This window comes from Megalops cyprinoides, chromosome 3 (assembly GCF_013368585.1).
Source record: "Megalops cyprinoides isolate fMegCyp1 chromosome 3, fMegCyp1.pri, whole genome shotgun sequence".
NCBI lineage: Eukaryota > Metazoa > Chordata > Actinopteri > Elopiformes > Megalopidae > Megalops > Megalops cyprinoides.
In genome coordinates, this window is record NC_050585.1 from 22,919,810 (window position 1) to 23,057,967 (window position 138,158).

Sequence of the window (138,158 nt, forward strand, 5' to 3'; positions counted from 1 at the left end):
AGAAGCCCCTTTTTGGACGAATGAATCTAAAGCAGAATCACTACTTCCCCCTTTACATTTGTAGGCCCTACCTGTAAAAGAATATTGAATGAAACTTACCCTTGGTTAAATTGTGCTATGACTGTTGGCAAAAAATGCATGTTTGACGATTTATTTACAGTGGAATACGGCAATCACCGTGATTGGGCACTTGTGGTCCATAAAGCGTCATTATAAGTCTCGTTCTGTGAATACATTCCATTGAGTAAAATTCACTTTTCATGATAATACTTTTAACAACTCATATAATTAGTTACCCGAAGAAAGAACACGTCATATGAAATGGTAATAAATGCTTAAACACTGAAAGTTATTTTGTGTTATCCATGGCTGAATGCCTTCTGCACGTATACAACATCGACAGTCTCTCAGTGTGTCTGAATGCCACAGAAAGCGACCGAAAACACACAACGAAAACCAAATTAAAAGGGCTTCTATCAAAGCTCCAAGAAAAATAACGAGAAAACAACAAGAAAAAACAAAGGAATAGACGAAAGGCCATTACGTTTCAGAGCTTTATATAAAAATATCGTTAATATTTCATAAATGGAGACAAGCGCGGCGTTGGGAGGGAACCGGTAAACTTTCATTAAGGAGGCTATTTCGCTGCGAGGGAATTTCTCTGACTTTCTCTTGTTTCATCGCTTTTATTGCAATAATACAGATATCTTTCCCGCTTCAACCCCTCCTAATGCCCCTCTCCCTCTCTCCGTCTTCCTCGTTCTGTTTTTTTTAATAAAGTAATAAAAACATACTAGATCCTTTTTAAATACACTATTACTTATCCTTGCCTTTTCATATTGTACCATCACATGCACTTTAGAGCCGTTATAAAAGCGAATCATTTATTATTCAAAAGAAACGTCTTTTGCATATTGTGTGAGCGCTTTGCGCTGCCTGCCAGACTCCCTTTCAAAAGGCGAGGCGAAATTGATAACAGCAGACACACGCAATAAAAACAGCGCCCGGGGCTAGGACACCGACCCCCAATATGCAGATCCAGCCATTTCTCTAACAATCCGTTTGCCCACACTCTTTTATTTCCTTTCAAGAGAGGGAAATTTCATGCTTTTAATTTATTTGTACATCTATCGGCTTGATCCCCGATTGGCCACGCGGCCCCGGGGTGCACAGGTTGTCTGGCGTGGAAGAAAGCCCAGCTTGCTGGCACCCGCAACGGGTTAAACTGTTTAACTCGCCGGAGAAATGGGATCACTGACCCCTTAGTCTACGTTTGCTCTCACCAATGAAAAGAATAAGTAATAAAATCATGTTTGTAGCAGCAGACCTAATATTGTTGATAATTACAATCTTTATGACTTTAACGGAATAAGTCAGGTCTGAAACAAGATGTGTTCATCTTATTTTCGGCCTAAATGTCTGGGTTGTCGTGAAGTCATTTTCCACCAATTTTATCTGGCCGAAGGAACAGAAAATTTGCGAGAGAGAGAGTTCTCAGTGCCGTGCCGTTGACCTTACACATCATTAGGGGTTTACACCCAGCGTTATCTCTTTAAAATGGAACTACGACTTTTTAAACAAATGACAAGAGAGGCTTGCATTTTTTAAATTTCGTTCATTTGTCCGTTTGTTAAGATCTGGGTCAAGTTATTGAGCGTATTATTTAGGGTATAACTATTATTGTGAACAGTGGCTGCTCTACTGGTGTTGGCACTATTCTGAATCAGTGCTTCCGGAATGAAAATCGTGTCTATTTGCAGTGGTCCACCGTGTTTAATGTAAACTATATTTAAAAAGAAGGAATTTCACCGTTGCTGATCCGCCTCCAAAATGTTGATTGAAAAAAAAAACTCAAGTTAAAGGGTTTCAGGTCGTTTGTAAATTTTTAAACAATACTATTTGTCGATTTTCCAGGGTGGCTTGACTGGCTGTGACAGCATAGTGTAGCACAAGTGCCAATAGCCCACAAAAAAGCGTGCGCGTACATTATTAAGGTGCATCGGATAATTCAGTATTCCTATATAACGTCAGGAGACAGAATGTCATTTTATTCAATAACTTTAGTTTTACAAAAACAAAAAAGAAAAAAAAAACTTGCAACGGTTCGGTTGCCAAGGGAACGGCGATCTACGGCCGTCACATCTCGCCCTGTGTTTTTGACGTTGAAACTTTTTCATTTCCGTGGACAGACGCTGCTAGTGGTGGACAGCTGACGTTGAAATAAATACAATCAGCATTTTGATTCATAAAGAATTAATGGCGGGTGTTGTTTGTAAATCTCCCTTACTGTGATAACCCCCCTCCCCCCCGAAGCACTGGCGTACTCCTATCCAGCGATCTGGCAGAGTAACCACTCGCTATACCTACGGGCTTCATGTCACAATTATGCAGTGAATTGTCTTCTTCGTGTTCACTTTATTGAAAGAACAACCATCTGAATCCAAAGCTGCTGTTCCCTTCAGAGAATTAGTAGCATTTACATATAATTAGTGGCAATCGACCCATACATCTTCGTCCTTGCATCTTTGCTCTCTCAAAGGATCAACAGACAGTGGAGCGAAACTGACCTCAGGCCAGTGGGCTGTGCTTTATTTCACGTCTTTCATCTTGAGGGACAGATTTCAAGACTAAAATTCACACCAGCAACCTGGACACATTTGTGACAAGTAGCTGAACACTTACATAAGCACGCTGGTGTCATTCACAGTGTCAGTCCATCCATCTGCTTTCGGAAAAACATAACAATCCGCTGAAAAGGGTTCTTGATGGAAAAAAACGAACTGTGCGCGTCATACTTATATAAATAAATAAATATTTATTAAATATATAAACAGTAAATATCCGGCTGTATAAATGGATAACATTGTAAAGAGCTGTCACTTATGTAAGTCGCTTTGGATAAAAGCGTCTGCCAAATAAATAAATGTAAATGTATAAACCTGCTTTGCTGAGTAGGTGCCTTGCACTTGTAACAGACTGCACATTTATACAGCTGGAACGAATTCGGCACGTCAGTAAGGACTTTTCTCGAAGTGGTTTTGGCAGTGCCTGTTTAGGCACTTAACCTGCAGTGTCATAGCAACCAGCTGCCGACCTGGGACTCGAACCGGCAGTCCTCTGATGACACATTCACCTTCTTAAGAACAACGTCACAACATTGCCAGAACAGGAGGTTATCACATCAAATGGGGTGAAGGAAATGTTTTTAAATGCACAAACCATGGTTTACAAAAGTATACTGTATTTCGAATTCTAGTGTTGTGTTTCGATCATATAGAGTTGGACACTAACCCCTCCAACGTAAATGGATTTTAAATGAACAAATAATGAGAGGGTTAAAGCGTGTGTGCTTGCGTGGGCATGCTTGTGTGTGTGTGTGTGTGTGTGTGTGTGTGTGTGTGTGTGTGTGTGTGTGTGTGTGTGTGTGTGTGTGTGTGTGTGTGTGTGCGTGTGTGTGTGTGTGTGTGTGTGTGTGTGTGTGTGTGTGTGTGTGTACGTGACCCATCTCTTTCACACCCACACCTGCCACCATTGAAATGTATCTTTAGTTATCTCTTGCTCAATCACGTTGCTGATTCATTTTTTCATTTTCATCTCGTTTCTCGTACTGTGTAAGTATTTTCATCCACATTCGCATGACATTCGAAAGAAGACATTTCAAGGCGAAGACATCTACCTGCAAGTGATTTAAAAATCACGAAATGTGTTGTGGATGGCATATTTTGTAACCATAAAATCATCAGATTCTGAATTAGAATTTGTTCATATAGCCGGACAAAGGCAAAGTCGCGGACAGTCGGCGTGGTGTTAGGTGACCACACACGAGGGCGAAAAGCCGGCTGACATCCGGTTCAGTGACAAGCTCTAAAGGGTGACGTAAGCGTCTCCAGCCACTGGGCACGTGTCTCCCCCCTAAGGAATGGGGCTTTTTAGCATCAACGCTAATGGTCTATTAAAATATCAACTACTTCAAAGTAAACGGATTTTCTCCCCGCCAACACCAATTCCCTGAAGTTTATCAAACGTGGCGGCCTAGCCATGGGATATAATCGCTTTTACGCGCGGATTACAAGGAACCACTTAGATCCGATGTCCATAGATCGGGTTTCCCGGAGCTCTGATTGAATTAGACCGTGGAGTGGAAAGTATGTTTTCGGCCCAAACAAACACGGTGTCCTTGTCACTCTAATCTGCTGTCAGAATGCAACAGACATACACTTCTACTGAGAGGAACAATTAAAATATAATATGGACTGAAATGAACGAAAATACACGTGAACACACAGAATGTCCATTTTGCACAGAACCTTTACGCAGCGTTCGATTAGTGTTTTGTCATCCTGCCTTTTATTTCGTCTGCAGAAATAAGTTTTCCTAAAAGCCTATAATTTCAAACACATAATCTATGTCTTAATGTTCCTCCCACGCCCGGAAATATCATCAGATCAACTCAATCACACACACACACACACACACACACACACACACACACACCGCCGTAAACCGCAGTGTCTTACATTGTTCCATAATTTCCATTAATGGTATTAAGATTTCCCGTTTGTAATAAATTGTCATTAATGTCTGCTCGCCCTCTCTCTCTCTCTCTCTCTCTCTCTCTCGCTCTCTCTCCCTCTCTCTCCGTCTCTGTGTTAAACCTGTTCCACTTGCTCACACACATGAATGAATATCACGTGCGCGGAGTAGTTTATTTCCATCAGTTCTATTATGGGACCTGAGCCCTATAACCGCAAAAGGTGAATTATGCCCAATCGAATTTCCATATTATTAAAATAGCTTGGCGTGATACTAATCACGGGAGTGAATTTTAAAAAGCGTTTCTTATACCTCGATCATTCCCGTTGTGTGAAACACTAAGTATTGTCCGAGATTGGACCGACTCACCCGCGAATGGAACGCGTACTGGGATCAACACTTAGGCTACAACATATTTCGCATCTATTAAAATCAGAACATTTGATCAAGAAACCTACAAAAGATAGTTGAACTGAAGATGTTGTTTTTTTAATAGAAATGAACAGAAATTATATTTTAAAAATGTTTGCATGCTCGCCTAAGCTATCATGAAAACCAGTTGATCATGAAGATGATTAAGCCTATAATAAATTTAAGAAAGGTAGTAAGATGGTAGTCGTATTAGCGGTAGCAACAGATTAACACTACAGTCCTACATTTAAAACAGAAAGTGCTTCACACACTATAATTTTTAGCTTTTTACGATTAAACATGTAAAGATGTCACTAATAATGCTAAGAATATATATATATATATATATATATATATATATATATATATATATATATATATATATATATATATATATATATATATATATTATATATATGAAAGCGCAGCACGAAATACGAAATGCGACATACTCTTCATTATCATCGGCTATGGGTCCCCGACAAAACATACATACAAATAAAATATTACTTAATTTGAAAACAGATGGGAATATAGATATCGTTTAAAAATATTTTAAATTGTTGTGATTTGGTTCGCTTTCAGCGAATCTGTTATCGCTATACCCTCGTTTTGGTTAAATGCCCACTTGGCTCGGCGGGCGTGTAAACTACCTCCCTTCTATTTCAAATCTGTTTGAATACACCGCAATATCACAGCACCGATGGCTTCGAGCTTCTTTCCTTTCGTTTGTTGTTTAGTTTGTTTGGCGATTCCTTTTATCTCTCCACGGATGCGGTTAAAACACATCTTACAACATAAATAATATATCATAGTTGCTAATTCGAACTTCATGGCGGAGGAGTTAATACAGTTGCACTTTCGTCTCATCAGATAAACCAGGCATTTAATGTTTATCAAATTAACCAGATAAAAGTGCATTTAGAACACCGACATGGCCCTTGGAAAAGAGGGCGGGTGGGGTCAGTGGTCTTGCAACATCCTCCCCAAACCACCAATACGCGCTCTGGACAAATCGATCCTTCACAATCTGTAGGGCTGCATTTAGCGATGACAAACGCGGGGCCTCGCTTTTAATACAGCGCGTCTCTCGTTTCTCACCAAGGATCAATAACTAAAATATAAGATACACCAGATTAATCTCCGAGGGTCCACTCTCCAAGGAAAAACGATCGCTTTAAAATGACAGGGTCGAATGCACACAAAATAAAAATGACAGTCATGACAAAATTGGAATGAGGAAGTCCTGAAATCAAACGTTGACATTAATGTTGCCTTTATTATGGAGAAGAAAGGGCGAGAGGACACTCGGCGCCATTGAAGTCTCACCATCCACCATTATTAAGTTCTCGTCGGGTATTGCATACATTAATATCTCTTTCAGTCTAAGCGTAAAAAGAGCTTTAAAGGAGATTACCCAAACTAGTATATATTGTAAAAAGACAGCTATTAACTAAAAATCACAGTCATAAAATCTGAATGCATTCAAATTGTACAGGAAGTGTAGCCTTGAAATAGTTACGAATAATTATTGTTACTGCTGTATTAGTAAAATTACTACAATGCCTAACGAGCAGGAAGTGTTTCATATTGGGTAATTGATGTTTTAATAATACGGAGATCCAAGATATTGCTGCTCGATTAGACGGGCTATCTCGAGTCTAATGAATTCGCCCTGGTGTGCGCTTTTTAAAAAATGATGTCACTTTGGAAGGTTCCCTCAACTCGCATTGGGTTTCGCCAGTTATTGTTGAAATGTCAGCCAATGGGGTAACAGGGGCAGTTGGTTGAACCAATCGGAATAGTACATGGGGAAAATGAGATTGCTGGGCAGGGGGTGTGAGAGGGAGCTGTCCCGTGCAGCGACTGTCCCGCACTTGCCAAACTTTCACCGGCGTCTTCAAACTGCAGACGAATGGATGCGTCGCTAAGGAGGGAGTGTGGAATCTGAGACGAGCGGGAATGGTACACGTCTGATCTCTCCTAACATTGCGCGAAAGTGACATACCCCGAGCAAGAGGAGAGTGAGTACGCATTTTAATACACATCTTGACGTTCTTCTCATTATCTCATTCCTTTCGGACCGTTCTTCACTTCATTTACAATTTTTTATTTGCAACCTCTGTCCTTGGGCTCAGTCGCGAAGTGGCGGAGCGGAAGGGGAGAAAGGATGGAGCGGGCATCCAGCAGTAGCCCCAGCGGGCCCAGCCAGCCTCCCCAAGCCGCCCAGCACGAACCTATCAGCTTCGGCATCGACCAGATCCTCAGCGGCTCCGAACAAGAAAGTTCCCCGCAGAACTGCATCCGGAGCGGCTCGGATGGTAGCAGTGGTACTAGTGGCGGTAGTTACCACCTCGGTAGCCCCACCGGAGCGAGTGCGGCACCTTACACTGCTCTTCCCGGTTCTTTCCATGGTATTGCAACCTCTTTTGAGGACTCTGGCTCCTACAGCGTGAACTTGACCCTGGCCCCCGGTGGGGTGATTCGGGTGCCGGCACATAGACCCCTGACTGCCGCGGTCCCTCCGCCCATGGCCAGCGCGGTACCCGGCTTTGGCAGCCTCAGTTTTCCGTGGATGGAGAGCAGTCATCGGTTCGCCAAGGAAAGATTTGCAGGTAAAGTTCAAACAAGTCGCGCCACATGAAAACTATACACTACCTACAAAACGTCTGATTATGGAAAGGGTGCAGAATAATCTCTGCATGTGTGGCTTTCAGGACATCTGTCTGAAGCTATTGGAATGTAGCCACCCGGGACCAGGAACTTGCGTCTACACTGCGATAATACAGTAGATGCGTTGCCTAAAGAAAGCACGTTATTATTTACTGTTATGTATTCAATTTACACACTGGTTCCCATTGGCTATTGTAAATGCCTGTGGTTTTAGGGACACGAGGAACATGCTGACAGTGAACTGTATTTTTACTGTGGTAGTGTTTATTATCCACAACCCCCGCTCCGCCTCCAAAAGAAGCCCATAAGCAGTTTCTAGAGCCAACAAGGCCTGTAGACACGTCACTATTGCTTCTGTTATAGCTGGGCCTCGAGCCTATTGTTTTCAAGCTATAGCAGAATTGATACACAAGTGGCAGAACAAATTCAACATTCCATTGCACGTAATTTCGGCAATTTAACTCTACACGCAGTGTGCATTTTTTTTTCGCTACGGTTAAATGTCGGTAGCTTCTCAATGTTTAGTCTCTCATGAGTCATGTTTACAAATGCTTAATTGTCTTGAAGGCCCGTTTTGGGTGACAGATGACATGTGCGTGTATCTGTAATGATTTACAAGTATGTCAACGCGAAAGACTAAGTCGTGTACTTGAAAGACCTCACCGATGTGGTCTCCAGCGCTGTGTGATCCGTAATTTCAGTAAATAGCCGTTATGTTTGTTATTTCAAGTAATGTAAAAAACCTGTCATGCAAACTAAAGAGTTAGTCGAAGCGACTTAGGCCTTAACGTAATGTGACATTTAAAATAGCTCCATTTGAAATGATCCGTTTTGTCATTTTCGTTTTACGCTTCGTTTAATTTAAAATGTACTTGACTGTAAAGATAACGAAACACCAAACACTAAGGTACATTCGTCATCGATCAGCTCGGTAAAACGCTTTAAAATATTCTTTAATTTTTAGTAAATCACCCTCTTGCTAGTTTTTCACTAGATACTTTAGTGACTGTTAAAGATGCGAAATGTAAAAGAAAACGAGACAAATCAGAACGGGGGACAAGAAAGAAATAAAAAAGAAAAATCAGAACGGGAGACTAAAACGGAAAGCATCCGATAGATTGACACCCAGGCCGCCTTGTGCATTGGGCAAACCAACTATGGTGAGGCATGTAGAGCTTCAGCGCATTGCTTGTCAAATTGTTCTACAGTCAGGCCAAGTACAACCAAAAATAATAATAAATAAAGTAGACAAAGTTGTATTAATGTCTGCCAGTTTAAAAGCGTGTCAGCTATAATAACAATGCAGGTCGGCTATGAAGCTTTTCAACTGAGACAGGTAATGTAAACCTAGATTATATAAAACCAATAGTATTAAACTAATTATGTATGAAAGACGCAGTGCCATTATAGAATACACATTTTTGCATCGAAAATGGCTTAAAATGTAAATTACAGTTATATTTAACAAACTTGAAAAAATGTCTATTGAAAGAAATATCTCCTGTAATTCTTTGGTTATATAAAAATATGCGTTAACTGATGGTGATATCTTTAGCATACCTGCATATTTCATTTTTTATGGAGGGTATGCGTTCATTGATATTTCCAAATATATCTATTGAAATTAGCACAGGGAAAACATTTTAAATAATACCATTTTACAGAGACGGAAAAACAAAATTTATTAATTTCCCTGTACTTGTACATCCCACCTGCAATGCCAGCATATCATATTGGAAGAGATTAATGCACATCAGTTGTGTCAGTTGCAATTCGTATGTAAAAAACATTTTTAATCTTTCTGCTATCGATGGAAATTGAGATATGTGCTATCACATCTACTTTCTTAAGCAAAATATGAAATATTTGGGTTCCTGAAAACGTAAATGTTGCTCCAGAAAGCAAACAGCAAAAATACTGTCAATAGTGTCAAATTATGAATTTGATTTTAAGATAAAATATGTTGCAAACAATGCTCAATTTCTATGTGCCACTCGAAAAACTTCACACTGCTATATTTTCCGGGTGAAGATAGAAAACACAATGTGTGGTAATGATACGTGACTATACATATAAAAGCCACATTAGCTGGCGGGACTCTGGTGCCTATCTTCCAAATGTACGGCGTTCACGTGCAAGCTTGATATACACATACAGTACGTCGTAAACCAAAACGAGTCCTTTTTTAGGTGTATAATCTTCGAACCGTCTTATTGAGAAGCTTTGGCTGCTTACGGAGAGGAGAGGAAAGCAGCAGACTGCGTGCATTATTAATCACGCATAACTAAATATCACTGCACAACCCTCAGAACCCCCATCCATTTTGTCTGACTGACAGTGTACATATTTCTAAAATTTAAGAAATAGAAAATATGAATACTTTTTCCGATTGAGTTCATTTTTAAAATGCAATGCCATATGGAAATGCTGGACCATTTCATACAATATAGTGAAAAGTCATTCATAAAGATATCTATAGTTTCAGTGAATATTTAAAATTTTGGAAGATTTCGTGAAGCTCGATTTTTAAAAATATTTTGTTTTACATAGACAGCTATCTCATTTCTGTTCTTACGCGGTTGTAAAACTGTCTTCTGGAGTCCAAATACATCTGCGGCATGGGGCTTCATTAGTTGGTTTCGAGTGACTGTTTTACTGTGCCAGAACAATTTACCTGCTCCGTGTAGGTCTCCACATCTAAAGGGAACGAGTTTATCGGACCTAATTAGATTGGATTTAATTTAACAATGTGTATTTAATTTAGCTCGTCCCTTCCCTGCCCAGCGCGCAGTAACTGCGCGCGCGATTCGCGACTGTAACCGGACACGCGGACACGCTTGTGTCGGAAGCGCAGTGATAAATGTGTCGGCTTTGGCCCACACAACACCGGCTGTCTCAGGTAACTCTATCCAGAGCGATTACTCTGAGGGCCTGACATGTGTGTGTGTGTGTGTGTGTGTGTGTGCGTGTGCGCGCGCTCTGTAAATGCTTGCGTTCGTACGTGTGCCATGATTATGAGCAAGGTGGGGATTTTGTGTATGGTAAGTATGCCTCGAAATCCCTTAACGGCAATGGGTTAATTCGCGTCACTTTATTTTTTGGAAAATTACAGCCCAGGGCCTAACCCATCGCTACATTAATGTTGGTGCATGAACACAAAGTTAGCATGAGCGCATCACCAGCGCTTCATAGCGGCAGTTCATAAAATATATGCAGTTTATCTCCGAAAACACAGAATAGGAGCAGGAGCGTGATTGATTTCATTAGCCATTTTCTGTCCTATGACACCATGAAGCCTTCTTGAACCATGGCTACGAAACATTACTGAACAGAAGCACACCCTGATCCCTCCTTTGTAACGTGCAGCTTAAGAAGTAGAAAAAATCAATTTAAAAATGTTAGACACACACTGGTATTGTTAGAGACCGAAACAAAACTAGTTCTGAGCTGTGTTTGGAGCTCTTTTACCACCCCATGGGTTTTGGGAGTTCACCGCAGACGGTCGCCCTCATGACAATGGGACCGCAAGTGAATCCGGCAGGTAGCAGCTAACGGCGCTTTGGCCAGCTTTCCACTGCACGCGCTGCACAGCCCTGCTCGCATTGCGTATATTACAAGGAAAGTGCTGGTGAGCCTCACAGGGTCGGTTAACTGATGGCCGGTTAGCAGAGGTTAGCAGAGACGAGCAGAAGAGAGTCCCTCGCCCGGCTGTGAGATCTCTGATGCTCGTATACGCACAGTAGCATTTATCACGACCTCCATTTTTCCTCCAGCAAGGACAAAACGCAATGAAGTTGTAAAGCGTCATAAATATTTCAGGATAGGAATTTATGAGTCCCTGCAGGCGGGTTAAATGGTTCCGGCGGAGTTTTGTAACATTAGGAGTCTGTTCTTCCATTCCATGAACGTAAATAAATAAATAAAGGGATAAGGGCAGTGAGAACCGTCCATCCTGCGTCGACAGCAGTCAGGGCAAGCACATCACATCCTGCATTTAGTAATAAACAGGGTATTTGGAAGAATTTTATTTAGCAATTTTACAGTGATTCCAGTGGTTGCCGAGCTCCGAGTGTTGCGTAAGTATAAAAATAACTTAAGTTAAGGACAAAATAGAATAGTTGTTAGCTGAGATCCGGGACACGGTTAATTAAAAGGGTAAAAAATCAACAAAATATTGAGAAATTTAGCCTTAGCCAAGCTGTACTGCAACTAAAGATGCAGCTTGAGCTGGGCCTGCAAAACCTAAATCCTCTACCAGGATGGGGTACACAACCACTGGCCAACATTATTCCTGGGTTCTGCAGTTCATCCTGGATTAGCTGTTGGAGCCTTTCTCAGTTGTTTTCTCATTGGAAAACAGATCTCAGAACACAGAACAGATCCTTACACAGGCACATTAGCCCCATACATACTCTTTCCATCCATTCTTTCGAGGAGGTCACACACACACAATCCTCAGATACACCTTTCACACACACTCACACTCCTCACACTCCTCACACACACACACACACACACACACACACACACACACACACACCTCATCCCACACAAAACACTAATGTCACACAAGCACTTTTTAATGATGTGTCACACGCTGGCACCCACAGCAGAGGGGGGCTGGCTGGCAGCTCCACAGCAGGGCCACAGCCAGCACTTCAACTGCTGCCTCCGCACCAGGTGTGCGGATGACATCTGTCTGTGCATTTCAGGCAAAGGGAAAATATCAGCATTTACAATTTAATGCACTTAATTTTTTAAGTGAAAGCCAACTCTTTAACTGAGAGCCAAATCTGGTCATCATGCATGACTTACAGATGCTTGATAAGATGCAGCTCACCACCAATGCAATGCTGGCTGCTTGCAACAGCTGGACAGCTGTGCAAGTCTTTATTCACAGACAGGGACACACAGGTGTATGGTGTCATTTGCTGTCTTGCTCCGGGTTTTTCACTGATTTGGTAACAGTGAGGCTTGGGCAGCACCCTTACTGCATTCCTTCTGAGCTCACACAGGCTTAATTGGATCAATTAGCATCTTAATTGGTCCAAACTGCCACAGTTTTCCAATGTGCATATGGATATGCTGTTGGAGAAATGCTAACAGCACACACAGAGTGGACACACATGTCTGGAGTAAAGCACACGAGTTCATCAAGGTTTTTTTTTTTATCAAAAAACAATTATGAATACTACATGTTCTCTTCTCACTAAAGTCCTACATGTAATACATGAAGCTTAAAGATCAGATCATTTTTATAACTCTAGAATCCGTCACCAAGGATTTGGCTGCTGAATTTGTGGGTTATGCTGAGCTGGGCTTTTCCAGCGCATAGCAAATGGATGATGCTTAACGAGCAAAGTGAGAAACACTTGGTGTGTCCAGTCAAACAAACACTTTGCCCAGGTATGCTCTGTCTCAGAGAGTAGGTGTCCTTGAGCCTTGACAGGAAAAAAATAGCACCAAAAAGGAGGTGGGCCCTTGAGAGTCTGTAAGGCGAAGGGCAACGCTTCTGAAAAGGAATCTGTAATCACATCAGAGCCACAGACAGCCTGGTGGGGGGGTCTGACATATAACCACTCCTTATTGAAGAAAACACACAGAACACTGGTCCTAACATCTTCATTTCTCCTGGTTTCTCCTTGTTCTCTGAAGAGACGATGAAATGGAGAAGATGTGCACTCCGTGGTGAAGGAGGAGGGGGGAGGGGCCATCTTAAGAGCACACCAATTCTTTTACTAACAGAAACGTGCCACAGCCTCACACCTGTGTGTAACAGCAGTGGGTCTGGGTAAGGGGGACAAATATGTTGCGCCAAGTGTGCTTACCTGCCTTTCTACCTCTGTCTGCCTTCTCTCTACCCCCCCCCCCCCCCACCCCACTCAACCCAAAAATTAACAGCAGCTCTGACTCCATTCACGGTGTCCCGAAGGATTGGTCACCCCTATCAGAACCGCACACCACCTAAACGGAAGAAACCGCGCACCTCATTCTCACGCGTGCAGATATGCGAGCTGGAGAAACGATTCCATCGGCAGAAGTACCTGGCCAGCGCAGAGAGGGCCGCCCTCGCCAAGACCCTGAAGATGACTGACGCCCAGGTGAAGACCTGGTTCCAGAACCGCAGAACTAAGTGGAGGTGAGAGAGAAAGACCTCTGAGTTTCAACACACTATTAAAGACCTTCTTCCATGACATCATCAACGAGGGGAAAAAAACACGCACACCAGAAGTTACTCTGCACTCAGGTTTACACATTAAAACATTTTGTGCCCCACATATTATCCTTAAACACAGTGTGGAAGTCTATTGAGATTGTTTCATGGATACACAGTGCTTTGTGAATGCATGCAGCTCTAGAGCTGAGAGAAGAACAAACACGGGCAGATATATTCTCAGCAATAATTCTGATTTATACTATACTGGTATACTTACTGGACCTAATTCACACCAGTCTTGCGTGGCATTCAGCTCAAACCTATGCATGTTTTCATCCCTGTACGCGTACACATAATCGAGTTTTAAAATGCTAGAGCCAGTATTAGTTGAGCACCCTCTCCGGACGCCAGTAATTAATAATGGCCGAGGCGGTGCGCGGGTAGCGGCGTGTCTGTAACGGACTCCCGGCCCTCGCGCGCAAGGCGGCCCCACAGACGCAGAGAATTCCAGCACGCTCTCAGCGTCGCGACAGTAATGCTTTTATAATGTCGCTGAAATATTGACCGCTGCAGAACCGGCATACATCACCGGGGCTCTCAGCGCTCAGCAGCCGACTGTGCATCAGGGGCCCCGCCGCGGCAAACACCAAGCACTCCGCCATAACTCCCAATAACACTGTCACTAACTGCGGCGCAGAAATATGCGCGTTACAGTCATGTGAAACGGGCCTTCATGTTAGCGGACTGGCTGAAAGGGGCTTCAGCTATAGACTGCTAATTTGGGGATACATATATTTATTTAAACATTTTCTCCTCTTGTGTACGAACACTAGAAAGCGCTGTAATTATGGTTGTAATTACTATTTTTTGGTACAAGAATAAAATTCATTAAAACGCCATACTACAGCACCACTAACGGTACAGAATTTTCACGTTTCCGATGAAATAAATTTTTTTTTTTTTTTAATCTTACTATAGCATATTTATTTTATTTACATGTAATTTTGTAAGCAGGCCCATTAACAGTAAGAGCACCAGGAAGACACTTCATCATTACCAGCTTTAGAATTATTTTGCTGCTGATGCTAATAATAATAATAATAATAATAATAATAATACATATTATTGTTGTTGTGGGACTACGTATAGGCAAGTGCGTTCCTATTATTATATACGGTGAAAATTTTCATTCTACTATTCCGCTTCTCTGTATTCCTGCACATATTTTAATGTACAGGGATGGGCTATGCATTGTCTGCTTTAAATTAAGGAATGCATTTACACAGTAATTCTGTAGTAAGTCTGTATAGTAGGCTTCCATCCATCAGTGTGTAACTGAAGAAGCGATAACAGATGGATTTCACCAGTTCTACAATTCCTACTTTTTGTGATGCTATCTGATATCAGCGTTCAAGAACTAACAGTATTTGAGAGCTGTAGATGAACGTCTGTTTTTACACATATATTTGGAAAGAAAAGCTAAACGTCTTTTGATATACGATTTTGTATCGTCTCAGCTCTTAGTATAACTTTTCTGTGTGCACTTTTGTCAGCCCTCTGTCTAAAAGCGTCTGCTAAAACATCAAACTTACAAATGGTTTACACAGTCAAATCGGTATGATCGATATCCGCTGACGAATCAATCGGATCCATTTCAAACGGATGAAAGTGTGTGCGCTGTGTGCGTCTCACCTGTGAGTAGACCTATTTAGCTGTGAGAGTTGTCCTTGAGCTCCGGGCAAAGCTTTTACCAGCAGCAGATGGTCGCGCCCACAGCCCCCGGGAAACAACTGTCAAGATTTTCTGCGCAGAGGCATTTAAGAGAAAGCAACAAATTCACCAACCTCATGTACATTTAACCCCCGTATGAAATCCTGCTCTTTTTGATTCCAGTATTAGACTTTGGAAGACTTAACTGAAAACGAGCTAGCCACTGAGGGTCCAATAAGCTTTTCAGCTTCCATTTAGCAAAAATCTCCCGAACATGTGCCGGATACCAAGGTTAAACCCACTGGTCAAAGCCGGACCGTCATGTTTTGGGGGGTAAACTAAAGCGCATGTCATCGGATATTGCGTCGGATACATGCAGTCCTGTAGGATTAAAATATTTGTAGCCTATATCACGGTGCTTCAAGGGGAGGGGAGTGGCGATGATAAAATAAAATAAAAATAAAAGTAGCCTACACAGGCAAACTTGGTTGCTGATTAATTATTAACAGCGCCAATCGTTCGCACTCCCGTAACAAATTCAACAGAACAGAACAGAAGTCAGAGGGCCGCATTTTGAATAAATAACGCCAAATCGAGATGAATTTAGTGTCTGAGAAGTGGAGTTTAACGGGAATTGCTGTGTTAGTATAACTATGCGTCAGCACATATTTGTTAGACAGTCAATTTATAGTTTGTGCTGTGAAGTAAATATTGCCGGGACTGATAATAGGCTATGGGCGGAAATATAGCAAATCGCCGTGACACTTTGTACAACTTACGAAGAACACCTGTCTGAGCTCGTTTTAAAAAACATTGACCACAATACTGAAAAAAGCATATAGGCCTGTTGGATTGAAACCCCCTTTTCCGTCGCATTTCCTAATAAACATCGGGTGTCAACGCTTCTTTTAATACATTTAAAGCGATTACTGTCTATATAATTTTAAACTTTATTACTTTTACCACTTTATGATTGTATAAAAATTTACCAACCCCACTCCAGCATACATTTGTAAAATTTTGGGTTTATTGCTATTAATTAATTAATTATTAGCTATTCATTCATATCCGCTGCGAGTTTGTCTTTACTCGTGGTATGTTATCAGCAAAAGCGTAACTACAACAAATCCTGATTTGTGAAATTACCTCACATCTCCATTCTCCATAATCGTACTTATATTCTCTCAACAAGGGAATTAAGTGGCTGAAAAAGGCTCCAAAAATAACAACACATTTTATAAGCGTGTGGAGATGTTACGCCATGACATGATACATAGTTTCAATTTCAAACATACAAATTAACTACATTCTAAAAAACATTCGTTAGTGCAGATTACAGGACAGCTGTGTTGCGATACATATGGGGTACTCAAGTATTACTGGTTGGTCAAAAGGCAGCTAGCTCGTGGCTGTACAGTTGTTACTCAGAGGTAAGACGATATTTTAATACTAGCTACTTAACGGTCCAAATAATCATTCTACATACATATTTTAATGCGAAGTACTGCAGACAAAAATACAGGCAAACATAACGCCAAAAAGGGTTCATTTCATTTGCCGCAGACTGCGTTACTGCTGCTAAATTAAACAAACACACACACACTTCCTCATCTTCAAATAACGCCAATATGCCATGGAATTTCGAGTTACTCGTTTTATATATGTGCATTTATATATAGGTTATAAACGTTTCATACGCTTAATTACAAATGCAAATGTCAAAACTTTAAACACGTACTGTGGGGACTTCCCATTACGCATTAAGAACATTGTACGTATTGTACAACTTGGATCCGGGCGACAACACCGTGAACACGCTCTGCTTTTAGGAGTGGGAGGAGTTTAATACAAGACCCGGAATTTCACTTATTTTGAGAAACTCATTCAGTTGAAGACACATTTCCAATATCCTCACTGAAATGCGCTCTTAATTAATAAATAATTACCCGATGACTGTTTAAAAGTGCATGTCTTTTTGGATGACAATTGTGAATATTTTATTTCTGAGCTTCAAATCAGCTGCATTTAAATGATTTTCATGCAGCAGGAATGCACCCACAGCATGCGATGTGTGCATTTGTTTCGACACTGACTCTGACCAGTAACATTCGGGAAATTAATCTGTGGCCCGTTCTAAAAATACGAAAGGGTGTTCAGCACCATAAATCTCTCTGGGTGTGTGTTACTTTCTCTCAGTGTGTCTGGTTACTTTTTCCCTTATGGTCCCCAGGCGTCAGACGGCAGAGGAACGGGAGGCGGAGCGCCAGCAGGCCAATCGGCTAATGATCCAGCTGCAGCACGACGCCTTCCAGAAGTCTCTGAGCGACACGCTGCCCGCTGACCCTCTCTGCATCCATAACTCCTCTTTGTTCGCCCTGCAGAACCTGCAGCCCTGGGCCTCTGATGACAATGGCAAGCTGGGCGGGGTCACTGCGCTTGTCTGAGGGCAGCGCCAGCACTCCGATTGGCTAACATGCAAACTGACTGCCATGAAGTCCAACTGACAAACTCATTGTGTGAGTCAGTACAGTTACAAACTGACTGACTCAATTAATGACTGACTGACTGATTGGCTGATTTACTGACTGACTAAATGACTGGCTGGTATCAGACTAGGACCCTTTATCTGTCTCTCTTACACTACCTTTCTCTCTCTGCATGTCAACCTGGCAGTCAGTAATTACAGAGGAGGGGAGCAAGGGATGAGGAAAGAGAGGGAGGAGAGAAGGAAGAGGGAAGACAGGAGAGAGGAAGAAGGAGAGGAGAGAGGGAAGAGAAGAGAGGGAGGAGAGGACTCGGGGAAGAAAGGAGAGAGGAAAGAGAAGAGAAAGTGAAGATTGGCCAGGGATGATCAGGGGTTTATCATAAATGGCCTGCACACACCACTGTCATCGACCCCTGTTCTGTTACTAAGGTTGGATCTTGGATCAGCATTAATCTTTTATATGTAAGTGTTGGAGCAAGCATGAGTGGTGCTTGCCCCACCCTGGATCAGGTGTTGTGGCAACTCAAAGAAAAAGCTTTCACAGGCTGTTTGTTAGGCAGTGAGCTAGTTCCACACCCACTTATAAATGCATACACACACAGGCAAGCATGCATTCATACACACACACACACATACACACACGTGACAGGTGTACATTGTACAGTGACTCTGGGGTTCAGATACCAGCAGCAGCTTGGACAATGAAGGAACCGTGAGTAATTTTGCAGAAACAGGAGGTATGGTTCATATTTTAAAAAAAGTGACTCCACATAGACAGTGACTGGACTGTTGAGTGTGTGTGTGGGGGGGTTATTTTACAGACGGGATGTGATGTGTTTACGTACTGTAATGACAGAACACTTTTACTCGCGCAATGTCTTCAGTTCGGACAGTTTCTCACCAGGGAGGTTGCTGACACCCCAAAACTATGTATCATACTTTGTATTGGATCGATATGTAAATAATAATAAAATGTCTTTTTCTTTAAATTGAACTGCTTTCTGTCATTTTTAAGTGATTAACAGACTTTTCTGATTTTCCCTCTTTCTCTCTGCTCTCTGTCTCCCCCACCTGTACGAAAGAGGAATTACTCCTGCCCAGCACTGAGCATACCCAATCACCTACTCCTTGCAAAAGGCCTGACCAAGACACTTTCTCAAAGCTCATGCTCTTTCTTCCCTCAAATCTGACCCAGGATCAGCCAGTGTGATTCCAACCCTAAGCAAAAAAAATTGAAATGAAATGGGGTCAGTGCTGTGGGCAGGAGCAATGAGAATGTTGAGATGAAGGCCTGAATGTATATTCTTTCTCCTATCACTCGTTCTCTCTGTCATAGCCTCCTCCGCTTTGCCAGAATGCCCTGGCTTTCAGCTCAGAGTTAATGGGGTTCACCTTTTGGCCAGGTCTCCTTGCACGTCCTCAATATCCTTACACTACTGATAACTGGTCAAAGCCCCATTCCCAAAAATACTGGTTGTCCTGGGCAACATCTGGCACCCTCCAGGAGCGTATGAGTGGCCACACACTCAAGCGTATAAAAAAACAAAACACATGATTCCTCACTCTCTCTCTCACACATACACACACTCACACAGTAAGAAACAGTGGGGATCCACTTCTCTCTAGCACTGTGAACTGGCTCATTCCACAGGGACTACAGGAGAGCTTTCTCACCTAGAACCCCCCTCTTACTACCCTGATGGGCACGTCAGAGGCGGGGCATCTCCCTTAGACACAGCCAATCCCTTCAACTCTCATAGCACAGCGGAAAATCAGATCTAAGCCTGAACACACGTCTTGCATACAGATACGTCTAAGATCTTCACTGATCCTTGAAAGGTGGCCACAAGTCATTAACATCAGACCTGCTTCAACTAACTCATACAGAAAAAGATGTCAGACCGTTATGAGCCAAGTTAGACAATCAGTGTCAGTTCAGCAAGCTTTTAACACTTCCAACACAACACCGCCCTCTGCTGGTTGCATCCTGCTATACCACTTAACGCAGGGAGGGAGGAACAGGGCACGGGCCTCCTCCCACAGCCGACAGGATCCAGTAAGGACCCGTGAACATTGACCAACATCCAGATGACTGAATCTCATCTCCACATTCCACACTTGCCCAATTAAAATCCACTTTTTTTAAACTGGCTCACTCTGCGTCAAACCCTGGTTGAATCCTCAGTATTGCAAACAAAAAGATGACAGATCTCAGTTTAGCAGAAAAACACATCTGAGCCAGAGAAACACAGACATCTGAGGTGGGTCTTCAAGAGGTCACAGAGGAAGGGCTTAGAAACCACTGTTCCAGGAACAGTTTGAAGAGGCAGGTCTTCAGGAGGCGGCAGAGGGAAGACTATCTTCCTGACCGTGGAACACAAACAAGCAGCACTAGAATCAGTGCGAATTTCATAAATGTCTTTATTCTCACAAATCCAACAGCCACAAATACTGACATGACCACATTCAATAAAACAAATCCTCATTTGTCACAATTTTTCAACAAGTGAGCAAAATGGCAGATGAACTTAATATTGTCCATAAGCGAGACTTGGCTGCTCCGGAATGTTCCTTAATCTCACATCACAAACCTCTGTGCAAATGCTGAAACAAGCAAACGCAGCTCCTTCAAAGAGAGATGCTGAAGTTGCAATATATGAAGTAGCTGCATTAAATGCAACATCTAAAACCTTCGGGTGGCACTGGTAAGGCATTGGGCTGTGGATGTGTCCATCACCATACTTTATTGCTTCTGGCTTACTGACTGAGAAGACAGAGTGGGGGCTGATCTGCTGATCTGGAGACTGGACTCAACAGGGCGGTGGACAAAAGAAACACATTGGTGGGGGGGTAGGGGATGAGGGTAGTAGTAAAAATATAATTTAAAAAAAAGGGGAAAAAAAGGGAAAAAAAAACTAAAAAATCATTTCCGATCTTTCACAGTCTGTCTCCACTTCCACAGCTCCTCGATGGTCTACAGAGAGAGAGAGAGAGAGAGAGAGAGAGAGAGAGAGAGAGAGAGAGAGAGAGAGAGAGAGAGAGAGAGAGAAGGAAGGGTTTGAATCAATACATACACACATGGCATGGCTCACACCAAATATGGGAACATGAATCCATCTGAGAACAATCTGCTTATTATAGTGGATTAACATTTTGCTCTACGACAGGAGCTACAACAGCGTTGTAGGCGGCAGTGTAGCATAGTGGTTAAGGCGCAGGACTCGTAACCGAAAGGTTGCCGGTTCGATCCCCGCTGGGACACTGCTGCTGTACCCTTGAGCAAGGTACTTAACCCACAATTGCCTCAGTAAATATCCAGCTGTATAAATGGATAACATTGTAAAGAACTGTAACCTATGTAAGTCGCTTTGGATAAAAGCGTCTGCTAAATGAATAAAATGTAAAATGTAAACAGCGTTTCAGGTTGTGATGAAAGTGCTCTCTTGTTTTTTACCTTGGGATCGCTCACACGCAAACCGTTCTTTACGTAGTTCTCAAACTTGGCCTGAAGCTTCGGCAACATCACTCCCTGCAAAAACACGCACATCAGATGCACTCCCTCATACAGTTTTCTGCATTTAGGTCTCATCAGCTAGCTGAGGGTTTCAAAATCTTCAACCAATGACATTAACCTCTGCAAAACACACAGTGCCGGAGAGCAGTTAATGGATATCCATCGCAGCTTTAAGCATACTATGTAAAGAGCCTGAGAGCTCCTTTGTGTACACACACACACCGATCAGGGCGCCGGTGACACACACCTTCTCGATGCTGCTCATCATCTTGGCCTTCATCTCGTCGATGGTGAGGGAAGCTTTGGGGGTCTGTGGCTTTTTGGGGGTTTCCTTCTTATCTGCCTTGCTGTTGGTATTAGGGGTCTTGGGCTACAAGGAGTACAGTCATTTTAAAACTCCCCTTCTAAAGCTTGACCATATCATTGTATCACCCTCCCAAACAACAGCACACATCACTGACATATCAAACCACAGTTCAACATCACAGCACACAACAACACATTCCTTCATCACAAATTGTGATTACTCATGATTAGAGCTACTGCGTGAACTATTACTACTGACAGCAGAAACAAGAACAAAGCATTCACACGCAGGGCCTTGTGCCCAGGAACACCTGGCTGTGGAGCAGTGCGTTGTGGAAGACAGTGTGACACGGCTTGGAGACCCGGGACAGGGGGCAGGAAGCGCACCTTGGCATTTTGTTTTCCAGCAGGAGTGGCTGTGTTAGGGGTTTTCCCGTTCTGTGCAGCAGCAGGGCTCTTGGACGGAGTTTTCTTGGGCTGTGGGCGACATGCAGTTGCATTACACCATATCACTGTGGCCAGAGGCACAAACTCAGATACCAAGAAAATTATATCTGCCTCACCTTCACCGGAGATTCCTCCTCTTCACTTTCCTCCTCATCATCATCTTCTTCGTCATCGTCATCATCTTCATCACTGCAGAGCAGTCACACATTAGACACCCCACCCATCAAGTAAATTGACAGGCATCAGCATCAGAAACCGGGCCCTGAGAACTTACTCTTCGTCATCTTCCTCCTCATCCTCCTCCTCCATCTTCATCTTTTTCTGTAGAGGTGAACAACATGGGGTGAGTGTGATTTGGGGTTTGGTACACCCACACATGCACATTATGGGGTGTGGCAGAGGGCTGAGTCTCAGAGCGTGTGGGGCTGTGTGGAGGGAGGGCGGGGAGACTTACCGAAGGCTTGGCTGCAGCTGGCACAGCTGGCCTCTTAATGGATGAAGGAACCTCCTTCTCTTCTTCCTCTTCTTCATCATCCTCCTCATCAAAAGACTGGTCTGTATCCATCACTCCAGGAAGAGAGGGGAGGGATAAGAGTCAGCCAATCAGATGGTCACAGACGGCACACACATGCACCCAAACAAGCAAATGAGGGACGACGACTTGATAAAGTGGTACAAAACAACAGCAGAAATACCACTGCAATTCTCAGTCTCATTTCTGGTAAACCATTCTGCAGTAAATATCAGCTGCATTTTGGCCCAACAAGGCTGCTGTAGGTCAGAATCTGATGGAATCCTTCCCTTCGGCAGAGGGCTGGTCTACTGAATCACTCTGAACAGGAGCCACGCATATGAGGCCAATCAGCTCAGCGCAGATACACGCCACGCAATATCATTCCAGCTCAAGTGGAGCACTTCCCGTGCAGCACTGAGATACTTACTGACAAGGTGCTGGCCGCTGATGTGGATGGGGCCGGAGCCAGACTTCAGTCTGAACACAGCTGGAGGAGTAATCTCAAAGCCACCCAGACACACCTGTAACAGTCAGAACACACACAACTATTCTGAGGGCTGTGCAGCAGGTCGAGGCTCTAGCAGGTTTCTGGGGGCACATCACTGGTCATCACAAATGACCAGATCATCCATCCGGGCGACTCAGCAGGCTTCAAGCAGCCTATAATCTCACATGGAGGTCTGGGACATACATTACATATATTGAACCAGGGGCACAGAGCGGATGGCTGGGGGGCAGTAACTCACACTGGGTAATGTGGACGGTTTCAGCGTGGCTACCACTGCCTTCACTGGCTCCCCCTCAGTGTCCCGACCCTCCAGCTCCACCACATGCAGTTCGTCCTTGGTGCTGGGGTCCACACACACCTGGGGGCGAGAGAAGATGAACATAAATGTCCCCATTGCTCTCTCTGTGACGTTAATGTGCGCACTTTTAAACTCCATCATAAACATCCATTTGACTGGTATAAATGCTACATACCCCATGCGGGGATTACGCAAGTGTAGTTCCAGGTGATCACCACGCGGGGCTAACTGAGGTGTGAATGGCTCTGAACACGTGCCGACGTCGGTTACCGTTACTTACCATCCTCAAAGACAGCTGGTGCTCACTGTCGTCATCCGAGGGGTTGAAAATGACGTCTTTGCCAGCTTTCAATTCGCAGCCTGAAAGGAGGTCAGGGACAAAAAAAAAAGGTTTCAAAACTAAGATACCACTAACATGCGTGGAAAAACACGAGGGGCCCATTAACAACGTGGAGGTAGCGCCAGTCGCGTGTTCCACAACACGCTAACAAAATATCCCTGCTGGTCAGTTCTCTCCTCCACAGGGATAATTTGCCACATATAGCATCAGCATGTTCAATATTGAGAACTCGAAAAACAGATAATTGCCAGATTGGGAAGAAAATTAAAGTAAAATGGTAAACCACGAGGCAACCCACTAGCTACATCAGATGCAAGTGACTATTTCAACAAACTGCATATAGCTATGCTCACTAATAGCTAAAGTAACTTACGGAAAGGCAGACTCCAGGGCACATTGTTAGCTAACGTTAGCTATTCACGCTTTCATGTGACTGCTGTTTGCGCTCGATTCGAGCTTTAAAAGAAGACAGTCTGGGGTAATTTTGGCTAAAGAAGAAGAGCTGAATGTGTGAAATACATGGTAAGTGAAACTAAGGACAAGGGCCGTGTCCGCACTCGCCCTAAACGCCGGTTACTGGATCCAGGCCGCATGTACGCCATTTTACCTAGCTTGCAACACGGCACACGTGTTTAGGGACGGCTAGCAGTTACGCTCCTCGCAATCAGGCTTCCACCTTCTTTCACTACTACAGTACGTCTAGACGCCGATGGTGCTGTTTTGGTAGTATACAGATTACCGACTAGTGGACTGTAACTAGCTACACTAGTTATAATCGTACTCTGGAGTCCATTTAAACTGACACGTGTTAGCTAACAGGCTAGCCAACTAGATCTAGTAACATCAACTAACTCTGGAACTTTGCATCGCCATCCAGCTAGCAAGCTAACTATATCATAAACCATCCATGCAATGCAGTTTGCTAACAAACTAACAGGTTTATAATTTTTTTAATCGTGTAAATAAAAAGCCTTTTCGTACTTTTTCTATCTGAGATTACAACTAGCACATTCCAGACAATTTGCTAACAGGCTATAACTGTAGAAATGATACAAAATTATATATTTGGCGCAGTTAGCACGATTCTTACCATAAAGATAGTTCTGTGGTCCAATCGGCTCCATGTCCATTCCGTTCATACTCTACCTCCAGCACCGTCTCCAATTGCGCTTGAACTCAAATGATCTCTCTCACGTTCGGACGCGGAAACACACTAACCCCTTTCCGAACGTACACGCCCACAAGAAAGATGCGGGGATTTGCGTACCAATCTCACCCAGTAACAGCCGCTGATGACCGGTAGACCTTCCTCTAAGAGGCGGGACTACGTGTGTGCGTCTTCGAAACTTGGCTGAAGTGGATATTCAGTCGTTGCGTTGAGTCAGTGTGATGGAAAAATTGCAGTGCTTGAATTTAGCGAGTTCGTTGTTTCCTTGCGTTGTTGTAGGAACCATAATATGACAAAAGACTCTAATCCCGTATATACAGATAGAGCAGGGGTGGTGGTGAGGGACAGCACAATTCACTGTCGGCGTGTGCGTGTATCCATGTATGTGTGGGTTTACCATGCGGGCTTCAACCCCACAGCATCAGTGGTGTCTACCACACATTACCCACACACTGCCAGCGTAAGGCCGACATCGGTTTGTATACTACTAACTTTAAATGGCCTGTGAGGAGGGTTTTGGTGGGTTGAGTGTGACAATTGCCTGATGGAACTGTCATGGTATAATAAATACCTTCCCTGCTCTGCTAATACACTTACAGCACCACATTGAGCTGACTGCTATTTAAAAATGATTATGTGTAGAAATTAATTGAATCAATTCACTTCAGTAAATTCAGTTTGATTCAGTTCAGTTCATATTCTGTTATGGCATGCCACAAAGTACACACTGCCAAAATCACAAGATCAACATCTTTTGAATGAATGGATGAATAAATGACACACGCTTTAGAGTTTCTTTCAAAATTTTATTGTTAAATATTCTCTTTACAGCATCACAGCAAGAAAATAATGACCTGTTCATATGTCTGTCTGTCTGTCTGTGTGTCCGTCCATCTGTTCTCCCACTCAGACAGTTTTCAGCAAAAGCTTAGTGCAGGCTGAGAGTCATCCTCTGTCTCAGAGATACACAGTAGCACTGTTTCCCTTATGATTGCGAAGCATTATCAACCAACAATCCACACATGGCTTTCCTACTGAATGACAGATACATAAACACTGACTATTACCAATACTCTCAACTCGCAAGACACCCATGAGTACATGAGCATGGTCATGGGGGATTGTGGATAAATGTCCACATCAGTACACACATCTCAGTCTCAGCCATCGGCAGAGATTATTGCTAATGTGTCCCACACTGACTCCCAGCTGAGGGGAGACCAGCCAGCTCTACACCTATGGGGGCCCCTATATCCTTATAAGGTGCATGCAGTCTTGCTTCTCTCTTCTTCTCTCTATCATTTCTGACATGTTCATCTGGCAGGACAATCATGCACTAGTGTTGCTAAAGCTTATACACCTCTCTCTATCTGTCCTCCCTCTCTACCTCTTTATCTCTCTCTGTCAGTGCAGTTAAAAATGGAATTATTGGCATGACAAAGAGATATTTGTGTTGCCAACACATAATCACATTTTCAGCTAAACTCCTTCTGTGCCCCCTTCACTCTCTCTCTCCCTCCCTTTCTCCACCCTTCCCTCCCCTTCTCTCTGCTTTGTCTCTGACTGACTTCTCCTCCTTGCAGTGAACTCCACATTACTTTAGCACAGAACACACAACACATACTCAGAGCAATATTACACTGCCACAACAACAGGTTTGTGTATGTGTGTGTGTGTGTGTCTGTATGTCTGTGTGTGTGTCTATGTGTCTGTGTGTGTGTCTGTGTGTGCGTGTAAGAGAGAGTGAGTGATGCGGGCCTCTGTATGTGAGACAGTTGGCGCGTGTGCCTGTGAGAGTATGCGTGAATGTGACTGTGTGTGAGATCACTGAATAACATGTCACAGAAGCTCACAAAATAGAGACTGCTGTGGAGAGAGCCAGGCGTGGCAGCAAAGCGGTAACACACCAACACCAGCCAGACCACAGCGTCCTCTATCTGCAGGCAACAGACAGACACGATAGCAGACAGAGGAGACATCAAGGACAATAACAAGATCATTACAACACTGAAAATGTTAAACCAGACGCTAGAAAAAACAGACAATAGCATTTCCTTACCTCTGTGGGTCACAAAGACAAACAAATAAATAAAGATATAGATATAACAGCTTAAATGGTAGTATGAATCATTTCGTTTCATTGGTTGAAAGGTCAAAGTCCCTTTCAAGCAAAACGTGTCCGTATAGAGGTTCACCTCTTGTTCAAACATGCAACCTGTCCACAACGATAATCGAAATGACACAGGTAAGGGGAGTCTTAAAGGTGCAGTTCCAAGTAATCACAGGCAGGAGGAGCCTCAGACGTGCTTCCAAGTAATCACAGGTTGGGGTGAACTGCTGAAATGCAGTTCCAGAAAATCACAGGCAGGGGGAGCCAGAGATGCAGTTCTTGGTAGAAACCGGTGAGGGGAGCTGTAGAGATGCAGTTCCAAGTAATCGCAGGCAGATAGAGCCGTGGAGATGCAGTTCCTTTTAATCATACTTAAGGGAAGTTGGGATTTCAGCTAATCACAAGTAGGGTTGTCGCCCCCTGGATCAGGGTGTAACTGAACTTTGGTGAGGGAAAAAGTTATCTGCAGGGAAACACTAGGGGGGGTACATTTAGATTCAAACACCAGCAGAGCCAAGAGAGGAGGAACAAGGAGAAAGGCAGCAACACACACGCGCACACACACACACCTCTCTGTCCGTCTCTCTATCTTGCACACAAACACACACACACACACACACACACACAAATTCATTCACACACAATCATGTCATCCAAATATATATTAATATAAATGCGTGCACACATGTACATAGGTAAATACAAACATGCATGTGTACGCACACCCACTTTTATGTATACATATACTGAACACATGCTCCTGCATGCACACACAGACACTCATATGCACACACACACTCACACACACACTTACACATGCTCACACACCCACACTCATTCATGCACACACACACGCACACACATACATGCTCACACACCCACACTCATTCATGCACATACACACACACACACACACACACGCCCACACACCCACAATCATTCATGCACATACACACACACACACACATATACATGTATGCACTCACACGTACACACACACACACACACACAAACACGCACACAAACAATCACACACTTTTACACGTGTATGCATACACACACACTCTCTCACACACACAGAGGACACCTCTGAGCCCTGCTGGGTTAATTGGGGGTTAAATCCTCCAGGTTCCTACATGCATGCCATAGTCTGCATTTACTCCCCCCTCTCCACTCCCTCGTGTCCTACATAACATTCTCAAAGAGCTGCAGGGATCTCATCATGGTTTCATCCTGGGCAGGAACAGGAGAGAGACAGGGGAGAAAAGGTAGTTAAAATCTCTGCAGACTCCACCAGGGGTCAGTGTTACCACATAAAGGTAGCTTTGAGAAAGGGCCTTGAGATTGAGTGGAAAAGAGGCCAGAGAGAGGAAGGAGAGGACAAAGGGATGCAGAGAGAGGGGAGAAAAAAGAAGAAACACAAAGGAGAAGAAAGATAAGAGGAAGTGAAACAGTAACATGGGGGTGTGAATGAGAAACAAACCTCCTGACAGGCTAAAATGAACTCCTCCAAAGTGACCACTCCATCTTTGTTCTTGTCCATTTTCTGTGAAGGGGAGAGGGGGGATATCTTAGGACATTATCTGAGAAAAAGGCATATTTATATCCTGCTATTGAGAAGAGTGACGTTAGTGAGTGTTCAGTCATCGAGCAGGTGAGATACCTCTGCTGTGGTACTGTCGGTATAGAACAACTGAAGGATCCATGCGTTTGTGTTAGGTGCCAGTGATGTTCTCACCTGAAAGAAAGCGTCCACATGTTGCCTTGGTACGTCTCCTTTAAGCGCGGGATAGGTATACTTCCCCATCATGTCATAGATGGCTGTCACAATCTGTGTCATTTCCTGTTAGAAAGAACACGCACACGCACACATGCACACACATACACACACACCATCCCCGTTAATAACACAGCATGCAATTATCTGTGAATAGACAGACCTACCTATTAGTCAAATAGCACATCATCTCCTGTGCCTCCTCATGTCAGATGTCACAATGTGTCATTTCCAGTCAGAATGAAGACACACACACAGACATGCATATACAAGCATACACATATATGCACACACAAACACATGCTTGTACACACATACACACACACACACACACACACCTCCTTGCTGATGTAGCCGTCTCTGTTAATATCATACAGGTTGAAGGTCCATTGCAGTTTCTCCCTTACTGTCCCCCTCAGCAGGATAGAGAGACCCATGACAAAATCCTGAGTGAGAGAGAAAGAGAGAGAGAGGGATGGATTGATTGGTAGATTTATCACTTAGTTGATTGATTGATTGATTGATTGTTTTTTATTGGTTGATTGGCAGTGGTGTGGTAATCCAGGAAAAAGTATTACCTCAAACTTGATGGAACCATTGTGGGTGGAGTCAAAGGCATTGAAGAGATAATGCGCATATGTGCTGGCATCTGGGATCAACAGGGAAAACAGTTATAGGTGTAATGTAAATGACCTCAGGCTAACAGGTCAGCTCCTGTTACAAACCTCAGACTAACAGGTCAGGTAGCCTACTGTTACAAATCTCAGACGAATAAATCAGCCACTGTTACAAATCTCAGACTAACAGGCCAGGTCCTGTTACAAACCTCAGGCTAACAGGTAGTGTTATAAATGGCCATCCAGAAGGTAAAAAATGCCCTATGTATCGTAACTCATGTTACAATGTATATGTGTAACACAGTGGATATTAAAGCACATACCATGGTTTGGCCTGTTTATAGCCATGTAATTACACATATGTAACAACCTGTATTCAGTTTGTGCATGTACACATGAAACAATGAAGATGTAGACTTTGTAGGTACACAGAGGATTTATATTGGACACACAGCATGTACACTGACCATTCAGAGCATACACTGAACAGACAGCAAATACAATGAGCATCCAGAGCACAGACTGAACCCAAAATACATGTAACAGGGGTGAACTCTGTGGGCCTCTGGAAGCTATCTTACCTCCATGAGGAAAGAACTGAGAGTATATCTGTTTAAAGGTCTCCTCATTCACTACGCCACTCGGACACTCCTGAGAAAAGCACACATACGCAGAGGTCAGTCAAGACTCCCACACTGATGTCAGTGCAGTGAAACGTTTATCTTCCTCTAAGTGAGCATGGTATATATGTCTCTAAATCTGACCTCAGATTAGAACTGTCTTTTGGGAGTGACCATTAGTCAGAGCATTCAGGAACTATCTTAGAGGATTTCGCAAGATGTTCAAACTCAGCATATATAGACACGACCGTGTTTACAATCCCCCTCCAGCGCATACACTACATTTTGAATCTAGATACTTTCAAAGTCTCTCATTGTAGGTGAAATAATCAAAATGACCGGGGGGGGGGGGGGGGGTGGCAGGGGTGGGGAGGTGGGTTCACACTCACGTTCTTGAAACCACGGTACAGCACTTGCAACTCTCTCTTGGTGAAGTTGGTCTGGGCTTCCAGCTGCTCCAACCCCTCTGGCCGGTGACACACCATGGTCATCTCCAGCTCATCATCCACCTTATCTACATAGATAGAGAGAGAGTATATGGTCATCTCCAACTCATCGTTCACCTTGTCTAAACAGAGAAAGACTGTGGTCATCTCACATGGTTCTTCCTACCTTTTCTACTACTCCTTCTTTATGTTTTTAAATCATAAAAATGAAGCCCTACCGCACTCCCAAACACAGAGGGACACACACACACACACACACACACACACACACACACACATGCACTGTCCCACAGCTGCAGGATTGATTGTGTCCGCTCTGCAGTGCCCTGGGAGCAGGGAGGAGGAGGAGGAGAGAGGGAGAAAAATGAAAGGAATAGTGAAATAAAAAAAACACCTATTGCAGCGCAAATGAAAAATGCATGAAAGCAATTTTCAGTCTCAGCCACGAGAGACCTTCATCATTTCACCAGGCAGAGTGGAGCTCTCATTTCTCCTACTGCCTCCCTCCTATAGAGGCTACTGCATGACCAAAACTCTACTCTACAACCCACCGCTGAATTTCTGTCTTTCTAGCTATTCAGGAGGAAGTGAGTCTGTTTCGACCTCTCCTGCTTTCAGTAATCACATGACCTGCATCTCTAGGCACCAGGTTCTCCCACACTGTCCTGTTAAATGCCCAGGCTGTAACCTGATCATTTAACCTGTACTTTCTCAGGGTCTGTCTCTGTGCTGCATCTCTGACAGTGAACAGAGGTCCTGCTACTCACCTGCCTCCAGAGATGTGCTCAGGTTTTTGCTGATCTATAATACCTCACCCTCACCTACCTGTGTAGAGAGGTGTGTTTCTGCTACACTGGAGCACACTTCCTGAATTTCCTCTGCATTTGTGAGGTGTTCATTAAATGCTGATGACTAACTGATCCCCTGCCCTTAAAGCACAGTGCGTTGGAGTGTATTGTCGGTCACCCCCTTCTCTCTGTAAGGGATATCATTTTGAACTGAAAACCCAATAGTTCTTTGATTTAATGACTAAAATGATTCCATGTGAAGTGCACAAAGGCAGAGGCACTGTGCCTCATTAGCCCCATTCAGGTAAAAAAAAGGAGCTGTTAGCTGTTAATGGCTGATACTTATTTAAATTGGCCTCTTGTGAATTGCACAAAATAGGCAAAAACAAGTTCATGATAGTTATTAAATAAAGGAATGTTCCCTGGCTCTGCTATGTGGAGCTCACCCTTGGCAGAAGTGAGATGGAGAGCGCCTGGGGGGTGGGGGGGGGGGGGTGTCACGTGACATCAGTTTTCCATCAGCATGTCCTGGTAATAGAGCCATGTGCCATGTCCTCTGTGCAGGTACTCACACAGTCTGAGCCATTACCCTGTACACGTACTCACACAGTCTGAGCCATTACCCTGTGCACGTAATCACACAGTGTAAGCCATTACCCTGTGCACATAATCACACAGTGTAAGCCATTACCCTGTGCACGTAATCACACAGTGTAAGCCATTACCCTGTGCACATAATCACACAGTCTGAGCCATTACCCTGTGCACGTACTCACACAGTCTGAGCCATTACCCTGTGCACGTACTCTCACAGTCTGAGCCATTACCCTGTGCACGTAATCACACAGTGTAAGCCATTACCCTGTGTGACCGTAATCACACATGGAGCCGGACTCCACAGCAGCACATAAAAAAGCCATATAAAAGCCACAGAACCAAATCTGCTCAGCAAACCAAACCACGTGAAACAGCAGCAGACCTTCCAATCTTCCATTTCTCTCCTCTTTACTGAATTCATTAGTGGCCCCCAGTGACCCCTCCCTCTGAGCCTAGCTCCCCTTCCCTCCCTCCTTCTCTCTTACTCTCCACCTCCACCTCTCTTTCCCTCCCACCCACAGTCTCTCCTTCCCTCTTTCTGTCGCTCTCTCCCCTCTCTCTCCCCCCCCCCTTCCAGCCGCGCATGTTCTCCCACATTTTGAGCTGTTTCCTGTTGTCATGGAGACAGCGAGTAGGCAGGAGATGTGATTCGGGTTTCAGCAGGAGCGTGCAGTGCATGTATATGACTGTGTGTGCGACAGCGTGTTTCGCTGTCAGATACAAGAGCCCAGGAGGCTCTGCACGCCCACCTTTTCTGTGCCTGGGCAGAGGTCAGGCAGCTGTGTGCGAATCTGTCTGTTTTTAGTCTCCTCATACCCTAAACCAGGACCAGCTTTACCCAGAGAAATGCCTCTCTCCATAGAGACAGAGCTGGGGAACAGAGTGGGATTGACAGCGAAGGGGAGCTAATTGCTGTTTGAATTGGAGGAGGATCCATGTCTCCAGGCTATTTGTGCAGTTCTGTCCTCTGATCATAAGCCCAATATTGGACTCTCAATCCCCGCAGGGTGAACACAGTATTAGATATGAAATATTGACTCCGCGGAAAGTCTCTGGAGAGGACAGTAAGGCGGCCTCCCGTAGAGTGCGTTTCACACTGCCAGCGCCTCAGCGCCCTGCAGGAACTCTGACACGCTGACACTGTGTTCTGAACACATGAAAAACACCGTTGCTGTGGAAACACCTCTGAGATGCAGTCAGGCAGAAAACACAGACCCTAAATATGAAACTCAGTTGGTCTTTTACACACCTTATTTAAAAATGTCCCAAATGAGGATTCATACAGCACTGCAGAATACTGGATATTTGGACTGAATATTTGGACTGAGAGACTGGACAGAGGAAGTGTGTTTGGACTGAGAGCGGGAGTGCATATGTGTTTGCACTGAGGAAGAGTGTGTGTTCAGACTGAGGGAGTGTGTGTTTGGAAGGAGGGAGTGTGTGTTTAGACTGACGGAGGGTGTGTGCTTGGACGGAGGATTTGTGCATGTTTGGAAGGAAGCAGTGTGTGTTTAGACTGAGGGACTGTGTATTTGGTCTGAATGTGTGTGTGCTTGGACTGAGGGAGCTTGTGTTTAGACTAAGATGGTGTGTGTTTGGACTGAGGCAGTGTGTGTTTAGACAAGTTGCTTTTTTTCCAGGATGGTCTCAGGAAATGGCCACAAAGTGCAAAGCATGATGGGAGCAACTGCTTCAGTGTGCACTCTCCCTCACACACCTCTGATACAGTAACCATTCCACACACTCTGCCTCTAACACACTCTCCCTCTCACACCTCTAACACAGTCACCGTGTTCCTCATTATAGCATCACTCTCTCAAGGCCCAGCTCTACATTAAGGGAAATGAGTCACCTCTCAAGAGGCACAAAACAAGTTCTGAATGCATTTCACCGCAGTTGTAGTTTCTGAGCTGGTTGCAACACCACATTCATTGCAGCTCAGGATGATATCTGGACAAACAGAAATCAGTGCAGCATGTCGGTGTTTTGATCTGTCTGACAATCTCCCACACCAGCCAGCATGCACTGCATGAACAAAAACAGCACACACTCACCTGTATACAAGTAGGCAAGCACAAATACACACACATACACACGCACGCAGACATACACATATGCGTTCATATTCACAGACACACACACACACACACACGCACGCACGCACGCACGCACGCACGCACACGCACACGCACACACACACGCACACACACACACACACACACACGCAGATACCACTCTTTTTGTACAACACTGATTTTCAGGCTGACTGCCACTAATGAGATGAGTTAATTATCACATTCTCACTTATTAGAAAGTGAGATAGAGACAGATGGAAAGATAGGTAGGTATACAGATGGAGAGGTGGATACAGACAGAGAGATAGGTAGGTATATAGATGCAAAGTGAGAGAAAGGGAAACAAATGTACATAACATTGCTGGAGGTGAAAGGGAGATGGAGAAAGACAGAGGTAGTTGATTTCGTGATACAAAAAACTGACATACAGATAAAACCAACAGCTACACTGCAACACAGTGCACCCAGGGTCTGTCCAAAGCAGCTGTTATTTCACAGTGAGGCCCAGAGCAGCGCTAAGATAGCCCTGTGAGGCTGGGTCAGTCCAAAGCAGCTGGTTTTTTTAAAGATCAGCCCGGCAGCAGCTGATCTGATATTTACAGACTAACCCAAAAACATGTTGATTCTGTCTGAAGCAAAAACACAGCGTAATAATTAAACCAGAAAGAACTCATTCACATAACATCGAAAGATATTTCATCGAAACATCGAAACAGCCATTACACTGAAGCACTTTAGTTGTGTAACGTGTTAGAGCTAGAACAGTGTAATATGTTAAAGTTGGTAGAGTGTAATTTACACAGGATAAAGAATAGAATATGGTCGTGTGGAACTGTATAGTATATTTTAGTATATAACCAAACACAGGTTATTAGCTGTGGTCCTCACTCACACTCATCTGCCAAAGCCCACCGGACTAACGTGGTCAGAGAGTGAGGATTTAGGACCAGCAAAGGCCACAGGACTGTGGTGGATCCAGGAGCACCACTTCTGCTGAGACTTCTGTGCCAGCTTGAACCAGCAGTGTCTTCCAAACTCTGTCTTCTATGCCAACTGTGTCTTCCACACTCATCATGTCCCTATGCTCAATGGAATGTCCGTACACATAAATGTTTGAAGATTTGTATGACCGCAACCAGACGACTGTTGTAAAGCAGGAGCAGCACTTGTTTACGGAGTTTGGCAGTCTTTTAAAAGCAGACACAGACACGTCTGGTGGCCTGGTTCTGGCTGATTAAGTCCAGCACAGAGCCGTCAGAGGGGGAACAGTGAGAGATATGATGGTGCAGAGCCATTAACCTGCCCAAACACGGTATCGACTGTGCAGCTAGGCTCACACACCCATCCGTCATTCTGGAGAATCATCCTGTAAGAGTCTAACAGCTCCTGAAACACAGTGAACTGAAGACACAGAGCAGACAGGGTCACCCGGAGGTGGGGAGGGGGTGGGGGGTGGGTGGTTCCAATGTGTAAATGGTCTCATAAAAATAGGACACCATTTAAACTCCTGTCCACAATGCCTCACATTCACACTCTCAACACAACAATTTAAAGTCCTCAACATGGCGGATTCAGACAAACGGCAACCACAACTGTAACATGATTGCAGTATAATCTCCCCAACATAGTGGATTTAGACAAACACAACTGCAACACAGCAGTACCAGTTGAACTCTGCAATATAATAGATCCAGACAAACCACAACACAACTGTACCGGCTCCCTACTAGACATGTGGTGTGACCATGAACAGACCCCTCACTTAAAGTCACGTCTTTTCCACACTAGGGATTTTCACTTTTATTACTTTTATTACTTATTACATATCATTTAGTCATTTGACAAAGACCATTTCTAACAGGTTTCAGACATTTACACATACCTACATCTGACACATGTATCACCCTCTCACATGCTCTGCTGCAGCTCTGCCACATTTCCCATGATCCTTTGTTCTGTCAGAGAAGGGGCTCCCTCCCTCAGGCTGTAATTATCTGTGACTCAGAGTACTGTGACTCTCTGCACTGTGTTCAGCAGAGGCAGTGAGTCACAGCCAGAGTCAGAGGGAGAAACTTACTTTCTCAACAAAAACACAACTTTAGGCACAATGCCCCGGCCTACAACACACTGACAGGTTCCCCATCCTCCTGGGGAAAGATACTACAGTACTGGCAGCCCAGTTTGCACCATAATTACCTACCAGCGACAAACACAATCAACACTCAAACACTTTAAATCTCCAACAAGACACTGTCTTTGCATCTAAATTGTCCTATTTAACTTTCATTTGATCATGTTTTTAGTGTCACTAGTAAATCACCAGTGGCACTTTTTATTGTCACAATAAATTATGTGCAGTTGTTATTACTATATTTGAGGTTATTATCTCTCCACATGTTGTGGCAACATAGAGGCACCTTTTTATGCCAATGAAGCAAGTGGAAGTGAACTGAGAGAGAGTGAGAGCCAGAGAGTCAGGGCTACAGGTAATGCTGTTCTCTCTTAGCAGTGGAGATGATGTCTGTTGAGATCCCCCACTTCCGACCCTCCAAGTCACTGACCCATTCTTCTCTCTCCATCCCTCTTTTCCACGTTACCATGACAACTGTGATCCCGATGTAATAGGCAGGAAGAGAGATGGTGTGTGAGCAGAGTAATAACAATGTGCTACACGCATACACTTGCGCACACACACAGACACACACACACACACACATACACACACAGATGCACACTCAAATACACACTAACAGTGTTACACACACATATATGCATACACCCTCACACACAGAGGGACAGACACACACACACACACACAAGCTCTCACACATATACACACACACATAAACATACACATTTATGCACGCAAACACACACATATACATTAACACAGACACACACCCTCATACACCCACACACTCACACTCATTCACACAGTCACATATACTCACATATATTCATTCACTCACACATGCACATACACACACAGCTCTAATGAATACACATTGCAAGTGCAATGACTTCCTCAAGGGCAACTGCATTATTGAAATGTTTCATGAACCATGACAACAAAACAGCAAGCGCTCTCTCCCACTCCTTCACAAATGCAAAACACACACACACACACACGCGGGCACACACACACACACACGCACACACACACGCACACACGCACACACACACACACACACACACACACTCACACTCACTCAGTTACTCATAATCAGTTTCTCTCTCTGCTGTGATTGCTCACTCTCTCTGTCACACCTGTAGCTCTGTTCTGCTTTCTGTTGGTTTGAGAGAAATGGAGCCTGTTGGTCAGCCTGCCAGTCTGTCTGTAAGAGTGTACAGTGCAATTACAGGTACAGATATCTGTCTCCATGTCAGTATGTCATCCTGTCGGTCCGTCTGTCTGTCGGTGACGTACCTCTGGATGGTCTCCGCTGTTTGGTTTGCATGGTCAGTGTTCCCACCACTGCACCCATGTCGTCACCGTGGCAACGTGCGTGTCTGCACCCAGACGTGTCTCAATCCGTCTCGTGTCGAAGAAGGAGGACACGCGCTCCCTCTCTCCCTCTTCTCTTTCTTCTCTCTGTCTCTCTCTCTGGGTTTGCTCCTCCCTCCCCCTTTCTCAGTTTTTCAGTGAGCAAAATGGCAGAAATGTCTTTCTCACTATGCCTCTATCTTACACACACAGACACAAGCTGTTCCTGCCCCTCTCTCTCTCTCCCTCCCCTCTCTCCCTCTCTCTCTCCCTCTGTTGATATTCACTGTAGGCAGCAGTGTGGCTCTCTCTCTCTCTCTGTTGATGTTCACCATAGGCAGCAGTGTGGCTTTCCCTCAGCTCTCTGTACTACAGAGGTACATTTCCCTCCCCTTCATCCCTCACTTTCATCACACACTATTAGTCACAATCTGCTTTCCATGCTAATCTCCCTGCTCTGGAGTCATACACGGCTCTCCTTCTCTCCCTCTCCAGCTTTCTGTTCTCTATTCACACACACGCACACACACACACACACACACACACACTCACGTGCATGCGCACACACACATACACAAGCACCACATTTTCTCACACACACACATGCACGTGCACACAGTCTGTGGCAAAAGAGTGTGTCATGTGTATGATTATGTGGAATTTACCCTGCACATCTGTCAGTCTAGGAGTGTCACACATGACATGTGATGTCTGTGAGCAACACATGCTAGCACTGGGTGCAGAGGTTTGTGGCGCATGTGAGTGTGTGTATGTATATGTATTTGCGTACGTGTGTATGTGAGTGTGTGCTACTGGTACTGAGTAAATAAAGTCTTTCCTTTTATCTCTCTTTCTCGTATCTGTTCCCGTATGGGCTAATAGCTCATTACTCAGAAAGGGCACTGCACTAAATGAAACTTGATTGATTGATTAGATGATTACTGCATATAAATGCAATGTTGCCCATCGCCTTTCATTCAGGACACCGTACAGCATTTTTCTTCTGTTATCCATTCCTCAGCCGGCTGTCCGCTGAAGCAGTCCAGGGTGCAGCAACAGCACGCAACTGGACAAAGAGCCTGACAGAGAGTTCTGCTTCCAGGACGACTGATCTGAAACTCGTGGGAGGCCAAGGCTCGGTAATAAACTCGAACATCTTTTAAGTAAGTGTGCCTTGAAAATCCTCCTCCTTCATGCGGGAGAGGATAAGCTTATCAAGCTGAGGGAAGGCAGACACTAAGTACGACACAGAGAAGCCGAGCGGAAATCCTCAGAATTAGAATCCGGAGGGTCGTTTCAGCTGTAATATCCCCGGGCATGCAAGAGATGGCGAGATTACCGCTGGGTCTCAGCAGCGTCCGAGCAGTTTGACTCTGCATGCCCGGGAGTCACGTCATGCCCGTTTGATGCAGTTTGATGGAAACAGAACCAGAAAAACTCAGCACTACTTTCTGCTTCCTGCGCTCTGTTCAAGTGAGGTGGTTTGTCTACATCAGCCCTGAAAGGAACTATAGATTTTGGAACGCATGGGCCAGTGTTTACGAAACATTGCCATGGTTACATCTGTGCCAGGTGAACAGAGGTGGAAACGTTCACAGCCTGCCAATGAAAACAGACGGAAATAACAACGCGGTAATGTTGCAATATGCATGTGACATAATATTCCTCTGTTCTCGCCCTCCTCTAATACAAGTGTGTAGCACTTCACATCCAAACATTGGGAACATTTTTCCATCGCACGTAGCTGCAGTGTTCTCTTCTGTCTCCTTCCTCAGGGGAGTCAGAGGCTGCACTGGGTGATGCTGCCAGCCGAGGCTCATCAGCAGCAAGCAGAACCTCAGCTACGAACTGCTCTCCAACCTGAGAAGCAGGGCTGGGGTTTTCCAGAGTGAGACGTCTCCATCGTTCATCAGGGTGGTATTCAGGAGGCTTTGAGAGTGAAACAATGGAGGCCAGTTTCACAGCTGCGTGCCTCCATCACTTCTCCATAAGGCAAAGTTATTCATATTTCATATACATTCAGGCACTTAACTAAACACCCCAAGTACTTAGCTGCACAGCCTCCGTGCTCAAAGTGTTTTATTTGCTTAGCGCTTCAGTTTTTTGGAGGTGCGAGACTGGAACACAAAATACAAGCGTGTTTAAATTCTAAACAGCATTTTCTAGAAGGTGTGAGGTCAGAATAAGACCTACACTATATGGACAAAAGTATTTGGACGCCTGACCATTACACCAACAGGGACTGTAATGACATTGTATTCAAATACATATACTTTAATATGGAGTTGGTCCCCCATTTGCAGCTATAACAGCTTCCACTCTTCTTGGAAGGCTTTCCACAAGATTTTGGAGTGTTTCTGTGGGAATTTGTGCCCATTGATTCTGTAGAGCATTTATGAGGTCAGGCACTGATGTTGGACAAGAAGGCCTGGCTCGTAATGTCCGTTCCAGTTCATCCCAAAGGTGCTCGATGGGGTTGAGGTCAGGGCTCTGTGCGGGTCAGTCAAGTTCTTCCACACCAAACTCATCAAACCATGTCTTTATAGTCCTTGCTTTGTGCACTGGGGCACAGTCATGTTGGAATAGAAAAGGGCCTTCCCTAAACTGTTGCAACAAAGTTGGAAGCATAGCTTTGTTCAAAATGTCTTGGTATGCTGAAGCATTAAGATTGCCCTTCACTGGAGATAAGGGGCCTAACCCAAACCCTAAAAAACAGGCGTGGCCAAATACTTTTGTCCATATAGTGTATAAGCAGACTGCTTATGAGCAGAGTGATTAAACAGCCTGCATCTGGGAATGATTCTGTCCCAGTATTTTTGATCACTATATACGGCTGATTCCTATATCAGAATTTCTTATAGAAATTATATATATATATGCACAGAACACTGTATTGAGATAATGTGTGTGTGAATGCGTGTGTGTGCGCATGCGTGTGTGTGTGTGTATGTGTGCGTCTATTTGCAGGTATAAAATAGGACAGCGCATCTATTTCCCCGCTCCTCAGTCTCTCCCTCTCAGTAATGCAGTGTAGTTGGAAACAGACTCCTTCCTTTCGCTGTTGTGTTGCTTTGATTGTCCCTCACTGTGCAGTCTGGCCTCTAACTATCCCCCTGCCCCCCGCGGTATCGCTGCCTCTCCTCCTCTGAGTTCACAAATGTAATTCAGAGCCAGTGGAGCAATGAGAATTTCGTCTGAACTGAAATAGAGAAGGGGGAGGGAGAGAAATGCATTTCAAATGCATCTTCCTCAGTGTTACGGCATAACAGCGTTTCCTATGAACATCAGTAACTGCGTTTTTTAAATTGAAATTTAACTCAAGATGCAATTGACCTTCTTCTATTGCTCTGTTATATGGAAATAAATATCACTGTTATGTGCAATTTTCTTTCATTGTGAGCAGCAGTCTCCATGTTTCGCCATTACACAGCTCATTTTGCAGTGTTCTGTGGCCTCAAGGCTTTGAGGTAATCTCTCTGTGATTGCATGTTTACTGAACAGTGCTGTGTAGGTACACTGGGTAACATTGTGCAGCTGTACTGAATAGCCTTGCTTTTGTATTTTTGGATTTGAAATCTTTCCATATGGTCAGAACTGTGCCTAATTCTGCCCGCCAAACATCCTCCACAATGCATGTTAATGTGTGACTGCCACCTCTCTCTACCTCAGTGCTAATATTCCCTGACCCTGTGAACAACAGCACCCCCTCTCTTTCTCACCGTACCTCACACCTTTCTCTACCATTGGCACACGCCAGCACATTACAATCCAGTTCATCAACTTCCTGCTCACCTGAGCTCAGATAACCAGACTGAGCACTCGAATCCCATTGTCTGCTCCAATCTGAACAAAAAGATCCACACAAAATGATTTCTTTAACTTAATTAGAGAGTTTAAAGTTATTTTCAGCCCCTACCATATTGGTAATACACAATACTCATTGAAAATAAAACAACTTTCAAGTTTCAATCAATTTCTACACAGCTGGAAAAATGGAACACAACAACCAGGTAAGATTAACCAATGGAGGCCCCACGTTTTTGTTATCATTATTATAATGACTACAGCAAATTGAAGAATCTCTTCTTCTATTTTATGAAGTAATTATTATGATTACATAACATACCTCCGACCATGTGTTTGCTTTGCTATGGATTTTCAGCAGATAACTCAATCGATGGGAACTCGAGACGGGAATCCAGTGAAGAGCTTAATCAAACGAATTGATCAGGAGCAGATTGAGAGAGCAGCCCGAGGGCCAGGATTGCGTAGCACCAAGGAAGCAGCAGCGCATCCGCCCAGAGACCGGGGTGCGAAAAGGAAAGCAAGCCCCTGTGAATAATGAGCTTTCCCTCTGAGAAGGGAGTGCAGCCAACTCAAACCCCGAGGAATTCAGGAAAGACTTCAAACACTCGCAACATTTGTCTCTCTGCCCAGAAAGCCTCATCCCTCCTCCACACTCTCTCCTACTGATCCATCCCTCTCTCCCTCAGTAGAAAAACACTCTCCCCAGCTCCACTCACACACTTTCATCTCTCCTCTTTCTCTTTCTCTCTCTCTCTCTCTCTCTCTCTCTGTCCCCCCCTTCTCCTCTCTTACAGGAACATCTCCTCCTTCCCCTCCCTCAGTAGCAGAGATTTTCACTTTTAAAAGCTCTATTTAGCCATTGTTGAAAAGAGCACATTTTACAGAGCAGGGTAGAAATAAAAAGGAAAAAGAAAATAATTCAAAAACATTATATAAGACAGAGATGAGAAAAAGTGGGGGAAAGAAGAACAGACACAGAGAGGGGAGAAAGAAGAAGGGCACATATGTGTCCAATTGTCACATATCCTTCACAGATCCGGGGACTAAAGGTAGACTGTTGAGGGTTATTCAAGACCAAAGTCCAGTTTTCATGCTCTGAACAGCAGCTCTCCAGTATCTTCTACAGCCCATTGTACACACTGTACTGATCCAGGATCAGCTGACCAAACGCACACTCAACACTTCAGAGCTCAACACAGAAACATGCACTCCACATGGCATGGAAACACATGCAGAGAGCAGGGTCTCCATGGTTACGCCCTGGCTTTAGGCATCAGAGATGAATCTTTCAGCCCCTCACAGACCCCTCAGGGGAGCACCGTGTCCCTCTGTCTGTGGCTTCTGGAGCAGAGAACATGAAGCAGGCACAAAGTGTAGAGCTACGAGGGAGAGGGACAGCGCTTTCATAACCCGGCCACTGAGTTCGTTTTCAATTTACCCTGCAAACACTCCTGCACCTTGCCATGCCAAAAGAGCCTGTTGAATCTGAACATAATTTAGAGTGACTGATGGTCTTTAATTGTGAGTTTTTGATAGTGAAAGAAGTCAGCCTTTTATTTCCATTCAGAGTTCACCTGTGTTTACTGCGTAAGCTGTGTTTCATCACCTCAGAAAGCCTTCTGAAACCAGCTCTATGGTGAAGGCCATGGCTGCTTAATAAGAAGGCTTAAATCTCAGCTTAGAGAAATTAGAATTTTAATTAGAAATCAAACCATGAATAATTGTGAATGCGTTTCCATCAAGCTTCCCTCTCTCTCATCCTCATCCCTCGCTCAATGCTTATTCCCTTCCTTCTTTTTTTGTCTCATCCCCTCCTCTCCCTCTCCCTCTCTGCTGTCATTAAATACTGCTCAAGGCATTTCTAAACATTACCAGATAAGCACGCCAACACATGGGCCTACTTATAATCCTCCATTACACAGAGAAAAAGTCCATCAGAGACACAACCGCCATCACAGAACCAAAATCTCCATCACAGACCAAAAACCACAGATGCAAAACCTCTGCCACTGACACAGAACCACCAGCAGAGACAGACCCTTCATTACAGAAGCAAAACCTCCATCATAGAGCTGAAACTTTTACCACAAACACAAAACCTCTATCACAGAGCCATAAGCACTACAGAGGCAGAACACCATCTTCCTCTTTCTCCTCCTAGGTAATTTTTTGATTGCTGGATGGGAGCATATTTTGGAGATTTAAGTGTTAAACACTTTAGCTCAGTATATCTAAGGGCTGGGTGCTGTGGTTTCAGCTATTAGTCTGGGTTAATTGAATCTAATCCTGGATTTAAATCAGTTAATGTTACTGAGGAGCCAATTAGTCCATACTCATTTTGACCTCCTGTTGAGTAAACTCAACATTTCCACAGTAGGCTGTCAAAGAGAACTGTGCTGTCTGTGTGTGTGTGTGTGTGTGTGTGTGTGTGTGTAAATGTGAGGGATTGTAGGCGTGTGTGCGTGTGTGTGTGTGTGTGTGTGAGTGAGAGGCCTAATGCTGGCAGTCACTGTAATTACTGACTGTCTCAGTGGGCAGGTAGCTGCTGGTGTCTCAGCAGGTTTTAATTACAGAAGCAGATGATCCGGCTCTCCTGTGTGACGGAGAGAAACAGTAAAGATACACTGCCCAGAACATACACGCTCTCCCTGCACACATACACACTCTTACACTCACACATGCAGACAGACACACACACGCGCGCATGCCAAAACACACATGAACTCCACTCCAAATCTCTTTTAAAATGGAAGTCTTATATAACGGTGAGACGAGGAGGATTTAATAAGTGGAGGAGGAAAGCAGCTGAGCTATCTTTTTCACTGTTCCATCCCAAACAGCTGTCAGTGCATAATGTTCTCACAACATTGGTGTGATACTGTCACAAACTTTTGCAATCATGTGATGGCTGTGAGCTTCTCTTTTGATCCCCAGTTTCCCTCTCTGGAGGAGCTGGTGAGATGAGCTTTTGCTTCTGTTGTGAGGGGTATATATCACTGTGTTATTACATAAGCAGTATGTAGACAGGTTACGATTGCACATGGACCACTTGGGAGTTGGGGACGTGAAGGGGCAGGTGTGGGTCAGTCTGCATGGACATCACGGACACTGTTTCTCAGTGCTGCGGAGACAATGTTCAGCCCACAAATTGCACCAGCTTTGTACAAAATAAAGCTGTCATTTTTATATACAGAGCCACATCATGCACACTTTCTTCTCCCTCTGTTCGGAAGGCTTGGACCCCCTGCTGTCCTGACAACAGCTCTGGGATGCTCTGGGTGTGCTGTTTGTGTGGTCAGAGTGCCCAGTACATGTGCTCGCTAAACTGTGAGAACAGCCCCAGCTTTATATGCAGTCTATCTGCTCTGCCTGAGAAATGTATCACCCTGTGTTTTATTCCTGTTTAGTAAAAACACTACATGTGTTGGGCTGTTAACACCTTTCACTCTCATTAAGCCATTCTTCTTTTCACAGTTGCAATAGAAGTTTTTTTAGCACGGTGGCTTGACAGTTTCATGATGATTGTTGACATCAATGATATAATGTCACCAGTATCATCATAGTTAAAATGCGTAATGACACCTCATGCCAACTGTTATAAGTAGATTTTAATGTTTAAGTATTGTAAAGGAATTAAAACACTATACAGTTCATAGAGGTGATATGAGAGCTTCATAATACCCATTTACATTCATGCATTTTGCGGAAGCATTTTATCCAGAGGAACACACAAAAAGTATATTTGATAAGGTTAGGCATGTAGTTGTGTAGATAGCAAAATGTTTTGCCGTTATTGAATGCAGTGTTGTTGTGGGAAACATTACCAGAAGCAGAGTATGTGCAAAACCTTAAAACTATTACCACCAGCTTCCAGCCGCCAGGTTAATATCGCTACAAGTTTACATTGCCACAATGCATTTACCACTGAGCTGGTGCTGCTGCAAAAGCTTGAACTGCCGCAAGGCTCTTATCTTCTATGCTTCTATTTCAGTAGTGTTGAGGAGGGTCTGGCTGGAGTGCAGGGTGCGATGATGGGAGATCGTGGGTATGGGGTGCAGTATGTGTTGCTGCTCACTAGATTAGCACCAATGTTTTGCATGTTATCTGAGGGGTTGAGGGTTCTAAAGTTGGTTTCTTAATAATTGGTTTTACGAGAGCTTTATTAAACATAACCAATGGTCAGGGAGGAATTTAGCATGGGGGTAAATGGTAGGAGAGCAGGCACAGGGGCATGTATTAGAGGTGAGGATGGGGTCCAATGGATATGTGTTTAGCCTATTAAACACTAGAAGCTGCAGGAGGCCAGAATTGGAAAGGCCAAGAGTACTGTTAAAGTTGGTAGTGGGACCAGTATCAATGTGCATGTGTTGGTTGCTGGAGCAAGCTTTGGATGTCTGTAATTGTTTCTCAGAGTAAGCAACTGTTTCTCAAAGGAAGATGTAAAATCATTATGGGTGATGTGGGGATGGAGGCGGGTCATTGAAAGCTGACTGAATTTTTTGTTTTAATGTAGAAGAAAAAGAGGAGAGAAGACACTAACATTCAAACAGGTCATAGGGCACGCCTTACTCCTTCGCCATTCAGCTGAACACAATTTAGTCCTATTGGCACATAGTGTCACGGAGGTGAGTGCATATAGACCGTCAAGAGTCGATGACGTTGAAGGCAACAATGTCACTCTAGCATCCCCAGGCAGTTAAGAAAATGCCTCCACACTGAAAGAGAGGAGATCACTCTGTCAGAGTAGTTTGTGGGTGAGAGACTGTGCATGTTTCTTCGGAACATGACCAGTGATGAGGGTGCTAATGTGACAGGCTAATACCAGACGGTTGCCGGCCTTATGTGTAGGGGAGGACTGAATGAGTGAATTAGCGGTAAGAAGCCATCAAACTGAGTGTTATATAAATGGATATTGAAATCCCAAAGAAGGATCACAGGGGTATCATCTCCCGAAATAGAGCTGAGGAGTGAGTCAAACTCATCATGAAAGCTTCCATAGGGCTCAAGTGGGTGATGGAGGGCCACGATGCAAAAATGTCAACGATTTAGTGATTGTGACAGGATATTTGAATGCTGAAATGGAGAAGTATAGGGCTGAGAGATGAGAGGGGTATATTGCCATGGCTGTGAGGTAAGTATGCCAGTGCTGAAGGGTAGGAGTGTATGAGAGAGGGAATGTATAGCAGACAGCGCAGTCAGTGTGGCTGTGTTATTAGGTGATACCACTGTAGCTACTTTATTAGGTGGTACCACTGTAGCCATGTTATTAGATGATAGCCAGTGTAGTTGTGTTATTGGATAATAACCAGGTCTCAGTGAGAGCACGGAACAGCAGGGGTAAAAGGGGCACGCGTGTGGAGACGCGTGTGGAGTCAGATTTTTGAATAAACCATTGATAATTCCATAGGGCTGCATTGCCTGTCAGGAGAGTGTGATGGATATGCTAAGCTGGCAGGAGGGAGGCTGCATCCAAGGGACAATCTGACTGTCTGATTAGGAATGTGGACCGGGAGAGGATACTGGAGCACTGTGCTAAGAAGACAGTCATCAAGGTTTCACCTCCACCCTTTCACTGCAAACTCTACCATTTCTCTCTCTGCGAAGTGATACTGAGCAAAGGTATTTCACCCCATAGATGTAGCCATAGCAATGAATCCAATCGCTGACAGACTTACATCAGTGAGAGATATATATCTGTGAGAAATATTTCCTCCTGCATCTTCTGAACACCCTGCAGACAAATCTTTTTTTCTGTAAACCTCCATGCTCATTCATGCATAAACACACACGCGCGCGCACACACACACACACGCACACACACACACATGCGCACACACACACACACACACAGCAGCAGCAGCAGCAGCACGGCGATAGTTTGTAAAGGGGGTGTGCAGTGTGCTACATCAGCAGATGGTTGTGGCACAGTGACAGCTCAGAGGAAGTTCCCCATGGCTCCCTCCTTCTGGAGACAGAAACACAGCCATCACAGAGCAGGATACTCTCAATCCGCTGGCCGATCAATAGCCTCGCAAGAGAGACGCTGGACCACTGAGACAGCACTGAGATACAACACTCAGACACTGAGAGCGCAATGAAACACCAATCAAAAACTAGGACACTGAGAGAGCACAGAGACACTAAGAGAAGACTGAGACACTGGGGGCACTGAGAACACTGAGAGAACACTGAGACACTGATCAGCAGCTTAATCAGAAAAACCCATAATCAACAAGACTCTTTCCTGGACCATAGGCCATGCAGCTTCAGCTGATGATAAATGAAGATGCTGTGAACTGTGTTGCACCATTACTCAATTTTATTATCTCCCCAAACAAACTTTCCTTACCAATAGAGTTCAGTTCAGAATTACTTGGTTCAGAATACCGAAAACTAAAACAAATGACCAAATAACACCTGTCCTAGATTCTCTTCACTAGCTTCTCATTAAAAACTATAAAGAAATTCTGCTCCTTTCTTATGTACAAAGCAATGAACGAGCTTAAATCATCATACCTGCTCACCCCTAAAATTTCAAAGGGTGAGACTGGCAGCATGGTTTTTCCTAACAGGGCTCTGACGTTATGGGTTGTCATGTGCATACATTCGAAAGGTTCTCTATTTGTAAATGCGAAAGAGGAGCCCATCTCTGTAGTGTATGTTTTAAAGCTCTCCTCCCTGTACTGTGTTTTTGACTCCAAGCTATGCTACTATAGCCTGGCTACTGCCTGGACTCTTATGTCTTACACTCTGCTAAAGTTATGTAAACAAGTCATGGAACCAGAAAAGGAGAACAGACACACCATCCACTCACCCTCTTATACACTCATGTCTCTCACATTCAATCCATCACGCATTCATCCTCTGAGACTCACCCTCTCACAATTCACTCCATCACACATTCATCCTCTGAGACTCACCCTCTCACACATTCACTCTATCACGCATTCATCCACTGAGACTCACCCTCTTACACAGCCACTCCATCACATAATCATCCTAACACATTCACCCCCTCACTCATTCATCCTGTCAGACTCACCCTCTTAAACTTTCACCTTATCATCATCCTCTTACACATTCACTCCATCACGCATTCATCCACTGAGACTCACCCTCTTACACAGCCACTCCATCACATAATCATCCTAACACATTCACCCCCTCACTCATTCATCCTGTCAGACTCACCCTCTTAAACTTTCACCTTATCATCATCCTCTTACACATTCACTCCATCACGCATTCATCCACTGAGACTCACCCTCTTACACAGCCACTCCATCACATAATCATCCTAACACATTCACCCCCTCACTCATTCATCCTGTCAGACTCACCCTCTTAAACTTTCACTTTATCATACACTCACCCTTTTACACATTCACCGCACCACAAAATCATCCTTACACACACTTTACATATTTATCTGCTCACATGATCACCATTTCACACATTCACCCTTTTACATGCTCACCCCATCAGGAGAGGCACACTCACCCTCTCACCTACTCCCCCAGAATGTTCTGAATTTTTTTCCTAAATTGCATGCAAAACATCCCTCTACGGGGACACATTAGAATGGATTACAGTGCTGTGGGCTGGAGACACTTCTTCCTGCATTCAACTCCCAAACGCACTTCCAGCTCAGTGTGTACATTATCAATTCACACACACACACACACACACACACACACACACACGCACACACACACGCACACACACACACGCACACACACACGCACACACACACGCACACACACGCACACACACGCACACACACGCACACACGCACACACGCACACACACGCACACACACACACACACACACACACACACACACACGCACACACACACACACACACACACACACACACACACACACACACGCACACACACACACACACACACACACACACACACACACACACGCACAATACATATACATGCACACACAGTGCACACAACATACACAAACATACACAAACATAAAAGCATACAGACAGCTATACCATACATGCACACTCACAGACACACACACACTCACATCCACACATGAGTAACATGGTTCCTACCTTTGCGATAGCTAACTTGCTTGGTCTGCATGGAGAAAGTCCCCATTACGATGCCCATCTCCTCAGACTCTGTGATCTTTGTCTCTCCAGCGTGTGAGCGATTCAGTGCCTGTTTCACTGCCCAGAGAGGACTAAGGCACTCTCTTTGTCTCAGCGAGATTTAAGCTACACGCTGTACTCCTCCCTCCCTCTCTCTCTCTCTCCCCCTTTTTCTCTGTCTTTCTCTCTGTTTCTTTCTTCCACTCCCTCTGCCTTGTGGGTTGTAAACAGAATACGGTTTAGCCAGCTGCAATAGCGAGGGACTGTATTCTCTGACATGCACACACAGCAATACAGAGAGAGAGAGAGAGAGAAAGGGAGGGATAGAGAGAGAGAGAAGGAAGGGAAAGAGGGGGGAGTCAGGGAGGTGAGGGGGGGAAAGTGGTAAGACAGAGAAAGTAAAAAAGGTAGAGAGAGAAGTAAAGTAATAGAGACAGTTCTGCAGACCTCTGCAGTGAAAGAGGACTGGGGTTTGCTCAGTTTATGGCCGTGCATTGTGCCCATGGATTATTCATTATTAATATTAATATCATAACTCGCGCACGGCTGCCTCTACCTCCAACCTCTATGTTTTTCTAATGATCTTCAACTCTCTCTCTCCATCAGTCTTTCTCCATCTGTCTCCCTTCTTCTCCAAGTCCCGCTGTTTTCCCCTCCACAGCCTCATTACCCCCCATTCTCCTCTTCCACCTCTACCTCCCATCTCTGTCTCGTTCTCCCCCTCCATCTCTCTCTCTTTCTCCCTCCATTTCTCTCCCACTCTGTCATTGTTTCTTACACTCCTGTTTCACTTTGCTCTGAGAACTCACAATACACACAGACAAAAACACACGCACACGTACACACACACACACACACACACCCACATCAAAGACCATAACCTTCAGGTTACAGTCACGCATCATCAATATGCACCGATCCCACTCTCAGCTCTGCACTCGAACCCTGTCAGGCTGTGGTGGGGTGTTTGACGGGCAGCGCTGCTCATGCTCTTGCAGGAGTCTGTCATGTGTCACTGACCCCAGACCTCATCACTGTGCGGCACACACTGCTGATGCGCTGGGAGTGGAAAAAGCTGCCCTGTTGGTCCGGCCCATAATGAGCCCTGATGCGGCTGCTGACTGCACCGAGCTCTCTGGGAGCAGGTGATCAATGTGTGATGACAGAGTGACAGAGACAGGGGGAGAGAGACACACAGCTCTCTGCCTTAAGTAAGAAAACCATAGAAAAGTGTCTCATTTTTTTTTCCCAATTGCTCCTTTTCTCTTCTCTTTCCGTCTGCCATCTCACCACCCCCTCTCCATCCCTGGCTTTTCAGGGTTGTGCTATTATATCCTGGTTTTAAAAGGAATAAGGCCTACGCACTGCTTGTCAGCATTTAGAATAATTACTGTTCTGCTCAGTACTAGAAATCTCGCATGTTCTGGTTTCACCTGGGTGTGTGAAATCTTACATATCATTGTTTTACAAAAGCTTGCATGTCCTTGTTTTACAGGCATAGGAAAGACACACTTATTTCCATTATGGTACCAAAGTTCCCACCATTTCCCCCGCCTTCACCTCAGAGCTGCCAGCTGGCCAGAGTAGAGACCATTCCTGCCAAACTGTGCACCTCCGTCCACCCGGAACAGGCAGGGCGATTACTAGGTACAGGTGTTCAGTGTGCCAAAACTACCCTAGCGTGCACCTGGCCCCTCTTTGCCACTAATCTTCCGGGCCCACGGCTGGCTGTTGGCATGTTGCTCCTGATCAGATACCTTCAGTGCTTAATCTCTTTCTTTTCATATCTGTTCCTTATATATATATATTTTAATCCGCTGGAACGCAGAGCGGGACCAAGACACACAGTGTAGACTCACCGGAACACCACCAGAGTGGCGTGATCCAGTCCAAAGCAATATGACTAAACCAGCCAACAGAGCAACAGAACTGAACCACACACCACAACAGAACAAACAGAACAGATGGTTAGATTAATGCAGCCATATACATAAAAGCTAGCAGATCTGGGCAGCACCACACTTCACATGTTTGCGCATAAGCAGGGCAGCTCTTGCTCCTTCATGGTGCCCCATGTCCCTTTCCAACAGAGCTGAGAGTCAGGGCTGGGCTACGGTGGGGGGCAGCGGGAGATGAGTGCAAACTGTGGAGACAGGAAGGAGCACTGCAGGTCAGAGCCAGGTGATGAGAGTGCTCTCTCTCTCTCTCTCTCTCTCTCTCTCTCTCTCTGTGCTCAGCTGGCTGTCAGTGCGCATCTCTGTAACAAGCATCACAACCACCCCCCAACCCCCCAATCCCAACCCCAACTAACACTCTCCTTCTCCCTTCCCTCTATTTCTTCCTCTCTCCTTATCTCTCCCCCCCTCTCCTCCTCCATCCTCTATCCGCCTCTCTCCTCTCCTCACCTACTCCCCCCCCCCCCCCCCCCCCCGGTGCTCAGCGGAGAGCCACTGCAGCGAGAACTACAAAGCCTTTCACCGACTGCAGAGTCACAGTAGAATCACTGCAGAGTCATAGTGGAATTATTGAGGAGTTACTGGACAGCTATTACTGAGTCACAGCAAAGTCAGAGCAGGAGGGGTGTTTCAAGAGAATGAGTCTAATACATTGTGGTCAATAGGAGTAGTTAAAACCCTGTGACATCAATCACAGGAACCAGAATCTGTCTCTAAGGAATATATTTAACTAACCAGTTGAAAGGAAGACAAGAAGGTCCCATCATAAGGTTACAATGGGAGAAAGAAATAACTCTGATAATCCACTAATATTGAAGAGGGAGTGAGAGAGAGATCAAGAGCGAGAGAGAGAGAGAGAGAGACAGGGAGAGAGGAAGAGACTCTCTTTCATTTCCTTCAGGATTAACGAGACATTTTAACGAGGAGTTAAACACTAATTATCACGGGGAAAGTGGCAGTCTGTCATAGATCTGACCCTCATTTATCACCAAGTACACACACACACACATACACACACACATGCATACATGCGCGCACACACACACACACACACACACACACGCACACACACACACACACAAACGCATGCAGGTATGTACGCACACATGCACACACACATGCACACACACACACACACACACACACACACACACACACACACGCATGCATGCACGCAGGCACACACACACACACACACAAGCACTGCAGTGTGTAGACCTGACTGGACTGCTTTTTTTTATTCCTTTCCTGCAATGCAGTGTTCCTCAGGAAAAAAACAACCATTAAAACACCTGCATCTTCAGTAGGTGTATATGTGCACAGTGTTAGCCTTTTCACAGCTCCTTCCACTCCTTTGCTGTGGATTTTAATGCACAGCACTGTTCACTGCTTCCAGTGTCACAGGGCCACACACCACCCCTGCAGCAGCCTCTGTGGGTCACAGCAGTCTGCTCTCGGAGCCACCGCGCTCTCCTGGATGTATTCCCCGGCTCACGGGGCCCTCTGATTGGATGAGCAGCCCTCCCCTCGCTGCTCTTTACAGACAAACTCCACTCTACGAGAGTAGTTGTAAAACGGATGGTGATTTCAGCATGGAAGATAAAAGCCTGTTGGCACTACAGCAGCATCAGCACACTGGTGAATGTGGTGATACCAAACTGTGGATGCAAACTTGTGGTAACAGTTTAAAGCTGTGTGTCCTATGGGAATACTTTCTCTCACTGTGGCAGCAGTAATGATTCAGAGTCTGTGCAGCAAATTGGTGAACCCCACTGAATGGACTGTGTGTAAGTCACTCTGGATAAGAGTGTCTGCCAAATGAATTAAAGTAAATTTAGAAAATCCACTCTTCAGTCTAGTGTTTCAGAGCCTGCAAGTGAATGACACTCCTTGTTTCTGAGAGTGCATTAATTATTGTTCATTTTTTTGTTGTTCTGAAAAGAGGCCTGTGAGAGATAAGGAAATCCCTTCACTAAATGCGGCCGCTGTCATGTGTGAGACAGATGATGTGTTCTCCGGGCTCTCTCTGCTGATCTCTCAGAGATTCAGAAGAGGAATCGCAGTCTGCTTAATATTTAATCCGCACTCATTAATCTCACCACCAGGGGGCCTGGAGCATGACTGTATCTCTCACTCAAGTCAACTCCACAGGGGGATTTCAGACAAGGAAAGGGAAGTGTTCTATCGCTGATCCCAGGCCAGTTCCAGTATGGAGCCCTCCATGGGGCAGAGTAGGGTATTCCTAGTTCTGTGGCCGCACCCTCCATCTAGAAGCTTTATTAATCCCGAAATGGTTGGAGCCATCATGTCCAGTCAGTCATACATTGACAATTGTGGAAGTCAAAGTATTTGATTGGTTGAAATAGCAGATCAAATGGCAGCTCCATCCATTTCTATCTCTGGGCTATGGTTACTTTGTAGAGCTAATGGACGTATAACCAATAGGTTGGGGGTTTGATTTCCCCAGAAGTGCATGGCAGTTTTCCTCTTGAGAAAGTGTAATTCATTAGTAAATATCCAATTGTACAGATGGAAAGCTGCATCCCAAGGATAACTGTGGATGAGCATGACTACTGAGAAAATCATGTGATAGACACACAGTTACAGTCTGTGTGTGAAGCACAACACGCTAACCAGAAAACCTGACTGAAAAAAATTAGCTCTAAAATCTCTAGCCAGGTGTGTGTGCATGCAGTAGTATGGCAGTGTCTCAGTGCTCTGAAATAACAGCAGAATGAGCGCTGCAGAAGAGAACATTGTGACAACGCTGCTCTCTAGTGGTCATAAAAAGCATGCCACAAAACAAAAAATCATATTTGGACAGACTCTTCCAGGTCTCCTAAAATCAAGGTATTCTGCCTCTGTCCCTCCCTGTAAAATGAAATGTATTTTAAATGTAGATGATTTTATAATGCTACAAATATGTTTTTCCTCAGTAACCTCTTGATTTCTGGCTGATTGGCCCAGATACTGTGGTTTGGACACAAGCTACCAAAGCATTCAATCACGATCATTTGCTGTCTATAGTATCTGTGTGGCCATTGACTGCTGTGTAAATCAGCTGATTCTGGATCAGCTTGCCCAATAATGACACTGATCCTCATCGGCTTACCAGGCCTAACTCCTCTCTGTGTGCAATATCATGAAAGCCCAAGTGTGCTATGGGCAGCCTGAGCCCCTGGCAGATAGCGCTCATCTGAGACCTTTAGCTGCACTGCAGTGACACACACCACACGCCCGGGAGCACTGTGTGTGCTCATGTCTGTTTAAACTTTGATGAAGTGTTCACCGGGATGCTCTGCACACTCACGTCTATTGACAGTTAATTGCGGGAAATTCTTTTGTTATAGAAAAAAGTTTGTATTGTGTTTGTGCTGGTGTTGTCAAAAGAAAGATGCATTCCACTGTATTTTTTCATTATTGATTTTGCCAGCAGAAGCCACTTGTGTTCTCTCTCACACCTTGCTCGATCAGCTACAAGTGACACCAGATACATGACAACAAAACAAAGCGAGGTAGGAGGACCTCATGAAATGAAGAATTTTGGGATGATTTTGTATTCAATATGCCTCATCTAGACAGATTAAATGTGGTACTTATGTTGCCCTGGATGAGAGCATAAACTAATACAGAACTTAAAGCTAGGTACTGAGGAGGGACAGTAAAACGGTCTAATGAAGACATGGCCTAGCTGAAATGCAGCCTGCAGACACTGCAGCCCACCAGAACTTTGCCGGATGACCAGCAAAGAAACGCCACTCAAAGAGAAACAAAAGTCTGCCTTTCCAAATTCTGACCAGGAGGTGGCAGGCTTTCACACGCTTTTCAAAACTTTGTCTCTCCACAGCGACTTGAAATATGCGCCCACTCTCCTGCCAACACGCTTCACATTCAAAGCTTTTTCACTCCCTGACATTATAACACTTCAGACTGAAATAAATAGCTTTTTCAACAGAGGGATCTACCCTTCTACAATGTGAACCATAAATATAGTACATCTCACTCTTCCCTCTCCCACACACTCACCCACTCATTCACCTCTCAGCTCCAAATCCTTTAATTTTATTGGCAGGACAAACATGTATCAGTGTTGCCAGTGTTTTCAATAAACTGCAGCAATAATACTACTGTTACACAGTATAATAAAATCTGCAATTAATGTACTATAGTAAGAGACATTATAAACACAATAAAATGAAATAAAAGTTTAATAGGATAATTCAGATGCAAAGATAGTGTCGTCTTGGAGACCTAAGGTGCTTGAAGTGTGTATGTATTGCTGGCTGTCCCTCAGGCTGTAAGGACTCGTGGGTAAAGTTATGTTATAGGGAGGAAGTCAATTTATCATTCTTTCGTCAAATTTTGGGATGGAAAGCGGGTGTGCTTTGGCCCCTTGCAGACTGCAGTGTGAGCACAGCCTGTCCTCTCTGGGAGACTGTGGACTGTCTGCTCCTGCATACTGGCTGTGCTCATTGAATCTGTACTTCTGGGTCTTCCTCCATTTTTATCAGTCACCATAATCAAGTAGTTTCCTAGAGTGTGCTTTCAAGTGCCCAACATTGTGTGCCAGGATTTTCTTTTCTTACTTCTGTTGTAACATAATGTTGTTGTAAAATAGTTTTTGTGTTTTAGTTCAGAGGGGATTTGCAATACAATATTATTTAAACTGAGATTTCTCAGACAGGGTACAATTTCTACTGGACCGATTACAGGACCCATCAAAGAATGGTAATATATTTATTATTCAATATATTACTCAAAAATACTTGAACCTCTCACACATACACAAACATATACACAATGACAGTCAGTTCTATCAAAAGCACAGGGTGAAGGGAGGAAGAAGTGAGGAATAAAAAGAAAGAGAGGGCGAGGGAGAGGAAGAGGAAGAGGGGGAGAGAGATTATGTAATGTCAGAGTGATTTAAAAATTAAAAGTGGCGACACAGAGTGCCAGCTTCTATCTCCTGCCAGTACACTGAAAGAGAGGGTGAGGGAGAGAGGTGAGAGAGGGAGGGAGAGAGGTGAGAGAGGGAGGGAGAGAGATGAGAGAGGGAGGGAGAGAGATGAGAGAGGGAGGGAGAGAGATGAGAGAGCGAGGGAGAGAGATGAGAGAGCGAAGGAGAGAGATGAGAGAGGGAGGGAGAGAGATGAGAGAGTGAGGGAGAGAGATGAGAGAGCGAGGGAGAGATGAGAGAGGTAGGGAGAGAGATGAGAGAGCGAGGGAGAGAGATGAGAGAGGGAGGGAGAGAGATGAGAGAGTGAGGGAGAGAGATGAGAGAGCGAGGGAGAGAGATGAGAGAGGGAGGGAGAGAGATAAGAGAGCAAGGGAGAGAGATGAGAGAGCGAGGGAGAGAGATGAGAGAGAGAGGGAGAGAGATGAGAGAGCGAGGGAGAGAGATAAGAGAGGGAGGGAGGCTTTGAATGCTTGAGAGACTGACTTTTAGGTCAATTTTATTTTATCAATTGAGAATTTTTTCTTTAAATTAACAAAAAAACACAAAGGAAAACAAAGAGTGGGCAGGTTAAACAAACAAACATACAAACAAAATTAAAAAATAAATAAAATTTTCCAATATAGGTTATTTAAGGGTTCACATTTTCAGATTTAACCTTTGAGCTCCTTCCTCATCCACCTCACACACACTTACAGATGCCAAAAACATCCATGCAACTGGTTAGATATTATCGTCTTCTACAAAGCATACTCCACTCTGAGGCTCTCAAAGGCCTTTTCCAGGTCTATAGACACAACACTCTAAATTTTATTTCTGCAGGTGACCCAGACTATTAACTTAGCCTGAACATGCTCAGTTTAGTTTAGATATCTAGTATCTTTCACAAGAGAAAATCAATCTTGGAGTGTCAGACCACTCCCGGATTGAATTAATAATCTTTATGAGTCATCCACATTTTGTAACACTGATCTCAGTATGGACCTTGGACCCTGAGAGGGTGTGGTTTGGAGACTTTTGTTTTTACTATTCCAGAATGTGAGTGGCTCTATGACATTGTTCAGGAGACTGCACCATGTTCCTAAGTGTTCCTTCAATTTCTGACTGTTAATAAGTGGGTTGGAAGGCAGAGAGGACAGCTTGCTAAAATGCAGCCTAACTGTATATTCTTGTCTTCTCTGTGGTCCACCAACTCCTTGCTGAGCCTATTAACACTGTACTGAGCACTCCCTTCAGCTCAGCATCTGACGTAGGCCTTAGTGAGAGAAAGTTTCCACATTGCTCTACAAAGCACAGTACGTCTGCTGTGCCTCTAGATCCATCAAGATTAGGGAAATCAACGCAAACAGTCGGTTTACATTAGAGACCTTGGTCCCCACTACAATGGCCTCCTAAATGAGCCCTCACATTTTTGGTGTGCTATTGGGTGCTTGTGGAGTGGCAGGGAAGCTGGAAAGGAACTGGCATTTTATGCAACAAACTTCATTATTCCACATTTTGTCTCTCCCTTGCAAATGCTCCACCACACCCTGCTCAAGCTGCTTGATAGAATTGCTCAAATGTATCCATTTGATCATTTATTAAATCTAAATGGCATTTGATATTATTAACCTCTGTATGCAATGCAGTATTATCCTGATAACCATCCTCTCATCACATCCTACGTACAATGAATTAAGTAAGCTGGACACAGACACATGAGCAACATAAACTGTTTGTCTTAACGCTACCAATCGCCCAGGAACTGATACAGACATGTCTTTGTTCTTCTTCAACGTACTCCGCTGCAGCTGTGAGGTCCTTAGCACTCATGATTAGAATACTCCAACAAGTATAAAAAGGTAAGCTCACACGACTCTTGAATTTCAGCAGTGTCATAAGCACCAAGAGTTTGCAGAGTTTTTTTGCTTTGTCAACACAGTACCCAAACAGACCTCAGACACCATATACATCTAAATAGACCACTTCCACACAGCTAATCACTGTCCTCAAAAAACAAACAACAAAGGCCTTGTCAAGTTTGTTCTTGAGTGTAATGAGAAAATATACCTACAAACTTTACAGAAATGAACATATGAATTGGTTCTCTTTCATTCATCTATCTTTATTAGTTTTTCAGAGACTAGCCAAATACACATCAAACAATTTTTCTGTCAGGCCTGTCCCTCAAACTGGTCAACTCCTCTTCTGAGCTCACTTCTTCACCCTTGTTCTAAGTTTCTGTCACTGTTTTCTTCAGTGTTGCTCCTATTGGGACACTGCTCTCCCGGTCACTGCTTAACCACATAGGACAGTTTAAACATATGCTGCACATCAGATGGGACTTTAAGAAAACAACGAATAAAACATGACACTGCTTTTTTCTTGATCAATTTGCCTTGCAAGAATTTTTCTAAGATGTTTCATGCGGTTAAAGTTATTATAATCCAATCCCTTACTGATGACCTCACTACTGTGTGGCAATGTCTCAATGCAGCACACAGCTAACTTACAGAAAAAGATGACGATAGCGGCAAATGCATGCAGCTGACATTTTCCTAACATTCAGGCACATTATCCATGTAGTATATGCATGCTGAGCAGCGCAGTCACTGCTATCTGGGAAATTGTGCTCTCCTGGCTGTTTCCTCTGGGCCAATGATTTATTCAGGAGCTTAACAGTGAATGGAATGAAATTCTTGCTGAAGTGAACTTTTCTGCCATCCAAACAATGGTGCTTCTAGCTCAAGGTGGTAGTCTACAACAGCAACGTGGAGGATGACGCATACCTGCTGCTATTCTGCACAGCCAGTCAAAAATAACCACTCACCCTAAAAGGAAGTCTATGCCTACGAACAATGCATTTGGGCCGAACTAAACTCAAGCCTCAGATTTTTGCTAGCAGAAAATTCCAAAGATGAAGGACAACAGGATAGCATCACTGGTCAATTTGTTAACAGTATGAAGGTGGGGTTGGAATTGGTCATCAGAATTGTTGAATCCTTCAACTTAAACCTCACTGAGAACATTTAAGATCAAATAGCAACAAAGCCACATGAACCATGAGGCCCTTTTATACAGAAAACCCGGCCTCAACCCCAGATCTGACTCCCTGGTTTTTTCGATCTCTGTCCCATTTATACCAGTCTGTGAACACAGTTTTATAGCATTATTATAGCATACAGTGCTAGAGTGACATACAGGGTCCAGAAACAGAGACACTTATGTTGATTCAGTGCGTATGGACTTCCATACAATCAAACCTTGATGGTTGTGTTTGATGTGGTTATAGCAATATTTTTATTTGGCATGGAGTCATGGAGGCAGGGAATAGCACCTGGCCAACGACCGAGGATTCTGACCCCCATTTAGACACCATAAACAGGGAAAAGAAACGAAGAAATGGGTGGAGGAGGGATGCCGTAACCTGACAAGGCAAAATTCAAACATCATAATGTTGAGAATGCCAGCTCAACATTTGCAGGTCCAGGAGCAGAGGTCAGTCATGCACCTCATTCACAAAGAGCTGGGCCCATGCGCTCAGAACTGAGTCTGAATCAGTCTTTGTGAAGGGGGGAGGGGGTCCCTGGAGGAGCCCAGCTCAGGTGTTTCCACTGCAGCGCGCTGGAGTGTGTGTCAATTAGCGTGAGCACCTTGCATTGGGCACTGAGCACCTTGCATTGGGCACTGAGCACCTTTCATTGGGCACTGAGCACCTTGCATTGGGCACTGAGCACCTTGCACTGGGCACTGAGCACCTTGCATTGGGCACTGAGCACCTTGCATTGGGCACTGAGCACCTTGCATTGGGCACTGAGCACCTTTCATTGGGCACTGAGCACCTTTCATTGGGCACTGAGCACCTTGCATTGGGCACTAGCGTGTGTGTGCGCATTAGTTTGGGTGTATATATGTGTATGCATGTGTGCATTTGTGTGTATATGTGTGTGTGTGTGTGTATATTTATAAACATATTTATGCACGTGTGTGTGTATGTACACACATGTATAAATGTATATGTATGTGAATATGTATGTGAATTTGTTCATGCGTGTGCTTTACTGGAAAAAAATTCACCTGCCAGTCAGATTTTTGCCCAGCTGAAATAATTTATTGCATTTTCCAATACATATTAGAATTGTACAGAGCTGTTGTGCAAAATTTAATTTAATTATTTCAATTTATCTTAAATTCATATAACAGACCAGGTCATGATAAATTTAATTCAACATGAGGACTTCTATTTTAACTTCCTCATCTGACAATTTGCCATTAAACAGTAATTGCAAGAATAGCACAGATGTATGAGCAAGTCAGGGTATTACTGTGGACCAACTCTCCATGTGATTGGCATATTACCACTAATATTTATCTTCTGCAATGGGCAAAGCTTTCCATTCATGTGTTCCACAGTGACATGACTTTCTGTTCCTCCAATCTAAAAACATTATGTTAGTCGCGATCAATTTTGATTTGAACTCAATGATAATTAACATTAACCTCTCTTTATATAGTAGTTAGATTACCAAATCAGCGATCGTTAATTAAGCTTTCCTTAATTAACAAACTGTAAAAATAACTTCAAAAAATTAGTTCATCAGAGGCAACATCACAGAGCAAATCAGGCTATATTTTAAGTGGAAAATATGATGAACACACCTGTATGGTAACATTAGCAGTGTCAGGTATTATTTGCTAAGAGTCTAACTAGCTACATAGCTAGCCAGCAAGATAATGTTATAGCAAAAGCAGACAGCTAAAACACTGTAGTGCTTGTTACTACTACTAGCCAGTCGGCTAGCCAGGCAGATGTTATCTGAATACTTCTTCTCACACACTAAGTACACTTCACTGGAAACCTATGCTGTTGTCTTTGCTGGCAGTCATTGTCATGCTTCTCCTCATCAGGTTTATGCTACCTAGGGGTCCTGATGTCCAGAAAGTCTCCACATTTGAAAATTGATAGTAACACCAGCTGTGAATATATGTGATGTGACAGACACAGTAAAGGTTAGCTAACTACCTCTGGGATTAAAAATCGAATCTTCCCACGGCAGAAGAATTTGCATCACACTGTTACACATAACTAGTAATCAGACAAAAAGAGACTATGGAGACTTCACACTAGATCGCACAGCTGGAAAGTACCAGAGGGGCCCTGCCATTGACTTTTCCTAAGCTAAAAATAAATAAATAACTAAATAAAATTTAAAAAAAAAAAAAAAACAGGCAGAGGACTGCAAGGGGTATGTTGCATTTTACCAGACTAACACAGTTGGCTAGTGGCAGCTTTAACCTGTTTGAGAAAATAGTGGGCTGGCAGGTGTCGATTTCCAACCCTGTGTATATGTGTGTATGTGTGTGTGGATGAATTAGTGTGTGTGTCAGTGGGTGTGGGTTTGTGCGTGCATTAGTGCATGTGTATATGTGTGTGTGTGTGTATGTGTGTGTGTGTACATAAGTGATTGTGGGTTTGTGTGTGTGTGTATGTGTATGTGTGTGCTTGTGTGTGTGTGTGTACAGCACAGATTGTGGGTTTGTGTGTGTGTGTGTGTGTGTGTGTGCATCAGTGATTGTGGGTTTGTGCGTGTGTTAGTGGGCGTCTCCAGGGTGCTTTTATGTGTTGTTGTTTTCTGCATGGCGGAACACTTGGCTCTGATCTCTCTCTGCTGTTCTGTTTGCACGATGGAATATTCCGTGTCACTCGGTGTCTGTGCTGCTCTCTGTGTGATGGATGTTTGGCATCAGTCCATCGCTGCTGTTCACTGTTCCTTTTGGACACTGAAACAGTTTCAGCTCAAGTATTGACAGAGGATAAACTATTTTTTAAGTGGCAGGAATACTTGCTTTTATACGCTACATCTGTATAGTTGCTCATGTTCTGTGTAGTTACAATAATAAAAAGGCAATTTACTGTAATTTGTGATATTATGTTCACCTGTTACCAAAGTGGTCATTACAATACGAGCACCTACTACTGGTGTAAAGTATAAAATGGATTACCAGATATACACCTTTGCAGAGTAAAATGGTTTTCTTATGCAAAGAATCACATAGTGATCAAATCAAGTTTTCCTTGAGTTCTCTGAATTCCATTCAGAATTCCAGAATTCTCTGAATTCTCTGAATGGAATTCTCCTCTGAATCACTAAAGAGGAGATGACCAAGAAGTATTTTTGTTGTGCTCCTTTTCTTTTCATATGAAAACAGGAAAGGTTGTTTCCTGAAGCAGTTCAGATTAAGCACCTACAATTGGATTCAAACTTGCAAGCTTCTGATCAGAGTTTCCCTAACCATTACACATCACACCAAATAATGTCTGTATCTCCTGAATGTGAGATGATTCATTTTACCCACAACAACACAAAATCAGTCCCTCAGTGCTCAGACTGGCACAGACTTCAGGACGTGCCACTCTTAAATTATCAGTCACTGCTTCATTCCATGGAACTGCTTTCATATGGCAGTGGCAAGATGAGTGGAGCCACATATTAGCCTGTTAGCAAAAACTCAAACGTTGGCTGTAATACAAACCCTGCTTTAGTCATGTTATTCCTTGCCATGACAAAAACAAACTGCAGTTTCAGTAACATGAAAACAATAATTTCAGCTATTGTAGATATTTCATTCATGCACCTAGCACCGTAGATGCTTAGGAACATGCTTTATTGGATGAAAACATGTAGTCTACATACTGACGTTATTTAAAAAAAAAGAGGGAAAGCACAGAAGAAAGGAAGGAAAGGAAGGCAATAAACACACACATAAACACACACAAACACACACAAACACACACACACACACACACACACGCTAAGAAAAGGATCTTGAGATGGGGAGAGGGGGTTTGGGTTGGATAGGGGGAAAGGAGGACAGAACGGGGGGGGGGGGGCTCCACTGTGCCTCAACTGTGCTCTTCCATTGTTTCCCTCAGCATTGGAATTAGGAATCAAGTCATATTGTAGAGCATTTGTGCCTGTGGGGTATGAGCTGACTCACCATTAGTGTACGTGTGTGTATATGTATATGTGCGCATCAGTGAGTGCACATGTATGTGTGTTTTCATGAGTGTGTATGTGTTTATTTCAGCAAAAACCCCAGGCTGTGCCAGCTTCACTTCATTATAAGCAGTCGCCATGAGAGGTCAGGGTCCATACCCAAAATTAGGTCATGACCTGTCAGTCACTGGGTATTGATAAGGTAGTTGAGCACAACACATAAATGTCTCATTTACTCCTGAAAAAATTCAGCAGTTTCATTTAAAAACAAAGTGACGGAGTGCACTGCATGATTCACAGCAACCTCCGCAACCTGTAAACATGTCCTTCTTAAAGGGGCATCCTCTTAAAGGAAGGTATCCCATAAGGTACAGTACTTAATCACTTCAGAACGAAATGACCATGCAAAAGCCATGCCCAATAACTGAATCCTTCGATTTAATTGGGTGCCAAGAGGAGACTAGAGCAAACTTTAAAGTGTCAATTGCAATCGCCAGGGGCCCACCCACCTTTACACTCCTTTTCTGTGGCATATTGTGGGATGAGGTTCTGAACGGATCTCTCAAAGATGTGGATCTGGCAGGACACTGGGTGCAGGTGGTTCCCTGCACCTCAGGTTAGACACTGTGTGTAACAGGACCCTGAGTGGATGCTTAAAGTAAAGCCTGCCTGTGTGGAATATCACCCTGAGTGGTGATTTTATCCAGGCAGGGATGCGGACCAGCTTTGCTCAGCGCACTGATGTGGCAGACAACACGCTCCGGTGTGAACCTGACACAGTCTCACAGTGTCTCCTCAGCTTGCACTCGACTCCCTGGGAGGGACAGTATCGATTGTATTCCAGTTCTCCGATGTTAAGCGCTGTTCTTCTCACACTCAGAGGAACAGGGGAGCTGTTAGTGGATCAATAAATGTGAACCGCATGGCATTTGCTCACCGCAACTCAGAGGCCATAACACCATGTCCAGGTGCCTTTGGTCACATGACACAGCACTACACTGACCATGGGAAGGGGGGAATTGTGCTGTTGCCATCTGACAGCAATGTTCCACCCTGGAGGACTATGGCTTCATTTCTCCATAAGAAATTTTATTTCTTATTTTAAAAATTACATTCCATGAACCCTGGCAGCACTTCCATTTTCAGTTTCTGTGAGTTACCTTGCATCATTAACAGGTGTGTGTGACAAATTCAAGTCAAATTTCTGTTTAGTAAAAGGTTTTTTTTATGATGTCTGAAGCAAGAGAACTACAGTTACTTTCACCTAAGTTCACGCTGAATGAGTGATGTCCTGTCAATGTGCTTTGGAACAGCACAGGCCATCAGGTCGCCAGTAACAGTTATGTAGAGCATATTGCAACACGTGTAAGATAAAAAGTCAAAATCATTGCATAATGTGACTTTTCAGACTGTGTATATTTGACATATAATTATATATAGTTTGTAGGTACTTAGATAAGAAGTTTATAGCTAGCTAACTGTAGGCAGAGGGAACAACGGCCATTAGTGCTGGAATCTCCATGTTTTGGCAGGAGCTGTGGTCCTTTTGAGAAGACGGAACACAGAAGTCTTGTACCTTTGACAAAATTGTGTGATTTTTTTTCCATCACAATTTATAGCTTGTTACTTAATATATTCTAAAAGGAATGTCCTGCCAAGTTTCATGGTGTTCTTTACTTTAAAGTGTTGATCTCGCAATAGTCTATGGGCTGGAGCACAGTGATTTTCAGGGGGTGGAACGTTTCCACAGTTTTTCACTGTCCTTCCCTATGGGACACGAGCTGGGTAAATCTAAAAACATGGCAGACAGCTCAGAGCTTGTCTTTACCTTAAAGGATAACTGTGGATTACTTTGTGTGTGGTTTCTCTTAGACACACCTGAAGACACATCCTTAGAAACTCAATCAGTCTGTGGATCAGCTACAGAAGCAGTCTTAATGTCTCATTCGGCCCCAGTTTCGAAGCCTGTTTCAGTGTAGCTGCAGATCTAAGCACAGTCGTGTGTTCACCCAGGCAAGCACTACATTGCATGTTCTAGCACTGGAAAATCAATGTAAACCCATAAAAAAGCAACATGCAATAGCTAATTTTAGCAGTTCAGTTGTCATTGTTTAAAAGCAATGTAGTTCACACACACATGAACACGCAAACACACACACACACACACGGTGCTCATTTACACACAACACCGCTCTCCACAGGCGAGACTGCGTTCATTCAGGAAACAAAAGCTTTCTGGGTTTCCCGCTCCATTAAACCAGCTGGCGAGGCACAGAAAGGTCAGCACAACCGTGAGAAATCAGATCACGGTCGGCCAGAAGTCTGCCACTCTGAGAAAGGTGAGAGGAAGGAAGAGGACAGGGAGAGAAGAAGAGATGAAAAAGAAAAGAAAGAAAGGAGGAGAGAGGGTATGAATGACACAAACAACAAAGGAGAGGACTAGAATAGAAAAAAAAAACCCTACATATAGTTTCAACAGTGAATCTGGCTTTAGCATTGACATATCCAACAGACAGATCTACCTCTAGCTCCAACTCTCATACTAACTCCAGCACTCACACTGACTCCAGCCCTGTCACTGACTCCAGCACTCACACTGACTCCAGCCCTGTCACTGACTCCAGCATTCACACTGACTCCAGCCCTGTCACTGCAGGTGCTTGTTGCTGGGTGTTGACTGGCTGTGGTGGTGCAGCAGTAAAGTGTTTTTGGTCACGCAGCATTGCTCTCAGAAGGGGTGGCCTCTTATATCACCAGCGATAGATCGGCAGGTGCACCCCACCCCCACTCTGCCTGCTATGTCTGTTTCAACACTGCCTCCGCTGCCAAAGTCACAAACAAAACTGCAACACACCCAACTCGCCAGCGAGAGAAAAGCACATGCACACTTTGTTCTGAGAGAACGGGCTGGAGCTAGTTTTCTGGATCAGAAAAAAGCCTGTTCTCCCTGCTATGACTACTCTGTCCTTTGCTTTGACTGCTTTGTCCAATAGCCTCTGGTGTTGTTGTAGTTGTTCAGCATTTCAGAGTGACTTATGGGATAGCAGTCCCCACCCCCTCTGCATGGAGCATAATTCAGTACACATCCTACACATACACCCACATTATGAAAAAGTACAGATGGGGGAGGGTGGGGGGGGGGGGGGGGGGCAGACAGAGAGAGAAAAAATTGCAAGTCAGTTACTTAGAATTTCTAAGTGCCAGAAACAGTAAATTCACAAAGACATTAATCAAGCCTGTACTGCTGAATGTGTCTCTCTTTTACAGCTGTGGACGAAAATTTACCGATACTCAGCAGGAAGCCTGACTTCAGCTCTAGCATCCTATAAAATGCCAACAAACCAATGGCAAAAAGGTCATGATTATGGTGGCCCAGTAGGACAAATCTGAACAAAAGTTAAGTATAAAGAAAAATAAAAAGTGAAATTGCATCGTCACATTCGCTACTAGCCTTATTGTTACATAAATGTAAACAACATCCAATAATCACCGATCCAGGATCATTTCACCCTGCCATATGCTCACAAGGTATCACTTTGTGCTAAAGGTTAGAACTGATCCAGCTTCAGCACATCTACAGTCCGTCTGCTCTCCCCACACACTCATTGAACGCTACATAAACCTGCACATCATTTCCTGTGGGCATGGCAGCCATTAGAGGCAGCTGTAAAAAGCCCACCAGAAGCTGCTTCAGTGCCATTCCCGCCCACTGCACCACTCCAGTTCCCCTGCCAGTACATTTGCACCCCTGTTTGTGATCTGTCATCTCTGTGACGTACACTCCCTCCACGAGCAATGTTTTCATGTTGACTTTTGAATTTGATTTTTTTGACATTTTCTTTTTCAAATCCCTCACCCTCTGAGAGAGGGCAGGCCACTGATGTGCCCTAAAAGGATGGTATGTGACGTGAACATAATTCAAGGGTTAAACCACAGATGTAGACCAAAATTTTGCACATGCCAAACTGTGGCTGTCTCTCATGCAGAATATTAATACTCAAAGCAATTTCCTTTGCAGTGGAATCTGGTAAAAATACTTGATGTGATTACGTATTCCCAGAATGCACTGGCAAACAGTGCGCAAGAAAAAGAGATACTCACATTTATTCAACCTGCCCTCTCAGCCATTTCCTCTTCAGCTGCAGATTGAGGCTGTTTTCTTCATTAGTGAGATCACTGAAACTTGCTGGAATGCTGTCACCCTCTCACATGTCCTACTGGCAGAGCTGCTGAATAAAGATCTACCGCCATTTAAACGGCATCTCTCTCACGGGCTCCACTAAACAGCGGTTTCCTGTTGATGCAGCAAATCCGAAACAATGACTACCTGCCACCTCTCCACGGCGGCTGTGAAGGTGATCATGTAACTCACAACATCAAACACCAAAGAGGAGATAAATTTAATGCCTCATATTCTTATTAAACCCACTCCTACAAGCCAGGACAGACTGCTGCTTAAAAAGTTCTTGTGCATGCATAATAAAGTTGCATATAATATTGTTTTTCTAGTTTTTCTAGGTTGGCTTTGACAATGACAAAACATGGAAATGGACCACAATGAAGGTATAGTCTTGCACACTAATGTCAAAGCACAGTCATAGTCCAATCTAAATACCTTCACTATTCATATCGAATTCTCTTCTCTAAGGCAGAGAAATCTGGAAACTCATGGCTCTTGCTCTGAAGAAAGAGGGGAAACCTATGAAAGGAGAAATTTATGATGAGGAAAAAAATAACTATTCAATGCTACAGCACAGAGACTGTGAGTCCCTTTCTCTACATTATCCATCTCGTTTTTTCTCATGTACCATGTCGGTACCACTGCTCTTATCCTCAGAGAGCTGGTGGCCTCTCTTTCTTCTAGTCACCAGCTATGTAACTATCACATTTATTCTAATTGATCCGGGCTGAAGCCCTCTCATAGCAGCAGAAACATTCTGACAGTCCGCTCATAACAGCCGCATCTGCATGCGCACTCGCTTTCACAGGCAGTGCAGCAGACTGTAATTCCACTCCAGTGATCCCTGCAGGCAACAAGCAGACACAGAGAGCCAATGCTACTCACACATCCCCGCACAGGACGACCACATTTCCACTTTTGTTAATGTGCTCCTGTTTCACACGCTGGTAGCAAGGCAAATGACGTCAAATGACATCATGGAGTTTTAGTAACAATGGTGAAAGACGCCGCGTGTATTAGAAGGACAGCTCAATCAAGGGGATATGGAAACGTGCAGTGCAGTGATGATGCGGTCATGTTCTGCTCGTGCAGAGAGTAATCAAAGGCTGTCGCAGTGTGGCAAACGAGCGCTCCTTTTCAGGTCCCATCATGCCTTTTGAGAGGACTGTAGGAGGCAGAAGAGACAACCTGTTCCTGTGGTGCTGAAGGGGGTCAGCTGGGCCCAGTAAGAACCAGGACTGATTACTTATGCTTTCTCACACAGACAGTAAGTGCTCAGTCTGAGGGACTGGATGGACATTAAGAGACCATAGAAGCCACATCCTTGTCTTACCCCTCTAGTGACTAGGAAAGGAAAACAATATGACACTCGACTGAATGTGGGAAAATAACCTCATGATTATTATAACACAAAGTCCTTCAAACGCCAAGCATTCTCTATATCAAATACAATTCTACACTGACCTCTCTCAGCATCTTCTAGCGCAGTTCAAAAAGTGAGAGTGGTCTCCAATTGTTTAGACAGCAGAGGTGCTCCTCTTAGGTAGCAGTCCCTCCTCTTGCAGCTGGGAGGAGGAACTCCTCCCTTTTAAAAGGCTTTCTGCAGTGACCTCAGAGTCACCGGCCCCTGAAAAATGCCCAGCGCAAAAACAGAACCCGGCAACACTCCCCAGACTGAGGAGCGCTGGCTGAGGCCATCGGACTCCTGCCTGATTCAGCTGTCAGCTGTGAGTGACAGATGTGTGTAAATTGTCTGCGGATCACTGTCAGGAGCTTTGGGCTCTGGTCCAACTGCTCCAGCAATCTGCCATCGCATCTCTCTCTGTTCGGTAGAGGTCAGAGTAGAAAGAGATAGGTGCTCTTCCAACCCACACTGAGCCCGTCCCTACTACCCTCTCCCCTAACCCCAAGGCAGTCTTTTCAACTCACTGCTTTTCTGAACCAATCTGCAGAAATGGCCAGTAGATCTGAGAATAATGAGCTTCATCCCTGGCACTGATCCTATTGTAAATCACTGAGCAACTGCTTCTATTTCCCATTGATTCTATCCATCCAAGGCTCTTTGCTCTTTCTTTGCTTTCCACCTTTGTTCTGGCTCTCTGACTCTTTTAATGCACTCTCGACTCTTTTAATGCACTGTTAGCAGAAAAGCTTTCCCTCTACTGCCAATATGCCACCATTGTCAGTCACTTGTTCCTCACCTTCTCTCCTCCAGGTCTTCCAAAAGGAAACTTGAACAAAGGGGTGGTCAGGAAAGACATGGTTATCAGAACGCCAATCTGAAGGTCTCTGTACTCTCTTCAGAGGGGACAGAACTCCTAAAAGTCTGCAGGCACTGCGCTTTGAGACAAATCCATCAAGTATGACCATTAAGATCTGGTAGGAGTTACCTAAGAGCAAAACTTTTCCCTTGAGCCTTATCCAGACATGAACTAAACTACAGAATGTCAAAACAGATTTCAGAAACAGCCCTGAATAAGTATGAGGCTCTTTTTAATGCGTGTCTACTGCCCGATTAAGGGTATGACCGAAGTTCCCAGCCGGTGCAATAGCCTCAGTCTTTGTCTACAGTCAATGCAAGATATTGATTTTAGATAAATCCTTTATGAAATCAGTACAGTTCTTGAAAAATCGAAACTGTTTCACTCTGAGTCATCCATAAACTAGCACAACCCCCCCCCCCCCCCCCCCCATCTCACTCTTATCTCTGTGCCCCAGAGCCGGGCCTCTGCTTGGATTTATGATGCTCACCTTGACTGCTTTAGTGCAAGCACACAACTACATGTAATAAAGTACCGATGCCTGTAGCATAATTCTGTACAGATGAGAAAGGTAGCGCTTGACCTGCTATGAATAAGATAAATAATGATTGTGTTGCTGTGCTCTCTTAAGGTAACTGCCAGTGCTCAGGAGCATAGAATACGGCTTAGCTGGTTGGGCATCTGTATCAGTGTTATAGCATCTACTGTTAACTGTATTACTTGCATTACTCACTTGGGCAGATTTCTCTGATGAGAATTTTGCTTGATTGATTACCAAGATCAACATCTCATTGGATAGATTACCATGGTCAGAATTACTTTCACTTCAATCATGTCTAAGAGAGGGGACGTGTTTTTACTAAATACACATTTCTCGAGTGATTTAGAAGCCTTCCAGCCCTGTCTCGTGTTCTTTCCTTCTCAGTTTACCTTGAAATCTCATTCGCGGATCGCTATGATTAGACCCAAGATACATGTAAATCTTCCCTCCTTCTCAGGACCAGGCAGATTTATTCAACTCCTGTGTGTGTTCGCTCTAATAGAAGGAGGGAGAAAAAGAGAGAGAGAATGAGAGCAAGAGGGTTGGGGGGGGGGGAATCACTGCGCAAACCTGATCTGGTACCATGCAACCTCAGGGCAACACCAACCAACATTGACAACTACACCCTACCGGCATCAAACAAAACATGACATCACTCACCACGGAGAGAAAGATCTAAAGAGACTCCCTGTTCCCTGGGGCATTTTGAGACTGTCTTATGTTCCCATCACTTCATTCCACTGTATTCAGAACATTTTTGTGTGTCCCACTGATCCCAGGTCTGTGAGCTGATGAGCAGAGAATCATAAGTGGAACTAACCCCCCCCCCCCCCCCCCCCCACATCCTCTGAGACAGAGGAAGCCACATGTTCTGGAGAACTGTCAGAACTTTACAGAGAGAATTCCAACAAATGTCAACTGCGTTACTCTAATACACTTACAATGCACCAACACACTCTTACAACCTGCTGACACACTGACACACTTATAATGAACTGACATTGCACTGACACAGTCTTAAAGCCCACTGACACACTCTTCCAACACACTGACAAACTCTTACAAAGTGACAATCTCAAACACTATGTTGACACACTATTCTCACACTGACACACCCAGCACACTAATCTCTGAGAAAGTGGAATCTAAGTTTACTGTGCTATTTATTGCCACTCTAGACTTTCAGTTTCAGCAGGACTGCATTCAAATCTCCCCAAACCACACCACATAGCACAGCATCCCCTAACTCTCTCACTCTACCCCCCCCCCCCCACCCCTGCCCCTTCACACCCCTGTCCCTTCACACCCCTGTCATCTGCATCCCCTCTGCATAAGCGGTATCTGCACATGTCTGCCAGCTACACAGCCCCTGTCAGACCACTGCATAGCCACAGCCACGAGGAGAGAGAGATGAAGGGACAGAAAGAGTGATGGGGGGGGGCGGGGGGGTGGTGGTTTGGGAGAGGGGGGGACAAACTGCCCCAAAGGGGAGGGTGAGCCAGTGAAAAGTGAAATACCTTTGATGAGTGTCCCGGAGACAAAGCGCTGCAGGGACTGGATGAACTTGATGAGCCCCTGCTTGCATCGCGCTGTGCATCCAGCCATCCTGCAGGGGGTGTCACTGGAGCGGAGCCGGCAGCCCCCCCCAGCCTCCTGCGGGTCGCTGTAAACACAGCCCCCCCCTCCGCCTGCTTCTTTTCCCCTCTGTCTTTTTCACACACACACACACGTGCTTCAGAGCAGGCTGGAAAGAGGGTTAAAGCTAGAGATGGAGAGAAAGCACTTCGGCAGTGGAACAGCCGCTCCACACCACTGCTTCAGTTGAAGAAAGTTCCTCGCCAACAACACAGAGAAGAAAAAGATGAATTTGCGAAGTGATGAAGGACTTTCAGTTCAGGCAGAGAGAGAGAGAGACCTCTTCTGCCTGAAAGTTACACAGATCCAGTGAGGGAGCAAGAACACTTCCTCTTCCTCTGCTCCTGGGTAGGGGTGGGGGATGGGATGGGGGGGTTATACCCCTGTCCGGACTGACCAATCCTGCAAGGTATGAATCCACATGCAGCACCCTCTGCTGTGGACAGCTCAGCTCAGAGCGCAGCTCAATCCAGCGTGATCACTCCTCTCCCTCTCTCCCACACTGGCTTCTTCACTCCCTCCCTCCCCCTCTCGATCTCGCTCTCTCTCTCTCTCTCTCTCTCTCCTGCAGACCAGCTCTGACACGCCCCTCCTCCGTCCCCCCTCTGCTGCTTTCTGCTCATGTCAGCAGCTCTTTAACCAATCAGCACCAGAGTAGTAAAAATAAAGCTTTTTGTCAGGAGTAGACTCCAGTAAGGAGGGGATGTGAGACACGGTGCATCCTCCGATTCCCACCCACATCTCTATGCTACAGAACCACCCGGCGCCTCAACAATTCGTGCTCAAACTGTGGTCTTCACTCTTTGCACAAACTGTGGTCATGCTGTGGTCCTCTCTCTGAAAGCCACTGGGTGTTCCAGTTCAGTTCTGGCTCAGTGGCTCAGTACGTCTTTCTGGCCAGTTAGACACCATCAACTTGTTTGACCACAAACACAGATAAAAGTTCAGGGTCATTAAGCGTTATAACCTGACACTTTGGACTTTAGAAAATGATGTCACAGACATTTAGCCATCAGTATAGAATAAGACACACACACGGACAACAGATTACCAGACCTGTCATACAAACTCAGGCAATTTTATAAAACAAAATGTTAAAATAAGCCAATGATTTTTCCAATTGCAATATATCTTAGTGGCGTGGTTCTAATAGTAATAAAATAAATTTAGCTGCTTGCTAATTCTGGTCTTTGTGTGGATTACCTGACTGACAGGCTAACTTTGGTGTCAAAATAAACTCCTGCATTCACATTTATAGGATCAGCTGCTGGAAACATAAGGCATTTCATGAACTCAGAGAACTCACAAAGTCTGTAGTCTAGACCAGGGAATGATTCTGCTCAACTACACGTGACTTCTGGAATAATAAACCCAGCTCTCCTCTGTCTTTAACCACAGTCATGAACACTCCCTGTAGTCTATGCTTTATATAATAAAATATATATCAAGGACTCTGAGGTGAAGCTGTTACTGTTATAATCTCTCGTGTTAATGTGCATGACTGAGGAAAGGTCAATTATATGCTTTAATGCTTTTTAATGCTCAGTTTTACTTCATTAACAGTATCCATTAACATGTTTCTTTCCAATAATAATAATAATAATTTTTAATAATAATAAAAGTCCATTTGTATTAGTCACTAGTGAAACTGCCAGTAGCTGTGGATGACAGCTGTTCCGAATGGAAATGTTTAATCTCAGATGTAGTAGTTTATGGAAACTGTGTTGGAGGATTAGAGAGGGCAGGGTGTGAGAATGGAGAATTACCTGCTGTTTGCTGCAGCTGATGTGACAACTGCACCCTACACCTGCCAAATGATCTGACATCACACAGCTGTGTACACTGATAACCACGCACCTCTAAATATAAACTACACACACACACACACACACCTATATGCCTTGCCTCTCTCATTCACACACACACCCACACAATCACATGCTCTGCTTTCTCTCACACAACATTCTCATGTTCTTCCTCTCTCTCTCTCTCCTCTCCCTCTCTCTCTCTCACACACACACACACACACACACACACACACACACACACACACACGCACACACACACACACACACACACACACACACACACACACACACACTTTTATAGACATACTATAATTTTCAGAAAAACAAGTAAAAACTGTTGATTCGTGGAGAAATACCCCAACTATCACTCTGAGTTAAATAAACCACACAGATCCCAGCTTAGAACTGGAAGATATTGATATTCATGGCTTGGCCCACCAGGCCTGACTCCACAGTTTAGTCTGAGCAGGAAGTGATTGTACGAAGAAGACCAAAACATTCTAACAGTCTGGCCCAGAAGAGGTGCACCCACAGGCTGTCTGCTTCAGACTCCCACAATGCATCTCTTCAGGGCCCCCCCCATATAATGGCTGTGCATCTGTGACCACATCCCGGGGTCTCTGTGTGGCAGCTGCCAGCGATGAGTGACAGTGCACCCCATTCTGTCAGTATCTTCCACCCACCAGAACCCCTACAGCAGAGTCCTCTGGGCGGTGCTCTCCCCTCCAAATCAGCCAGAACTAGGCATGTCTCCTATAAGAACGCTTTCAGAAGACAAGCCAGACTTGGCCAGTATTTCTCCTCCCATCATGCATGGAAGCAGGCCACATCACAGTGATGTCACAGAACAGACAGACACATTACCCAGCAGGTAACATGGCAGAAATAAGAACTTTTTAAATAATAATTATATAATAACAAAACAATTAACTTATAATATTATAATACCTCTTTATACTATAATGACAATTTGAACTGTAATTCTGATGATAGCACTGAAAGAGCTCCTGTGTCTTTCTGGAACAGCTGTGTTTATGCGACGCTACACAAAGCTGATCAGAACTGCTTGTTTTAGCACAATGTGCCTCTAACACACCCATGTGTTTTCCGGGCAAATTTTCAATCTGCAGTGATGCAAGTACTGTTGTAATGCTCCCCTAATGCAGACAGGAAATTCCAGAATAGCAGTGGTGAATTAACATATTAACAATTGTAAGTTCCATTCCATTGTTAGTGGAAAGGTACAGCGTTAAATGACTGGGAAGCAGGTCTGCTGGGATCTTTGGCTTCGCTTGGAGTCCAGTCCTCCAGTAAAGCACGTCAGTGCAGCTGCAGGACGATGCTCAGAGGCCCTTCTCCGGACCTTAGTGAGCACAAGAAAAAGTAGTAACAGTTCGTTGAAAGGGAAGAAAGGTGCTGTGTGACCTAACTTCTGTGCCTCGTTTGGAGGGAGCTGGGTGGGAGACATGATGATGGCTTGCGCTTGGATTGGGTAGCTTTGTATTCCCATCCCTTGATAAGATCAATTATTGCAAACTTGGGCCTCTCCTTCTGTCTCTCCTTCTCTCACGTACTACACACAACAAAGTATAAAACAACAAGAACAATTATCCTTAAATTAAAAACAATAATAATAATATCAAAAACAAAATCTTCATAATTAATAATAATAACAGCAATAACATTAATACTGTATGTCTTAATTAGTCTTGCTTCAGTGGTCACTGTCCCTCAGGCTTTAACATTATTGTACGGCTTGTGCTGCCAAAAACTCCTCTCTCAGGAGGATTCTTATTTTCCGCATTCTCTCTCTCTTTTTCCCTCAGGGCAAGGGAGGCTGACTGACAGGCAGCCATGCTGAGCTCAGATATGATGAATGGCTGCTGGTTTACGGCGAGATATTTAACAGGGTGTTTGGAGCAATTCCATGGGCTGATAGAGCCGCGGTCTCCTGGCACTCATTAGCTGGCCACTCTGTAGATTAAATCCTGCTCTCCAGTGCAGAGAGGGCTCAAAGCAGCTCCTGTGTCCAACACAGAAGGAAGCAACACCTCTGCTAAAGGTGGGGTGAGGAATGCCACTGCTTCCCTGGTCTGAGTGGCATTCCGGTCAGGGGTGGGGCTGTGTGAACTGAGCTGCCATGGTGTGGAAAACCAGCCATCTCTGAGAAAAAACAAATGTATGCTGTCAACTAACCAACAGTGGGTTTCCTGGCCTTCAGTGTATTAGGCATACCAATGGACAATCTTTTCTCTCAGGAAGCGTATTGTGGAAGACTCTACACCTCCCATACTAATTTGTGACCTTAATGAAGGTCATGTATTAATGTTTCTTTGGCTACCTGCAGCTGGGGTGGCGGTGGTGTGTGCAGAATCTTATGTGACAGAGAGCCCACCAGTGTGGAGCTACTCTTCTGACAACCATAAATGCAAGGCGCAGGCAAACAGACAATTCACACTGCCTCCTGATACTCCTGCACAAACAACCAAACCTGAGGGTGACTAATTCATTTGACATTCCCACTTTCACTGAACAGCCAGTTTAATTTAGGGTATGAATACAGTGGGGCACACAATTCTTATTATTAACTATTTATTAACAGCATATTAAGATATAATACGAGTGAATGATGTGAAGTTGGCATCTCTGTGGTATGCAGTGCGTGGAGATGTGCACCCCATCAGCCTTCTACAGCCAGAAGAAAGAACAGGAGCTCTGAAATATCAGTGGATGAGCTGACACAGAGAAAACCTGGCCTCGCAATCAATCCCAATTCTAACCTGATTCCAGGTTATGCACTGGCTATTTGCCTTATCTTCAGATCGACTCCTGCAGCAGGAACCTGATTTATGGAAAGCAGATGTCATGGTTATCCCTGCAGCCCGATACATTCCGCTCGTCCGACAGAGAGGGAATGCTGCTGGAGCAGCGTGCAGATGCAAACAGAGATCGGATAATCAGTGACAGCTAAGGGAGGAATAACAATTTCAGCACGATGCTTAAGCCTGTGTTTGCGTGTGTGTGCATATTTGTGTATACCTGCACACATATGTGTGCATATATGTGCCTCTGTGTGTTCATGTTTGTGTGTGTAAGCGTGTACACATGTGCACATGTGTGTATGCATGCACGCATGTGCATGTGTGTTTGTGCTGTAAATGCAGCACAGAAAATGTTGTCAGTCTTTCACTCTTTCTCTGGCAGTTCCCTGTAATTAAAGCCAGTACTCATGATACAGCTGTAGTCTGCACCACTTCAACTGAGTGAAGACCAAGTCCTTGGTTATTCAAGTCTGGCGGAATAGGGGGGATCTATTATAATGAACTTTTTGGGATTACTTTCATCTTTCACAATGTGCAGAAGTACAGCTTTGAATATAAGTACACATAAAGTATACATTCCTTCCCCTTATCACATTCAAGTATGTGATAATATACAACTACTGTGCTCAAACACTGCAATTTGATTATGTAATTTCAAGATCAAACTACATTTGTACAAACTTAGCCACCCAGAATAGTTTGAAGAAGTCATGCCATATTCATCAATGTAAGGTTGATAAACTTCACATTAGTCATGAAAACATTTTGGTGCATTTTACATGTCGTTATATAGTTATATATAACTGACTTATATAGGATTGACATGTATCCTAAGAATGGTTACCTTGCTAGAAGTGCATTATTAAACACCAAGGCAAGCCGGCGTGGGCTAGCATCTTTGTGAGAACGTTCCTTCGCCATACCAATAGCTAATGCGGTTAAACTAGGCCTACCTATGTGGCTAACATTAGCAAGCAAATGTTAACAATCGCTAAGTCTTCGTAACCAACCACTGCGCTAGAGCCAATCTGTCAATTCAGCGAAGTTAACATCCGTGTTAGGCAGTTAACCCAGTAGAGCATTATGATAGCTTGCAGTATCTAACGCTATCTCGCTAGCTAGCTAATGATGGTATCATTCATTGCTTTCTGCTCACGAGTATATAAAAATGGTCTTACACCACACTGTCTACTTTAGAGAGCTGTCTAATATGTATGAAATTTAAATTTCATGGTACATATCTCTTAGAAACCTCAGTCGGTGGCCAGGTGCGAACCCTTCGTGGAATGCCAAGCCAAATAAAAATACCGCTATAACCACATCAAACGCAACCTTCACAGTTTAATTTTATGGAAGTTAATATCTACTGAAATTACTTTGAACTTGCTATTGGAAAACAACGTGTTACGTGGGCTCAGCAGAAATTAATCTACAATTTTAGCATCTTTGATGATTCCAAGTTAGTCCGAGTCCAAGACGAGCCACGGGCTGTAAAACGTGTGTTCTTGAGTACTCTGAGGCCTTGCCATATGAAGACTTATGAGTACGATGGCACCTTTTTTTGATCTCCTGTAACAATTTCTAATCTATAATGCTAAATTCCAATAATATCATATCCCTAACACATTCATAGTTATATTTATTCTCCTCCTCCTCCTCCTCCTCATTGTCATCTCTACTATTATCATAATCACCACTCCTCCTATCATCCTTTTTGCCCACATCATTACTGTCATGAGAAGCACTTGTTTACACGGATCCTTCTCTGTGCAGCTCTGAGACACGGCACAATTAATGAAACACTGTGAGTTATGGGATTACTCCCCCGAACCCAGCGCTCACCCAGGACTCATTTTACTGCCTTACCCAAAGCCTATACTTTTTAAAAACAGATTAGCACTGCATATTCTGCCTTTGGGTCAAAGGTTAATTTAACTGAGCCACTGTGTCCCTGTGCAAACTTTCTCAAACTTTTCTCAACCTTGTGACACATTCAAGCAGACTTTCTCCTGGCTTCTGCTTTTACAGAATTCATTACAGTTTTATTAGTCAGATACAATGTTGGATTATTCTAATGAGTTCTGAGGGCTCACATCTATGGCATGAAGCATGAATATTTGACTGAATTAGTTGTATATGACTTGGAATTTAGAATTGGGGTCAGGATTATATTTAATGTTGAGTTTGGATTTAGGGTTGAGGTTAAGATTATTTTAAATATTGAGTTTGGATTTTAGGGTTTAGGGTTTAGGATTAGGTGCATTGATACAGGTAATATGTGTAATAATGGTAAAAAGTGTGAAAATACTTGCCCTGATTTGTTTCTGTGTAACCAAATGTGTTTGTCTGATAGTTACTTGCTAGTTACTGTGTAAACAGCAGGAATGTGTCCACAAATCTCCTGTCCATGATGGTCATGGCATTAGTACTTCAAAACTTTCCTGTTCGCACCTTGTGTCCATAGCAACAGGATCTGCAGTCTGCAATCTCCTCCTTTGTGTACTATGTCGTAGGAGAAAAGAACTAAAATATGTGTCACCCCCATCCCCAGAGCTAAATCTACCCTGTCACGCCCCTCTTCACGTCTGAGATTGTTGCGTTAAGTTTGTTGGGGGAGGGGTGCTTTCTGCAGTAGGTATTATATAAATGTTTGGGTTATGAAAGAGCTTGTCTCCTCGGAGACACTTTACTGTTGTTACCCTGGCTTCTTCCACACCTCTGACCTCACTGGCCCTACCCCCCTCCTTAAAATCCCTGTTTTCACCCTCTGTCTTTCTCCTTTCTGTCCACTCTCTACCTTTCTCACTGCTGGGCAAACCCCCCCCCCCCCCCCCCCCCCCGCTGTGAGTTTCCTCCCCCCACCCTCCTGTTCTTTCTCTCTCACCCCCCCCCCCCCCCCATCTGCAGTCTCTTACCCCCCACACAATTCTGCTCTCTCCTTTTCCACCAGAAGGTGTGTGTGTGAGAGACAGAGAGAAAGTGGTGGATTTATGATACTTTCTATGTGTGTGTGTGTGTGTGTGCACATGTATGTGTGTCTGTGAGTGAGTGTGAGCGTTTGTGTGTGTGCATGCACTGTTTTGCGCAATCTCTGAACACCTCTGTCCCACAGCGGCAATATAATTACAGCTAATGGCTCCTTATGTAATGCGTTTCAGTTTCCTCTTTGCTGCAGAAAGAATAAAATACACCAGATGCTAATTTGTCTGAATTGTAGCGGCAAGTACTCTCTTCCTCACCGAATGTCCCCTGTGTGCTTCCGTCACACCCCCCCCCCCCCCCCCCACGCCCAGCTCCTTCTTCTCTGACTGTTTATTCTGTCAATCCCTTTCTCCCGCACCTAGACAAGTCACCTCTCTGTGACTGCCTCCTCATCTCTCCACCAAAGTCCCCCCCCCCCCCCCCCCCCGTCCAGCAGTGCCCCAGCACATGCCTTTTTTACAGTATGCCCCCTCCGACACCCTTCCAAACCCACAAACCAGCTTCATGTGTCTTCACCCCACCAGCTCTCCTTGCTTCCTTTGTCCATAAGCACCACAGTGATGAAATTGCATTCGTATTACGGGCACATCATTGTATTGCTCATGTTCACTGGCAGGGCCCAGGTCTGACAGCATTTCTGCAGCAGATCCAGATTCTGCTGCAGCACTGCATCTTTTTCACTACCATCTACCACCTCTATCAGAAATGACAGTAATAAAATAAAACTACTAAAAATTTTCATGACAACAGTTATGATAATGGTAATCAAAAAAAGACAACAAAAACAAAACAACAATAACATTAATACCAAAATGATGTTTTGAGCATTTTCTGATCATAATAACAACAATATTGATTTGAATAACAACACCAAATTGGTGCCATTTTTGGCGTCTATAAAGGTGTGCAAAGCAATATATATTTTTATATTTTTTATTTTAAATATCACTTTAATCCACTTGTTAGAAATACATTTGTTAGAATCTCAAGAAGAACAAGAAATGATTACATTACTCTAGTTATAGTATTGCTTCACTGGCTACAAGTAAGATATCACAATGATTTTAAACCATTGTTCCTTACATTATAAGCCTTACCTGCATGATCTGCTAATCACCTACAGCCTCCCTTGGTTGCTGTGTTTACAAGAGGCTGGCTTGCTTGGGGTAACAAAAAAAAAAAAACTAAATATGCTGATAGAGCAGATTTTCACAGCTTCTCTGTTACAGAACAGTCTACAAAATTATGTCTGGGAATTGGGCACAATCTCTAGTCTAGGCTGAAAACTTATCTTTACAGTAGGTTTTATATTCAAATTGTATGCTGAAGAAGGTGGCGCATAGCCATACAAAATTGACAGGAAAGCTGCTGAAAGAGTTAGGGGTTATGATTTGGGATTGAGAGGGACTGAGGTGATATGACCAGTGTGCCTGCTTTTATAATTATTCCCCTGTGCTGTCTGATCCCTTTATGTCAGTTTGGCAATGTGGAGAAGCTGGCTGACACTTCTCACAAAGATGAACAGAAAAAACAAACTTACAAAAACAATAATTTATTTTAAAAACCAACAAACAAAGGAACCAGCCTTAGCACACAGTCAGCTGAAAAAAACACGCATATTACGGGCACATCATTGTATTGCTCATGTTCACTGGCAGGGCCCAGGTCTGACAGCATTTCTGCAGCAGATCCAGATTCTGCTGCAGCGTCTATTCTATCTTTTTCACTACCATCTACCACCTCTATCAGAAATGACAGTAATAAAATAACACTACCAAAGGTTTTCATGACAATCAAATTCCCTGATTTTATCATTATTCCCTCATACTATCTGATCTCTTTATGTCAGATGGGCAATGTGGAGAAGTTGGCCGACACTTCTCACAAAAATAGAAAAAAAAGAAGACTTACAAAAACAATAATTTAATTTAAAATCCAACAAAGGAACCAGCCTTAGCCCACAGACCTGTATTTAATATGCCTTTCATTACACAGATGTGGCTCGTTACCCAGTGGCTGGCTCACACAGCCAAAAACAATTACTAATTGACAATTAAACAATTTACCTGGAAGGAATGGAATTGATCAGTGAGCTCAGTTATTGACAAGGTTGGAAATAGAAAGACAACAAATAGACATTTAGCAAACTGACCATTGAACAAACAACAGTTTTGGCAAACAGGTGAAGGTTCTCCTTCAGAGGGAGCATCAAGATATTAAAGGCCACTGGCAGCTTGGCCACTTCAAGATTTCACATGGTTGTATAAAATACCAAAAACTAATTTGATTGGATAAGTAGAAGCAGTGTCAGGGCCTCGGCAGACTATAACTCTTGATGTTTAGCAGAAAAGTTGCTGCTGGGCCACTGCTGATGTACCCTTGGGAAAGTTTCTCAACCCGCAGCATGCCTCAGAAAATATCAAGTTGTATAAATGGATAACATCACTCTCAATAAGACTATCTGCAAAAGGACAATAATGTCATGTTCAATTTGTTACTTGGCTCTTTTTGTTTTTGTCAAATTGGCACACTTTGCGTGTATGCGCTTGTACTCTGAACAGATACCCTCAGGGTTGTGACTGTCTTATTTTACCATGAAGTGATCTTGGCTTATTTCATTTATGCCCTGTTAATCTCACATTTTTATGCATTTTTCTCAACTTTGCGTTTTCATCTATGCTTTTTATTTCACCACTCAAAGGTCTTGTTGAATGGGATTTGGCAAAATTACATCGAGCGGTTGATTTGTTTACACCTGAAATAATCTTACGCTCTGAGAACGTCACTCATCAGCTTGCACTGACGGACCCTGGGATGGGTAGAGTTTCAGTCAGAGGAATATGGTTTTAATCATGCATGCAGCCCACCATTGTGCATCACACATCCCTGGCTCTGATTGGTCTGCACGATCATGTGACGGGGCGTGGCTGGCTGCAGTTGACCCAGGACATGACTTCAGCTGCAGTGATGTCATCCCTCTCCTGAAACAGCATCATGGTTGCGTGGCTGGTTTTAGGGTCATAAATAATGAACACTCTCCCATGAACAACAGACATTGCATGAGGGTGGCAAAAAGAACTTGTTTCTTTTTTTTCAGTGAGAGTTGGAGCGCTGCGCTTGCATCTCTGTGTAAGATAGCGAGTGACCCAATGCGCCTGGATACTGAGGGCCTGACTCACACGTCTCTTGGAGAAAAAAACCAGTGCCAGAGGGAAAGATCCAGTTCTAAAAACAATCCAGAAAGGAATCTATCTATAGCTGTGGACACGTCAGAGAGATTCCATTCTCTGTTCTTGCTCATTCCCCCATTTCTTCAGAAAGGTGCTTTTTTTTCATTAGAAATTATGGAGTGGCTGTGCACACAACACGCACACACACATGCAAACACGCACACGCACACACACATGCGCACGCACACACACACACACACACACACACACACACACACACACACAGGGAGATGTTATGTAAGCTGGGGTAGGGATGGGAGAGCTTTTAGAGCGCTCTGCTTCTCACTTCACTGAGCTGAAGGAATGCTCACTCAGTGCATGATGCCCACCCCCCCCCAGCTGTCTCCTTTCCCTTCCTTCTCTCTCTCTTTTACACTCTCTGTCTCCCTCTCCCTCTTTTTCCAGTCTCTCCTTTTCTCTCTCTTTCAGTCTCTCCTCCTCCACATCTCCCTCTGTCTCTCCATCCCACATTCCTCTCTTCCTGCACCCCCGACCCAGGGTTGCCAAAGCGATGGGTTTACATGTAAAATTAGCAATAATGCTGCCAGTTACCTCTGTTGGAGACAGAGGCAGAGTGAGTGTCAGTGTAGTGGTATTTTGGTGTGTTGCTGTGTATGTTGTATGTTGTTGTGTGTAGTGGTACATCGCTGTGTACAGCGGTATATTGCTGTGTATAGTGGTATGCTGCAGTGTATTGCCATGTATAGTGGTATATTGCTGTATATAGAGGTATATTGGTTTAATGGTTTATTGCTGTGTACAATGGTATATTACTATGCATAGTGGTATGTTGCTGTGCATAGTGGTTTGTTGCTATGTATAGTGTTATGTTGCTTAGTATTGCAATTTAGTGCTTTATATAGTGACTTATTGCTGTGTATACTGGTATGCTGTCCTGGCAGTTGAAACACAAACTGCAGTGGCCTGCATGTTAAAAAAGTTTCCAATAAACCAATAGTGGATTAGATTCCCTTGTGATGGTCAGATCGATGATATAAGTGGAGAGACTCAGGTCACTCAGCCTTCCCCCTGCTCAATGTGTGTAATCTCTCCACAGAGACTGCAAGGATGGCATGTAGAGCATCTCTGTCTCTGTCCAGCATCACTGAGACCACATCCAGGACACACAAAAGCACTAAGAATACCGGCCCGCTATTGTATTTTTAAAAAAATTACAATGTAACAGATGACCCTGCCTCAGTGGAAATCAGAGAGAAAATAAATACATTAAAAATCCACAGCATCAGTAGCCCTGAGCAGAGAGAGCAGTCAACACGGGAAGACCTAGCAGCCCAGAGAAGACAGGCCGACAGCGACAGACCTGTCATCTCAGAGGACACAGGCAGACCTGGCAACCCAGTGAAAACAGGGAAACTCAGGCAGACTTGTAAACTCAGAGAGGACAGAGAGGGTCTCAGGGAGAGCTGCCAAAGAGGACAGGCGAGCACAGGCAGACAGAGAGGGTCTCAGGGAGACCTGCTAAAGAGGACAGGCGAGCACAGGCAGACAGAGAGGGTCTCAGGGAGACCTGCTAAAGAGGACAGGCGAGCACAGGCAGACAGAGAGGACACGCTGTGCTCCCCCTGGCCACAACACCCTGCTTCCATGCACTACCAGTCATTGTCAGGAAGTGACACAGCTCAAACTCAGACCTGGGCCTGAGCTGTAGATGTGCAAGGAGCAAGTACCTTACCTGGCTGAGCCACTTAAAAGCCCCTAAGCATTTGAAAGAGGCAAAATGTAACCCTTTTGCACATATGGTCACACTGGAGACAAAGAGTTTCTTTTTTCACCATTTCCTGAAAAATTGCTCCACACACACACACACATATATATATATATATATATATATATATATATATATATATATATATATATATATATATAATATAAGGAGCGTATATAAAAATCATTGTTTACACCCATTGTTAAGGCCAAATCACTTTGCTGTTACATTCAGACCCCTCAATGTTACTCAGTTACACAGCAGAATGTGAATACAGTCAGGACCAGCTGAGTTCTAATCTATTCCCCCAGTTTTAGTGTAGGGTTTTCCAAAGGAACGTGAGGGGCATGGCCAAGGATGTGCTGAGTGAAAAGACAAGCTGCTCCCGGACTAGAATGTCACCTCTGCGCAGCTCAGGTCGCAGGATGGGACTGCCGTTGTGCTAGTCCCTCTCTTCCTCTCCTCTGCAGGCATGCATCCACACATCTGAGTTGCCCAACCTCACCAGCATGCCGTACAACAGCAGAACAGCACTTCCATAGCTGTCCTTCAATCCAAAACGTCCATTACTTTACAGTATATCCATCATGTCAAACATCTCATCTCATCACATCACATCACATCACATTCATATCTGACCACTCACTTCACATTGTGGTGCAGAGAATCTCTCCTCCCTTCCAATCTCTCCCTTTCTGTCAGATAATTCCAGGTTTTAAACTTTATGTGGGTGTTATCAGAAGTGACAAACATAGCACGGGGGGAAATGAGACAAGGTTTCACACACACACGCGCACACACACACACACACACACACACACACACACACACACACACACACACACACACAGAAATGCAGAGTTGCTGAATGGCTGTAGGAGGTGTGGAATATCTGTGCCTGTCTCCATGGTGCTCATCCTGGACTGACCTGTGAGCCAGAGATACTAAGGGAGATGAGAGAACAAATATAGAGGGTTAAAGACACAGGGCAACAAAGATACAGCTGTAAGGGCAGGGTTAGAGAAACAGGGCAGCAGTGGGCATGGGTTTGGTCTCAACACTGGTAAGGACACAACAACCGAGGGAACATCAGAATTATCTAATATGACTTCACTCCAAAGATAATGCAAACGAGTTCACTCAAATATTAGTAGGGACAATTCTGCCCTCACAAAATATTGGTAGGAACATGTCCCTACTGTCCATATGCAAACCTATGCCCTTGACTAAGGGCAGATAACTGAACAGATAAAATAAGTGCCTTTGATAATAAGTTAGCTGGGGGCAATAAATGCTTTTGAAAAATAAAAAGTGAATGCATTCCTATATTCTGCCACTGATTCTTTCTTTCCCTCTCTCAGGCTTCTGTACATGGTATGTGCAGTCCTTAAGGGAGAGATAAGGGCCTCTAGGTGTGTGTGTGTGTGTGTTGAGGTGGAGGGTGGGTTGCCAGTAGACCATGTGTCAGTATGGGGATGGGGCTGGCCCATTCTCAATTCATGACTGAACAGATGAAGGATGTTGCGCTGGCCGAAGACATAGTCCATCTGAGATCAGCCAGCAACAGTGGCCCTGGTGTGTCCTTCGGGTCACCTGTAAGGGACTCACCTGTGCAGTCATGCTATCACAGCCAATCAGGGTGCCAGGGCCACTCTGCCCCCTAGTGGTGCTTCATGGCAAGAACGGGGATAAGATGGAGGAAGACTGCAGATGAAGGACAGCATAAGTGCTACATTTGCAAGCCAGGAGGTGTCACATGTTGCCAAAGCATTTTGAGGTATGAACACTAATAATTTTTGCTTGAATACATTTTCTATATAAATGAAAGGGACAGATATTACTCAAACAATTATATTCTGATGTTCATACAAAGAAAGTTTGGTGTTAAGATGTTCTTCACGGAGACAATAAAAAGCAAGGCATCAACCTCGTTTGTGATCCAGTCTACGAGCACAATGTGCAGCTCATTCAAAGAGCCAGATCACACACCAGTTCATAACATAGAGACTAAACTCTTTACAACCAAACCAGGGCCTAATGCAGCATTCCCCCGGGTTACCTGTACCTCTTACCTGCACTGCCATTTTAACCTAATCAAACAAATAATTTAACACAGAACCTTTGTCATAACAAAAATGACTATTTTTGGTCCAAAAGCGAATATCCCCTTGCATAACGGAGTGAGCCGCGCTTAAGGCTCCTGTTAAATCTCAGCAGACAGCACCTGAAATGGCTCTGTGGCTTGAGTTTGCATCACAGCAAGTACTGGCACTGCACTGGCACAGTGTGAAAAGCTGGAGTTGCTGCTCTCAGGGAAACATGCTCTTATTCAAGAGGACAGTTTGCTTTAGAGCATGATGGAAAATATCACTTTTATAGCAGGTGTTACAACCTCTGATTATCTGACACCACACCTGTATGTCTTTCTGTCCGTCTGTCTTTCTGACCAACTTACACACTGCCAGACCCTGCTGTATCACTGTGTTGGGTCCTATCTCAGACCTTGCTGTGCTCTCTCCTGTGTTGGGTCCTATCCTAGACCCTGCTGTGCTCTCTCCTGCGTGGGGTTAGATCCCAGACCCTGCTTGCTCTCTCCTGCACAGGGTTAGATCCCAGACCCTGCTGTGCTCTCTCCTGCGTGGGGTTAGATCCCAGACCCTGCTTGCTCTCTCCTGCGCGGGGTTAGACCCCAGACCCTGCTGTGCTCTCTCCTGTGCGCGGTTAGATCCCAGACCCTGCTGTGCACTCGGTGGGCCTGTGGTGATGTGGTAGTAGCTCAGCGTGTTTCTGCCGAGGTTCATGGGAGCTGAGAGCTGCAGTAAACAGCAGCAATAATCATTTATTTAAGTGCTCAGGCCCCCAGGGCTCTGCGGTCGCTTCACTGAACTCCTTTATTTTTCATACACCTGCTATAATTAAAGGAGAGAGAGGCTCTGCTATCTGCGTGCGTGAGTGTGCTTTAATGCACAGGTATCTATAACCCGTGCTGTGCTGGTGTGTACTGTGCTGTAGGGTTATGAAAACACACAGACTGTGCTGACTGAGAGCACAGGTGCACAGGTGCTCTGAGACCGAAGACACACAAACCAGACAGGCAGACCTGGTTCTGAAGTTCCTGGTTCTGCTGCTCCACGCTGGCCTTCTGTCTCTCAGACACGCTGCAGTTCTTCCAGGTGAACTCTAACCCTTATACACGGCTTTATCACCTTCCTTCCTTCTCCCTCTACATACTTCCATCCCCCTCCTCACCAACCCCCCCCGCCACCTCAGCTTTGCCCTGCAGGTGTAAAATGCACAGATCCTGTCTGCTCACTGCGTGTTCTACATAATATTCTGTCCTAAATGAAACAAGGGACTGGGGAAAAAACTGTTAATGACGGAACCGCTATCCGAGACACAGAGAGCAGCAATGCATAAAAAATGATGAAAATGGAAAAAAAAACCAAATAAATAAATAAAGACGTTGAAAACGTAAGCAGGAAAGAAAAATTATTTCTCTAGCAAAACAGCTCAGCAGAAATCTAATCTTTTTCCCGACCGCTCCTTCAGGAAATGTGTGTTTTTATTTTGGTGCTGCAGAGGCGAGCCTTCTCTGGCTGCCGAGGCTATAAAAGCTCTGCGCCGCGCTGCAGTGCAACATCTGCTGCTCTCCACCGTCCGTGCTGCAGAACAGCCTGCTGGGAGCAGAGGTTCGCCCTGCCGGTCCCGTCTCCTTCCGCCCTGCTCCGCACTGCAGGGAGCTGCGCTCAGCCTGCGGCCGCCTCAGGTACCGGCTGGTTCCCGCTGCTCTCAGATCAGCCGGTCGAGCGCACAGCCCAAATCGTACTCCACAAAGACAGCAGTGAAAACCTGCCCGCTTATTGTCCGGGGGGACTGCAGCATTCGTCTCAACACTCGATTATTCTCACTGCAGCACGGACACGCACGCCAACGTTGCCATCCTCCACACAGGCAGGCAACAGAGCCGGAGCAAGAGAGTGTTGAGGTGTTCTCAGGGAGAGAGCGTTGAGGTGTCCAATCTGGAGAAAGTGCCACTCTGGAATATCAGCCCTCACAGACTGCACGCTAAGTACATCAACTGTTTCTACACGTGTGAAAGGAGCTGATTTGTGATACAGTGTACACTTCTGAAGGATTGTTAGTGAATCTATGAATAAGACAGGACCCCACAAATACACACACACACACAAATACACACAGGTGGACACAGACAGACAGCAGATGTTGGGTCAGAGCAGAGGGAGTCTGAAGGAACTCTTCTTGTATTCTGCACCATGACGCAATCATCAATGTTTCATACCTGCTCTATCCTAGCTACATATGCCACTCAGCAGCTTGCCTGTGCATGTGTGTGTGATGGAATGTATGTCAGTGTGTGAGTGAGTATGTGTGTATGAGAGTGTGTGTGTGTGTGATCGAATGTATGTCAGTGTGTGAGTGAGTATGTGTGTATGAGAGTGTGTGTGTGTGTGATTGACTGTGTGTCAGTGTGTGAGTGAGTATGTGTGTATGAGAGTGTGTGTGTAATTGAGCGTGTGTTTGTGTGTGTGTGTGTGTGTGTTTGTCACTGTGTGAGTATGAGTATGTCAGAATCCAGAGGAAAATGTTCAGCAGTAAGGCAGTAGCAGATTGTTTGGTGCTGGCAGCCTGAGGCTCAGAGAGATGCAGAGAAACTGAGAACCTGGAGGACTGGTCCAGCAGAAAGAAGCCCTGTGCTCCAGGCTCCCAAACCCCCACCCCCATGTCCAGGTGAAGAGCCACTCCCCCTTCTCTTTGAGCTAGCAAAAATTATCCTGAGCTCAATCTAACAAAACTCCATTCACTCCAGTCATACCTCCTTTCATCAGACTGCAGTACCACCACTCATAACTACACTCCTCCATCACACGGGGCACTGTGTGTCAGGGGTTCCCAGATGCACACATGGAGAGTTATTTTAGCTTTGCCCCAGCCTGTGGGGGTGATCCTTACCTCTGAGCACTGTAGCAAATGCTGTAAAGCTAAGACCCCTTTAAGCTCCTGCACACCTGAAAGCCCCCCCTTCCAAGCACCTAGCTATAGAAGGAAAACTCTGTGTGTTTTTTTAATGTATTACCTGTAATTAAAACTTTAGTAGAATCAAAAGACATCCTGACTCACCTCAGGAATATTAAAAGTATTATATAAATTTGCAGATTCTACAAAACCTTCAGACGCACGCACATATTTTAAAGGACCCTCAGATGAGTAATCCAGTTTGGAGGAATTGTGTTTACCTGCTCTGTATAAACAGCTTCATAGGTTTTAAATCCCTGCTTTTGGTGCACCAGTTCAGGTTCCTGAACCGCCTCAATAAAATAACATGCAAAAATGTAAGCCGTGAAAGTTGCCGTGGAAACGCACGATGTGAAAGTAAAATTTGGAGGAGAGTGCCAGACTGCACCGAGGTGGAGGGAGAGAGCTGGTTAAGCTGAAGTGTGGGGTGAGATTTTGACACAGTGCACTAGCGGAGTTAATTGCTATGGTGACACTTCTGATCTGAACAATGTGTCTGCCGTATGAAAGCAGGAAGCTGCCTGTGCAATTGGGACCTCGGCCGGGGCTGATAAAACTCCTGCTTCAGACCTTAATTAACACAAAATGCTATCAGCCCTACCCTGGCCTGGACCTGCAGGTGTGTCCTCATTAAAACAGAATGAGCTGGTAAAATCCCTGAATAAATAATGACACAGAAATTACATTATTGCATTATTATATGACTCATGTTTTACATTTTTCAGCTAACACCCGCTTATTGCGGTGCTTGTGGTTTTATTATGGAATACAGAGGTCATTCATGTTTCATCGTCATACTAAAATACAAATGTTGTGACACTAAACCACAGAGAATGTGTTACGACTGAGAGCAGCATTGGTCGACAGACATGTTGGTCTTTATTCAGTGAATGCCAGTGAAGCAGACAAAAGTCCAGCCATGTTTGATTTTACAGGTGCTTCACATTCTTACATGTGGACCAGGAAGAGATGAGTCTGCTTGCATCACCACAAACAGCACACATTAGAGTGACATCATACACGTGTCACAGCAGTCTGGTGTATCATTCATTAAGTGCATGTCCATGTCCATGAAGTGGCTGTCATTCACACCACACTTTACTTCTGGTTTTGAATTTTACATGACTTCAGCTGTTAATGCTTATGAATGGGCTAGAGCAGAGGTTTTCAGCCTTTTTGCGGCTAAGGCACATCAAAGGTCAAACCAGAACATCAAGGCACACCAGCTTAAAGTTGGTTATCAGTTATGAAGAATGTCACACACGCATAATGCATTTGGTTCCTCAAAATTCCACGGCACACCGGTTGAGAACCACTGGGCTAAAGTATGGTTTTAATCTGATTACTGTAGACCACACTGCCCCCTACTGCCGGCTCTCATTACCTGCAGCCAATGTTACTGCAGCCCACACTGCCCCCTGCTGCTGGCTCTGATGATGTGCTCATTGCTATCCCTGCACACTGATATGCTGCAGACTGGGCACATTTTCCCTGTTGAATTTCTGAGTGACAGTTACTTCTTTTCCAGACAAAAGAAATGCTTTCAAATGAGTTGCATCACAAATGTCATTCTTTCCATCTCACCCTGGGCATGGAGCTTGGGGTAAGGATCACCCCTGAAGATCACCATGTACAAAAGAGAAATGATATGCAGGGAAAAAATGTGAAGCTGAGTACATGACCCTGCAGTAATACAGTCACCAATCAGCTGAACTCACAAAAGTCACTCACTCACAAAAAAAACCTCACAAAAAAAAACATGGAAACAACAAAAGCCCCTGATTCCTAAATCATGCTGTAGGGATAGCTATCACCACACAACCAGAGTCCAGATTCCCAAACCCTCAGTTCAAGCATTATCTACTTGCTTTAGATAACATCCATACAGGTGTCACTTTTCCCCTCAAATGGCTGCATTTCAGGTCCATCCGTCCTGAATTGAGAGGCTATGGAAACAGGAAACACAGTAAGTTTCAGACAGAGCTGCATGGAGAAAAAAGCCACTCATCTTCTGCACAAACACTGCCCTGCTGTCTGGTCATTGATAAAGCAGCAAACTGAGAAACAGTACTGCAAGCCGTTTTAGCTGCATAAAAGTGATCCTAAAAAAAAAAAGTTATGCCATTGTATCGTAGCCAGACCCGGATAAACATTTTAGTGTCCCTGTGCTCCACTACTCGACAGTCCCTCTCTCCTCCTCCCCCTCCTCCCCTCCAACCCACAGAATAATTTTCATACGTTATCGTGTAGGCTTCTTTTTTTACATTGAGAGGACACTGCCAATCAACTCGCCCGCCCCCAAACTCCGTTAAAAATTGCATCGTAATAACATCCATCATCATCATCAACTATCTACTAAATCAAAACTATAACAAAAAAAAAACAGTAAGAAGCTTAGAAGATAAAATGAAGTACAGTAGACATCGACTGGTCAAACAAAGCTTCTTGCATGTTTCTTTTATAATTCTTGCATCATAGGATACAATAATGAGGAGATGTTGCACAGCAGCATTAAGGATTCATTTATATATAAAAAGGTACTGTATACCTAACAGTAGTACAATTTCTAACATTCAGTACTTAAGGAACATTTTATGTTAACTGTATTCATTTGAGCATAGTAATATTCATCGTTTACAATGCTCCTAGCCCCAGAACAATTCAACTGCCTGGTTTGAGAGCCCCCCAGGTGCTCCTTTAGTGGTTGGTGCCCCTGTGTGCTCACACAGGTCTCCCCTACGATCCGTCCAAGATCATAGCACATAAATAGTACCTACAAATGACCCACAAGCGTACATCATCTATCACACTCTGTTTAGAGGTTAGAGGCTTGAATGATTACGGCGATCTGCTGGTATATACCGTTGCGATTCATCGCGTTCCTCCAGGATTTCAAAAGCATGTCTTTATCCACCACCACTGGGCGGCGCTGTGATTACGCGATCAGCCTTACTTGTTATAAATCTGAGACGCCTGGAAAACCCCCCTAACGGATATAGACAAGAAAGAAAATATTTAATTGTAGGACTGATACCCTGGTAGCGAAAGTAACTAATACAGCAAGTTACGCTCAAGTTAAAAAAAAACATTGATAAACTGACAGTGCCGTGCATGACATGTTACACGACAAACTTAATCACACGCAAGGAAAAAGTTGCACTGTCCATACGGAGCCAATAAAGGTATTGCATTTTATATTACAAAACAAATTATTCTGTCGCCACCTCTGTGACAGCAAGCGAGTGGCAAACTATCCAACGACAAAGTGCCTCCTGTGCGATTTGACAACGTAATACTATAGTTGTTGTAGGGTTCCAGTACAGATTTCCGCCAAACCCACCGCTGAAACAAAAGCGAAACTCAACGTAAAATTAGCCATAGAAAGAAAGGAGGAAGGCTTTTCTCCATTCCCAGCGTTAGAGCAGCATGATGGAGGAATATCCTTATGCAGTGACAGTTGAAGGCGAATGGGGGCCAAATCTGTCTAAAGTGATTAAGAACAAGTTACAGATTTACTTTCAGAGCAAAAAGAAATCAAATGGTGGGGACTGCAAGGTGGAATACGAAGATTCAAGCGCCGGGAGAGCCACGGTTTGTTTTAAGTCCGAGGACGGTAAGTAAGCTTGCTAATACCACAATTACTGTTACGACATTGTAATAATAGGGAAAAAGCAAACGTCTGGGAGCCATGGGCTTAATGCGAGGTTAGGGTTTTACGGAAATTCTTGTTTAACAATTCGGCTGAACAGTGTGACACATATGAAGACGAACCTGGTACAACGAAAGCGAAACGAACCACATCTGGCAACAACAAGCTACTTACATACGTAAGATATATCTAGTATGTGTTGTTTTAAATTGTACAACGCAGATTGTTCTTCAAAGCAGTTCCGTTAATTCAACTGTTTCGACGTGTTAATTCGCCGTAGCTGAGTTCGGCTGTGTGAATATTTCCGTATTGGTTTTTGTTGTAATCTGTTTCAACAATAATTTTCTCTAACCCAGTCAGGAGCAGAGTACTTGCTAAAGGAGAACACGAGATCACGATTGAGAATGAAAGGGTGAGACTAAGCGTCTTGCTACATGGAAGATCCTCTGAAAAAGTTACGAGTCAAGCGGTGAGTTTGTGAGTTTGGGGAAAAAAATACAATGCCGATGTTTTTGTAATGTAGCCTACAGAGTAAGAAACATTTACAACTATACGGGTCAAAGTCTTGAATCCACCCGGGTATCACATCAGTAAACTAGATGACGTTGCGCACATTTTTACTTAGACTAATTATTAATTGGAACGTCATTGGAAAGTGGAATTTAGACTCCATGTGCCCTGGGCCGTTGGAACGAGGAAGACCCAGCCCTAATGGTATGATATGAGGATCTGTGAGTCACTGCTGAATTTGCCCTGGAACAAAACATGCAAGTTCTGGTGACGGCAACAGTAATGTTAGAAAACATTTAGAGATATATATAAGTGTAAGGTGTTAAGCTTCATTCAAATAGCTACGGCATCATTTTTGGTCTATCATTGTAATATGGGGACATCTTCATATAAAGCAGTCCCATTAATGAATTTGTGTAATATAGTGCTACTTACAATTAAACAATCTTAGAGCCCTTGATGGTGCAGCAGAGAAATTAACGAAGAAAAACTGAAATGGTTTCCTGAGTGCTTGTAGAAGGTGTCTGAGTCTGTATCATGCTATCTTACATTCACACTGAAGGATAATCCAGAGCAGTGTAGCAGTATACATAATGTACATAATGCATTGTGTACATAGTGAATAATGAGGCACTGCTGTGTTGGTCTCAGTGTAACTCCAGTATCCAAAGGAGTTAACACGGTTGTTTTTCTTTCAGGAAGGGGGAGGCACTAGACCCACAGACTCAGGTACAGTTTTTTTTTCAGTGATCAAGGATAGATCATCCATCTAACACACGCAAGTGTACTGTACTGTATGTGTCACAGAATAACTGTTTCATAGTGTGTGTAATGTTTTACTATATGCTCCATAATTCTTAACAAAACATGTACACAAGTCATTTTCAGACTTTTGAAAAGTCTGGTTTATGAAAATGTGTGAGTGTATGTAAGCTCTTCATATTAGAGGGCCGCAGATGTGAATAGTGTCAGTGGATCCAGCAGTAAAATGACAGAATGTTAAAATGTGAGCTGTGCCCCTCAGGCAGGATAAAATGAAAGGGGCTTTCTCATGTCACCTTGATTTCAGGTGTGTCTGAGAAAGGGGAGGAGGCCTCGCCTGCTGGAGGCAGACAGACAGATGGCACCGAGGACGCGACTGCGGCCAGGGCCTTGGTGCTGGAGAACGTTCCAGAGAAGCTCTCCAAAGACCTCCTGGCCTTGATGGTGGAGAACATATGTGAGGTGAAGGAGGAAGACTTCTCCATAGAGCTGATTTATGACATAACCTCTGCGGTCGTGTCCTTCAGTCAACCCACAGGTACAATGCTCAGCACCTCTCCAGTACAGCTCTGCTTCTGCCTGCAGGTTTTTCACTCTTGTTGCTTAATCATTTTTTTTGAATGAATGCGTCATGGTGTGAAATTTTTAGATTAATATTTATTGTATGTTAGCAGGTATGTGACTGGCAGAGCACTTTGGTGCGTTAGAGTTGTGTGTCCTTCAATAAGATCCTCTGAAAAAGTTACCAGATTAATGTTGAAACAGTAGCATAGTGGTTAAGGAACAGCAATCGTAACCAAAAGGTTGCTGTTCGATTCCCTAGCAGCACTTCTGCTGCACCCTTGGGCGAGGTACTTAACCCACATATGCCTCAGTAAATATCCAGCTGTATAAATGGATAACATTGTAAGAACCCATAATTGTTGTACATCGCTCTGGATAAGAATATGGATGTCTGCTAAATGGCAATAATGTTAATGTTAATTCCTGCTGGTGCTGAATAGTGAGCTTAACAGAGAAGCACTTGTTGTTTGTTGTTGAAAGATCCATCAGTTTCTCTGCCAGCACAGACTTTCTCCAAGGCCAAGTCAGTCAAATAGGGCAGAGCACAATGAGAGTACTTCAGGCAGAGAAATGATTGACAGCTTGCGGCGGTTTATTCTTCCTGGGGTTCTGTGTTGATTAGAACTCTCACCTGTAGTGAGGAGTACTGTGGATCAGGTATAAGGAGCATATAAGGAGCTTTTTTTGGTCTTCCTGTAGCTGCGGCGTGGTTCCTGTCCAAGTGCAGCCAGAACAGTCGGTTCCAGCAGTACGGTCTCAGAGCCAGAGTACTGGAGCCGACCCGCAGCGTGCGAGTGGAGAACCTGCCCCTCCAGGTTGTGGAGGACCTGCTGGAGCTCTACTTCGAGAAGGAGAGAGAAGGGGGAGGACCAGTGGAAGCTGTCAGAATGATACCTGAGGAACAGGCAGCCATCATCACCTTCTCTGATCCCAAAGGTGACCACATGTATCGATGGAAAACTCATTCAATTAGGGATTAGATATTTATATTAGGTATGTTATTTTCCACAGACAGCTGGTTATATGCGCTGGTGCTGAGTTTTTTTAAAGGCATGTGGTTTCTTTTGGGTTTCAGTGGCAGAGAGAGTACAGAAGAGGAAACATCTTGTGTGTAAAACCCCTGTGAACGTGTACCCTTACTATGAGTCCTTGGGCGCGGCGCTGTATGGTGAAGATCGCCCAGAGTGGAAGATGCCCAATGCTTTTACTCAGAGCCTTCACCCAGCTGTGTGGGAGTTCCTGGTCTGGAAGAAACAGGCGGCGACCATCAATGACCAGATGCGGTCTCACTTTTGCGAAGTAGACCTCAGCAGTGCCGAGGTGAAGCTTCGCCCTTCACCAGCGCTGCTGAAGCAGAAGGGCTTGACAGCCAATCACATCAACAGCTGGAGCAGCAACGCCACGCATGCTTTCCAGAGTGTTGCTGCCAAGTACAAGACATTTGAATGTGGAGTAAATATGTCTGTGTGGAAGGCAGCAGAGGAAGATGTCCGTGTGGCAGCAAAAGATGACATCTTCCTGTTGCATGACCGGACCAGTGGAGTGGTGGCTGTGGCGGGTTTGGCCAAAGATGTAAATCGTCTACAAAGGGTGGTGGAGGGGATTGTGCAGAAAGCCTCTAGTCGTATTGAAAGGGAGAGAGATGGCGTTTCTGAGGAGATGGATCTATCCCCTGGCATGTACGACATCCTGCAGCAGAGGAGGTTTCACCAGAAGTTTGCCTCATCCTACCCAGACCTGAGCATCACCTACAGAGCCGATATCAAGAAGCTGGTTCTGACCGGTCTACCTGCTGAAGTGTTCTCTGTCAAAAGCTGGGTTCTAGAGAGCCAGCTGAATATGAGACAGAGGCAGCTGGAGGTGGACCCCTGTCTTCTGGCCTTTCTCAGCCTGGTGGACAGTGAGGAGGTTTCACAGAACATCTTCACGTCGCGTGACGTCAACGCTGTGTTCAAGATGGAGAAAGGGGAGGTCGTGGTTCTGGGCAGCTCTGAGAGGGATTTGACTGAAGCTGAGAAGCTACTAAAGAATGTCCTGAGCTTCCATCACATCGCTGTGGAGGACCTGGGGGTGATGAGCAAACCGGAATGGCTGAAGCTGAAGGCCCAGCTGATGGACACTTACAACACCTCCAAGAAGAACACGGTGTCCATAAAGCTCAGCACACAAAACTGCATCACTGTATCCGGATTTTGCCAGCCGGTGAGAGAGGTGTCCGACAAGCTGTCGGACTTCATCAACAAGCACTCGCGCGTTGACATGGCTGTCCCAGTTCGGTCCCGCTCCATGCTCAAATTTATCCAGGGCAACAAAGCGTCGGCCTGGAAACCACGCGTGGACCCACGAGAAGTGCAGGTGGACTTTGACTCCAGGAAGCGGCGGATTGTCCTGAGAGGAGCGCGGATGTGGGTGCAGGAAGTGAAGAGCCTGTTCCAGCAGATAGCATCCGCCCTCTACACTGATCACCTGACCATTGTCAAGCCCGGAGCCAAGAAGTATTTTCTGGAGGAAGGGCGGGACTTTGTGTCCATGCTGATGAATGAGCATCACTGCGTGGTACTGCTTCAGGAGGAGGAGGAAGAGCTGCCAGAGGAGGAGCAGGAGCAGGAGGAGAACACTTCGCTCACTTGTCAGGTACATATGGACCATGGGGTGCTGATCACAGTGAACAAGGCAGACATCTGCCATTTTGTAGCTGATGCCGTGGTCAACGCTGCAAACGAGGACCTGAAGCACATCGGGGGTTTGGCGGCAGCTCTCCTCAGTGCCGCGGGGCCTCGACTGCAGGATGTCTGTGATCAGTACGTCCGTGCGAACGGCCGCCTGAATCCCGGCGAAGCCGCCATCACTGAGGCGGGGCGGCTTCGCTGTAAGTATGTCATCCACGCGGTGGGGCCCCGGTTCGGCAGCTCTGACCGCAACAAGTCCATCTCGCTGCTGTCCCACGCTGTGAGGAGAAGCCTGGCCCTGGCCACTAAGCACGGCTGCTCCTCCATCGCCCTGCCAGCCATCAGCTCGGGCATTTTCGGCTTCCCCCTGGACCTGTGCGCGGACACCATCGCCAGAGCTGTGCGTGACCACTGCAAGGACGCCCACCCCCACGGGACGTCACTGACTAAGATCCACCTGGTGAACAATGACGACAAAACTGTCCACGCCATGACCCAGGCTGTGAGCGTGGTGTTTGCCAACAAGGACCCAGAGCTGTTTTCTGAGAGGAGGAGTCCTCCATTGTCTGAACAGCGGAGACCACCCAGACAGCCAAGTGAAGGATGGAAAAGTCCCTCAGAAAGGCAGAGTGCCTCCACTGATTACAGCAGGAATGAACCATCCGGGAGCTGGGGGGAACTGGAGACCAAACACACCAAGGAGGGCCTGAAGATCTCACTCAGGAAGGGGAATATCCAGGATGCCACAGTGAGTATTGTCCTACCAAACTTTGTGGCAGTGAGTGGAAAACTTTGACAGTAGGTGAGAGAGGCATGCAGTCTGGCAAAAGGCCTCACCGTGTTGAGGGATTTATGAAAACAAGCAGCATTTGAGTTGCATCTCTTTTCATAAATTTAGACATGCGATGACTGGCATGTCGTTTTATGTGACACGCATTTTCTGTGTCTGTGCTCCTGACAGACGGACGTGGTAGTGAACACCATCTCTGAAGATCTGGACCTGAGCAAAGGGGCGGTGTCCAAGGCCATCCTGCAAGCTGCTGGCCAGAGGCTGCAGCACGCGGTCCAGAAGGAGGGAGGGAGAGGGGGCGTAGCGAGGTATGGAGATGTGCTGCAAACGGCCGGCTATGGTCTGAAGTGCGAGAAGATCTTCCACACCGTCTGTCCACCCTGGGACAACGGCGCCGGCAGATCAGAGCAGGTACATCATAGCCCCGCTGAATGTCGCTATAGCTGTGCTCTTTCAGGTGGAAACATCCCTACAGCTCTGCTCTTCATTGTCAAAAGTTCCCTATAGCTGTAAAGTTCCCCATATCTCTTCCAGGTCTAAATGACTCTATAACCTTGGTTTTCCAGGTCAAAAGGTTCCTGCAGATGTCCTCTTCCGGGTCTTAAATCACACAGATTCTATGCAACTTGACAGTTCCATTGACTAATATATTTATTTATATGTTTGTGTTTTAGACATTGATCGAGATAGTCCAGACCTGCCTGAAAGAAGCAGAAAAGCAGAAGGCCACATCATTGACCTTCCCTGCTATTGGCACTGGCAACATGAGTTTCCCCAAGCCCCTTGTGGCCAAACTGATGCTGTGTGAAGTTCAGGTCTTCAGCCACAAGAGGGCGCCATCTTACCTCCAGGAAGTGGTGTTTACTGTGCATCCAGGTGACAGCGAGACTGTGGAGGTGAGGGACTGGAGGAGAGGATAGTTAAAGAGTGTGTAGTTAGATGGTTTAGAGTTTACTCATGAAGGCGCTGTGAGTAATTCACGGGCAAGAACAGGGACAAATTCACAGTTGAAAAGACAATCAGGACTCATGGCGTTGTTATCAAACCCAAGTGATGTTCACAGGTTTCGAACCTGGGTTCTCACTGCTCACTGCCAACCCCTTACGGTAAGTGTCATTTCCAGTTGAACTAAAGGCAATTGCTCGCTCGCTGACCCCTGTAACATCTAGCTAAAATACACAACGCAGTCTACACCCGTTACATTGGTGCTGTGACCCGGATCACTGGCTAAAGCTCAGCTTGGCGCCAGTGGTCACTGAGGAGTAAGAGGAGGTCAAAGGGAGGTGAGTGTGGCAGAGCTGAAGTGAGGAACTCATGTGAGTCCTGTGTAAAGCTTGTGGGGCGGGTAGCAGGTAGTCGAGCAGTTGCAGCGGTTACGTCGCTCCCTGAGACCTGGTTAACTAGCGTTGCTTGCGACAGGCTAGGGGCAATTTGCCTTTAGCTCAGCTGGCAATGATGCTAGCTGTAAGGGGTTGGCAGTGAGCAGTGAGAACCCAGGTTGGAAACTCGCTCACTCGCTTACCCACGTAACATCTAATTAAAATACACAATGCAGTCTACACCCATTACACCAGCATTACTGATCTTTAGCTGAGAATGTCCAGTGTTCAGAGTCACACTCTACAGACATAATCAGAGTCATTCTCAGTTAAAGGCAAACACTACGAAGTCACACAGTACAGTACAGTGTAGATAATCAGCACCATTCTCAGCCAAACCCTACAGAGTCAAATATAGATATAACCATTCTCAGCTAAAGACAAATGCTGGAGTCACACGTCAGTGTGACTAATCTTTGCGTCCAGGCTCAGAGGAAGCCGATCTCATAATCTGATGTGAAGATCTTTACTCCTTGTTTGTCTGTCTTGCCATCTTCCTGTGCTTCTCTTCCAGCGCTTTGTGAAGGAGTTCAGAGGTCAAACACAGGGACACAAAGCACCCAGCAGATACCCTCCTAGCCAATCGCATAAGTTCAAACGCCCCTCTCACCAATCACAGCAAGACTCAGGTAGGCATCTTTTGCTAGCAGTGAAATTGGAAGGGGATTGGAAATGTTCATTTCATAAATGACGGTTGTGCAGAGTAAGGGCTGCTCTGCTTATAACACAGTGCGAGCTTAAGTGTTGATTGGTGTAGATATACTTCAGGATCTGTGTCACGGATGATGATTGGTTTAAATGCTGTGCAGAATACCTGTCAAGTTTGGTGATTGGTGTATTGTACAGCTGTTAGCATAAGTGATTCAGCTTTTCTCCAGAGCCTGAAGAACTGAAATGATGTTTTGAGCTGTTCCCTGGGCTGCTGTCTTTACATCATTTAACATAATAATCTGGTTAAAGCTGAAAATTAATTTGATCTTCAGTGTAAAAGGTCAGTAAGTATTTAAAAAGAAATCCCAGAGACAGTTATTTCCTCGCTGAAATACTGTCCTGCTTTTTAAACAACAGCAATGTGTCTGTGAAACCTGTCATCGCTGGAGCCAAACTCTTCCTCGTGCTTCTCTTGGTCCTAATGTTGCCTCTCTGCTTCCATCCAGCCTTCTTTGGCCAGGTTTCCTCCCCCACACTGGGTGTCCATAGTATGGACATTGGTCATCTGACCCTGGAGGTGTCATCAGGTGACATCACTAGAGAGACTACTGATATCATTGTAAACTCCTCCGACAGCACCTTCTCCCTCAAGACAGGTGAGTGGTGCTTGTACAATTCACTGCAGGGAAAGGGCTGGGGTAGATGCCTGCACTGACTGGGATCAGCCTAAAGAAGTCTCAGAGGATCTTTACACACTCTGCTAAATTCTGAGAACAGCAACAATCTCACTGAGAGTACCATAAGTGGGAATTTTCAGTGTGTCCCCTGATTTTTCTGTCCTCTGTGTAAGGCGTGTCCAAGGCCATTTTGGATGCAGCGGGCTGGTCAGTAGTGCAGGAGTGTGGACAGTTAGGTGAGTATAGCATGCTTTTGTGTTTTTTCTACTCCCGTCCACACCCAGAAGTAAAGAAATGGGAATTTTTGGAACTGTACTGCAAGACACAGCGAGAATGAAATGTCGTGTCACTTTACCTGAAACTTGAATGCCAGAACTTCTAAGTGAACAACTTTACCTGAGTTACATTACCCAATTCACTTTGCTGAAAACACCTTACCTGAGAGAGACCTATCTCTCTGTCTCGATTTCATGCTTGTTTAAAGACAAACACACAGTTAACAGTAGGGTTATTGTACAGCTGTCGTAGGGATACAGATTTATTCAGACCTTTGTGAAGACGATCTTCACAGATGTCATTCATGGTAGTTTTTGTGTGAAGCTGAATCCGTGTGGATGTGGAACAGCATTTGAATGTGTGCTTTGGTGAACGTCTTCCTGCCCAGGCTCTCAGCCACACAATGGGATGATCATGACCCAGCCTGGAAACCTACAGTGTAAAAACATCATCCACATTGTGGGCCAGAGGGATCCCGCCTGCATCAGGGACCTGGTCTTTGAGGTGCTTTGCGTGTGTGAAGAGAACAGGATCAACTCTGTCGCCTTCCCTGCTCTTGGCACTGGTACATTTGTCAGCAAGAACGGGACCTCTTTTTCTTATTTACCTTTTCTTCCTATTCTCTGTCTTTGGCCTCATATGTCCTGTTGTCCGTCATCTTCATCACCCTCCTCATCTCTGGATTTGCCTGGTGTGCCTGGAGTCCTCCATTGTCTGTGGATTCTCCTGAATGCAGTTGTGTGTTCCTCTGGTTCTCCTGAATGCTGCTTTGTGTATCTGTGGTTCTCCTGTATTCTGCTGTGTGTTTCTCAGGTCAGGGTGGGGCCAGGCCAGCATTGGTTGCGGACTCAATGATTACTGCTGTGACGGACTTTGTGACGAAAAAGAGCGGGCGATACGTGAAGCTCGTGAAGATTGTGGTCTTCCAGACCAGGATGGTCCCAGAGTTCCTTCAGATCATGAAGAAACGGGAGGGCACAGCCCCGCCTGAGGAGAAGAGTGTCCTCGCTAAAGTGAAAGGTAGGACAGGGACATGAATAGAAAGCTCAGTGCTATGTGAGTGTGTGCAGTAACTCCAGTCAGACAGGTTACTATGTGAGCGTCTATGATTGTTGTCGGTGTGCCTCCTCAGTAACAATGCACTGTCAGATTTTGTCTTTTGGAATTCTACATGGGCTTGTGATTATTTACTCCGCAGACACTTTCAGCAGCTTCTTTGGAGGTTCAAGCCGAGAGACTGCTGGCAAAGAAGAGTTTGTGATGGCGGGAGAGGAGTTTGCCCCGACAGTCTTCCAGTTCTGTGGAGAGAGCGTCCAGGATGTGTCCAGGGCTAAAGACGCTCTGAACCGCTTCATTGTGAAGGAGCAGACGGAGAAACCGATCCGGGACCGCTGGATTGCGTACCTCAGTGAGGATCAGCGGGGGGCGTTGCAGGACCTTCAGAGGAGGCTGACGGTCCGAATTCGGCTGGAGATGCGCGGCGAAGACTCATTCATCCAGCTGGAAGGTCTGACCCGAGATGTGCTGAGGGCCGACACACAGATCCAAGAAATGATCCGGGAGGCGGAGAGGACAGAAAATCAGAGGCGAGAGGCGGCCCTCCTCAGCAACATGGTGGAGTGGCAGTTTGAGGACAGAGGCACATTCGTGTCCTTTGACATCCTGACAAACCTCACCCTGGAGCAGGCCTTCGTGAGCAAGCGGTCTCGTGTCAAAATCAAGATCCGCAACTCAGAGTATGAGGCTGATTTGGGTCGTAAGAAAGCTGTAGGGAATAGACAGGACATTAATTTGAAACAAATTGAACTGACAGGTAAGCTGATTCAGTGTATGGTGTGTGGATTTATACATTTCAAACATTGATGAGTGAAAAAGATGACCTCTGATTTCTTACCTGCGTGTTCCAGACACATCTGTGGCTGTCCCAGGCACCTGGGAGGACATGCAGGGATCAGACCTGAAGGTCGTCAGTGTGCCTGCTGGGTGCCCAGAGTACCAGGATGTGGAGACAGCATTCAGGAGGACCGGCCTGGCCAACCCCATCATAGAGGTATCAGATTTCACATGGAGGTATTGTTGTTTTGGAGGGGATAGAGGAATGCTGAAAGAGTTCAGAGGGAGACATGAGTCTGTTTCAGAGAGAGTTCAGAATGAGACGTGAGTCTGATTCAGAGTTCAGAATGAGACGTGAGTCTGATTCAGACAGAGTTCAGAATGAGATATGAGTCTGATTCAGAAAGAGTTCAGAATGAGACGCGAGTCTGATTCAGAGAGAGTTCAGAATGAGACGTGAGTCTGATTCAGAGAGAGTTCAGAATGAGACGTGAGTCTGATTCAGAGTTCAGAATGAGACGCGAGTCTGATTCAGAGAGAGTTCAGAATGAGACGCGAGTCTGATTCAGAGAGAGTTCAGAATGAGACGTGAGTCTGATTCAGACAGAGTTCAGAATGAGATATGAGTCTGATTCAGAGAGAGTTCAGAATGAGACGTGAGTCTGATTCAGAGAGAGTTCAGAATGAGACGCGAGTCTGATTCAGAGAGAGTTCAGAATGAGACGTGAGTCTGATTCAGAGTTCAGAATGAGACGCGAGTCTGATTCAGAGAGAGTTCAGAATGAGACGTGAGTCTGATTCAGAGAGAGTTCAGAATGAGACGTGAGTCTGATTCAGAGAGAGTTCAGAATGAGACGCGAGTCTGATTCAGAGAGAGTTCAGAATGAGACGTGAGTCTGATTCAGAGAGAGTTCAGAATGAGACGCGAGTCTGATTCAGAGAGAGTTCAGAATGAGACGTGAGTCTGATTCAGAGTTCAGAATGAGACGTGAGTCTGATTCAGAGTTCAGAATGAGACGTGAGTCTGATTCAGAGAGAGTTCAGAATGAGACATGAGTTTGATTCAGAGAGAGTTCAGAATGAGACGCGAGTCTGATTCAGAGAGAGTTCAGAATGAGACGCGAGTCTGATTCAGAGAGAGTTCAGAATGAGACATGAGTCTGATTCAGAGAGAGTTCAGAATGAGACGTGAGTCTGATTCAGAGAGAGTTCAGAGTGAGACGTGAGTCTGTATCAGAAAGAGTTCAGAATGAGACGTGAGTCTGATTCAGAGTTCAGAATGAGACGTGAGTCTGATTCAGACAGAGTTCAGAATGAGATATGAGTCTGATTCAGAAAGAGTTCAGAATGAGACGCGAGTCTGATTCAGAGAGAGTTCAGAATGAGACGTGAGTCTGATTCAGAGAGAGTTCAGAATGAGACGTGAGTCTGATTCAGAGTTCAGAATGAGACGCGAGTCTGATTCAGAGAGAGTTCAGAATGAGACGTGAGTCTGATTCAGAGAGAGTTCAGAATGAGACGCGAGTCTGATTCAGAGAGAGTTCAGAATGAGACGCGAGTCTGATTCAGAGAGAGTTCAGAATGAGACGTGAGTCTGATTCAGAGAGAGTTCAGAATGAGACGCGAGTCTGATTCAGAGAGAGTTCAGAATGAGACGTGAGTCTGATTCAGAGTTCAGAATGAGACGTGAGTCTGATTCAGAGAGAGTTCAGAATGAGACATGAGTTTGATTCAGAGAGAGTTCAGAATGAGACGCGAGTCTGATTCAGAGAGAGTTCAGAATGAGACGCGAGTCTGATTCAGAGAGAGTTCAGAATGAGACATGAGTCTGATTCAGAGAGAGTTCAGAATGAGACGTGAGTCTGATTCAGAGAGAGTTCAGAGTGAGACGTGAGTCTGATTCAGAGAGAGTTCAGAATGAGACGCGAGTCTGATTCAGAGAGAGTTCAGAATGAGACGCGAGTCTGATTCAGAGAGAGTTCAGAATGAGACGTGAGTCTGATTCAGAGTTCAGAATGAGACGTGAGTCTGATTCAGAGTTCAGAATGAGACGTGAGTCTGATTCAGAGAGAGTTCAGAATGAGACATGAGTTTGATTCAGAGAGAGTTCAGAATGAGACGCGAGTCTGATTCAGAGAGAGTTCAGAATGAGACGCGAGTCTGATTCAGAGAGAGTTCAGAATGAGACATGAGTCTGATTCAGAGAGAGTTCAGAATGAGACGTGAGTCTGATTCAGAGAGAGTTCAGAGTGAGACGTGAGTCTGTATCAGAAAGAGTTCAGAATGGGACGTGAGTCTGATTCAGAGTTCAGAATGAGACGCGAGTCTGATTCAGAGAGAGTTCAGAATGAGACATGAGTCTGATTCAGAGAGAGTTCAGAGTGAGACATGAGTTTGATTCAGAGAGAGTTCAGAGTGAGACATGAGTTTGATTCAGAGAGAGTTCAGAATAAAACACGAGTCTGTGTTTGTTTCAGATTGTGAGAGTGCAAAATGAGTCCCTTTGGAAGGGCTATCAGATCAAGAAAAAGAGCCTGGACAGAAACGGACGCACAGACAATGAGAGGAAGCTCTTCCATGGCACAGACGTGCAAGCAATTCATAAAATCAACAAACACGGTTTCAACCGCAGCCTTGCTGGAAAGAATGGTAAGGGAAAGAGGGACTGTGGTTTAAAGTGCATCAGCCTTCAGCAGTCCAGGTTCTGTCTGCTCATTATCAGATGTTGAACAGATCAGATACTGAACCCTTTAGCTAGATACTTAATCCAAATTGCCTTAGTAAAATGCGGCTGTGTAAATGAATGATGTCTAGTTGAGGTGATTAGGGGTGTCCCGTGAGAGAATAATACTATTCTCTAATAATTGTGTAATGTTAATAATTGTGTTCTCATGTCCTTCTCTGGTTGCTCTTTCTCTAGCTGCTGTTATTGGAAATGGAACCTATTTTGCTGTTGATCCAAATTATTCTGCCCGCAACACATACTCCAGACCAGATCACCAGGGCCAAAAGCACATGTATCTGGCTCTGGTGCTGGTGGGGGAGTTTACTCAGGGGGCAGGTGGGATGGCGGTACCTCCAGAGAAGAACCCTGGGGTCTCTGCAGATTTGTACGACAGCGTTGTGGATCACGTGACGCAGCCATCCATTTTTGTCATATTCAATGATGTGCAGGCGTACCCACAGTACCTCATTACATTCCAGTGAATCTGATCACGCTCCCTCGCATCTGGATCAGAACAAAGGCCATCATTTTTCCCACTGTAGCTGTAAAGCTGCAGTGCAGCAACTGAGTATAAACAGAATTGTGAAGAATAATTGTAATCTACCAGATGATAAGAAACTTGATAACACAGGATATAGGTGGTGGTGACGCTGCTGAATATAATGACGATGGAGACGAGGATGATGATGGTGTAATAGTGATGAAAATAAAATACGCTGAGTTACTTTAAGCCCTTACATAGTTAAGCTTGACACCTCACTAAAAATGTTCCTATTGGTTTTGAATATGCCACAAATGCTGGAGATTTAGATATAAATATTTTGAATAATTTACATTGAATGTATTTGCAAGTTCTATGTTTCCTATTGTTTGTTTCACTCATTTTATTATACTTTCAGAATTAATATGAAAGCTGACCTTCTCTCTGCAACACAGCGTCAGTCCATATGTAGTGTCCCATTGTTCTGTCGCTAGTATCACTAATAAATAAATCTGACAAAGAAACAGCTGATATGAGTCCTGTCTCTGGCCTGCATCACTGGGTCCTCTCATCCTGCGTAAGTAGATGAGCTGAAACCTGAAGAGCCTTTAGTACCCCATCCACCAGTGAGGCCTGCAAGTGCAGTGTAGCTGAGGAAGCAACAGCTACAGAAGAAGCTCCTGTTTCCGGGGGGAAAGATTATAGTCAGAGTACTGCAGGTAAGAGCACAGGGGGACCTTGATTCCTGATGTGTGTGTGACTTGGTTTATAGACCGACCTGTGCCAGGGCACAGAGAATACAGTCAGCTGATGTGCACCGGAATGAGGGGATGGGGGTTGGCGGCGCGTAACCTGTGGTATATAAAGGGATCAAAGTTCAGCTTTGTCAAACAGAGCATTTTATGAATAACAATGACCCTTGCTGTTGCTTTCATTAAGCACATTCGTTCTCAGCTGCGGTACTTCCTCAGACACGACCAACAATCCTGACATTTCATTCGGGCAGACCAGGCTTGAAGCAGTAAGATGAGGTACATTGACATAAATTTCATAATTTTATTTTATTTTTTTAACTAAAGTTTCAAACATGTAAAACCACAAATGCCCAGACTTTTGGGGCATGTACATCACAAATGCCTGGATTGCTAACTGGTTTGTATGTATGTGCCTGTGTGCAGTGTGTGTGTAAGCGTATGTGTGTGCGCACATGTGTGTGCATGTGCAACTGTGTGTGCAATTTGTGATTCCTCCCACTAGAAAGTGGAGGCCTCAAGGTGCTGCGAGAGATACAGAGAGGGAGAGTCAGAGAGAGTGACATGCACAGACAGAGAGAAAGAAGGAAGGGGGGCAGTCATGTGATGGACGGTTTGTCAGACCATCAGAACAGACAGCGAGAAGCACACTTTTTCTAGAGCTACGTTTCTCATGTTTATGTCACATTTCCTTGCCATTGGCATGGGGTTGGACACCCCATCTCCTTTCCATGGGTAACAGGAACAGCCCACAGGCCAGGCAAATAGCCAGCTAACACTAACATTACATGAGTGCACATGGGGTCACACGCATCGCAGGAATGTGTTTCCAGTCCACAGACATCTTTCAGGTCCAAAGTGAGTCCATGTCGGCCAAAGCAATCAGTCCTCTCTGGATTCCATGGGTCCAGTTCTGCAGTCCGTCTCATATCGCCAGACTCCATGAAATGAGCCGGACACCTCCCTTTACCCAGGAGTGTCCTGGAACACACACACACACACACACACACAAACAGGGAACTCGTAAAGAACCCCTTAAAGAATACTCTCCTTTCAGATCACCCCAGATCCTTCTGAATGGTGGTGTGTTCAGGTTCATCTGCTTCAGAGTCAGAGGACGCAGTTATAAATGAGCAGAGAGTAAAAGTATTAACGAACGAACGAACTCCCTGTCTCGCTACGGACAGCTTCTTCACCCCATTCCTTCAGACGGGGCCTGAAGACACACCTCTTCAGACTCTACCTGGACTGACTCAGCACACAATTGCTGCCCCCCCCCCACCATCAGTGCTGTCGTAAATTGCTGTGCTTTCTAAATTGTGCTTTTTAAATTGTTTCTTGTTGCCGCCTTTACCCTGACGCTCATTGCGCCGTTTGTAGTTGTTGAAGTCCGCCGTTTGAAAGTGTATCGTATTAGTTGCCCTATAGGCTGTAATTGTACAAATCTAATAGTACTGTGTCCTCAAACAGACCTTGCTCTCAGCTGAGAACTGTCTCATTGTGGAACTGTACACATCCTGTCCCCATACTGTCGCTATACTTGCTGTATGCACTTTTGTAAGTCGCTTTGGATAAAAGCGTCTGCTAAATAAATAAACATAAATGTAAGTATTACAGTGTTATTATAGTAGTATTATTATAGTATATTTCATACTGACACTGACATGATGCAATGCATGGAGCAACCTGCCAGGTTTTTACCTGGAGTCAGAGACTCTGGTATCCTTCAACAGCATCCTGCCCACAGCCCTCTATTAAAAGCAGAGGGGAGGCTGAGATAAGCCAAATGGCCTTGTTTGTATTATTATACTATTCTGTATTCTTTGCTTGGTTTATCTGATTGAGCAGTCGTGATTGGTCAGACGTGTCTGTGTGGCCTGTCTTATGGGAAATGAATGAGCAAGTGTGCCATCTGTACTAGAGAGCTGACTCAGTCTCTGCCCATCTCTACTAGAGAGTCAACTCAGTCTCTGCCCATTTCTGCTACAGAGCCAACTCAGTCTGAGCTGAGGCAGTCCAAAGGTGTGTTGGTGGTTTTAAAAGACAAAATGCCCCCGTTACCTCAGAAAATCAGACAGAACAGCACCTGTGTGGCTCACCTGTGCTCCTGGCCTGTTTCAGCAGCAGGGTGTGGTGCAGAAACAGCCACACAGAGAAAATGCAGCAGGGCCTGAGAACAAGACAGAGAATTGACTGACATGTATGTTTTATAACTTCCTCTTTAATCTTTTGGATGATAACATGGACGAATTGCCCATGTTAGCTGTCTTACTACAGTACTTGTGTTAGCTGTGTACCCATGTATCTGCATACATGTGCTACCTGTGTGCCTGTGTTACCTGTGTTAGTTGGAGCTGCTGCCGCCCTTCATCTCCTGCAGGGTGATGTCCTTCTCTTTCTTGCTCTCTGTTGCCCACAGGGGGTCCCCCTGCTGGGCAGGTGTGAAAGGCAGCCTGGGGGCGGGGCTGATGCTCCTGCAGCACAGCAGCCTGCCATAGGCCCTGCGGAAGTCCCGGTTCAGGGCACCGTACAGCAGCGGGTTCAGGGCTGAGTTGGCGTAGCCCAGCCACAGCACCACAGAATAGGCTGTTTGTGGCGGGTCTGGCTCCTCGCGTAGGCCCATGCAGGTGAAGAAGGTGAAGTAGGGGAACCAGCAGACAATGAAAGCGCCCAGAACGGCAGCCAGCGTCACGGTGGCCTTGTGCTCCCGCGCCACAGCGACTGTGCTGAAGGAGGAGGGCCGGCTGTTGATGCGCCGCGCCTGCTCCCGCGCGATGCGGAAGATTCGGTAGTAGGTCACGCACATGGCGAGCAGGGGGAGGTAGAAGGTGGCGAAGGCGTCCAGCAGCACGTAGCTGCGGTTCCACTCGAAGCGGCAGGCTCTCTCGTCCCGGCCCTGCTTCTGGTTCTGCACGCTGAAGTCCGGCGTGTTCCAGCCCATGTGGATGGGCAGGAAGGACACCATCAGCGAAACGGTCCAGATCACTGCCATCGCCACGGCGACACTGCCGGACGTAACCAGTGCCGGGTAGCGTAGCGGAGCGGTGACGGCTACGTAGCGGTCCACGCTGATGGCGAGAAGGTTGAGGATGGAGGCGGTGCAGAGCATGACGTCCACACTAATGTAGATGTTGCAGAAGGTGGCCCCCAGGGGCCACTCCCCTGTCAGCTGCAGCATGGCAGACAGCGGTTGCACCAGCAGGCCCAGCAGCAGGTCCGTCACCGCCAGCGACACGATGAAGCAGTTTGTGACACAACGCAGCTTCCGGCTTGCGCCCACTGCCAGACACACCAGCACGTTCCCAAACACTGTCAGCACAATGATGAGCACCAGCACCACCACCAGCCCTGTGGAGACCATTGCCAGGGGTCTGTCTGTCCCCTCCCTGGTCACCACATCTACATAATGCAGAGTTCCATCCAATCAGCAGTGAGGCTCAATTCATCACTGCATCATCCTTCCAAAGGACCATCCAATCCAAAGCATGGGCAGAGGGGTCAGAGTGTTTTTTCGACAGGTGGAGTGGGGAGGAACGTGACCCCCCAGTCTTCCCCTCTCAGTGTCAGTGCAGCTACTACCTGCAAAAGAACAGCCAGCATCAGCCTCTGCTGGGTAGAGGAGCAAGAGAGATCCTCTTTTATTCTGTTCCTTCATTCAAATCAACACACCCCAAACCAGGCCAGATCAATCTATCCAGACCAGCTCAGATCAGTCCATCACACACCATCTCAGATCAACACTCCCCAAACCAGGCCAGATCAATCTATCTCAACCCAGCTCACGTCATCACTATACAATCTCTGTTTTCAGAGTAAAACTGTTTTCCTTTCCCCATTAACTTAATGTATCTGTAACAGGACTCACCGCTTCTCTAAATCCCATTTTGTGAAGAGCTCATTGACAGTTCCATAGCGCTGTAGTGCTATAGTGCTATGCGCACTCAATTTGGATTGATCTATTCATTGATGCAGCAAATGAATCGCTGATTTTCAGGCCTGGGCTTGGTTAGTTCTTTAACAGGAGACTATCTTTGAAAACCAATGTGTTGCTGAAAGTGGTGTTGTGGGCCAGTAGGGAGCAATGTTCTCTCTGGGCCTAACAGGAGACCAGTGCCCCAGTGGAATGATGGGGACACTGTGCTACAGTAGAGTCTGTCTTCCAGATAAGAGAATAAAACCAATCCCCTGCCTCTCTACGGTCATCAAAGGTCCCATGATACTTTTCACAAAGAGTTGGGGGCTTCTGGGTGCCCTGGCTAAATTCAATCTGGCCATCTAATAGTACATTATATTACATTACATTGCATGCATTTAGCAGACGCTCTTATCCGGAGCAACTTCCAGCACAACAGAACATAAGTATATCCATTCAAGTTAAATGAGCTCATTTAATAATCCCCCAGTTTAACTTGCTAAATAATTCCCTCACCTGATCTGGTGAGTGTTCTAATGAAAAATGTTGTATCACCCATGTGGGGCTAAGCATTGGTGGTGGTAAAAGTGTGCCCCCATCCATTGTAAAGTGGTTTGATGTGTTTGAAAGTTGCTATATACATGCAATCCATTATTAGTATTAGCATTGTTGTTATTGTTGCCAGTAATAATGATAATAATAATTAATAGCAGTAGCAGATGCTACCTCACACACACAGCTCTTGCCTCATGGCGGGTCAGAAAACACCTCAGCCTGACAGCGGCTCCATGTAGGGGAGAGACTCCCCTACTGCCCCAGGATGCCGGCGATTCTGGGAAGGGAGCCATGTGGCTGAGAGAGTAAGAGTGTGGCAGACATGATCTGGCAGAAACAAATACCTCTCTGCCCGTGCCCCCTCTCGCCTGCGGCTGCGCTCTGTGTATGTCTCAGTGCGCCGTGATTACGCTCGTCATTACACAGTGGGAATGTGAGAAACGCCTCTGTTTTAGATGACTGTAAACAAAGCCAGCTCCCACAGGGACTTTGGAGATTGGGGCGCACAAACAGTGAGGAGAGGAAATGAAACAGGATGAACACAGGAGAGGAACTGGGCTTTACTCAGGGAGCAAAGCTCTGATGGTAGCTACTGTCACTGACAGAGCTCCACATCACTGCCCTCCTTACGAAGAGCTTTCAGCACTATAAGACACATCTGCACCAGGAGTCAGACAGTGTGTACAGGACTATGCTATAGGATTCATACATCCAATATGAAGCTAGTTTGCTCAAGACAGATATCTCACACATCCTTGCCCCTTGAAGTGCTGTTGGTGTCCAGTGGGGGGCACTCTCACCCCTGGACAAAATGAAAAAGTTGTGCCTCCCATGATGGGGACACCATCCTGCAGGGTGTGGAGTCTTTCAGATGGGAGTTTCAGAGGTCCTGAGTCCTTAGGGTCGTTAAAGTTTCTAAAACAGCAGGCGTGTTGGTCAAAACCCACACACTGGGTCTGTCTGTGGGACACCTGATTGGCTATGTGATCCCCTGAGGGACACTTAATTGGCCATGTGATATCCTGCATCGCACCCACTCTGCTTTCCCACGTCATCACTGGAACAGAAAAATGAAGTACCAGATGACCTTCTTGTCTAAACAAAGGCTTTAAAAAGATTAAATGGATCCATTTCAAAATGGGGGACGTTCCTGACTGAGGCTTGAATGACGACAGCTGCGTAGGCCATGGGTTTACACTGTGCTCCTGCAGGACAGAGGAGTGCTTACATCACTACATTTTGGGCAGCACTGCTCCTCCCCAACATGCTCCTGATGTGTCTGATAGCACGTCTCATCGCTGATCAAAGAGAATAACATTGTCACTTTCCTTTAGCCAACCAAACAACCTCTTTCATGTTTAAGGATGCTGTGGACCACACGAGTGCATGATTACATTTAAAACAGACAGTGCACTTGATACTCTACAGAGCTGTACCTGGACTCTCCTTGTTCCAACAACTGCAAAGAAATTGCAATGAATTGGAAAATTGAAAAAGGAGGTCTGTTTGACCTTTATCCCCTCATTATTGACCTTTATCCCTCACTATCCCTTCAACTGGAACACTCCCAGGGCACAGTCAGTCATTTAAACCAGCAAACCTAAACAGGAGTACAATGTGCACAGCTTTAAGAAAGCTCTGCTCTGTCTCTTCCACAGCACAGCTGCTCTGCTCCACAGCACGCACAGACACTGTCAGTGCTCCGCCTCCTTAGCTGTCGTGCTTTTGTTTTCCTTGTGTTTTTCCTGCCCCGCTCCCCGCCCGGTCTCCGCCCGCCTGATTGCCTGCACACCTGCTTTCCATCCCCTCGTCAGCCTTGCCCTATATGTTCCCTGCTTTTCCCTGTCCCGTTGCTAGTTCGTCACAGTGTTTTTCTCCTGTTTCGTCCCCGGCGTTCGCTTTATGCTTCTGTCTGCCTGTTTCCCGTTTTTCGACCCTGCTTGTACCCTGACCTCGTTTTTGCCTGCCTCCTTGCCTCGTTCGCTTGATTGCCTGCCTGTCCGGTTCCCCGACCTTGCCTGCTCCGATTTCCCGATCCTCGCTCTGTCCACGGACTGTCTCCCGGTTTTCGACCCTGCATGTTTTCGAATTAGCGATCTGCCTGACAATTCCGTTAAAGACGCTTGGAACCCGAAGCTCCCGTGGTCCGCGCCTGAGTCCCTGCCTGAGCCCCGACAGACACAACTCTCTTCCACAACACACACACACACACATACACACATTGCTCTCTTCCACAACACACAAACAGCTCTTCTCCACAGCACAGACACAACGCTCTCTTCTACAACACTGGTTCACAGCACTGGACCTTCAAAAACTCTCACTAAAGGACAACAGGCCAAAACCAAATGCCTGTTTCCATGCCGACTGCCCAAATTAGATCATTGGTATGCTGTGGCCACTCACACACACACATACATACACACACACACACACACACACACACACACACACACACACACACACACACACACACACACACACACACACACACACACACACACACACACACACACATTCATGAACACATATGGGAAGAGATGCTCTCTGCCCATGTGCTGTCAGGCTGCCAGTGGCAGTGTGTGAGAACTTGAACCCACTCTGAGCCAGTTTTTCCTGCCCCTGAGTCTTAGTCCCGAAATCTTTCTCCCTCATTGGTTCTGATGTGGCAGCATTGCTTTTGTGCATTTAGTATTAAATCATTCTCATTTTAACAGAGAGATTGAGTTACATTCAATAATCTTGAGTGTATCACAGAGACCTCCATCCTGCTTTAAAAATAAATTCTTTTCTTGCTCGGACTAAAATGATCTCATTCTGCAGTTCCACATTAGAGCAATCAGGTAAAGTAGTCAGCTGCAGCGGGGCGTGTCGGCCCCGTAGCCCTGGCGTCTGTGCCAGGCTGCTGTCCAAAAGTCTCACTGTAGGGTATGTGGCAGTGGGGAGAGACTCAGTGACCACCGAAGCAAGTGGACTCATAATTAGCCATGAAATGCACCAGCAGCCATTGTGACTTTGGGGGCGCAGAAACGACGCCCCAGAAAGCACCATGAATGCCAGTGCCAGACCAGCTTCCCAAAGAGGTGAAGGGCAGCTCATCTTTGCCCCTTGGTTTTCTCCAGAGAGACGACCCTTAGGCCCTGTGTACATGGACACAGGTGCAGTATACAGCAGACTGCTGCTGGAAAAGTTGGATAAGAAAATACCTACCAGACTACAGCAGTGACAGAAGTGGTTCTGCTTTAGATGCAGTTCTGTCGGGGAAACTGTGCTAATTGTTGACAGTTCACCATCTTGTAACTCTTGGATTATGGGGAGGGTCATTCAAGCATTGCCGGACAGAAAGGGACTTATTTGCCCATTTTGGGTGAAAACAAAGACAAGCATCCTGGAGAGTTCTGTCAAGAAGCTGTGTTTGCTAGAAGAAACAGCAACTTAATGACACCTTTGTAGCATTTACGAGCCAGCAGTAATGGTTGTGTTCCAACCATTGAGTCATGCACTAGCAACCCTGGACCGCACAAGACAAAGCTTTGAAAAAGAAGAGTGGCAATGCTAAGGACTTTGAAGAACTTGTTTCATAACACTTAACTGGCCCTGTAAATAGTCATTTAATCATCATAATTCTGGACATGTCCAGTGAATATACAGTTGCATGCTGAGAATTGCTTGTTGCACATACGTTGTTACAGAAATGTACTTGTCACTATAGACTCTTTCCACACATCCGCTCCTAGGTTGCACAAGTTCCCAGAGTTTTGGATATTTCATGACTTAAATTTCAGTGGCAACTAGCTAGTGGAGTCATGTGAGTAAGCAGGTAGGTAAGAGGAACAAAGAGTGGAATAAGTTATCGGAGCATGCACCCAGCTTGAAGCGAAGCATTTCTGTCTTTCTGTTACCAGATGTGATTACGTCTCAGAAATTACAATTCCCAGATATTTTGAGACACATACTGTGTTTGTGCTGTTTTCAGGTTAAGATTAGCAAAGCAGATTTATGATAATTATTGGGTAGGTATCTAGCATTGCTTTTCACAGATACTTCAGCCTTTAGTCCCTCAGGGTGAGGACTGATTGGTTGATGACATCATTCCAGGTCAGGGAGTGATAGAGATTACAGGTGGCTTAATTTTATCTTAATTTCTTATCTTAATATCTATTTTATCTTAATTTTATTTAGCACATTAAACTGAGTAAGTGTTACACAAACATTATGGTGACAGAGCACTGTCCTGGTCTTACATACACTGATGGGCCAAAACATTATGACCACTCACAGGTGAACCAAATAACATTGATAATCTCCAAACAAGGGCATATGTCAAGGGCTGAGTAGATTAGATGGTAAGCGAACAATCAGTTCTTGCAGTCAACATGTTGGATGCAGGAGAAATGGGCAGGAGTAAAGACCTGAGCGACCCTTGAGAGACCCTTTGACAAGGGCTAAATTGTTATGGCCAGATGATTAGGTCAGAGCATCTCTGAAACGGCAAGGCTTGTGGGGTGCTCCTGGTCAGCAGTGGTGAGTTCCTACCGGCGGTGGTCCGAGGAGGGACAAACCACAAACCGGCGACAGGGTTTTGGGCGCCCAAGGCTCATCGATGCACAAGAGCAACGAAGGCTATCCCGTCTGGTCTGAACCAACAGAAGGTCTGCTGTGGTACAAGTCACAGAAAATTTTAATGATGGTTACGGGAGGGCTGTGTCACAACACGCAGTGCATCACACCCTGCTGCGTATGGGGCTGCGTGGCTGCAGACCGGTCAGAGTGCCCATGATGACCCCTGTCCACCGTCGAAAGCGCCTACAATGGGCACGCGAGCATCGGAACTGGACCGTGCTCAGTCCGATGAGTCCCGTTTTCTTTTAGATCAGGTGGGTGGCCGTATACACGTGTGCCGCTTACCTGGGGAACCGATGGCACCAGGATGCACTGTGGGAAGACAACAAGCCGGGGGAGGGAGTGTGATGCTCTGGGCAATATTTTGCTGGGAAACCCTGGGTCCGGCCATTCATGTGAATGTCAATTTGACACATGCCACCTACCTAAACATCGTTGCAGACCAGGTACACCCCTTCATAGCAATGGTATTCCCTAATGGCAGTGGCCTCTTTCAGCAGGATAATGCGCCCTGCCACTCTGCACACATTGTTCGGGAATGGTTTGAGAAACATGATGAAGTGTTCAAGGTGTTTCCCTGGCCTCCGAATTCTCCAGATCTCAATCCGATTGAGCGTCTGTGGGATGTGCTGGACCGACAAGTCTGATCCACCGCAGCTCCACCTCACAACTTACAGGACCTGAAGGATCTGCTGCTAATGTTTTGGTGGCAGATACCACAGGATACCCTCCGGGGTCTTGTAGAGTCCATGCCTTGGCGGGTCGGCGCTGTTTTGGTGGCACACGGAGAATCAATAGCGTATTAGGTCATAATGTTTTGGCTCATTGGTGTAGGTCTCACTGTCACCTGCGGGTGAGATGTCATATCTTCTTGGCTGGCACCCCCACTCCCAGCTCAACACTCAACACCCCCCCCCCCCCCACCACCACCACCACCACCATCCCAAACCCAACCTGAACGCCCCCCCCCCCCCCCCCCCCCGCAAGGCACACACTCTTCTGTGCCCCAGGTGAAGGCAGATCCTTCCAGCCACTGTGAAATGAGGTTAATTTCACTTTTTAATTAAAGGCTAATTAACACAGCCGGAGATTCCGTTCACCTTAGCAGATTCTCATCTGGCTGTAAAAATACCAAACATGTCATCCAGGAATTGGCCAGGCAGTTGAACATTTTTGCATCTGAGTGAGCATTTTACCAAGGGTAACTGCACAGGAGCCGCAGATGGAAAACACATCGCCTATAGTGACCATGAGCAACCATATAGTGACCGCACAGTGACCACAGACTGAAAAGTTACCAATAGCAATTGCACAGCGACCAGAGAGAATTTATTTATTTTGAATTCGCAATCATGACATGCTAATTGCTTCCATCGATAATAAGCAGCATTGTCAACATCGTCCACTCTCGTTTACATCTGCTCCACCAAACTCAGATGTACTGTATCTCCCTGCGCACACACACACGAACACAACATCACAAACTCGTGCACGCTCACAATCACAGGCCAACCTCTGAAAAAAAAGAAGGGACGGGTCACAGGGTGGTTCAAGAGTTACCATTTTCTCAATGAAGACACCGGGAGCAGTAATGTAGCGTACAGCAATTCCTTTCCTCTTTTCTGAAGCGTTATTACCGCACAAGCTAATCTACATTGCCTTTATCACATCTGTAGCAGATTACTGTTGGCGTGGGACATTTTGTGTTATGCGGAAATGTTTGACTTACTCATGTGGGCTCGAATAATGTACAGTTTTAATATTACCTGACGACACAAAGATGAAAGTGAAGCTCTCCTGGTCTGGTCTTCACAGCGATAAACTTGTAGTTTTACTCAGTTTACTGAATTAAACAGAAACTAAACGGATTTATTGAACGGAACAGACAGTGCTCTTCAATTACAGAACTTAGTGGTTTCAGTTTGCTGAGGCACCCCTCACACGATTCCCACAGAGCCATATGTCAATTGTAGGGTAACTAGCGATCCATATTTTGTGGAGAATGTGTTTACTTAACTTGCTAGTTACATTAACGCGGATACCTGTGAATTAATGTGTTTTGTGCTGCAAACTCGAGCGGGTTACAGTATGCAAGCGTTACGAAGATTAATATGACAGTGATATAACAACGCCCTTCCCACTGAGAACAATACTATTTTCTAGTTTACACACACGTAGAATGAATTAGGAAATAAACGAAATGCGTTTTGCCGCACGCCCGCACACACGCACGCTCCGGTCGGTTTCACTGATGACAACACATTCCTGTACATAAAAATCTTTCAGCCCTTCTCAAACTTTCACTGCAGTTGATTCACTATCACCAAAAAACTGAATTCAGCCCTAGACCATAACTGTAAACTCAAGTAATGACAGGACAGACACGGCTCTCGCTGCGCTCCTGTTAAACACACAGAGATGTATATGGAGAGTTTATGCTTACCCTACGCTCCGCTCAGATGTTCAGACAGACAGGTTTGTACCGTCCAAATCTAAGCTGGAGCAAAATCGAGCGCACACCTGCAACGTCTGGCACGATTGATGAAAGAAATAGGTCTTGAGTCAGGTGTCGTTCGTCTCTCTCTCTCTCTCTCTCTCTCTCTCTCCGTTTCAGTTCCCTCCTTCACTGTCTCTGCTTCTCTCGCTCCCCCCACGTATCGTTCTCCCAGCCTCTCTTTCTCTATCGCCCCCAGCTCTTTTGCTCTTTCTGCGAGCAAAAGAGCTCTTTCATTCTACCTCTCTTTATGCCGTGCTCTCCATTGAGTTCAAACTGTTTCATTGGCATGACATTGGTCAAAATTGAAACAAAGAGAGACAGAAGAACACTGTATGATTTAATCGTTGCAGATGTGCTATACTGACTTGCCAGTACTGCACCTCCATCCTTCTCCTAGTAGGATGAGGAATCTGTCCATCTCTTGCAGGGCAGAGAATTATGGATAGAGTTGTGCTATTTTGGGGGGAAGCAAGTGTCTATCTGTCCGTTGGTCAGCTCTATGTGGACCTTTGCTCTAGCAAAGTGACCAGAGTCTGTCTCTTCTCCGACTGCTATGTGGAAGAGTCTGACGTTTTTCAGAAGCTTGTCATGTGTGTTTTCCGTGTGTCTTCTTCCTCTTCCAAGTTCAAAAACTTATTAAACACACACACACACACTTTGTTGATGGGAAAGAGGAACTGTTTTGTGAGGATATGGTTTTCTGGATTGAGACTGAAGGGTGACCAGATAAAGAGCTTCTCCTTTCATCACAGAATGGCCTCAGAGATAATGCTTTTCCCCTCTCCATTTTCTGAGAAGCCACAGAACATTCATTACAAATGTAATGTTCTGCTCGACACATCACGCAGCAAACCCACTGTCAAAGATCCTTTCGGTTACCATTCACCGTTTCAGACAAAGCAAAACAGCAACAAATAAACTGGCACAAACGAACTGGAAGAAGATTGATCTATCATACAATACACTGAACACACCTTCAGGAATAGGTCATGAATCCAGCCGCCATTTCCTAGAGTGACTCACCTGAGTGACAGGGGCAGGGCCATTCCTCCCTGGAACACACACGCACTCGCTCCCCAGTGCTGCGTATCAGTGATTTACCTGTTTACCTGTCACCTCTGCATGCTGGCTGACCTGTACTCTATTTTCATAGCCTCCTGCCTATATGCTGATTCTGAACTCAGCCTGTGCTCCTAGCTCTACCTCACTGTGCTCTCTGTGTAAACACTGAGCACAGGCATCCCAAACGAGCGCACAGAATCAGCCTGCTGCTCAGCGTTAGCGTGATTGATGGCGTTGTGTTCACTGTAAACACAGGATGTGAGCTCGGTTCTTAAGTGGCCCACCAGCCCTGGCTCAACTACAGATTACAAACTCCACCAGACGGACTGATAGTGTGTGATGACCACGACTGCACCTCACCCCATAGACCACAGAGCAGACTGCAGGACAGCCACATCTTACCACATAGGCTGCAGAGCAGACTGCATGGTGAAGTAGTGCTTTTCTCTGCTCTGTCATCAACTGCCAGGCCCATGTGACACCGCTCCTTGAGTCCCTCCACTGGCTACTGGTTGAAGCGAGGATCAAATTCAAGACCTTGCTACTAACCTTTCAGGGACTAAACGGATCAGCCCCCCAATACATACAGGACATGACAAAATCTTACAAGCCTGCAAGAGTGCTGCGCTCTGCTACCTCGGGTCACCTCTGTGTCCCGAAATACAAGGTCAGCATCTCTTGAACCCGCCTCTTCCCAGTACTGGCTACATGCAGGCGAAATAAGCTTCCTGTCGAGATTCGCACAACAGACTCCCTGGACGCCTTAAAGAACAAACGTAACACTCATCTGTTCAAGCTGTATCTCTAGCCTATGTAACGGGTGTGGGTCAACGAGCGAGCGCGTGTGTGAGTTTCCAACCTGGGTTCTCACTGCTCACTGCCAACCCCTTACGGCCAGCATTGTTGCCAGTTGAGCTAAAGGCAAATTGTCCCTAGCCTGTCAGCAACAGCGCTAGTTAACCAGGTCTCAGGGAGTGACGTAACCACTGCAACTGCTCGGCTACCTTCCACCCGCTACCCCACAGGCTTTACGTAGGGCTCACACAAGCTAGGGCTCTGCCACACCTACCTTCCTCCCTATCTGTGTCTATCTATCCTATTGATTGCTATTTTCATTAAAAAAAACACTCTACACTAGCCTAGCACTTACCTTTGTATCCTGAAGAAGGGGGGATGGGCAGAGAGGGAGGAAAGAAAGGAGGGAGAGAGTGAGAAAGAGAACCACAGCCTCAGGAATCCACTTCTCTCACAGAGAATATGGCAGTGTGAAAAAGTTACTTAGACTAATGTTTCTGCATTATCATCTTTATAATTAGCTGTGAAATGAATAGCTTGGGTGGTAAAGATGACCTCCTGTTTCCCTTCTAATTCTCACTGGGAGAAAGAGGGTGTGAGCAGCATGGAGTTGGCAGTGAGGGTGACAGCAAGCGGAAAGATATCGACCACTTTCTTTGTCTTGGTTCAGTCAAAAAAGCCCTCTGGTACCATAAAAATCCATGACACGCAAATGAAACTCAGTGTGGTCAAACACTAATTTCACTCTCAGATGCATCTGAGATACAGACAGATTTCCAGATACATCTTTCTGGAAAACGCTATCAGAGATGCTTCCTGTCTCGAGAATGACGTCTGTTTCCCTTCTGAGTCACAGATCAGCCAATGAGAGTACAGTCACACAACCACATCGTTATGTGGTCAGTAGTAGGATGCCTTTAACGGCAGAAGAGGCCCCCTAGGCAGGATGAGAGAGACCCACTGAAGGCGTGTGCTTCCAGACTGACGTGGCCACCAGCAGGCGCAGGCCTTTTCATCTCCGCCCCACCTGTTCTCTCAGCACTGTGAGCTATCCCCAGCGCTGACCTTTGACCTCCACTGGATCCCATCCCATCTCCCACTCTGCAGACACAGTTTTTCACTGTTAATTTTGGATGACATAAAATAAATATCCTAAAACAAGAACAAATAAACATAAACCAGTTCTGCCATTACCTCCCAAAAACAAGCCTCACAAAATGTAAATGAAACATTGCATTTCTTCCATAAAAACACAAAAAAAGCAAAAAAAAAAAAAAAAAAAAAAAGAGCAATGATATTTCCTCATGGTGCTTATCCACAGTCAAGGCCAGCCCCAGCCCTGTTTGCGCTTTGATTGAATCTGTTCCCAGTGTGCACTCCGGGCAGTAGAGACAGCAGGCTCAGAGACACATGCAGGTAAAACGCACAGATTGTTCGATGGAGCCCCTCAGCCTCAGACTCACAGCGTCACTCTGCTGTTGGGAGACAGAATTCTGCAGTGTGGCCCCATGGGGGTCACAAGATTGCGAGGTTTTGAGGTCAGGGCTGTTTCTGGTTGTTTGATCTCTCCATGAAGCTTACTGATTCAGCCTGTGTCAGGTGGTAGGAGGCCTGTCTGGGTCTCAGGTGACATTGAAACCCTTCTGTTAGTCACACCACTGGTGGCTGGCTGGTTTAAATGTGTTGAGGAGAGAGTCTGAGATATATCTGATATTAAGGTTTTAGAGAAAACAGTGTTTAAAATGAAGTAATTATTTTGGATATTTCGAAGAGAGGAAGATTGCTCAGCAACATCTGCTGTAGCTGCAAGGCTCTTGAGTAAGACTCAGTGTAAACATTTCAGAAGATCACTCCCAATATTGTCCATGTAGTTATTAAAGTCTCAAGACTAAAACAGGAGATATTACATAACCTCTGTGACATAATTCATGGTGTTTTATTATAATGTAAATATTTATATCATAAATTATAATATTTAATATATTATAATATTTATTATGATATAAATATGTATACATGCATATTTATTTAAAACATTTATATAAAAAGCTCAGTTAAATTTACCATTCAGATTATGGTTTCCATATACATTATTTGTTGCTTTTCAAAATCGTGTCTAATAATATGGAATACATTATAAACAATAACATGAATGGTATGCTCATGTTCAAAACAGGGCATCAAATTAAAAGCCCCAGGTCTTATGCCTCCCTTTTCCTACAGTCAATTATCCTGCCATTGTGACAGGTCCTTTTAGTGAGAAATGGCAGCTACACAGAAACGTTCCAACTGGCACACTGTTGAAAGCGGGGCAGCAGTGTGCTGTAGTGAAACAAAACTTGGGACCCAAAGGCTCCCAGGTGGGGCATTGCTGTTACACCCTGTAGTAAGATTTTTACACTTAAATTGCTTCAGTAAATATCCATGTGTATGAAGCGATGACATATAAGCTATGTTACCCTTATGCACCCGTTAAGTAAAAAAAAAAAAAAAAAAAACGTTTCCCCCCAATGTTCATAGACAGTCGTTTCCCATTAAAGCAGACATGGCGACCTCTGGTGGAGATGATGTGTAATTTCCCTCACTTGTTATTGATGTTTTTTTTTTTAAAACAAATTTACGCCCTGGGGACATCTAACAGTCGTGGCCAGCCATCTACAAAAAGGAGATAACTTGCTTTTAAATTGAGCCTGTTTTTCATAACGAACAAGTGAACTGACTGTGACTACATATTTACTGCTGAATGCCTGTGTCACATTTAACAGCAAACAAAAATGTATGAAAAAAGAGATCAGATTTCATTTTCACTTTAATCTATGAAGTAAAATGATTTATTCTCTTCATGTAAACCTTTTAAAGGGCAATATTTGCAAGGGAGGAATTCTTTATAAAGATATCTACTTCCCTGACACACTCCTCAAACATATGCCCATATGTCAAAGCCTGCGGGACATTCAGTCAGTAGTACTAACACAATAATCCCCACAGGAGTGTGTGTATGGAGTGTGTGTGTGTGTGTGTGTGTGTGTGTGTGTGTGAGAGAGAGAGAGAGAGAGACCTGAAGGACTCAAGCTGAATGGAATAATGTCACTATGAATGCAAATCCTAGCTTTTAAAATGTCAAGACATATAACATGTGTCAAAGCATGGGATAATCAAACAAAATAACACAGACTGTTTTAAAACATTTATAATATTTACTAGTTATGAAATATTGCCAGTTTCATGTATACCCTGTTATATCATGTTAAATATGTATACATATGATGCACTCATTGAAGAATGTAGTTTTTTCTGTGATGGCAACTAAAAATGATCTCCAATTTCTTGTGACAGCACATTTTATCATGTTCTGCAAAAAGCTGTAAACTCTCTCTGACATCATGAACATTCATGAGCTGAGGTCTGAGGCTTTTGAGGCCATGTCCCCACTCACGAATTAGAGTTCTTAGCCACTTCACACCCCCACAGACAGACCACCGTGTGAGGGGAGGGTTGCAGGGGTGGGGGGGACAGTGTGTGCGTCACGGACGACCCTCATGTCATGCCAGATCAGATGGGTCAGTGGAGAGCGAGCAGACTACTGACAGTGAGGCTCTGACTATGCGTGGGTGGATGGGGGTCGTACATAGTCATACGTGCATATGTACATGTACTGGTATGCATGCTTGTGTGTGCGCATGTGTACGTAATGGTACTAAATAGTAGCAGATAGAGTAAACGTCTGTCTGAGTCTCTCTGAGAAACCTGCAGGAAGGGAGGCAGCTTATATATACATATATCCTGTTGACTTACTAAAGCAGGAACACATGTGATCATGTGCATTATTGCCATTGTTGGCGCTAGGATGACGTGAAAGAGGGTGATGTGGTCAATAGGAAGTGACCAATAACCTCAATAATGATTCAGTCAATGGGTCAGTGACCCAGTGAATGAATCATCGTACTGAAGAGAATTAAATAATTCAGTTCAGTAAAAAGAATCAAAATTCCCCTTACTGACGTGATTTAGCACCCATCTTTAGGCTAATGCGATCCTCGTGGGGCACGTGTGCTTGGAGTTGGTGACATGCTACGTTTACTTCATTCTGACATAAAGATAAACCACAATAAGGTAAACCTTATTCACCACTGAGGTTGTTTAACTGTTCCTGTGTTATGCGCTTACCTTATTTGTCTGGGCATGGTGGAGGCCTATACACACACAAATGCGCTATTAATTCACATCAGAGGACGTTTGGTTCAACTAGTGGGCATCATGTTATGATTATGTTCACAACTTGATTGATACCTAAAACGTAGTGAATAAATGACCCACTTTAATTACGCGGGTGTGTGCAAAAATTATCCGTAAGGCATTAGCTATTGGATTAATGAAATAGCATGATATTTGTGCTGTGAAATGAACAATGGATCCATTTTTTCATGAGGAGTGAATCTGAAGCATCGGGGCAGTGACTATGTGAACTGTATCGGCCTGCAGATGGAGGACTTACATGTCATTGTATGTAATCACCTGATGTCTTCTAGACCTCCAGCAGCAGTGAGGCTGTCTGGCTTATTTATTGTAACTGAGCGCATGTCCGTTCCATGGACCTTTTTAAAATGAACAAGAATATCATGGATTAACATACATAGACACCCAAGCAGGAGGAAAAGGCATTTTATTAAGACCTCTTTCGCCAACTCCTTTGTTTGCCTCTTCCCAAATGCACCCACACCATGGACTCTACAAATAAACAAGGAAGCAGGCTGAAATATCTTAACATGCAGGGTGGCCAACTGGATGTTTAAGAATTTTTAAATCTTGGACATTTTTTGTCAATATCCGCGTCGCTTTCTGACAGTCCCTAAATCTATGACACACTGTCACATACTGGACCAGACAGCTAGAGTTGCTGTGCTCAACTCTGAGCAGTACTTTATCTGAATGGTGGAGGGGGGAGGCATAAATCAAGTTCAGAAATATGGTCTTCTCATGATTTCAAATATATCTGACATAGAATGCCTCCCTCTCTCCCGTCCCCACTCTCTCACTCCCTCTTTGATGCCAGCTGCTTAAAGAGCGGTATCAGGGCAGTTCAGTCCAGCAGTGGTATCAGGGCGGTCCTGAAAGCTCAGGGATTTGCAGACCTGGTGATATGTGTCTTACTGTAATAAAACAGAAAAACATTTTCTCCTTTTTGGATCTGCTGCATCAACTGACACTGACTGGAGACCAGTGTGTGTATGTGTGAGCATATGAGGGTGTGCATGACTGAGAGTGAGTTTGTCTGGTATGTATGTGTGTGGAGAGTATGTAGGATGTGAGGATGTTTGTGTTTGTAGATTATGTGTGTGGTGTATGTGTTTGTGTTAATATGTGAGTAAGTGTCCATAACTGTGTCTACAGCATATGTCGGGGCTGTGTGTAGATCATTAAAGTGCAGTTAGAGTTTGCGCAGAGCAAGTGTAGAGCGTAAATGATGTGTATAGACCATGCTAGTATGTGTGTGTGTGTGTGTGTGTGTGTGTGTGTGTGTGTGTGTGTGTGTGTGTGTGTGTTGGGGACAGGGGATGGGGGGGTGAGAACATGTGTTGAGTGTGTGTAGTACTTTTTCTGAGATGTTCTACAGAGCAGAGGCTTGGGTTCCACCAGGAGAGCATATTAATCAAATGTGCCACAAATCAACATACAAAGCACTCTTTATTGTGAAGAATAATTCTGGCATTAAAAGCACATGGAAGACCAGAGAGACATAAAGACAGGGGCAGGGGAAAAGAGAGAGAGAGAGGGAGGAAGGGGAGAATGAGAGAGAAAAGTACTTGTCTGTCAACTGGTAAAACAAAGTTAGCCTCCTCAAACGCATATAACAGCAGGGGAAGTTATCAGTACAGTTATATAAAAACATCATTATTGCAGTAAGCAGTTCAGTTAAATACCAGCAAGTTTCATCCTGCACTCTGGATCTTTGGCCAAGACACTCAGCTTCCTCTCAGGTAGAAAAGGTTTTAAAAATTGATATGCCCTAAAGAAACGAATACATATTAATCAGCAGCTATGGTGTCCTCATTGCCTAACTGGGCAGTGGTGCAAGAGAAAGAAACACCAGATCATTGAGAGGAGGGCTAACACTGTGCAATACCGACTTCATATTTATCATAATTATCATATATCAATGTTTTATTGTGGTTTCAGATGGAAAAACTATTGCAGAAATTTATAGTTATTGTATCTACAAAAAAAAAACAATTGCTGCCTCCATCAAGATAGAGACTGAACTTTTCTTCTTCTTAAGATTCGTTTTTTGCGAGATCCCCTTGTGCTTTGGAACCTGTCACTGTGAAAACTTCGGTTTCTCTTTGGCAGGAAAGACGGTAAACAGAAACAGAGACCAGCTTCTGGGTGTGCTGTGGCCCTACTGAACAGATGGAGACCGGAGAGCAGAATTCACAGGGTTTGGGGTAGAGCAGAAAGCAGAGCCGCAGGTTCTGGTGGAGATCAGATCCGGGTTTGTCACAAAGCTGGGGGCGGGGTATTTCCACCAAGCGTGAGAATCTAAAGACCCCTAAAACACTTCCCACAAAGCTGTTTCACTCTGTTCTTGGCATTCTTGATTTTGTTGCCATTCTTGAGGTTCTTGGCATTGGTGGCGGCGGGGTAGAATGGGAGGGGTTGGGGAAGGTTCTGCAGGACTCTCATGAAGCTCTTCTCCTGCCGCCTGAAGTCGTGCTCCACCCTGCAGAGAGAGAGAGAGACAGAGACTGACACAGGCCCCAGGATACCCGGATACCTCTCAGCTCAGACATCCATACCTCCACACAGTCAGGATAGTGATGTCTCTCACTTAGCACACAGCATAAGCACGAAGCTGTCCAACACAAGTGGTGAGGGAGTTGATTGACAGGGTCATGGCTGGTGCGCAGGGTCTGTGCGCATCTGTATGTCTGACTGTCAGTCTGCCCCTTACCTGTAGATTATACAGGCTGTTTCCTGACAGACACTGGTGTTTTGCCCTGTGCTGGAGCAGGGTCTGCAACACACAAAAGGGAAAACTGAAAAATTCACACACACACATATACACACAATGACTCACACACACTCTTACAAACACAGACTCACACACACACACACACACACACGTGCACACACACACTTAGCAGCAGAGAAAAAGTTGAGTCTCGTGCTGAATTCCACAGACGTTAATTACCCCTCTGACATGATAATCTGAGTGCTAGCACATTAGCACATCCGAGCATTAGTGCTGCTGTTCTCTCTATGTCCAGAGTGCTGGGGAAAACAGAGAGAGAGAGAGACAGAGAGAGAGGGGGAGATGGAGAGAGGGAGGGAGAGGGAGAGGGGAGAGTGTGAGAGAGAGAGAGAGAGAGAGAGAGAGAAAGAGAGAGAGGAGAGAGAGAGAGAGAGGGAGAGGGGGAGAGTGAGAGAGGGAGAGAGAGGAGAGAGAGGGAGAGAGAGAGAGAGAGAAACAGGGAAACAGAGAGAGGGAGAAAGAGTCAGAGAGAGAGAGGGAGAGAGAGAAGGTGGGACAGTTACTGCTGAACGCTCCTTTTCCCCCCTGCCCTCTCCCCCTTCATTCTAAATTCAGTCAGTGTTTGCAATCTTTACAATGAATGAATGGTGTACAGAAAGGAAATTAATAAAATATGAATATGCTCAAATTATCAATGATATAATTCACCAGCCTTGTATTAGAATTTGATTATTATTGTCATTATTGCTGCTAGTCTTCATTTTCATTGTGACTGTGTGATTATTTTGCAATATTTGCTTTGGCTGTGCTTTTCAGTGTATAGCCATGCCAATAAAGCATATCTGAAGTGCTTTGGATTTAATTTAGAGGGAGAGGGAGAAGCAGGGAGAGGGTGAGAGAGGCAGGGACGGAGAGAGTGGGGGGAGGACAAAAGAAGATCAATCTAAATGAGGACACCCTGTTGCCATGGTGACTGCTGTAACAGCTCCAGTTCTGGATGAATGGACCCAAAGGTACGGTCTGATCATGACCGTGTCAAACAATGACTTTATAAAACACTGCCATAACCCACGGCCATTACACGGATGGTCTCTGTATCCCAATTTAAGATCTGAAGACCCTGCCAGCTCACTAGAGCCTGCTGATTGTGGTAGCAGGCTTTAAAACAGCTGCTCACTTGCTAATATTTCATCAGCTGGAAGAGGTTGCCTGTTGAGAATCCAAGACCTTTCACTCTCCTTAAACAAGATTCCGCCACCTCCTCATCCCAACCCCCCCGATCGCCTGCTCCTGCCCACACTCACCCCTGTCTCAGGCTGCTGGTCTCCAAGTGCTGGATGACGTTCAGCAGGGTGCTGATCTTGTGCTGGTTGTCCTGCACGCTCTGCGCCACCCTCTGCAGCCTGCAGCACAGCCGCTGGGGGGAGGAGGGGGTGGAGGGTGTGCTGTTGGGGGGGTGGCCGTGTGGGGAGTGCCAGCGGGTGCGTCGGCGGGGGGCCTGGGAGCTTGCAGTAGGAGTGGTATCTGTCCATTTGGAGTATGCTGTTGTGTGTGCACGTGAAGGTGGAGGCTTGGAGTCTGTTTCGGTGTGTGTTTGTAGAGGCGGAGTAGGTTTGGAATGTGTCTCTGTGTGTGTGCATGAAGGTGGAGCATGTTTGGAGTGTGTTTCTGCGTGTCTGTGTGGACATGGAGCAGGTTTGCAGCGTGTTTCCATGTGTGTGTGTGAAGGTGGAACAGGTTTGGAGTATGTTTTGGTGTGTGTTTGTGAAAGTGGAGTATGTTTGGATTCTGTTTCTGTGTGTGTTTGTGGGGGTGGAGCAGGTTTGGAGTGTGTTTCTGTGCGTGTTTGTGGAGGTGGAGTAGGTTTGGAGTGTGTTTCTGTGTGTGTATGGGGGTACATGGTTGGCGTGGAGTGTGTGTGTTTATGTGGGTGCAGAATTGGTGTGGGGTGTGTGTGTGTATGTGGGTGTGTGGTTGGTGAGGGGTGTGTGTGTGTCTGCGGTTGTGTGTTTGCCCTTGCGTGCTCCAAGCAGTTGACAGTTAGGCTGGGGTTCCGACAAGGTGCCACCTTCCTGATGCAGCTGGTGCTGCATGGTGGGGACCTTTGGGACCTTTGGCAAGACTGCGAATACCCATAATGCACTGCACCCTTTCTTCTCATTGTTGTGCTCGCCCTGTTATGGCTGATGTGTGTTGCCATGCACGCTGCAGGCTCCACCCACTCACTGCCCTCACTATAAACCACGCCCATAACCTCCGGAGCTACTACACTGCCATTGCTGAACCTGTAGCCCCGCCTCCCTGTAACCAAGCCTTGTGAGGGTTGCTGATAGGTCTTAATATCTTTTACGTCACCACAGGTCCTGCCCTGTGAGTCAGGAGGTAACAACTCCTGTGTCCCATTGGCTGCTTTCTCAAAGGCCACACCCTCTCTTTCCTTGGAGAGAGCCTTGCAGAGGCTCCTCCCCTTTGGAGCTGCGCCTCTTATTACTTCCCTCTTCCCATCCTGTTTTTCCCACTCTGCAGCCTCTGCATTGCCCAGCTGTGTTCCACTGCTTCCTGACAGGTCAGTCTGTGCCTCTGTCAGGCTCCTCTTTAGAGACGGCATGGCTTGGAGCGCAGGTGATGTTTGCACTCCCACACTGCATGGTGGACCCCATTTTTGTGATGACAGTGCCCCCACTCTCTTACAGCTCCCTGTCTTCCAGCTCGGCACTCCCACCAGTGCAGGCACTCCCAGCACGGGCACGGGATTTGTCAGATCAACTGCTCGTCTCCCCATCACTGAGCTGATTGGCTCAAGGATGGAGAGGGACCAGGCTGTTCCATCTCTCCTGGGGAGAGGGTGGAGTAAAGAAGAAGAAAATCAGAACTGCAGTTAGAACTGTGTGTGGAATGCATGTATGTGTGTGTATGTTTGTGTGTGTGTGTGTGTGTGTGTGTGTGTTTGTGAGTGTATGTGTGTGTTTGTGTGTGTGTGTGTGTGTGTGTGTGTGTGGGCGTGGGTATCTCTGCGTCACTTGGTGGGTGATTGATGGGTCATCTGGACAGTCAGGGTCTCCCTGCAAAAAATCAAAGAGACAGGTAAAGTTTCTTTCACATACTGATCCAGGATCAGATACCAGCCACATCTACAAACAAGGCTGCATCCAAAATGCACTTCTTCTGCACCCTCCTCACAACCTGGTTTACCCTGGCAACACAGGACACCCGAGGGTTGAAATGAATGGAATCGCCACCTTAAGGAGGCTTTGTGCCACATATCCCAGAATCCCTGTTACAGAGACAGGCTCAGACAGTGATCATGGCGACATTAGAGAAGCAAGAGTAAAGATGGAGTCTGCAGCTCTGACTATCCACCTGACAGAGAAACCATCATCACATTGATCCAAAATTCAAGGAAAATGAATACTTTATGGCTTAGTTAGCTGGTTAATATCAGCGGCTAAATCTAGCTGAATAACTTACATTCCTGAAATAATTTCAACTGTTATTAACCATTTATTACAGCTGAGAGTTGCAGGCTAATTGGAAGGACACTGTGAGTGTTCCAGTAATCTGTGAAGATGGCCAATTAATTGGAATTAGCGAATATCACTGCAAGACAGTGAAACTACAGCTGACAACCAAAGAAATAATGTCAATATATCTGTCAGAAGGCATCAGTCTGTGAATTTTTGAAGAAAGATTATAATATTAATTATGAATTAGCTGTTGACAGTGGCAAAGGAAGACTGCTTAATGTAAGTGTGGTACACGAACCGATGAACTGTTCTGTGAGACAGGTTTGGTATTCACTTCAGTTCTGTTATTTGCTAACAAAACATGTTCCTTTTTCTACCGCGAAAAAACAAAAATGCATAAATTGTATCTGGTCATAAAGTGATATAATATCTCCATTGACTCCTCTTCATGGTCACTAATGCTGAAAATGATGATGCTGAAGGGAAGATGGGGCTCTGCGTTGCTGGAGAGTGTGTTGCTAAATTGCTGGAGTCCTACTCCTTACCACTACTCCACACTTCTGCTCCTTAGCACTACTCCACACTTCTGCTCCTTAGCACTACTCCACACTTCTGCTCCTTACCGCTACGCCACATGGCTGCTCCTTACCACTACACTACACTGCGGCCCTGCTCCTTACCACTACTGCTGCTGCTCCTAACCACTACACCGCTAATGCTTCCATCTGTACCCTTCTAAATTTAGCCAACCTCAGGGGCGACAGCTGGTGATAATTTATGCAGGTATGCTAATGACTTCATTAGTTCCTGACAAAGCGAAGCTCTTGTTCTACTGACACACTTAATGAATTCAAAAGCGCGTGTGGAGGCCCTGGTGGACAGAGGCAGAGTGTGTGCGCGGCTGTGTGTGTGTCACTATGTATGGGTGTGTGTGTTTGGTCACTTCTCCCTTTTCTTTTGTGTTTCCTCTCCAGTAGGCCTCTCTAGTTCCTCTCTCTTTAATAAAATAGGAAGTCAACTCTCCCTCTCTCCTTATTCTCTTCGGCTGTTTCTCACTCCTGTCTGTGTTCTCAGGACAGCCAGAAATGCTGTAAATACCAAATGTTCTTCCTGATTCTATTCACAGATTCACACTGTATCTGTTCTATCTGCTCAGTTTACACTGTTCTGTTATCGGTTAGTTTGGCTTTGGCTGCCAGCGGTGCTGGACACATATCTGATCTGGAAAAGCTGGGATGTTGGCTTTAAGCACGGAAGCTGGGACCCTAGAGGCCTCTCACAGCCTTTGCTGCTGCCTCCTTTATACAGTCACTGTTCTAAGCCAATAAAAATGATAAAACCCCAAATTATCATGTAAAATCAAAATAATAAGCCTGAGAATGTTGTGGTGTTCTAATACAAACTACACCATTCATGAAGATAATTTGTATCAATTCTCCGCAGGACCTTGCCAGCATGACCAACTCCATATCTCAAAAGAGCCACGTGTGTCTCACTCTCTCTCTCTCTCTCTCTCTCTCTCTCATGCTCTCTGTCTCTCCCTCCCTCTGCCCCCCCCCCCCCCCCCACCCCATCTCCCTCATTTCTCCTTGTCCTGGTGCCAGTCAGCTCTGTACTGTACCAGTGGCAGACGCGACGGTCACTGCTGGATGCCTCTGGACGTCATGGCCTGGATATGACACTGCCACTGTGCAGAGCTGTTCAAGGACTCATCACGTTGCTCAGCCCAATAACTGGGAGAGAGACGCTGTGTGGGTATTTTAAAAGTGTGTGTGTGTGTGTGTGTGAGAAAGTTTGAAACATTTGCATGCTTTAAAGGTATGCATCTGAGAGTTTTATAGAAAGTGTCTTGGTACAGAGTATCATTATGGGGGAGTGGATGCAGCTCTAAGGAGCTGCAGGTTTGAATCCTCTGCCTGGCATTGTTGCTGTGCCTCTCAGTGAGCTGAGCATGACAAGCTGAGCAAGTTAAAAAAAGCGCCTCCCAGACCCTGCAAGTCATTGCAGTCTCGAGCTGCAGGTGATAAATCACGTGCACCTACTCCTGACACACAGGTGACTTTGTAATCTCCTGCAATGTTCTCTCTGTAACACTAGAGATAGCTAATTGATACATACACACACTATATAGGCATATAGCATATATATGCATTTACGTTAGAAATGTTTCTGTGATGTTGTGGCAAATGAAAATGATGAGGCAGCACAGACAGGCTGATGGACACAGCGAGATGGTCACAACTACACATGAAAAATGACACAAGAAGGCAAAGCAAGCATTTTCAAAAGAAGGACATTTCAGGGATGGAGGAGAGGGAGTCCAGATTTGTCCTGACCTGTGACCAGTATGCACTGAGACACTTTTCTGTCAGTGGCACAGTTTAAAGAATGTGCGTCACAGGTGAGACAAGCACCATGCAAACTTCACTGTGTGACTCACTGTTTCTCCAAGACCCTGTCTCTCCTCTTGGATATCCCGCCTTTTCTTTTGTAGAGCCCTCCTCTTTTCCTGAGACTCCTCCTTTTCTCTCTGAGACCCCGCCTCTTCTGTCTTTCACACTGGGGCAACTGGAGGACAAGAGATGGAGGACTTGTTCTCATAAAGTTCTTCCCTGGAGAACTTAACAAAGGTGCTAATCGGCTTCTGTCACACCCACTCACAAAGCACATGAACACACACAAACACAGACATACACACACACACACACACACACACACACGCGCATACATACACACACGTATACACACGCACACACACACACACACACACACACACACACACACACACACACAAAAATATAAATACACATATACATCCAGCAGGGGACGCATGCACATGCAAACAAGCATACACACACTCTCACACACACACACACACACACACACACATACAAACACCATGAGTGAAACTACAGCACATATGCACACCCGCACTGTACACACACAAACATCGCGAGGGACGCTACAACACAAGGACGCGCACTGGCACACAAAAACACATGAACAAACACAAGGATGAGCACAAGCTACTATAAATACTTACACAGCGCTCCACTTCACAGAGCCCAAAGCAGTGACTTTAAAGCACTGAGCACCCTCCGCTTCTGCTCGAACTCTGCATCTCTGTCCTCCCTTGTCTCTGACCAACTTGCTTTATTTAAGTGTGGGACACTGGTCTGTCTCTTTCCCTCGCTCACCCCCTCTTTCGTGCTCTCTGTCTGTCTGTTGCTTTAGGAGGCACACAACTGAGCTGCTCATTTGAGGTTTCCTATAAACGCAAATGAGAATGGAAGAGACAGAATATGAGGCAGAGACACAGACAGAGAGAGAGAGAGTGTGAGAGAGAGAGCGAGAGAGAGAGAGAGAGAGACAGAGAGAGAGCAAGAGAGAGGTGACTTAGTGAAGGGACCGTGTGAAAAGAGTTGTGCCAGATGACCTGGCAGCATTTGTCAGCAGAGACAAGCTGGCATCTAAGCTCCCCACAATCCCTCAGGGCACTTTAAATGATAGAACAGTAGAGAGCGAGAGACAGAGAGAGAGAAAGCTAGAGACACACAGACAGAGAGAATTGAAATAAGGTAAAAAAAAAACAATCCGAATCACCTTGCTGGAGCTTAGAGAGAGTCTACAGGTCCTAAGAGTCTGTACTCTGCGACTCACTCCGCACTCATCCCCTCTGCAGAGCTGGGCCAGCAGCAGAACCTGTACTGTTGCTCCTGGGCACTGATAGTAAATCTGGACCAGACCAGGGAGATGGTTTTACACAAAAAACCAGACCACAGGGAACCAGGTACCACCTCTGTCTAGAGAGCACCACTCCTGAGCAGAGTAACTTACACTGACACTTACACTGGTTATCAGCGCACCAAGGAGCATCAGGAACAACAATGGCCATAGATGCAGTGGGGAAAACGTCACACTGAGCATGTCATGCTATAAGGAGAACACCATACAAATTAAACCCCCAGAGAACATCTGTGTTCACTGGCTAATCCTTAAAATATGGGTTCATTTTGTGAACCTTTTACACAGAAACTCAGCTTCTCCCTGAGATTTGAATCCCTGCTTTTTTCACTCTCTGACCCCTTTGTACCAGACTCTGAACCCAGCAATTTCCTGGGTTCTCCCTGTTTATACAGGAGCACCTCAATCCCGGGTTTGATGGTCAGAATGTGCGAAATGGTGAAAAAAGGTGCTATTGCCCAGCCTCCTCCCTTCTCCTCATCATCTTTTTTCTTTGCTTGTGGGCAAACTTATCCACAGCTACTATTCTAGCTGACTATTTGCAAACTTGCCGACGAACTTACTTTGCAAGATTGATTGATTAAAATTTTGTGCTCCATTTCTTGTGGCATTAATTGGCAGAAAAGAGACGCTGCTGGGTTTCTTTTAAATTGCTGCACAGTGAAAGCACTTCCCTCTCTCAGGGCGAGAGTATGGTTCCTGTGAGAGCTTACCAAGCAGTCAGTTCTGCCTCTTTCCGGCGGGGAGGGATTCCTTATTACTCATTGCTGCATCTGAGCTGCACGGAACGTTAAATTAAAGCAATGTGCAGGCCTCTCTGTGAGCCAGTCAGTCTGCGCGCTTAGCATCGCGACATGCCCACACTCCCAGCTTTTTCACTGCTCTGCTCTGATTCACAGCTTCTGCTCTGTCTGACATTGAGGCAACTTTAGGTGCTTGTCACTGGAGATAAGCTCAAGTAGTTAAAAAAAAAAGCCACACTCATTCCTAAATCCCAAGACCCAGCGACACAGAATCAGTTCCACTGACTTTAAACTCTTTGTAAGGACTGTTTCGACGTCTGAGGTGTTCCAGTGCTTGTCTTTTATAACCCCAGTGACCAAACTCTGATGACACTACTGTCAGGAGCTAATTCATATGATCAGCATGTGAATTGCATTATCTATGCATATGAATTTTCACCATTGCAGGAATTTTGGTCAATGAAATTCTCAATAAGAAAACCATCCCAGTCCTCACTCTCCATTACAATGTGATCAAAATTCAGTCACATTTTGCAGAGCTCAGAAAGAGCTCTTCAGGCAGGGCGTTCCTTTGGAGCTAATGCCCTGGGCTGATGGGACACACCTTCATAACACAAATGTTTACACCTCAAATAGCTCATTGGGGCAACATAGCAAACCTCCCTGAGCACATCTGTCTTAAGGGCAAGGATCCTAACCCAGTGAGATCACAAGGTCTATCATTACCACTGATCAAGATCTCAAGGTCATTCATTACTACCCATATAGATTAAAAGACACATCTTTCAGTATGCTGAATGATATTATGATGAAATCAGTGCTAATGATACAGATGAGCTGCATGGACAAGCTCTGCCATGACTTTCCCTGCTTTTGCACTGGGAATGATCAGACTCTCCTCACATTTCCACCAGGGATAATTTGCGATTGGCAACTATCATTAATGCGGCCAAAACCTCTGCACATTGGGAGGCTGCATCTGTGAGCTGGTTAGCAGCAGCACACAACAATGACGGCAGAAGAAAAAGGGTGATACCGCAAATTCTCTTTAAAAAGGCCAAAGCCTTCAGCTGGGGCCATGGTCCAAAATCACACCTGCTAACTCCATTCTCTTCAGAGTCTTCACGTTCCAGTGCTCTCTTTCTCATTGGGAAATATTCCTTTTGTCCAGCGATGCTGTAGGTATGCGGGGCTCTCCTCTTACACAGAAAGCACACAATGACTTGAATGAGCCTAAGGTCACAGGAGCCTGGTGGACTGGAGTTATGAGGTCATGTCATGTTGTAATCCAGCACGTGAGAGGCTGCTGTTCTCACCATCATCTCTGGCTGTGTCCTATCTGAGCACTTTTAAAAAGGAGTGAGAACTGGGGCAATTTTGCATTGCACAGCTTCACAGACCAAAACCCTTGTGGTCACAAAGTGCAGAGGGGTACCACAGCACAACATTTAGCCCAGCCAGACCAACCCTGGAACCGCTCCCATCCAGACCAAATAACAAATGAGACTGGAGCAGCTCACAGCGCACTGACACCACAATGCAAGTGGAGACCTGCAGGCTAGATCTCCTGGAAGCAGCATTACAGAGTTAGGTGTTACTGAATGCATTACAGAGTTAGCTGTCACTGAATACATTACAGAGTTAGGTGTCACTGAAAGCATTACAGAGTCCTCCTGTTAAAACAACGCAGACTGACCTTATCCCAGGGCATCGTTCCATTGATATGCAGTGCAATAAGAATTTCAGTGAAGCAGGAGGCCCAAAGACCCAGAGGACTGAATAAACCATATTCTGGCAGTAAGTGTGAGAAGTCTCATTGACACTTCCTTACAGGAGAGAAACCATGACCATATGTGGCACGGGGAAATTTTCCTTCATAAAACACCTTCATTTCTGCATAAGCATGAGAACACAATTTCCACACTGCGTGGGGAAATATACAGCCAATACAGCTACAGCCAGCAGAATTACCTTAAACAACACTAGCAAGCACAACAACATCAGCATATACATCCAGGGAGGAATATGCACCAGGAGTGGGGGGAGTGTTCCATTCATTGAAACAATTAAGAATTGGCTGTCAAAGGTAGACATACATCTTCAGTCAATGTAGATACAAACACAGGTGCATTTATTTGTAAAGAATTGTGCTGGTTCCATCAGTGCAGTTCTGAATGCAGGGTCCAGTGAGGCCCACAGACAGGCAGTGTCTGTCTTTGGTAGTGACAATGTTTTCCTGCAAGATGGGATGCACTATACAGACAGTTACTTCATTTTTACGCAGGCCTGGCCTGGCCTGGCCTGGCCTTTATCATTATGACTAACTGACATCTGAGGCAGGAGCCCTGATTTGCCGTTACTAAGCAACGTGACCCCTGATACCAGGCTGAAGGATGTCTGTAATGAGGTCACATGATGAGGATGAAAGCGAAACTCAGAGCCCCAGCGACTGGCTGGAGGCAGGCCCCCC

The 138,158-nt window shown here is 45.1% G+C and overlaps 5 protein-coding genes across 8 annotated transcripts; 2 read left to right on the forward strand and 3 right to left on the reverse strand.

The window, feature by feature from the left end:
- Positions 1-6,709: 6,709 nt before the first annotated feature.
- Positions 6,710-18,234, forward strand: tlx3b (T cell leukemia homeobox 3b). Of its 2 annotated transcripts, none has more exons than XM_036525488.1 (4): positions 6,710-6,968; positions 7,083-7,559; positions 13,519-13,756; positions 17,715-18,234. In XM_036525488.1, exons 2-4 carry the CDS (start codon positions 7,115-7,117, stop codon positions 17,926-17,928), a joined length of 897 nt encoding a protein of 298 aa, XP_036381381.1. In that variant the 5' UTR covers positions 6,710-6,968; positions 7,083-7,114; the 3' UTR covers positions 17,929-18,234. The 2 variants fall into 2 exon arrangements, with proteins under 2 accessions (XP_036381381.1, XP_036381382.1); XM_036525489.1 differs by having other exon boundaries at positions 13,522-13,756.
- Positions 18,235-20,382: 2,148 nt separating this feature from the next.
- On the reverse strand, positions 20,383-25,107 carry npm1a (nucleophosmin 1a). Its single transcript, XM_036524912.1, has 11 exons — positions 24,987-25,107; positions 23,837-23,916; positions 23,497-23,616; positions 23,178-23,271; positions 22,691-22,803; positions 22,511-22,557; positions 22,353-22,425; positions 22,177-22,266; positions 21,731-21,853; positions 21,424-21,498; positions 20,383-20,943 (listed from the first exon to the last, which is right to left on the reverse strand). Exons 1-11 carry the CDS (start codon positions 25,033-25,035, stop codon positions 20,893-20,895), a joined length of 915 nt encoding a protein of 304 aa, XP_036380805.1. The 5' UTR covers positions 25,036-25,107; the 3' UTR covers positions 20,383-20,892.
- A 3,097-nt stretch (positions 25,108-28,204) lies between these two features.
- kcnip1b (Kv channel interacting protein 1 b) lies at positions 28,205-72,504 on the reverse strand. Of its 3 annotated transcripts, none has more exons than XM_036525280.1 (8): positions 71,885-72,504; positions 30,578-30,702; positions 30,150-30,219; positions 29,530-29,600; positions 29,290-29,397; positions 28,913-29,017; positions 28,658-28,720; positions 28,205-28,407 (listed from the first exon to the last, which is right to left on the reverse strand). In XM_036525280.1, the coding sequence occupies exons 1-8, from the start codon at positions 71,970-71,972 to the stop codon at positions 28,360-28,362; spliced, it is 678 nt and encodes a 225-aa protein (XP_036381173.1). In that variant the 5' UTR covers positions 71,973-72,504; the 3' UTR covers positions 28,205-28,359. The 3 variants fall into 3 exon arrangements, with proteins under 3 accessions (XP_036381173.1, XP_036381174.1, XP_036381175.1); XM_036525281.1 differs by lacking the exon at positions 71,885-72,504 and adding an exon at positions 49,461-49,776; XM_036525282.1 differs by lacking the exon at positions 71,885-72,504 and adding an exon at positions 37,522-37,822.
- Positions 72,505-92,861: 20,357 nt separating this feature from the next.
- Positions 92,862-107,088, forward strand: LOC118775395 (protein mono-ADP-ribosyltransferase PARP14-like). The gene is made up of 17 exons (XM_036525295.1): positions 92,862-93,217; positions 93,610-93,722; positions 94,462-94,492; positions 94,833-95,063; positions 95,789-96,025; positions 96,165-98,506; positions 98,720-98,959; positions 99,223-99,444; positions 100,442-100,556; positions 101,085-101,234; positions 101,429-101,491; positions 101,920-102,096; positions 102,345-102,551; positions 102,730-103,344; positions 103,439-103,581; positions 105,842-106,013; positions 106,285-107,088. Exons 1-17 carry the CDS (start codon positions 93,031-93,033, stop codon positions 106,569-106,571), a joined length of 5,532 nt encoding a protein of 1,843 aa, XP_036381188.1. The 5' UTR covers positions 92,862-93,030; the 3' UTR covers positions 106,572-107,088.
- Positions 107,089-109,666: 2,578 nt separating this feature from the next.
- Positions 109,667-110,683, reverse strand: LOC118774424 (histamine H2 receptor-like). The gene has a single exon (XM_036523771.1). It carries the CDS (start codon positions 110,681-110,683, stop codon positions 109,667-109,669), a length of 1,017 nt encoding a protein of 338 aa, XP_036379664.1.
- Between the last annotated feature and the right edge of the window lie 27,475 nt (positions 110,684-138,158).

Coding starts and splice junctions, on each gene's coding strand:
- tlx3b (XM_036525488.1), top strand. CDS start 7,115: ATGGAGCGGGCATCCAGCAGTAGCCCCAGCGGGCCCAGCCAGCCTCCC. Junction 7,560..13,518: donor CGCCAAGGAAAGATTTGCAG/GTAAAGTTCAAA, acceptor AAAAATTAACAG/CAGCTCTGACTCCATTCACG. Junction 13,757..17,714: donor AACCGCAGAACTAAGTGGAG/GTGAGAGAGAAA, acceptor TATGGTCCCCAG/GCGTCAGACGGCAGAGGAAC.
- LOC118775395 (XM_036525295.1), top strand. CDS start 93,031: ATGATGGAGGAATATCCTTATGCAGTGACAGTTGAAGGCGAATGGGGG. Junction 93,723..94,461: donor AAAAAGTTACGAGTCAAGCG/GTGAGTTTGTGA, acceptor TTTTTCTTTCAG/GAAGGGGGAGGCACTAGACC. Junction 95,064..95,788: donor GTCCTTCAGTCAACCCACAG/GTACAATGCTCA, acceptor GTCTTCCTGTAG/CTGCGGCGTGGTTCCTGTCC.
- LOC118774424 (XM_036523771.1), bottom strand. CDS start 110,683: ATGGTCTCCACAGGGCTGGTGGTGGTGCTGGTGCTCATCATTGTGCTG.
- kcnip1b (XM_036525280.1), bottom strand. CDS start 71,972: ATGGCTGGATGCACAGCGCGATGCAAGCAGGGGCTCATCAAGTTCATC. Junction 29,398..29,529: donor ATGGTTCCATCAAGTTTGAG/GTAATACTTTTT, acceptor TCTCTCACTCAG/GATTTTGTCATGGGTCTCTC. Junction 29,018..29,289: donor ACGGCTACATCAGCAAGGAG/GTGTGTGTGTGT, acceptor TCTTTCTAACAG/GAAATGACACAGATTGTGAC.
- npm1a (XM_036524912.1), bottom strand. CDS start 25,035: ATGAACGGAATGGACATGGAGCCGATTGGACCACAGAACTATCTTTAT. Junction 22,558..22,690: donor CAGCTGCAGCCAAGCCTTCG/GTAAGTCTCCCC, acceptor TCACCTCTACAG/AAAAAGATGAAGATGGAGGA. Junction 21,499..21,730: donor TGATGAGCAGCATCGAGAAG/GTGTGTGTCACC, acceptor GTGTTTTTGCAG/GGAGTGATGTTGCCGAAGCT.